The 129,231-nt window shown below is 40.8% G+C and overlaps 3 protein-coding genes across 5 annotated transcripts; 2 read left to right on the forward strand and 1 right to left on the reverse strand.

The window, feature by feature from the left end:
* The first annotated feature begins 11,874 nt into the window (after nucleotides 1-11,874).
* Nucleotides 11,875-85,606, forward strand: MED14 (mediator complex subunit 14). 3 transcript variants are annotated; one of them, XM_059050709.2, is made up of 31 exons: nucleotides 11,875-12,340; nucleotides 16,921-16,947; nucleotides 20,752-20,857; nucleotides 25,956-26,129; nucleotides 26,807-26,936; nucleotides 27,409-27,537; nucleotides 27,853-27,960; nucleotides 28,491-28,623; nucleotides 29,369-29,519; nucleotides 29,961-30,072; nucleotides 33,988-34,113; nucleotides 35,947-36,025; nucleotides 48,151-48,310; nucleotides 52,296-52,490; nucleotides 52,884-53,018; nucleotides 55,405-55,481; nucleotides 60,563-60,723; nucleotides 60,810-60,956; nucleotides 62,056-62,147; nucleotides 63,089-63,241; nucleotides 63,455-63,724; nucleotides 67,339-67,479; nucleotides 69,046-69,157; nucleotides 72,148-72,279; nucleotides 74,261-74,443; nucleotides 75,599-75,834; nucleotides 78,158-78,337; nucleotides 78,434-78,541; nucleotides 79,974-80,099; nucleotides 80,518-80,710; nucleotides 83,305-85,606. In XM_059050709.2, the coding sequence occupies exons 1-31, from the start codon at nucleotides 12,126-12,128 to the stop codon at nucleotides 83,376-83,378; spliced, it is 4,365 nt and encodes a 1,454-aa protein (XP_058906692.1). In that variant the 5' UTR covers nucleotides 11,875-12,125; the 3' UTR covers nucleotides 83,379-85,606. The 3 variants fall into 3 exon arrangements, with proteins under 3 accessions (XP_058906692.1, XP_058906693.1, XP_058906694.1); XM_059050710.2 differs by lacking the exon at nucleotides 72,148-72,279 and having other exon boundaries at nucleotides 12,019-12,340; XM_059050711.2 differs by lacking the exons at nucleotides 75,599-75,834; nucleotides 78,158-78,337; nucleotides 78,434-78,541; ... (1 more) ...; nucleotides 80,518-80,710; nucleotides 83,305-85,606 and adding an exon at nucleotides 75,327-75,543 and having other exon boundaries at nucleotides 12,031-12,340.
* Nucleotides 85,607-88,083: 2,477 nt separating this feature from the next.
* On the forward strand, nucleotides 88,084-110,229 carry CXHXorf38 (chromosome X CXorf38 homolog). Its single transcript, XM_059050730.2, has 7 exons — nucleotides 88,084-88,353; nucleotides 88,515-88,649; nucleotides 95,252-95,371; nucleotides 96,598-96,747; nucleotides 97,082-97,261; nucleotides 105,482-105,644; nucleotides 106,249-110,229. The coding sequence occupies exons 1-6, from the start codon at nucleotides 88,138-88,140 to the stop codon at nucleotides 105,641-105,643; spliced, it is 963 nt and encodes a 320-aa protein (XP_058906713.1). The 5' UTR covers nucleotides 88,084-88,137; the 3' UTR covers nucleotide 105,644; nucleotides 106,249-110,229.
* A 2,586-nt stretch (nucleotides 110,230-112,815) lies between these two features.
* On the reverse strand, nucleotides 112,816-120,227 carry MPC1L (mitochondrial pyruvate carrier 1 like). Its single transcript, XM_059050216.2, has 2 exons — nucleotides 120,044-120,227; nucleotides 112,816-113,354 (listed from the first exon to the last, which is right to left on the reverse strand). The coding sequence occupies exons 1-2, from the start codon at nucleotides 120,225-120,227 to the stop codon at nucleotides 112,816-112,818; spliced, it is 723 nt and encodes a 240-aa protein (XP_058906199.2).
* Nucleotides 120,228-129,231: the final 9,004 nt, after the last annotated feature.

Consider the following 129,231-nt stretch of genomic DNA (forward strand, 5'->3'; position numbering starts at 1 on the left):
ATAGTTAACATGTATTGTACACTTGAAAGTTGCTAAGAAAGTAGATCTTAAATGTTCTCACCACAAAATTTTTGAAAAGGTAACTATGTGAGGTAAAAAAAAAGATACTGAATTTTAGCAAAGCTAGAAATTTTTAAGATTATAAATTTGTGTGTGTGAGTGTGTATGTGTGTGTGTGTGTGTGTGTGTGTTGAGAATTCCTTGGAAACATTCTTATATCAAGGCCTGAAACAAAAATTGTTAAAATATTTGACATTTCCATCTGTTTTACAAGCAGTTATAATTGAAATTTCTTGTAGTTTTCTTTTTTAAGGTTAGTTTTAAACACTCTATAAATTACAAAAAAAGTTTTTAAAATCTGAAAAATTGAGTAGATATATATTAAAGGCTGTTCATTAGGAAAGAAAAAAGATCTGGGCCTTTAGTTTACTACCCATTCTTAATTTTTTTTTGGCTGCACTGCGCAGCATGCGGGATCTTAATTCCCTGACCAGGGATCAAACCCATGCCCCCTGCAGTGGAAGCGTGGAGTCTTAACCACTGGACCACCAGGAAAGTCCCCCCTCCCCCAGTTTTAAAAATTGTGTATATTCTTACACATACAGAAAAGAAGAGAAAGAATGGGGGCTTCCCTGGTGGCGCAGTGGTTGAGAATCTGCCTGCTAATACAGGGGACACGGGTTCGAGCCCTGGTCTGGGAGGATCCCACATGCCGCGGAGCAACTAGGCCGATGAGCCACAACTACTGAGCCTGCGCGTCTGGAGCCTGTGCTCCGCAACAAGAGAGGCTGTGATAGTGAGAGGCCTTGTGCACTGCGATGAAGAGTGGCCCCCACTTGCCACAACTAGAGAAAGCCCTCGCACAGAAATGAAGATCCAACACAGCAAAAATAAATAAATTAATTAATAAACTCAAATAGAAGGGAATGTTATTAAAAAAAAAGAAGAGAAAGAATGGAGTATAATGAACTCCCATGTATCCATCATCAACTTTAACAACCGTCAACATTCTGCCAATCTTATTTCATCTACCTCCCCCAACTTTTTTCCTGAGCTATTTAAAAAGAACTCCGAGACACTTCATTTCACATGTAAATATATGAAAGTCAATCTTAATCCCAAATAAGTTACTGCAATATAAATAAAATTACAGTGTATAGATGAAGGAATATGCCTGTTCTATTCACTCATTAAAGCCAGATAGCTAGGCACTATGTTAGGTGCTGGGAATATCAGAGAGAGCCACTTGAGGGTAGGAGAAGACAGAACGTTCATAGGTTATTAGGTGAAGAATCAAATATAAACATTATTGCTCCTAGGTGATGATAATGATAATAATTAATATTTATAGATCAATTACTGTTTTAAGCCCTTTGCAAATGTTATTAAGAATAAATGTTAGGGATTGGTTCAAGATGGTGGAGTAGAAGGACGTGCACTAACTCCCTCTTGTGAAAGCACTGGAATCACAACTAACTGCTGAACAATCATCCACAGGAAGACACTGGAACTCACCAAAAAAGATACTCCACATTCAAAGACAAAGGAGAAGCCACAATGAGATGGTAAGAGGGGCACAATCATAATAAAATCAAATCCCATAACCACTGGGTGAGTAACTCACAAACTGGAGAACAATTATATCACAGAAGTCCACCAACTGGAGTGAAGGTTTTGAGCCCCACATCAGGCTTCCCAACCTGGGGGTCTGGCAACAGGAGGAGGAATTCCCAGAGAATCAGACTTTGAAGGCTAGTGGGATTTGATTGCAGGATTTCAACAGGACGGGGGGAAACAGAAACTCCACTCTTGGAAGGCACACACAAAGTAGTGTGTGCATCAGGACCCAAGGGGAAGGAGCAGTGATCTCATAGGAGACTGAACCAGACCTTCCTGCTAGTGGTGGAGGGTCTCCTGCAGAGGTGAGGGGTGGCTGTGTCTCACCACTGGAACAAGGACACTGGCAGCAAAAGTTCTGGTAAGTACTCTTTGGCATGAGCCCTCCCAGAGTCCGCCATTAGCCCCACCAAGGAGCCTGTAGCCTCCAGTGCTGGGTCTACTCAGGCCAAACAACCAACAGGGAGGGAACTCAGCCACACCCATTAGCAGACAAGTGGATTAAAGTTTTACTGAGCTCTGCCCAACAGAGCAACACCCAGCTCTACCCACCACCAGTCCCTCCCATCAGGAAGCTTGCACAAGCCTCTTAGATAGACTCATCTACCAGAGGGCAGACAGCAGAAGCAAGAAGAACTATAATTGTGCAACCTGTGGAACAAAAACCACATTCACAGAAATATAGACAAAATGAAAAGGCAGAGGACTATGTACCAGATGAAGGAACAAGGTGAAACCCCAGAAAAACAATTAAATGAAGTGGAGATAGCCAACCTTCCAGAAAAAGAATTCAGAATAATGATAGTGAAGATGATCCAGGACCTCAGAAAAAGAATGGAGGCAAAGATCAAGAAGATGCAAGAAATGTTTAACAAAGACCTAGAAGAATTAAGGAACACACATCTAGAAGAATTAAAGAACCAAAAAACAGAGATGAAAAATACAATAACTGAAATGAAAAATACACTAGAAGGAATCAATAGCAGAATAACTGAGGCAGAAGAACGGATAAGTGATCTGGAAGACAGAATGGTGGAATTCACTGCTGCAGAACAGAATAAAGAAAACAGAATGAAAAGAAATGAAGACAGCCTAAGAGACCTCTGGGACAACATTAAATGCACCAACATTCACATTATAGGGGTCCCAGAAGGAGAAGAGAGAGAGAAAAGACCTGAGGAAATATTTGAAGAGATTATAGTTGAAAACTTCCCTAACATGGGAAAGGAGATAGCCACCCAAGTCCAGGAAGCCCAAAGAGTCCCAGGCAGGATAAACCCAAAGAGAAATACGCTGAGACACATAGTAATCAAATTGACAAACATTAAAGACAAGGAAAAATTATTAAAAAACAACAAGGGGGAAAATGACAAATAACATACGAGGGAACTCCCATAAGGTTAACAGCTGACTTCTCAGCAGAAACTCTACAAGCCAGAAGAGAGTGGCATGATATATTTAAAGTGATGAAAGGGAAGAACCTACAACCAAGAGTACTCTACCCGGCAAGGATCTCATTCAGACTTGATGGAGAAATCAAAAGCTTTACAGACAAGCAAAAGCTAAGAGAATTCAGCACCACCAAAACAGCTCTACAACAAATGCTAAAGGAACTTCTCTAAGTGAGAAACACAAGAGAAAAAAAGGACCTACAAAAACACACCCAAAACAATTCAGAAAATGGTAATAGGAAATACATATCGATAATTACCTTAAATGTGAATTGACTAAATGCTCCAACCAAAAGACACAGGCTCGCTGAATGGATACAAAAACAAGACCCATATATATGCTGTCTACAAGAGACCCACTTCAGACCTAGGGACAGATACAGACTGAAAGTGAGGGGATGGAAAAGGATATTCCATGGAAATGGAAATCAAAAGAAAGCTGGAGTAGCAATACTCATATCAGATAAAATAGACTTTAAAATAAAGAATGTTATAAGAGAAAAGGAAGGACACTACATAATGACCAAGGGATCAATCCAAGAAGAAAATATAACAATTATAAATATATATGTACCCAACATAGGAGCACCTCAATACATAAGGCAAATGCTAACAGCTATAAAAGAGGAAATCGACAGTAACACAATAATAGTGGGAGACTTTAACACCTCACTTACACCAATGGACAGATCATCCAGACAGAAAATTAATAAGGAAACACAAGCTTTAAATGACACAATAGACTGGATAGATTTAATGGATATTTATAGGACATTCCATCTGAAAACAGCAGATTACACTTTCTTCTCTAGTGCACATGGAACATTCTGCAGGATAGATCACATCTTGGGTCACAAATCAAGCCTCAGTAAATTTAAGAAAATTGAAATCATATCAAGCATCTTTTCCGGCCACAACACTATGAGATTAGAAATAAATTACAGGGGAAAAAACGTAAAAAACACAAACACATAGAGGCTGAACAATACTCTACTAAATAACCAAGAGATTACTGAAGAAATCAAAGAGGAAATAAAAAAATACCTAGAGAGAAATAACAATGAAAACACGATGATCCAAAACCTATGAGATACAGCAAAAGCAGTTCTAAGAGGGAAGTTTATAGCTATACAAGCCTACCTCAAGAAACAATAGAAATCTCAAATAAACAATTTAAGCTTACACCTGAAGGAACTAGAGAAAGAAGAACAAACAAAACCCAAAGTTAGCAGAAGGAAAGAAATCGTAAAGATCAGAGCAAAAATAAATGAAATAGAAACAAAGAAAACAATAGCAAAGATCAATAAAACTAAAAGCTGGTTCTTTGAGAAGAGAAACAAAATTGATAAACCTTTAGCCAGACTCATCAAGAAAAAGAGAGAGGACTCAAATCAATAAAATTAGAAATGAAAAAGAAGTTACAATGGACACTGCAGAAATACAAAGCATCATAAGAGACTACTACAAACAACTGTATGCCAATAAAATGGACAACCTGGAAGAAATGGACAAATTCATAGAAAGGTATCATTTTCCAAGACAGAACCAGGAAGAAATAGAAAATATGAACAGAACAATCACAAGTAATGAAATTGAAACTGGGATTAAAAACCTTCCAACAAACAAAAGTCCAGGATCAGATGGCTTCACAGGTGAATTCTATCAAACATTTAGAGAAGAGCTAACACCCATCCTTGTCAAACTCTTCCAAAAATTTGCAGCAGATGGAACACTCCCAAACTCATTGTATGAGGCCACCATCACCCTGATACCAAAACCAGACAAAGATACTACAAAAAAAGAAAATTACAGATCATTATCACTCATGAATATAGATGCAAAAATCCTCAACAAAATACTAGCAAACAGGATCCAACAACACATTAAAAGGATCATACACCATGATCAAATGGGATTTATCCCAGGAATGCAAGGATTCTTCAATATACGCAAATCAATGAATGTGATACACCATATTAACAAATTGAAGAATAAAAACCATATGATCATCTCAATAGATGCAGAAGAAGCTTTTGACAAAATTGAACACCCATTTATGATAAAAACTCTCCAGAAAGTTGGCATAGAGGAAACTTACCTCAACATAATAAAGGCCATATACAACAAACCCACAGCAAACATCATTCTCAATGGTGAAAAACTGAAACCATTTCATCTAAGATGAAGAACAAGACAAGGATGTCCACTCTCACCACTATTATTCAACATAGTTTTGGAAGTCCTAGCCATGGCAATCAGAGAAGAAAAAGAAATAAAAGGAATCCAGATCGGAAAAGAAGTAAAGCTGTCACTGTTTGCCGATGACATTATACTATACGTAGATAATCCTAAAGATGCCACCAGAAAGCTACTAGAGCTAATCAATGAATTTGGTAAAGTTTCAGGATACAAAATTAATGCACAGAAATCTCTTGCATTCCTATACACTAACAACAAAAGATCAGAAGGAGAAATTAAGGAAACAATCCCATTCACCATTGCAACAAAAAGAATAAAATACCTAGGAATAAGCCTACCTAAGGAGTTTAAGGACCTGTACTCAGAAAACTATAAGACACTGATGAAAGAAATCAAAGATGACAGAAACAGATGGAGATATATACCATGTTCTTGGATTGGAAGAATCAATATTGTGAAAATGACTATACTACGCAAAGCAATCTACAGATTCCCTATCAAATTACCAATGGCATTTTTTACAGAACTAGAACAAAAAAACTTAAAATTTGTATGGAGACACAAAAGACCCCGAATAGCCAAAGCAGTCTGGAAGGAAAGAAACAGAGCTGGAGGAATCAGACTCCCTGACTTCAGACTATACTACAAAGCTACCGTAATCAAAGACAATATGGTACTGGCACAAAAACAGAAATATAGGTCAATGGAACAGGATAGAAAGCACAGAGAGAAACACACACACACCTATGGTGAACTAAACTATGACAAAGGAGGCAAGAATATACAATGGAGAAAAGACAGTCACTTCAATAAGTGGTGCTGGGAAAACTGGACAGCTACATGTGAAAGAATGAAATTAGAACACTCCCTAACACCATACACAAAAATAAGCTCAAAATGGATTAAAGACCTAAATGTAAGACTGGACACTATAAAATGCTTAGAGGAAAACATAGGAAGAACACTCTTTGACATAAATCACAGCAAGCTCTTTTTTGACCCACCTCCTACAGTAACAGAAATAAAAACAAAAATATACAAATGAGACCTAATGAAACTTAAAAGCTTTTGCACAGCAAAGGAAACCGTAAACAAGAAGAAAAGACAACCTTCAGAATGGGAGAAAATATTTGCAAATGAATCAGCGGACAAAGGATTAATCTCCAAAATATATAAACAGCTCATGCAGCTCAATATTAAAAATCAAACAACCCAATCAAAGAATGGGAAGAAGACCTAAATAGACATTTCTCCAGAGACATACAGATGGCCAAGAGGCATATGAAAAGCTGCTCAACATCACTAATTATTAGAGAAATGCAAATCAAAACTACAATGAGGTATCACTTCACACCAGTTAGAATGGGCATCATCAGAAAATCTACAAACAACAAATGCTGGAGAGGGTGTGGAGAAAAGGGAACCCTCTTGCATTGTTGTTGGGAATGTAAATTGACACAGCCACTATGGAGAACAGTATGGAGGTTCCTTAAAAAACTAAAAATAGATTACCATATGACCCAGCAATCCCACTACTGGGCATATACCCAGAGAAAACCATAATTCAAAAAGACACATGCACCCCAATGTTCATTGCAGCACTATTTACAATAGCCAGGTCATGGAAGCAACCTAAGTGCCCATCGACAGATGAATGGATAAAGAAGATGTGGTACATATATACAATGGAATATTACTCAGCCATAAAAAGGACGAAATTCGGTTATTTGTAGAGACGTGGATGGACCTAGAAACTGTCATACAGAGTAAAGTAAGTCAGAACGAGAAAAACAAATATCGTATATTAATGCATATATGTGGAACCTAGAAAAATGGTACAGATGAACCAGTTTGCAGGGCAGAAATAGAGACACAGATATAGAAAACAAGCGTATGGACACCAAGAGGGGCACGTGGGGGGGTGTGGGGCGGGGGTGGTGGTGGGATGAATTGGGAGATTGTGATTGACATATATACTCTAACATGTATAAAATAGATAACTAATAAGAACTTGCTGCATAAAAAAATAAAATTCAATAAAAAATAAATGTCAGTTTTCAATAAGTTTTTTAAAAACACAAAGGAATATATCTACGAAACAAAAACATACTCACATATATAGAGAACAGACTTGTGGTTGCGGTGTGGGGGGCATGGGGAAGGGAGGGTTTGGGAGTTTGGGATTAGCAGATGCAAACTATTATATGTAGGATGAATAAACAAGGTCCTACTGTATAGTACAGGGAACTATATTCAATATCCTGGATAAACCATAATGGAAAAGAAGATGAAAAAGGATATATGTGTGTATAACTGAGTCACTTTGTTGTATGGCAGAAATTGAACACAAAAGTGTAAATCAACTATATTTCAGTAAAATTAAAGAAAGAATAAACATCATTTAGTTTTCATAATCATCCTTTGAGGTAAATACTATTATTACAGATGAGGAAAGCGAGAAACCCAGAGAAATGAAGTAACTTCCTGGAAAGCATTAAGATCATAAGTGGTTGAGCTAGGATCTTTTTCTAAGTGGTCTGATTTCAGAGGCTGTGCTCTAAGAAAAAAAGTCTACCTTAATATTGTGGTAAAAACAATGTTATTTGTTCACCAAACCATTTCATTTTCTTCCTAGGCACACAGGAAGACTGTACTTCCCAGCTCTCTGGCCTTTAAATAAGCCATGTGGCTAATTCTGGCTAATGGAATGTGGGTGGATATAAAAAAAAAAAAAAGAAAAAAAAAAATCTCCGGGTTAGAGCGATGGCTTCCCAAGATGAAAAGAGACTGTATCTCTAGGTTATTACTTACAGGAGAGCCTCTCCATCTTTACTGAACACATCTTTACTGAACTTTGTGAGCACAAGAAATAAAGCCTTTCTGTGCTGATTTACTGAGATTTGGGGGGTGTTCATTATGGCAACATGTGTAAATAATACTAATGGAAATTTTAAAAATTAAAAAATTAGGAAATATTTCAATAATATTGCAAAGTGCAGAATATATTAACAATCATATCTCTATCCCCATATTTAACATATATTAATATTGTCACATTTCCTTCAGGTTGTTCTTCAAGAAACCCATTAGATATAACTAATAGCTAATAACCAATAAAGCATCACCTCATCCCTAACCCTTCCTTAAAAGTAACTACTATCCTGAAGGTGGTGTCTATTATCCTCATTTACATATTTTACTTTGTCTACGATATATTACATTATAGAGTATTTTGTGTGCTTTAAAAATAGGAATGGTATCAAAAAGATGGGCTTTTTTCATTCCATATTGTTTTTGAGGTGTCTCCATGTTGGTACATGTAGGTCTAATTTATTCAATTGAAGAGGCATGTAGAAATACAGTAATTTATGTATCCATTCTCCTGCTGAGAGACAGTTGAGATTCTTCTTATTTTTTTGCTTCTACAAACAACGTTGTGATGAACTTCCTTGTACCTGCCTAATATCATAGAGTCAGGGGAGGCCTCTCTGAGGATTTTCTCATTTAAGCTGATACTGGAAGGATGAGAAGCCAGCACGTGAAGAGCTGGGATACCAGTGTTTCAGGTATCTGGAACAGTAGACAAGCCCTAACACCTTAGGGAATGGCATGTACTTGATCCAGTGAAGTTACAGTGAAGTGAATGAAGGAAAGAGTGGCAGGAGATGGAGGTGGAGAAGCAGGCAAGGACCACTGTGTTAATGGCTTTAGAGACCACACTAAGAAGTTTGGGTTTTCTTCTATATGCAAAGCCATCCAAGTGTGCTCATTTTTTCTAGGTTGGTCAGACCATACTCACAGTATTGTGAGTTCCTTCCCTCAACTTCACTATGAAAGGAGTATCTCTTAAATGAATGCAGTTCCTGCTTTTGCTGTCCATTTTGGGGGAATTGATTGTAATATCATAAAAAAAGAAAGAAAAAATACTTTTCAATTCCTTTCCCATACTTTTGTGTCTGAGGGGAAGCTGTATGTTTCAAAAGGAAACTACAGTTGACCCTTGAACAACATGGGTTTGAAGTGCATGGGTCCACTTATATGCAAATTTGTTTTTTTTTCAGTAAATGTTGCTACATGATCTGAGGTTTGTTGAAAATCGCAGAACAGCAGATAAGGCGGAATTCCAGTTAGGGAGGGCCAACTATAAATTATACATGGATTTTTGACTGCAAGGAGGGTCTGTGCCCCTAACCCCCAAGTTGTTCAAGGGTCAACTGTATATGTATCAAATTTTCAGTTTTCCATCAAAAGGGCTTATAAGGAAATGTTCTTTTTTTCTCCATATTTTGCAATCAAATTGTTCCTCATTAAAATCAGATTGACTTCATGAAAGATCTAAAGTGTTAGGTTGATTTAAGAGCTGAGGAAATATGCTGCTAGTTCTGAAATTATCTCAGGTGTGATAGAATCTGGTGATGACCAAATAGAGCAACAATTGAAGAGTGGGAATGAAAAATTAGGTATTTATACTACAGTGCCAAACATTGTGCTGTAGGCTTTAAAATGATAAATTACACTATTTCCAAAAGTTTGGGTATGAGCCATTCCTTTAGTAACTCAGCCAAACATGCTAACATTTTCTCTCCTTCCTTATTCATTTATTCGATTAGCAGTTCCTATATTTGCTTAATTGGCTGTACTATCAGGTTGGGAGGTGGGCTATCACTTTCAGTTTTCATTTAAATTACCTCCCCATCTCCAACAATTCAAGCACATCAAGTCTCATAGTTCTATTCTTGTATTTTCACCCTATTTTCCATTAGAATATCGTTTCTAATAGCCAGTACTTTTAAATTTTTAAAGATACTTATTCAGACTCACAGAAATTTCATTAATATCTAACCCGATGGATGCCCGTGAAAATTCCTCCTTTCTAAAACAACCCCCATCCATCCATTAATTTTTTTTATTTGCAAATTGGTTGTAATTTCTCTAGGTAGAATCTTACTGCCAAACAGAATGAATACCAAGAGGCATGGTGTATCACTGTGTTTACAAAATACAATAAGGCAGAGTTAAAATCCCGTCAACATCACACAGAATCAGAATGTGAGTATTAGAAAAGACCTTAAGGACCACCTTGTACATCTTGTGTGTATGTGACCACTAGGGCGTTTTAAGTGAAGTCAATAGTTTTCAGAAGAGGAAATAGAACCTTCAGTAAAACAAATCAAAACAACTGCAAAATAAATGGTACCATTCTAACTAACTTAGAAAAAATGTGTTTGTTTCCTGAGGTAGCAGCATAGGGATGAATCTTAGGGAGGGTATCTGCCCTCCAGCAACTGTACCTGTGTGGGGGGGTGTAAGTAATCTAATGTCTTTTGCTGAGTACTATGATGGTATTGTTTGTGTAAATGTGCTTTAGGATCACAAAAGAGGGAGCAAGTGATTAATTACACTCCAAAAGTTACACCCTCAAAAGACAGGTGAATGGTCTTCAAGAATGACTAAGAATTACACAAGTGGACAAGAATGAGAGTATTTTAACCTTAGGGAACAGCAAGTGCATCTCTTACACCTAAGAGTTACAGATAAAATCTGCAAATAGATGTTTGAAAAGGGTTGCAGCAACTGACGCTTTTAAACGGGTGCACATTAAAATCACCTAGGAAGCTTTTAAAAATTCTGAAGCCCAGACCAATTAAAGCCGAATGTATTGGGGGTGGGGTGGCATAAGTATTTTTTTAAAGCCACCCACCCCTCCACCGCCCAAGATGCCAACATGCAGGCAAAGTTGAGAATCGCCGCTTTAACGCAGGAAGCAAAATTATTAAACGTGAATTTTGAGGGGGAAAAAGTGGCAGTAGGGCACAGAAGATGAACTGAAAGTCCTTGGAAGGCAGGGAGGCTACTTCAAGGGCAAGAACAAGAACCAAGTGGGAGAATCAGCGGTAGAGGATTTGAGGGCTGTTTCCGTGGTAGAACTGCCAGGATTTGGGGGTCGGTAAAGAACTCAGCATATATTCAACTCCGTTAAAGTGAAGTTATTCTGCCAGTGGCCCTGCTCCTACCCCTAATCAGATTTTCTCGAATCTTTTCCCACAGTTTAAAAAAAAAAAATGACTGAAACGTCTTCTATCCCATGAGAGGCGCATGGGCAGACTGTGGGCGGGGCAAAGATCTGAGAAGTCAGAAACACGCAGCCGCAACAATTTCTTTACGAGTCCAGAACCACAAGTCACAAACATCTGGGATGGGGTGGCCTCCCGGTCGTGTTGCACCCACCAGGGAAGCGTTGATCGACACCTCAGCGCAAATTGGAGCCTTTTAAATCTCGGAGGGCGGAGAGGGCAAGGGCGGGGCAACTGCTGACGTTTGCGGTGAGGACACCGGCCCCGTCCTTACACCCACTTCCGGCGGCGCGCGGCCCCCGTTTCCGCTTTTCCCGCCAGCGCGCCGACCCCACCCCACTCCCACGCGCCCCCCAGCGTCCGGGTGCCCGACAGCCGGGAGAAAAGGCACAGGTTGCTGTCGGAAGTCCCCCTTTGGCTCCCTTTCCGTTCTGCCTAACAACTTCCGCTTTGGGCCGTCAACATGGATGCTGCGGCTGCCTGACGGAGCTGCCTCTGATCGGTTGCGGGGGATCAGCTTCTCTGAGGCGCCCGCCCCGCTTCCCCGCCCTCCCCCTCCCCCCCGCCCCTTGCTCCTGTCCCAGGAGCCGGCGGGCTTGTCGCTAGATGGGGGCGGGCCTCCGTGGCCGGCGCACGGCTTCCTGTTCAGAGGCGGCCTGGCGGTAGTAGGCGGCGGCGGCGGCGACTCCGCCCGCGCCCACTTCGGCGCGGTGATCGAGCGCCCGGGAGGGAGGCTCGAGGGCCGCATCTTGTGCCGCTGCGCCAAGCCCGGCCCTGCGCCGCCATGGCCCCAGTGCAGCTGGAGAACCACCAGCTGGTCCCGCCCGGAGGCGGCGGCGGGGGCAGCGGCGGCCCGGCGTCAGCCCCGGCGCCTCCTCCTCCGGGAGCTGCCGTGGCGGCGGCCGCTGCGGCGGCGGCTAGCCCTGGCTACCGGCTAAGCACCCTCATCGAATTTCTGCTGCACCGGGCCTACTCGGAGCTCATGGTGCTGACTGACCTGTAAGTGCCGCGAAATCCACGCCTGCTCCCCAGCCCCCCCTTCCCGCCCAGCCGGCTGAGAGGTTCGCACCTCCTTCTGCCCCAAAGGCTGCTGCTTTCTCCTCTTTGCTGGGCTGCTTTAGTCTAGAATTTTTGAACTCTTGGGATCCAGCGGAGGTGGAGGAGAAGCTTTGCATTTGGGGTCTTTCTGGAGATGAAGCAGCCGAGACTTGTGAATTACGCACGTTGTTAGACTTTCCCTGAAAAGCCAGTCTTTGGAATTTGCTCGATTTGCCAGCTGAACCGTATTGATTTATTGGTTGGAAGCTTTCTAGCCCAGACCCCAAGATTACGGTTTAGGAATACATACTATTCGAGTTTCAAAAAAAAAAAAAAAAAATCCCAAAGATGAGAAATTGTTTTACAGCTTCTTACGGTACATTTTAAATGTAAGTTGTAATTACTTCTGACAAAGTTTGAACTCAGGAGATGTATATAAAATAATGCAAAATTTTGGATTCCAAGTTTGTTTGTTTTTCTGGAACGTTTGAGATTGAAGTCAACGCATTTAGTTTAAGTAAAGACTTTTTTGTAACTAGCCTGCTGTTATTGTTTCTTGGGGTATGAACGGAGTTTATAAATCACCAAGTTACCGGGTGAAATGCCTTGGGACATGATTAGGGTGTTAATCTCTTTAGAATAGGATCAGAATACACTGTAAAGATTTTCAGGTGTGTGAAGAAAAGAAACTAAAATTTAGGGGTATATATATTTGAATTACTGTTTTACATTTTAAAATTCATTTTCAGAAAAAGTAAGAATTACTAGTTGTCATCTAGATTCGTTTTTATCTTTTATCTATTGGTAGGCTCCAGATCAGTGTATTCAGTTGAAATACATGAGTATGTAGCTATTAGGCTGTGCAGTGTCACAGTAATCTGTTGCTACAGACTGTTAAAATATTTTTTTGCAGATGACTTAAAGAATTAGAATAAGCTCCACTTATTCCTGTAAAACATCATTCTGAGAATTTTGATGTACTGTACTTTACAGAAAGAAGCCCCCCCCCCACCCGCGCCCGTGTAATGAGAAACTTAAATGGCTGTCATGATGAGGGATTATTGTGATAACGTACTTCTCTGCACCATAAGTTGTTGGATTTCATAAGAATTTGAGTATCCTTGAGAAAATATCATGTACCCGTCCTATGTAGAGCTATGGGAAACTGTTGAAAACTGCCGCTATCAGTGGTTGTGTAATTTGTATAATTTGTTTCTCCATAGGGCATTTGTAGAACTTCTTTGAATTGTGTTGTTACTGTTTCAGGACTTAATTATGAAAAGAGAAACATTTTTTCTATTGCTGTAGACTAAGTATCTACTTTGTGTTTTTTTTTTTTTTTTTTTTTTTTTTTGCGGTATGCGTGCCTCTCACTGCCGTGGCCTCTCGCGTTGCGGAGCACAGGCTCCGGACGCGCAGGCTCAGCGGCCATGGCTCACGGGCCCAGCCGCTCCGCGGCACGTGGGATCCTTCCGGACCGGGGCACGAACCCGCGTCCCCTGCATCGGCAGGCGGACTCTCAACCACTGCGCCACCGGGGAAGCCCCAGTATATAGTTTTATACTTCATCCTGCACCCTTTATAGGTTGATGATTCCCATACTTATTTCTCCAGCACAGGCGTCTCCACTGAGCTGCAGACTCTATATCCAGGTGCCTACGTTTAAGTACCTAATGGGCATTTCAGTGGACCAAGTCCAGAACCAAACTCCTGATCCCATTCGATCCCCCCAAAACTTTCCTATCTCACTAAGTAGTATCTCCATTCTTCCTCTTGATGCTTCGGCCAGAAATTTTGGAGTAATTCTTGGCTCCTCTTTCTTCCAATCCCACACTCAGTACATTAGCAAGTCTTGTCATCTCTGACTTCAGAATCTGACCACTTTTCAACGTTTCCATCAAGTGTTAATCCTTTGCTCATGTTACTGCAGTAGTCTGCTAACTGGGGCCTCTGCTGCTACCCTTGCCCCTCTACGGTTTTTCCTCCATAAAATAGCCAGGATGATCCTTTTAAAACTTATTTGCTCACAACTTTCCCGTGGTTCCCCATCTCACTTAGAGTAAAAACTTTTTATAGTCACCTATATAGAGAGTGACCATAAAATTTATGGTCCAAGTCAGCACACTTTTGAGCATGAAAGGTGGTGCTATTAATAACAATGGCAGGACGACAGGCATAAACCGGGACTATCTTGAGCAAACCAAGACTGTGGTCTACCTTTAATATCCTACATGATGTGTCTTCTCTCCCTTACCTCTTTAACTTCATTTCTAATACTCTCCTTGCTTCTTCTGTTTCAGCCACGCTGTTCTTATTGATCTTTCTTGATAGGGTCAGGCACACTCCACCTTAAAGCCTTTGCTCTTCTCCCAGAAATCTGTGTGGCTTGCTTTCACATTTCCTTTAGGTCTTTGTTCAGACGTAACTTATCAGAAAGACTTCTTGGTGATCACCCATGAGAAGTATTCTGCCCCTTCAACCTGTCCTTCTTACTCACTGCTTTGTTTTTCTACAGCACTTATTGTTTGTTGTCTCCTCCTCACTGGAAGTTCTATGAGGACAGGGATTTTGAGTTGTTTGCTACCTTCCCCAGGGCTTAGAACAATAACTGTTCTAAGTCAGGGCACCTGTCATTGTAGCTCTGGAGAATTTAAGGGGAAAATTCACTGTTGCTCTTGATACATAGGTATATAAAATAACTTTTTTCTCTTTTGATTTGTGGTAACCAAAATTGGTTTAGGAATCTACCTTGGAAGTTCCTAAATCATGTATTTTTCCTTGTTCCAGGTAAAAACTGCCAGGATTAATGTATTGATATAAAACCAGTGTTCAAGGTATACTTTGAGTCTTATTTCTGCCACATTTGATGCTTGTCTGTGGACTATTGAAAGTAAAAAAGGTGGTTTGTTTTTGGCCCCAGATTTCTATATTTTTTCCTTTTGCTTGTTCATTTCCTCCCTCGACTCATGTAATGCATGCTTTCATCTTAGAGTTTACATTCTGCTGTGATTTTTAGAGACTTAGGTTCTTCCTTTTAAAAACCTCTTTTAATTAAAATCAGAAAATGCTAGGATCTCAGTCATGTAAGCTTGTCTTAAAACGCTTTCGTGTAAACAAGGTTTCTGTGACTTCTTCCAAAGATTTGCCCTTTAGGGTTGGTTTTTGCCCCAAGTGGTGGATTTGTCATCCATAAAGGAATTTTAAATAGATTGGGGAATTGTGGGGGGAAGGGATGTAGGCAGCAAAGCCTAGCTTTTGTCCCTGAAATGACACCACCTCTGGCAAGAGATGATCCTTTCAGGGTCTGGGGTGTGTGTGTGTGTGTGTGTGTGTGTGTGTGTGACTAGAACAATGATTACTATTCTTTCTACCCCCAAGTCTCTACTCTTCTGTTTTTCTCCCTCTCTCACATACAAGCATCCATGGTTCTCATTCTCTCCCTCTCTTGAGGACAGGGGAGTCTTCTCAAGGAGTGTTTTCCGGATCTTTCACAGGTATAGGAACTTCCCAGTAGCTGCTTTTACTTGCAGTCTTATAATAAGGCCTTAATTTTTGCTTCATCCTCTGATCTGCTGGCCCTTCTAGCTCCTACCTAGTTTCTTGTATCACTTGGATCATAACTTGAGCTTCCATCCCATTGTCTACCCGAAGAATTGTAGGTAACTCTAAGTCAGAGCTCATTTTAATAGTTTCCTTTCCTTGTACCTCGAATCTCTGGCGGTGGTTTTAGTTTTTCTGCACCTGTGGCATGTCGGTGGGGAAGAGGGTCTAAGCGGCTCAGTGTGTGTTCTTCAAGAGCCTATTAGATGTAGGGGAAGCTTTAGAGTTCAGGCTGTTGAATCTTGGACCATAGGATAAAGGTTTACAGAATGTGGTGATTCAGGAAACAAATCAGGACCTTTCTAAGCATCGGTGGATGTGAGAGTGTTAAATGGTATCATTTCAGGGAAAATGGTGACATTGGTTGCTGGCTTTTGTACTGGAGAACTAGCAAAAAAGAGATCAAAATCTCACTGGAGCTGTTTAAAAGTAATCATTTGCATCTAACCAAGCAACATCATAATTACTGTACATCCCTTGGCTGACACTGGCCCTTTTGTGTGCCTAGCTTCTAGTTTTGCCCACCATAACAAAACATGGAGGGATTAGTGCTTGGAAGCAAGGTTCCATTGAATATGGGGAGGCTGGCAACTAAGTAGTACCTTGCATCCATGATCATTTTGGTCTTAAACGAATATTTTCTCTGACTCTCTATGATGTAATGTGCTAAGGTAAGACTTGGTCTTTTTAAATGTTTGAGGTTCATGCAGTATCTTTTGAAGCACTTTGAATGGAGAGAAATGTTCCTTTGTTTTTCCTTTGTAGCTATATTTCCGGAAACTCATAAAATAAAAAAGAGTAGGGAGCCACACAAACCTGTAGTGTCTATTTATCCAGTTTTTCTGAAATACTAAGGTATTTAATAAGTCAAGGTAAAGACCATTTTCATATTTTGATGAAGGTATGCATGTATTTAGTCAGTTTCTTTTTTTTCTTCTTAGACTGCCAAGGAAATCTGATGTGGAAAGGTGAGTATGAAAAAAACCTTAAATCTGTGTCTGTGTTGATATATCTATGAGTATGTGTGTGTGTCTGTGTGTGTGTGTGACTGAGAGAGAAAGTGGTGGGGCGGGGGGGGGGGGTATGTGTAGGTATGGGTCGTAGAGTTGTGGACCAGGAACCTAGGCACAGAGAGCCTAGGGTGACTTCACACCATTTGTTTAAGGAGCCCTGGGAAATATAATTTCCTCATCCTTGACAATTCTTGGTATGAGGCCAGCTCTGGACCTTCTCTTCTAGAAATCTTTATTGAATCACTGACCAGGTCAAGTGCCTGAAGGGGTAGGAAGATGTAGAAAATACAGACCTAAATGGAGAAAGCTGAGTAAGAGACTGACTTTAGAAAGCTTGCTGCTAATTTATCATTTGCTGCAATGATGCTATTAGATATCTATGGAGAGTGGACATTTGTCTACTGCTATTGCTGTTTTATAGTTAAGAGAATTTTGGTTCAGTTGGAGTTTGGGGCTTAAGACATTACTAAACACTAGTATGTTTCCATAGTCCAAAGGAACAAGATAAATTAAGGTTTCAAAGAAATGAGGTGATGGAGATTTAAACTGTGGCTACAGTTAGGCTACTTGACTCTATCTTTGGAGCTACTTATGCTCCTTGGTTGATGTTTTTTTTAAAAAATATCAAGTCACTAGGGCGGATTTTAGCATTTATTAGTGACTACGCTCCACTCCCTACCCCCAATGACCTTTCTGGGAGAATTAGACATAGATCGAAAGGATAGAAGTGGAAGAAACAATTGAAGCATACCTGTATTATGGTTTGGCTGGACCGTTTTAAAGGAAGGAAATGAAAATCAGGATTTGAACAAAAATAAACAGATGGGACCTAATGAAACTTAAAAGCTTTTGCACAGCAAAGGAAACCATAAACAAGATGAAAAGACAACCCTCAGAATGGGAGAAAATATTTGCAAATGAAGCAACTGGCAAAGGATTAATCTCCAAAATTTAGAAGCAGCTCACGCAGCTCAATATCAAAAAAAACAACCCAATCAAAAAACGGGCAGAAGACCTAAATAGACATTTCTCCAAAGAAGATATACAGATTGCTAACAAACACATGAAAGGATGCTCAACATCATTAATTATTAGAGAAATGCAAATCAAAACTACAATGAGGTATCATCTCACACCAGTCAGAACAGGCATCATCAAAAAATCTAGAAACAATAAATGCTGGAGAGGGTGTGGAGAAAAGGGAACCCTCTTGAACCGTTATTGGGAATGAAATTGATACAACCACTATGGAGAACAGTATGGAGGTTCCTTAAAAAACTACAAATAGAACTACCATACGACCCAGTAATCCCACTACTGGGCATATACCCTGAGAAAACCATAATTTAAAAAGAGTCATGTACCACAATGTTCACTGCAGTTCTGTTTACAATAGCCAGGACATGGAAGCAACCTAAATGTCCATCAACAGATGAATGGATAAAGAAGATGTGGTACATATATACAATGGAATATTACTCAGCCATAAAAAGAAGCGAAATTGAGTTATTTGTAGTGAGGTGGATGGACCTAGAGTCTGTCATACAGAGTGAAGTAAGTCAGAAAGAGAAAAACAAATACCATATGCTAACACATATATATGGAATCTTAAAAAAAAAAAAGGTTCTGAAGGACCTAGGGGCAGGATAGAAATAAAGACGCAGACTTAGAGAATGGACTTGAGGACAAGGGGAGGGGGAAGGTTAAGCTGGGACGAAGTGAGAGAGTGGCATGGGCATATATACACTACCAAATGTAAAATAGATAGCTAGTGGGAAGCAGCCACATAGCACAGGGAGATCAGCTCAGTGCTTTGTGACCACCTAGAGGGATGGGATAGGGAGGGTGGGAGATGCAAGAGGGAAGAGAGATGGGGATATATGTATATATATAGCTGGTTCACTTTGTTATAAAGCAGAAACTAACACACCATTGTAAAGCAATTATATTCCAATAAAGATGTTAAAAAAATTGACACCAGTCAAAAATAAAAAAATACCCACAATGCATTCATTTGGGAAAAAAAAAAGAAAATCAGGATTTGTTCTGTGCATTCTGGGGTAGGAAGGGAAGCTGGGCCTTGGAAAACCAACTCATGCTGCCTATCACCTGAGACAGAGTGGTGTCAAGAAAAAACCATATTAAAATGGTTTACAAAGGGGGATGTCTCCTTTCCAGTAGAGGAGCTCCTCTGGCAACGGAATTAGTAATATACAAATATGTTTACTCTGTGAGAGAAGAGACCTCACATCCTCTGTAAGCTGTTGCTGAGTTAGAATGACAGCACTGAGGCTCCTAGTACTGAGGTGACTGCCAGATCTTAGTGTACATTTAACATTTCTCTGTGTTCCAGTTTTGCCTGTGATGCTCTCTGCTTGTTTTATCTCTGAGGATCCTTCACAGACCCTGGCAAAGAGTCATAATTGTATCAGTGTCCTTGATTCTTCTCTTTCTACTACCAAGAATCATATTGCAGGCTGAACCTTAAGGAAGTTTTCCAGGTTGTTTATGGGCTACGTATGCTCTCAATAGGAGCTAGAGTCTGTGGTCCTCAGTTAGGATTATGCTTCAGCAAAAACTTTCATTTTGGTGCATTGCATCATGGTATTGCTGTTGGTGAGATACAGAGGTGTGGGTTGGATCTACAGGTCAGTGAACAGCTGTAACAAGATTAATATGTCAGAGTCCACTTGGAGGGAGGTTGGTGTCTTGCTGGGGCCTCTCATCAGTCCTGGCCTGTCGATTTTTTTTTTTTTTTTTTTTTTTTTTTGCGGTACGCGGGCCTCTCACTGCCATGGCCTCTCCCGTTGCGGGGCACAGGCTCCGGACGCACAGGCTCAGCGGCCACGGCTCACGGGCCCAGCCGCTCCGCGGCACGTGGGATCTTCCCGGACCGGGGCACGAACCCGCGTCCCCTGCATCGGCAGGCGGACGCTCAACCACTGCGCCACCAGGGAAGCCCCTGTCGAATATTTTTTTGTGTGTCGTAAGGTAAACCATGAAAGGTATGATTATCAGTTTTGTAGCTGACACGAAGTTGAGAGCTCTAGCTAACACGCTGATTGACAACGTAAAGCTTTTAGTAAAGCTTTTAAGCCTTTATGAGATGATAAAAATACTGATGAATATGGGGAGAAAAAGAATTGTAGTGGGTATAGCATAAAAATAGATATGGATAGACCTTCTAGCTTTTATTTTTAGTACTTTGTTATTGAAATTAGTTTGGTAAAGAGTTACATAGTTAAGCTCTTTATTCAATTTTATAAATTATGCTCGTGCAAGATGGGAAATGGGCCTTTGCCTTTATAGAAATAATACAGTTTCAAGTTTTGGTAAAGAGCTATTTCACTTCCTTTCTCTTACCAGAAAGGTTACTAATTCGTAATTCATAATTTCAACTTCAAACCATAATTTGGTCCCCTTTGTGACCCAGTTAACTTCTATATAATAATTTTATATTTGTGATTTTAGTATATTTTAGTAAACAACTTTTATTGCAGTATAAAATTAATTTGAAAATGTGATTCATTGCTTAAGCATTCTATTGGAGATGTTACTCTGAGGTAGAAAATGAAGTATATGCAGGTGGTATACAAAATGTGACAATAATTCATATTTAGATAAATATTTTAGGTGGTTCATTTCATTGTAATGGTTGTAAACAAAGACTGATTCATATTTTAACTGAGATATAATAAATTGTGAAATACTCCTTCAAATTTGTTGGTTCATTAAGAGTTGTTTTGTTTTCTTTTAAAGGAAAATAGAAATAGTGCAGTTTGCTAGCCGGACACGCCAACTCTTTGTTCGATTATTAGCTTTAGTAAAATGGGCTAATAATGCTGGCAAAGTGGAAAAATGTGCGGTGAGTTAAACTTTTGACTTTATTTTATATAAAATAACTTTTTTGGAATGTTAACTTGTAATAGGCATAGTTTTAAATTTTAGCTCTAATTTATATCTGCTGATATGTTTTGAGATACATTACTTATGTGAGTAATCATTATTTCTGTATGATAATGTATAGTATATATCCGTAGAAACTTAGTATTTGTTTATGGACACCTAATCAGAAAAAAGAGTAGGCCATATCTGGAGATGTCATTATGCTAGAAGACATTAAATATGAGACTGGACCTAAAGGGGGAAAATGGTTATAGCTTACATTCGTATGCATCCTTAGAGTTTGCAAAGTATTCCCTAAATTTGCCTATTGATTTCTTGACAACCGTTTGAGAATGGCAGAGTCATTATTCTCTTCTTATTTTACAGGTGAGGAAATAAGGTTCCTAGAAGTTAAATGGCTCTTTCAAGGCCACAGAGCTGATGATGGCACTTATCTGTCCCTTTGTTTTTTCATCTGTACATTCTCTAACCCTTTATTGCACACAGGGCATAAGGCATGGTGGATAGACTTGAATAAGGCATAGTCCCTGCCCTCAGGAAGCTCATGGTCTTTTGACTGTTTAGTCATTCTTTTGAATTCAAAGGAGTGACCTGTAGTGAAATGTACCAAAGATTCTAAAATATGCACCCCCTACCCCCCACAAAAGTTTTAAGCTATGTTCAAGAAATGTTAAGGAGGAGAAACATCAGTAGGGATCTTGTGTTAGCCTATTGAGCTTATAACTTGGGGAGGATGATATGGTGTTAACAGATGAGACACAAAATGAGGAGAATGGAGTTCATATTGGAAAGGGTAGAGTAATTATAATAAAATGAATAAAATCTTAAAATAATGAGAGCATTTATTTATCTACCATAATTTATTTTTTGCACCCTGACAAGATAAGTTGAAATATTTTTATAGTAACTTTACATTTGCAAATCTATTGGAGTTTGCATATTCCATAAAATTTCCCTTTAGAAAGAAATCTACAACACAGTGTGTTTCTGCATATGATTTTCTGACATCTCCCCTCAATTTTAGCCCAGTGCATTTGCTATCCTCAGTTTCACTAGGTTCCCTTATCATTAGAAAGAAAGCTTATGTGAAAATTGCTAAAGGAAAAGGAAAAAAGAGGTTTCAAAAAGTTGAGAGTTTAAAATTCTAGAATAATATATTTTTTGAAAGTTAAAAGAAGACACATTTCTAGCCCCAGATCTTTTGTCTCTAGGAGTAAGCTGGTATCATCCTTTTATATAACATTGATCAAAGGGGGAGGATATTTTGTACCATATATTGAATTTTCTTTATGGGGGAAAAAGTCATTTTATTCATGTTGTCATCATTCAAAGGATAGTTTTTATTATAAATATTAATAAACAGGCTTATTCCAAGCTTATTTACCAGAAAGTTTACAATTCGTTTCATTGTTTTGCAAATTTGGGCACCAAGTCTAATGAATCTATTTTGGCCAAAATGAAGAAGCATGGTATAGTATTTCTGAAAAGCCTAAGGTTTCTTTTCAGTAATTAGTTAATTTGAGGTAATCTTTTCCTAAAGATATTCAGACTTTCAGTGAAGAGTTAAGTATTCCTGAAGTATATAAAATCCAATTATTTGATTTTTCAAATCTAGTTTTAAATCCCTAATTATACCATGGGTATTTAAATTACCTGTTTGATACTACTGAGCTGTATGTCATTAAAATAATATCAAGCAAAATCCAAAACTCTTGGTTTTGATATTGAGCCGTATTGTATTTATCTTTCATTAATTCATAGTATTTTCCTATGTAGTTTTTTGAATTGGCTGTTCTAGTAAGTCACATTCTGAATAAAGTCTCATACTGAACTTTATACATAAAGTTTTGGTATTTTTGTTTTGTGAATATAGATACAGAGATGTGTTTTTGTCAGGGATAAAGTCCAGCAGCTGGAGAATTAGAGGATTATTCACGTTTTGACACTTGTGTTCTCAACCTAATGATTATTTAACTAGACTCATTAGAGGTTCTTAATAGATAATGATCTTTAGCCATGCCAGACATATAAAGTGTTTAGCTGAGTGTATAAATACACGGTTTATAGAAGTCTAACTAATGGTAAAGCAGTCTGGATAATGTTTTAGCTAAGAAAAAGAAAAAATATCTCTCTCCTCCTTGAGCTTTTTTAAAAGCAATTTTGAGATGTAATTCACATACCATACAATCTATCCATTTAAAGTGTACAATTCTTGGAATTCCTTGGTGGTCCAGTGGTTAGGACTCCGTGCTTCCACCGCAGGGGGCACGGGTTCAATCCCTGGTCAAGGAACTAAGATCCCGCATGCCATGCGGTGTGGCCAAAAAAAAAATAGTAATAATAAAGTGTACAATTCAGTGGTTTTTATTATATTCACAGATATGTGCAACCATTAGTAGTCAATTTTAGAACATTTTCATCACCTCAAGAAGAAAATCATTACCCTTTAACTATCACCCCAAGTACCCCCCAGCCCTAAGCAACCTCTGCTGTCTCTATAAATATGCCTATTCTGAACATTTCATATAAATGGAATCATAATATATGGTTTTTTGTGATTGGCTTCTGTCATTTAGCATGATGTTTTCAGGGGTCATCCATGTTGTACTTGTACTGTACATGTGTCAGTACTTCATTTTTATAGCTGAATTGTATGGATCTACTACATTTTGTTTATCCATTCATCAGTTAATGGACTTGTAGGTTGTTTTCCAGTTTTTGGCTATTATGAATAATATTGCTATAAACATTCATATACAAGTTTCTCTGTGGACATGTGTTTTCATTTCTCTTGAGTATATACCTAGGAGTGGAATGGCTGAGTCATACGGTAACTGTATATTTAATAATCATTTGAGGAACTGCCAGACTGTTTTCCAAAATGGCTATACTATTTTACATTCCCACCAGCAATGTAAGAGGGTTCTAATTGCTCCATGCCAACACTTGTTATTGTCTGACATTTTGATTCTGGCCATCCTGGTAGGTGTGAAGTGGCACTTTGCTGTGTTTTTTGTTTGCATTTCTCTGATGACTGGTGATGTTGAACGTCTTTTCATGTGCTTTTGGCCATTTGTATATTTTCCTTAGAGAAGTATGTGTTTGGTGCTCAGTTAAATTTTAAAGGAGATTGGTATTAATCATATCAACAGTTGGTATGTGTGTACCTAAAAATTTAAAAAGAACGTGATTATTAGGGACGTATATGGATTCACTAATAAGTAACTCAAAACTAAACTTTTATCTTTATTAATTTGATTTCTAAGTCAAAGAAATATAGCTGGAGCTAGTTTATTTTGAGTTGAGCAAGGTAGTTTAGAGAGTTTCATTAATAACCTACATTTAAGGTGGAGTGATGTAGGCTTGATGAACCGTGGCACCCCACTAAGGTTGATGCACATCTTCCTGGATGGAAATTTTTTTTTTTTTTTTTTTTTTTTTTTTTTTTTGCGGTATGCGGGCCTCTCACTGTTGTGGCCTCTCCCGTTGCGGAGCACAGGCTCCGGATGCACAGGCCCAGCGGCCACGGCTCACGGGCTCAGTCGCTCCGCGGCATGTGGGATCTTCCCGGACCAGGGCACGAACCCGTGTCTCCTGCATCGGCAGGCGGACTCTCAACCACTGCGCCACCAGGGAAGCCCTGGATGGAAATCTTTAGTATTCTTTGGCCTAAGCATTTTTACGGTGTCTTGAGTAAATGGAGACTTGGGATGACCTAAATCTGAGTAAAAACCTATACAGAAGTTGAGAGAAGCAGGATTCAAATATGTTAAAAATCAGAGTACAGTCATGCTTTAGGTTCAGGGTGGGAAAGGGGACCTTGCTTGATAGAGATTCATGCACAGAAGATCAAAGGCCTTTTAGTTAACGTCAAGCTTGCTGTGTGTTAGCGGTGTCTTGGCTGCTGATAAGAAGTTAGTGTTGGTGGTGTTAATAGAACTCCATTTTACTAGTCATGGAAGGTAGCACTTCTGCGGGGCTGTGCTGGTCTAACTAAGAGTTAGAAAAAACATTTTTTGGTTCCAGCTTCTCTGATTATTCACTATCTTTGAGCAAGTGTCTAAACCACTGCTTCAATTTTCCCATCTCTAAGATAATAGTAATTATCTTGTTTTGTCTATTTCCTAGAGTCGTGAAAATCAGATAATAAAATAAGTGTGGGAATACTGAGAAAATGTAGGGCATTGTGTGTGCGTGATGTGTTATTAATTCTGGATACCATATTTTAAGTTGATCACTGATAAACTGGAACATTTTCAGGCAGTGGAATGGGGATGGTGAGTCAGGAATTTGGAATGTTCAGCTTGAAGACAGAGTGGGCTTCCCGTGTTTGAAGGATGTGAAAGACTTTAAGTATTGCTCCAGAAAGGAAGTAGTTTTCAGCTTCATGATGACCTCTACTAGTTTAGGCACACTTGTGAAATGCATTGGGTAGAGAACTGATGGAAAGGATTTCTGTATTGGGCGTGAAGTTGGCCTAGATCTCATAATGGACAATGTTTACTGTGTGTTTTATATGTTCTAGGCACTGTTCTAAAGGTTTCATATGCATAAACTCTTAATCCTCGAACAACCTTATGAGGGGGAGGAAATCATCTCCATTTTATATTGAAAAAACTGAGGCAAAGAGGGATTTACGCAACTTGCCCAAGGTTATAGGGCTAGTGAGTTGCAGAATTAAAATTGAGACCAAGGCAGTCTGGGTCCAGGAGACCATGCTTTTATGTCTCCTTTATTACCAGTCAACTCTAGAAGTCTGTAAGAGAAAAAGCATTTTATTCTATTTATTTTTCCTAACTTGTCATATGTATGTGTAATGTTAAAGATGGAGAAACGAATCAGGAAACCTTTTATTTAAATTGATAGAAAATCACTGGTTTTTAAAAATATTTCTTCCTTCCTCAAATTACTGGAAAATTTTTTGATGACATATTTTGAAATATGGAAAAACTATATTAATTCCTCTCAGAGTTTACTTTGGAATCAGTAAATGATATTTGATGTGAAAAGTGGCTAGTTTTCAAGGAAGCGTAATACATTTACCCTTTGCCTTGAAGATGATCTCGAGCTTCTTAGATCAGCAAGCCATCCTGTTTGTGGATACTGCTGATCGCCTGGCCTCATTAGCTAGAGATGCTCTGGTCCATGCACGCCTGCCTAGTTTTGCCATCCCATATGCTATTGATGTACTGACTACTGGGTCTTACCCACGGCTGCCAACCTGCATTAGGGTAAGTGCATTCCTACCCCAGCCCACCCTCAAAAGTTGAAGACTTTGGCATTGGATTCTACAATATTAATAAGTAGCCCAGCCAAAACAAAAAACTGTTCTGTATTTTTTAAATAAATATTTCATGTAGTTTGCTTTTTTCTCTATAATTAAAATTTGGGGGGGGGCGGGTTTGAAATAAATTGGAGCCAGAATGTGAGTAGCTATCAAAATGAGTTTATTTATTTATTTAGGTGAGGGTGAACAGAATTGTTATTGTTAAGTTATTGTTAAGTTATGAAGGTAACATAACATCTATTTCAGATGTGAAAATACGGCACGCTAGTTCCTTTTTGGAAGTGTTTTTAAAAATTTGTTGTTGTGGTAGTTGTTTACTCACTTGGTGTTGTTGTATTTTATACTTCTAAGAAGTGGTGAAAGTCATCTGGTGTCATTAAGTTGGTTTCATAAATAGAACATGAAGAAGATCGTGTTGCATTACCGTCTTAGCTGGGTGACTGGTGGAATCATTGACACTCTAATGCATGATAGTAATGGTCACTATTATTGGATGTAGACTGCAGAAATGAGTGTTGAGGTTCTCTTGGGTAAAGTAAGAAAATACTGTATTAGAACAGGCGCAGGTAAAAATTATGTCTCTTTGTACATTATTTTTAGATCACTTAAACTTTTTTGTAGGATAAAATTATTCCTCCAGACCCAATTACCAAAATTGAGAAACAAGCTACACTTCACCAGCTGAACCAGATTCTTAGACATCGGCTTGTAACCACAGATCTTCCTCCTCAGTTAGCAAATCTTACAGTTGGTATGTACCTGAAATACATTTTTAAAGAATTGACTCATTAGAATATTTTTCAAACAGCTTTTGGGGTTTTATATTATCTTTTAAAATATCCTTATGAAGTCTTGACCTACAATTTTGGTGGTGTTTGAATCCGTAACTTGTGCCATATCATTTCCCTTTAGTACCTGGAAATACAGTGCTGATATTTGAAGCTGAGGAGTGGGCAAGATTACCTGGGGCTGGAGGAGAGACTAGGTCCTAGAGTTGAGCCTCAAGAAAATATTGTTCCTTGATGTTAGAAGAGTTGCCTTTGGTTTCTTGATGACCTGGAAGCTGGCTACTGTTTATGCAGGAACCAGTGAATTGTCTGAACACTTATGAAAGATTCTTCAGTCTATTTAAAATTTCTCGTGAGCAAGACTGAAAGTTCTAGGTTAGCGGGAAGCTGCTTTTTTTTCTAGCAAAGTAGACCTTCTTCTTCTTCTTCTAAAAGCAAATGGCCGAGTGAAGTTTCGAGTTGAAGGAGAATTTGAAGCCACCTTGACTGTGATGGGAGATGACCCTGATGTTCCCTGGCGTCTTCTCAAGCTAGAAATTCTAGTTGAGGATAAGGAAACAGGAGGTAAATCATAAATAATGATTTAAATCATATGTATTGATTTAAATGTTTAGTGTTATATTATTGAAACATTCTTGCAGAATAGTACATGTGTTTAGCAATTTACCCTGTAATCTGATGCAGATTTTATGATAATCGTAACTGCCTACTGACCACAGAAGTTTCAGTGTTTCTCTAGTATACTCTCTAGTTTTCATAGATAATTTCAGTTCTTTTTTTTAAACTCATCGTTAGTAAGTATACTCTTCCTTAGTTGGTCTGTGACACAATCTGTACACTTTTCTGATTAACCACCTTCTTCTCTCCTGCCAATGGAAGATGGGCGAGCCTTGGTTCATAGTATGCAGATCAACTTTATCCATCAGTTGGTACAGTCTAGGCTCTTTGCTGATGAGAAACCTCTTCAGGACATGTACAACTGCCTGCGTATCCTTCTGAAATTTGAGCCCTGTATTTGTAAAGAATTTGTGTCCCCCAACACACACACAATTTCCATCTGCCCCTAGTCCTGAACTAGAGCAGCTTGAACTCTCCCTGTCACCCTTTTTGGGTGGAAACGGGAGCTGGGGAACTGGCCAGTGTAAAGAATAGTGATATGTCTATAAAAAATGAAATTTTTAATTTTACTATTGACTTTGCAGGTAAAAATTTTAAATGATGAGGTAGAAATAGTACTATTTGAAGAGAAAAAATAGTAACATTTGGTCTACCCATATTCTCTAAACTATGATGAATTAAGGGGCAACCTGGACCTTACGTTTTGTTTATATTCGTTCAAAATTAAATACAAAACCTTTTTCTAAAATTATGTCACAAATTCCAACACTTTTTGTATAAGTCATTGGAGAAGTATAATAGCCAACTTTTGGGGAATAGAGCATTTGTTAAATGAAGTTTGCTTATACTTCACTGGCTGTTGTAGTAATATATTAGATTTGCTTAACAAGATCCATCAGATTCTTTCTGCTTATCACTTCAGTTAGAAGTGCTACATTCCCAAACTCTAATGTTAATCCGAGAGCGGTGGGGAGACCTCGTACAGGTGGAAAGGTATCATGCAGGAAAGTGCCTCTCCCTCTCAGTTTGGAAGTAAGTAAAGTTGATTTTGGTGGGGTCATGCAATGACTGTAAATACTCTTTTTGTTTTTCTCTTTCTCTCATACATCTGATTTACCATATACCTCTGTGCACCTCTAGCAACATGATTTTGTATGGTAAAGTCCTATGGTATATAAACCACATAGGACATCCATAATTGACACCTTTCTTAGAACATGGCATATTTTAAATATGTAGACATTTATCTATTTGTACTAAAACTTACTATTCTTAAAGATTAGATTACTCTGGCTTCATACCAGATTGCTAAAAGACCATTAGGTTAGATTATCAGGTATCATTTTTAAAAAATCCTTGCTTATCAGTGTTATATTTTGAATTGCACCTTTTAAAAATGTTTGGGGAAGTTTTTTGGGGAAAATCAGTATCAGGCTGTTTTACAATCCTCTATTCCCTATTTGAACTTTGCTGATTCCCATTTTCTATAAAGGAATCAAGAGGTGAATAGACACCACTTAAAGATTGTTTTGGCCTTTTTGTGTGTGCATGTGTTCTATTTTTAAATTCTGTGTCTGTGTTTTTTTTTAATGTAGTAAATCATATTGTGTTGGATTACAGAATAGCTGTCTTCCCAATATTAGTATTCCCTCAACAAACAGTGAGGACCTGCCATGTTCTGGGCTCTGGATAAGGTGCACAATAGACTGTCTCTCTTTTATTCCAGAAGTTAACAGACTGTTGGAAAAAATTCTTAATATTTCTTTTTTCTCTTTAGTCAACAGGTTCTTGGAAGAAAAACAGGGACAGCATCTGTTCACAAAGTTACAATTAAAATTGATGAGAATGATGTCTCCAAGCCTTTACAGATTTTTCATGATCCTCCTTTGCCAGCTTCTGATTCCAAATTAGTAGAAAGAGCCATGAAGGTAAAAGAACTCAATATATTTCAATATTGGTTTGATTAAATGAATATAGTAATATAACTTACCATTTATACTTAAACTTTTAGCACAAATCCTTTAAAATACCTAATTGTTCCTAAAACCCTTTATGAAACTTGTTTTAAATGAATGTTATGCTTGTACATTTGTTGTGGTTGTTTTAACATCTAATATAATTTTTAAGATGTTATTTCAAATTCTGTAGTTTAGATAAGATCTATAGTTGCCAGAATGTTAACTGTAGCCTTTAAGTTATCAATACTGTTTAAATTTATTTTTTTAATTTTAAGTTTGCTTTCTTTTACTGGTTAACACTTAATCATTGTGATTCTAAAAGGAAGTATCTTGGAGCACAGTAATCTACTTTCAGGCTTTTAAAGTAAAAATGTTTAAATTGCACATACAATTCTATTCTCGTTTATGCAGATTGATCATTTATCAATAGAAAAACTCCTGATTGACAGTGTCCATGCACGAGCTCATCAGAAGCTCCAGGAACTGAAGGCCATTCTTAGAGGCTTCAATGCCAATGAAAATTGTAGGTTCTTTTAAATTGGCATTACTGTCTTTCTTTTGTTTAAATTAGTATCCACTTTTATTTTCTGAAGGGTCTTTCTTAATGATTTTTTTCCTGTTATACTGATTTTGTTGTAGAGGCTGTATTTTAATTTGTGATCTACCAAGCTTGTCTTAATTTTCCCCTTACTTTCTTCTTTTTCATTTAGCTTGACCTTATTTTTGAAATGTATGTATATCAACTCTCCTTAAAACTTTTCTTTCCTATGGAAATAGAAGCTATTTTAACATTTTAATATGAATCTTCTTTTGTTTTTTCTTCTAAAAGGTTAAGGCAGCTTTGCAAATATTTATAATGTATTTATGAAATAATTCCTGTTTGAATGAAGCAAAATATATCCCTTGTCTTTTAAAAAATGTTTTCGAGTTGTTAATACATTAACAGGGTTCAAAATAAGAAATACAGATATGCACACATAGTGAAAAATCTTCTAATTACCTGGTATATTCAGAGCGTATGGGGACGGTCAGTCATTTAAAAAGTAAGTGCTTTCATTCTAGGAATATAGTTTCACAGTATCACAATGATCATATTTACTGTTCCTACCCCAGTTGTTTTTGGCTGTGATTATCTGGTGCCCACAGTATTTTTGCAATCTTAATTTTTCTAATTTTAATTATTTCTAATTTTTCAAAATAGTAAAATTCTAAAATGTCATTGGGATTGTAGAAAATTGGGGTTTATGATCTTTTGATAGGCTCTGGTTTACTTTAGTATCATCTGTAGACAAGTCTTAGTAAGTAAAAACAACTCAGTATGATTGCCTGGGTGATATTTAAATTACTTTGAAAAATGGACTGAACGTTTGTTTACCTAGGAATAGTTTTGCGTGTTGTTCATGTAAGTTGCGAAGATTTTTCTTTAGCAGCATTTTGTAGAGATGTCACTGCTTGAGTAGCCAGAAGATGTGGGTTCGGCTGCTCTTCTGCTCTTGAACAAGTCACTTAAATTCTTTGGACCCCATTCTCCTCATCTGTAATTTGAGGATGTTAGTCCAGGCTCTTCCTGGATCTCTTACTGTAGTGGGAGTGTGCTACAGTCGTGGTTTTCAAGCCCTACGAGTCTGTTGAGTCCTCGGTGTTAGAGAAAGGTGCTTTGGAGACTGTTTTGAAGGAGAGGGAGGTTCCTGCATGTGGGGTTTGCCCCCTCAGCCCTGCTTTAATCAAAACAATTCTGGAAACAAGGACTGCTGTAGGAAAAGGTCTGCTGACCCACCATTTTAGGACATATGCTTTAACTGGTTTTTTAAATTCACGTTCATACATTTATACTCTATGTAGTCTTACTTGATCTCTTTTGTGATGGGAAAGCATGCTTTAGTCAGATCCTTTGCTGGGACCAGGGACCATAGTCTGTTCTGCGAACCCCTTAGTGCAATTACCCTTAATTAGCTGGCTTTTCTTCCAACTCCTCACTAGAATAAGCCGAGGAAATGAGTAGCTCGGGAGAATGGAGCATTTCAAGGAAGGGCTAGGGGAGTGCACAGATAGCAGGTTTTAGACAGCCCAGGGGGCAGTGTGTGGTTTCTTGAGGGTGGGAGATGGGGGGTGGGAATGTCTCAAGAGAGGGTAGGCAGGACTCTGGGAGAGAAATTTTTAAAAGGCAGTTCAAGGCACTAAAGGTAACTTGCCCTGCATCCCCTTCTCCGCATCACCTGACTCTAGGAAGCCAGGGTGCTCTCCCTCGGGTTGTGCTTTGTCAGTGCCGGATTTGGGGTCTCGAGGTCAGTTCAGAAGCTGTGAACCACACACAGCCATTCCTAATTGGGCTTAGTTGCTTCTCTTCAGTCTTCCCACTTTATATTATTGTCTATTGGTACCTCCTCATCTTGTCCTCAGTAAATAGATAGGGAGAAATGAAAGGATATTTGTATATATTCCTGCTGCAGGAAGAAGTGTGCATGCAGCCCAGTCATTTTGCACGGCCTTTAATTCTCCCTTCATAAGTTTCTCTGTTCTGGATACACTCCATTAAAACCTGTTGCCTTTAAATGCTTAAGGCCTTATATATTTTATTTTCTGTAAAGAAAAATACGGACATCGGCAGCCATAAAATATGTTCAGAGATGTACATCAAAGTATTTTCTCTCGGGCTTCCCTGGTGGCACAGTGGTTGGGAGTCCGCCTGCCGATGCAGGGGACATGGGTTTGTACCCCGGTTCAGGAAGATCCCACATGCTGCGGAGCGGCTGGGCCCGTGAGCCATGGCCTCTGAGCCTGTGCGTCCGGAGCCTGTGCTCTGCAGCCGGAGAGGCCACAACAGTGAGAGCAGTGAGAGGCCCGCGTACCGCAAAAAAAAAAAAAAAAAAAAAAAAAAGTATTTTCTATCTTTTGGACTGTGTTCTCTATATTCTTCTCTGATGCCCTATCTTTTCAAAAATATTTAATTTTGTTAATTAGATTGAAATTATAGTTGTCATCTCAATTGTCAGAATTAGTTTTACTCCATTGCTAAACTTTAAAAATAGTTTTGTTTTAAAGAATACATTCCTATCCCATTAGGAATTAAGACAGTACAGATATATTTTGAAAATCAGCAACTCTGCTTCAAATCTCTAAGCACTTTTTAAATTTGTCACACTGGTCTGAATGATAGAATATTGTAAAAAGAAATTCCTGTTTGTGCCTTTTTTGTCCTGTTTTTTTGTTTGTTATAGATGAGTTATGCTGGACCTACATGTTAAAGATTTGTATGCAAATATGTTAGATATACTTGAAAGCAGTTTGTTTTCCTCTGATTAAATATGTTTCCTGCAATCTTTTTTTGATTTATCATTTTGTTTGTATAGACAGTACCAATGGCAACATCACCTATTTTAATTGTTGCAAATTTACAACAAGAGGTTTTGGGTTGTTTCTTTGGTACATAAAGAAATACAGAAAATGTACATTATTGAGCACTTTGCTTTCTAAAGCACCTTTACAAGCTTGTCATTGCTTCTTCCTGAACCCATGGTGTGGACAGGAAGATGTCATTGTCCTTGTTTAACAAAGTAGCACAGAGAAGTCACACCTGGTGAAGGACTGGGCCTATGTTATCACTCTCCTCACTGCCCGCCTTTCTTCTGCAGTGTAGCTTTAAAGGACTGTGGTAACCGGAAGAGCATATTCCTTTAGCAGGTCATCAATCTGATGAGCACATGGTGTGCTTTCAGGGCTTTGCTCCTTTACTGGATTGTGTTATACCAACTTGTGAGATTAAGGGGAAAGTTAATCGGGCCTGGTGGAAATACTGTGAAACTCTAGAAAGAGTATATTGGCAGCTTTGGGAATTTGTGTTTAGCAGTTGCCTCTGTTCTTATTTCATCTGTGACTTGAAAATGAGGCACATAAATAACTTGAAACATTTTTTTCCTGTATAATCAATAATGTTTAATAGCGTTCAGAGGTTTTTTTTAAATACATGGGCCCTAATTGCCAGAAAAACCTCTCTTTATGAAGAATGGCATTAAAAATATTTAGGCCATAAATAAGTTTATTCTATTTACCAAACAATATTTTTTCCCATTATATCAGAAAGAAAATCCTTCAAATTAGCTTATTACTGAGTGAAAGTAAAACTAGAACTCAGCTCACTGATAAGGTTAAATTTTCACGAGCTATTTTAACCTTTTTAAAGGAATCTTGGAGGGTTTTTTCTTCACTGTAGTATTTGAGATGGGTGTGTTTGTTTCAGGTCACCTTGTAGATTACATTCTTCTTTTGAGCTACTAAATGACATAATATTACTAACCCAGTTTAGCAAAATTATGTTTTTCCTGTAACATTCAGGATCATTCAGTAGTTGGTTCGTTTCTACTCACTGAGAAATATATGTATTTTTTTTGGGGGGGGGGAATATTCAGTTAGAAATATAACTTAATTCTTAACTGTTCAGCTTCCATAGAGACTGCACTTCCAGCTCTTGTTGTTCCCATCTTGGAGCCCTGTGGTAATTCGGAGTGTCTACACATTTTTGTAGATTTGCATTCTGGAATGTTCCAGTTGATGCTTTATGGACTTGGTAAGTTACTAAATGGTAGACTCAGTGTAAAGAAAAATATTTTTAACAAAAGCAGAATAAAAATTTTTTGCCATTAGGTATTGGGAGGGGTGGTATAAACAGTGTATAGAAAGTAGATATGGAAGGAATAACTCTGGCTGATGTCTGTCCCTTGGGGCCCATTTTAACTCTCTTGAACCAGAAGTTAAACTTCCCAATATGAAGTACATTCATGTTGTTTCTCTTATGTAAAAGTAATAATATTGATGGCTGATCTTTTCTTAGATTAGCTATTTTACCACTAATAGTTGGGTGTCATGGAGAAGACTACAATCTAATGTCATTCACGGCTGAAGAACAAATTTATGACAGTATAAACATCTCATATGACTCACGGTACAGAATCTTGTAGGGAAGGGTTTTTTTTCTGGCTTAAACACAGTAGAAACTGAAGTTTGATTTCTAGCAAGTTCTGTTACCAATTTGGTGTTCTGAAATGATGAAATACTAGGAACTTAGTGTTTTTGTATTGCTGATGGAATAGTGTTCTTGAATATATTAGCACATTTGCCATTTGAAATTAATATTAAGCTAGATAAATTGATGAAAATAAAAGGCTTTCTGGTTATATTGTATGGCTATGTTGTATGGCTATAAAGATAGATTTTTCTATGAACTGCTCATGGAAAACTGGCCTCATTACTTTGAATCACATCACATTTATGATGGCTAAATGATAAGTGACACATTAGGAAATTGTTTGCTCTTCAAAACTTTATTTAACTGTTTTCTTGATGATTAACACAGTACATACTCATAAGTAGAAAAACTAAACATGTAAAAATGAGAGAAGCAAAACAATAGTTGCCTGTTGGTAATCATTGTTTTTAGGGGATATATGCTTGTCTTAGCTCAGGCTGCCATAACAGAGAACCACTGAGTGGGTGGCTTAAACAACAGAAACTTATTTTCTCACAGTATTGGAGGTTTAAAGTATGAGATAAGGTTGCCACCATGGTCAAGTTATGGTGAGAGCTTTCTTCCTGGCTTATAGTCATCAGCCTTCATGCTGTATCCTCACATGGCAGGAAGAGAGAGAGAGCAAGCGCTCTGGTGTCTCTTTATAAGGGCACTAATCTTATATGAGGGCCCACCCTCATGACCTTATCTAAACCTAATTATCTCCCAAAGGTTCCACTTCTAAACACTATCACATTAGAAGTTAGGGCTTCAACATATGAATTTGGGGGGAATGCAGTTCAATCCATAGCAATGCTCTTCTAATTTTTTCTATACTTTTTTCTTTAGTTGAACTCTTTTTATATTTTGCTTTTTGCTCAACATTCTATTAGCATTTTCTAGTGTCATTAAAAATTCTAAGTGACATTTAGCAAGCTAATCTTTAGCCAACAGCTCGTGCTTATGCCAGAGATCATTTGTGTTTAATAAATAAACATTTTAATGGAGTTTTATAGTTTTTGTAATTTTTTAGGTTCTAAGTCTAGTAATACTATGAGTTTTAAATACATACAAATTAATAATATTAACTAACTAGACTAAGAGTTTTGGTAATTAAACTATAGGCAAAGAATTAATTCGTGTTGTTTGTTACTTGTTCTTCCTGCTAACGTACATTTGCTATTAATTATCTTAACTATAACTCTCCCTAAATGTTAAAAAGGGAAAATAAATTAGGTTAATTTATGCCTCATGATGCGTTTTGTTTAGTTTTTCTCTGACTCAAAAATAACACTACTTTCTGCCTAAAACAGTAATTTTCATTTAAATTTTGGGCTACCTGGATATCTTGTGTCTCATGTAAGCAATTAATTAATGAAGTGCTTTATGCTGTAGACCAGGCCACACTGGATGACATGGAGAAGTCTGTGAATGATGATATGAAACGGATCATTCCTTGGATTCAGCAACTTAAGTAAGCTTATTTATTTAGCTCAAAACTAAAAATGGAAACTTCTTTTGACAAGATACATTTTCTTCTCCATCATTACTCATGATCACCCACTATCCTTAATCTTTATGACATGAAACTTGAGTACCTTTTGGTACTTAGAATCTAAATTTTCTTGGAATAGGTCCAAGATGGCAGTGCTTTGTATCAAATTCCACTCTAGAGCAAATATAGGTATGAAGGGCATGACACTCAGCTTTGACTCCTTTCCACATTTTCTCCTGTGCAAGCACTCTACCAAACACTTACACAATGAATTTTATTGTATCTAGTGTTCTTTGCAATAGAATCTTATTTGCTCTTATCTGGGATAATCTTCATGGTATGAATCTACCAGCTGACACTTTCAGAGTAGTCATTTCTGCTTCTCTAATACTGTCATTCAGTTTGTCTCAGAATCCTTTGAATGCTTCAGACTGTTAAACTAAATAAAATTGAAAATGGAACTAGAGATAATTCTGTGAGGTTTCATTACCACCCTGGTACACAAAGGTACCATTATGGCAACTCTAACAGACTCTTTTTAAATCGATAAAACAGAATTCCAAGGGATAAAAATAAATATCAGAGATTAAAACCAAACTGCCAGGGCTTCCCTGGTGGTGCAGTGGTTGAGAGTCCGCCTGCCGATGCAGGGGGCACGGGTTCATGCCCCGGTCCAGGAGGATCCCACATGCCATGGAGTGGCTGTGCCCATGAGCCATGGCTGCTGAGCCTGCGTATCCGGAGCCTGTGCTCCGCAACGGGAGAGGCCACAACAGTGAGAGGCCCGCATACCGCAAAAAAACCCCCCAAAAAACAAAAAACAAACAAAAAAAGAACCAAACTGGCAAATGGCAGGGTGAGGGAGTGGAGGTGTGGGGCCAGACTGTTCCATGGGATTTAAATACTTAAATCTTGATGATTCACATCTTGCATAACTTACGGTTTGGGGCAGTTCCAGCTAGTAGAAATATAACCTAAAACCAGAAAGTCAAGTCCCAAAAGCTTTAAACTTATCAAATGTGTATCTATACTTAAACTCACATTATTTGTAGGAAAGGTCCCCTGGTTGTCACTTATAGTGGTGCTTCTCACGTGATCTTTGGTGAATGACCAGTTTATCACTAATCTATCATGGGACGTTAATTTTTTTGAAATAACTTTATTGAAATATAATTTACATATCATAAAATTCAACTGTTTTAAGTGTACAATTCAGTGACTTGTAGTAAATTTACTGAGTTTTGCAACCATACCCACAATCCAGTTTTAGAACAATTAGAACATTTCCATTGCCTCAAAAAGATGCTCATTTACAGTTAGTCCCCATTCCCAGCCTCAGCCCCAGGCAACTCTGAATCTACTTTCTGTTTTTGTAGATTTTTCTTTTCTGGACAATTCATATAAATGGAATCATAAAGTATGTGGTCTTCTGTGTCTGGCTTCTTTCATTTAGCATACTGTTTCAGGATTCGTCCATGTTGAAGCATGTACCAGTACTCCATTTCCTTTTTACGGCTACCTAACATTCCATTGTATGGCTAGGCCACATTTTATTTATCCATTCATCAGTTGATGGACATTTGGATTGTTTCCACTTTTTTGGCTCTTATGAATAGTGCAGCTGTGAGTATTCATGTGCAAATGTATGGCTGGACTTCTCATTCCACTAGGAATGGAATTACTGGATCATACAGTAAATTTAAGTTTTTAAAGAAGTTGCTATACTAGTTTCCAAAGTAGTTGTGCCATTTTACAGTCACATCAGCAGTGTATGAGGGGTTCCATTTCTCTACATCCTTGTCAGCGCTCGTTACTGTCTTTGACAGTGGCCATCCTAGTGAGTGGGACAGGTATCTGACTGTGATTTTTTTTTTTAAACATCTTTATTGGAGTATAATTGCTTTACAATGGTGTGTTAGTTTCTCCTTTATAACAAAGTGAATCAGTTATACATATGTTCCCATATCTCTTCCCTCTTGCATCTCGCTCCCTCCCACCCTCCCTATCCCACCCCTCTAGGTGGTCACAAAGCACCAAGCTGATCTCCCTGTGCTATGCGGCTGCTTCCCACTAGATATCTATTCTACGTTTGGTAGTGTATATATGTCCATGCCACTCTCTCACTTTGTCATAGCCTACCCTTCCCCCTCCCCATATCCTCAGGTCCATTCTCTAGTAGGTCTGTGTCTTTATTCCCATCTTACCCCTAGGTTCTTCATGACCTTTTTTTTATCCCTTACATTCCATATGTATGTGTTAGCATACAGTATTTGTTTTTCTCTTTCTGACTTCACCCTGTATGACAGACTCTAGGTCCATCCACCTCACTACAAATAACTCAATTTCGTTTCTTTTTATGGCTGAGTAATATTCCATTTTATATATGTGCCACATCTTCTTTATCCATTCATCCGATGATGGACACTTAGGTTGCTTCCATCTCCTGGCTATTGTAAATAGAGCTGCAATGAACATTTTGGTACCTGACTCTTTTTGAATTGTGGTTTTCTCAGGGTATATGCCCAGTAGTGGGATTGCTAGGTCGTGTGGTAGTTGTATTTGTAGTTTTTTAAGGAACCTCCATACTGTTCTCCATAGTGGCTGTATCAATTTACATTCCCACCAGCAGTGCAAGAGTGTTCCCTTTGCTCTACACCCTCTCCAGCATTTATTGTCTCTAGATTTTTTGATGATGCCTGTTCTGACTGGTGTGAGATGATATCTCATTGTAGTTTTGATTTGCATTTCTCTAATAATTAATGATGTTGAGCATACTTTCATGTGTTTGTTGGCAATCTATATATCTTCTTTGGAGAAATGTCTATTCAGGTCTTCTGCCCATTTTTGGATTGGGTTGTTTGTATTTTTGTTATTGAGCTGCATGAGCTGCTTGTAAATTTTGGATATTAATCCTTTGTCAGTTGCTTCATTTGCAACTATTTTCTCCCATTCTGAGTGTTGTCTTTTGGTCTTGTTTATGGTTTCCTTTGCTGTGCAAAATCTTAAGTTTCATTAGGTCCCATTTGTTTATTTTTGTTTTTATTTCCATTTCTCTAGGAGGTGGGTCAAAAAGGATCTTGCTGTGATTTATGTCATAGAGTGTTCTGCCTATGTTTTCCTCTAAAAGTTTGATAGTTTCTGGCCTTACATTTAGTTCTTTAATCCATTTTGAGTTTATTTTTGTGTATGGTGTTAGGGAGTATTCTAATCTCATACTTTTACATGTAGCTGTCCAGTTTTCCCAGCACCACTTATTGAAGAGGCTGTCTTTTCTCCATTGTCTATTCTTGCCTCCTTTATCAAAGATAAGGTCACCATATGTGCATGGGTTTATCTCTGGGCTTTCTAACCTGTTCCATTGATCTATATTTATGTTGTTGTGCCAGTACCATACTGTCTTGATAACTGTAGCTTTGTAGTATAGTCTGAAGTCAGGGAGTCTGATTCCTCCAGCTCCATTTTTCATTCTCAAGATTGCTTTGGCTATTTGGGGTCTTTTGTGTTTCCATACAAATTGTGAAATTTTTTGTTCTAGTTCTGTAAAAAATGCCAGTGGTAGTTTGATAGGGATTGCATTGAATCTGTAGATTGCTTTGGGTAGTATAGTCATTTTCACAATGTTGATTCTTCCAATCCAAGAACATGGTATATTTCTCCACCTATTTGTATCATCTTTAATTTCTTTCATCAGGGTCTTATAGTTTTCTGCATACAGGTCTTTTGTCTCCTTAGGTAGGTTTATTCCTAGATATTTTATTCTTTTTGTTGCAGTGGTAAATGGGAGTGTTTTCTTCATTTCACTCTCAGATTTTTCATCATTAGTGTATAAGAATGCCAGAGATTTCTGTGCATTAATTTTGTATCCTGCTACTTTACCAAATTCATTGATGAGATCTAGTAGTTTTCTGGTAGCATCCTTAGGATTCTCTATGTAGAGTATCATGTCATCTGCAAACAGTTACAGCTTTACTTCTTCTTTTCTGGTTTAGATTCCTTTTATTTCTTTTTCTTCTCTGATTGCTGTGGCTAAAACTTCCAAAACTGTTGAATAAGAGTGGTGAGAGTGGGCAACCTTGTCTTGTTCCTGATCCTAGAGGAAATGGTTTCAGTTTTTCACCATTGAGGATGATGTTGGCTGTGGGTTTGTCATATATGGCCTTTATTATGTTGAAGAAAGTTCCCTCTGTGCCTACTTTCTGCAGGGTTTTTATCATAAATGGGTGTTGAATTTTGTCGAAAGCTTTCTCTGCATCTATTGAGATGATCATATGGTTTTTATCCTTCAATTTGTTAATATGGTGTATCACGTTGATTGATTTGCTTATATAGAAGAATGCTTGCATTCGTGGAATAAACCCCACTTGATCATGGTGTATGATCCTTTTAATGTGCTGTTGGATTCTGTTTGCTAGTATTTTTTTGAGAACTTTTGCATCTATGTTCATCAGTGATATTGGCCTGTAGTTTTCTTTTTTTGTGACATCTTTGTCTGGTTTTGGTATCAGGGTGATGGTGGCCTTGTAGAATGAGTTTGGGGGGAGTGTTCCTTCCTCTGCAGTTTTTTGGAAGAGTTGGAGAAGGTTGGGTGTTAGCTCTTCTCTAAATGTTTGATAGAATTCACATATGAAGCCATCTGGTCCTGGACTTTTGTTTGTTGGAAGATTTTTAACCACAATTTCATTACTTGTGATTGGTCTGTTTATATTTTCTATTTCTTCCTGGTTCAGTCTTGGAAGGTTATACCTTTCTAAGAATTTGTCCATTTCTTCCAGGTTGTCCATTCTATTGGCATAGAGTTGCTTGTAGTAATCTCTCATGATCTGTACTTCTGCAGTGCCAGTTGTTACTTCTCCTTTTTCATTTCTAATTCTATTGATTTGCGTCTTCTCCCTTTTTTTCTTGTTGAGTCTGGCTAATGGTTTATCCATTTTGTTTATCTTCTCAAAGAACCAGCTTTTAGATTTATTGATCCTTGCTATTGTTTCCTTCATTTCTTTTTCATTTATTTATGATCTGATATTTATGATCTCTTTCCTTCTGCTAACTTTGGTTTTTTTTTTTTTTTTTGTTCTTCTTTCTCTAATTGCTTTAGGTGCAGGGTTAGGTTGTTTATTTGAGGTGTTTCTTGTTTCTTGAGGTAGGATTGTATTGCTATAAAGTTCCCTCTTAGAACTGCTTTTGCTGCATCCCATAGGTTTTGGGTCATCGTGTCTCCATTGTCATTTGTTTCTAGGTATTTTTTGATTTCTTCAGTGATCATTTCATTATTAAGTGGTGTATTGTTCAGCCTCCATGTGTTTGTATTTTCTACAGATCTTTTTCCTGTAATTGATACCTAGTCTCATAGCATTGTGGTCGGAAAAGATACTTGATACGATTTCAGTTTTCTTAAATTTATGAAGGCTTGATTTGTGACCCACGATATGATCTATCCTGGAGAATGTTCCATGAGGACTTGAGAAAAATGTGTATTCTGTTGTTTCTGGATGGAATGTCTTATAAATATCAATTAAGTCCATCTTGTTTTATGTATCATTTAAAGCTTGTGTTTCCTTATTTATTTTCATTTTGGATGATCTGTCCATTGGTGATAGTGGGATGTTAAAGTTCCCTACTATGAATGTGTTACTGTCGATTTCCCCTTTTATGGCTTTTAGTATTCGCCTTATGTATTGAGGTGCTCCTATGTTGGGTGCATAAATATTTACAATTGTTATATCTTCTTCTTGGATCGATCCCTTGATCATTATGTAGTGTCCTTCTTTGTCTCTTATAATAGTCTTTATTTTAAAGTCTATTTTGTCTGATATGAGAATTGCTACTCCAGCTTTCTTTTGATTTCCATTTGCATGGAATATCTTTTTCCATCCCCTCACTTTCAGTCTGTATGTGTCCCTAGGTCTGAAGTGGGTCTCTTGTAGACAGCACATATATGGGTCTTGTTTTTGTATCCATTCAGCCAGTCTGTGTCTTTTGGTGGGAGCATTTAATCTATTTACATTTAAGGTAGTTATCGATATGTATGTTCCTATTCCCATTTTCTTAATTGTTTTGGATTTGTTGTTGTAGGTCTTTTCCTTCTCTTGTGTTTCTTGCCTAGAGAAGTTCCTTTAGCATTTGTTGTAGAGCTGGTTTGGTGGTGCTGAACTCTCTCAGCTCTTGCTTGTCTGTAAAGGTTTTAATTTCTCCATCAAATCTGAATGAGATCCTTGCTGGGTAGAGTAATCTTGGTTGTAGGTTTTTCTCCTTCATCACTTTAAATATGTCCTGCCACTCCCTTCTGGCTTGCAGAGTTTCTGCTGAAAGATCATCTGTTAACCTTATGGGGATTCCCTTGTGTGTTATTTGTTGTTTTTCCCTTGCTCTTTTAATATGTTTTCTTTGTATTTAATTTTTGACAGTTTGATTAATATGTGTCTTGGCATGTTTCTCCTTGGATTTATCCTGTACAGGACTCTCTGTGCTTCCTGGACTTGATTGACTATTTCCTTTCCCATATTAGGGAACTTTTCAACTATAATCTCTTCAAATATTTTCTCAGTCCCTTTCTTTTTCTCTTCTTCTTCTGGGACCCCCTATAATTCGAATGTTGGCGCATTTAATGTTGTCCCAGAGGTCTCTGAGACTGTCCTCAGTTCTTTTCATTCTTTTTTCTTTATTCTGCTCTGCAGTAGTTATTTCCACTATTTTATGTTCCAGGTCACTTATGCGTTCTTCTGCCTCAGTTATTCTGCTATTGATCCTTTCTAGAGTATTTTAAATTTCATTTATTGTGTTGTTCATCATTGGTTGTTTCCTCTTTAGTTCTTCTAGTCCTTGTTAAATGTTTCTTGCATTTTTTCTATTCTATTTCCAAGATTTTGGATCATCTTTACTATCATTATTCTGAATTCTTTTTCAGGTAGACTGCCTATTTCCTCTTCATTTGTTAGGTCTGGTGTGTTTTTATCTTGCTCCTTCATCTGCTTTGTGTTTTTCTGTCTTCTCATTTTGCTTATCTTACTGTGTTTGGGGTCTCCTTTTTGCAGGCTGCATGTTCGTAGTTCCCGTTGTTTTTGGTGTCTGTCCCCAGTGGCTAAAGTTGGTTCAGTGGGTTGTGTAGGCTTCCTGGTAGAGGGGACTAGTGCCTGTGTTCTGGTGGATGAGGCTGGATCTTGTCTTTCTGGGGGGCAGGTCCACGTCTGGTGGTGTGTTTTGGGGTGTCTGTGGCCTTATTATGATTTTAGGCAGCCTCTCTGCTAATGGGTGGGGTTGTGTTCCTATCTTGCTAGTTGTTTGGCATAGGGTGTCCAGCACTGTAGCTTGCTGGTCGTTGAGTGGAGCTGGGTGTTGGTGTTGAGATGGAGATCTCTGGGAGATTTTTGCCATTTGATATTACGTGGAGCTGGGAGGTCTCTTGTGGACCAGTGTCCTGAACTTGGCTCTCCCACCTCAAAGGCAGAGCACTGATTCCTGGCTGGAGCACCAAGAGCCTTTCATCCACACAGCTCAGAATAAAAGGGAGAAAAAGTAGAAAAAAAAAAAGAAAGAAAGAGAATAAAATAAAATAAAGTTATTAAAATAAAAAATTTTATTTAAGCCTTTAATAACCAGGCTTCCCTGGTGGTGCAGTGGTTGAGAGTCCATCTGCCGATGCAGGGGACACAGATTTGTGCCCCGGTCCGAGAAGATTCCACATGCCGCGTAGCGGCTAGGCCCGTGAGCCATGGCCTCTGAGCCTGTGCGTCCGGAGCCTGTCCTCCACAACAGGAGAGGCGACAACAGTGAGAGGCCCACGTACCACAAGAAAAATAAAAATATGGGCTTCCCTGGTGGCGCAGTGGTTGAGAGTCCACCTGCCGATGCAGGGGATATGGGTTCGTGCCCTGGTCTGGGAAGATCCCACATGCCGCGGATTGGCTGGGCCCATGAGCTATGGCCGCTGAGCCTGCGCATCCGGAGCCTGTGCTCTGCGACGGGAGAGGCCACAACAGTGAGAGGCCCACGTACTGCAAAAAAAAATAAAAATAGGGACTTCCCTGGCAGCTCATTGGTTGAGAGTCCGCCTGCCAATGCAGGGGATAACAGGTTCGTGTCCTGGTCCCGGAAGATCCCACATGCCGTGGATCGGCTGGGCCCGTGAGCCATGGCCGCTGAGCCTGCGCGTCTGGAGCCTGTGCTCCGCAATGGGAGAGGCCACAACAGTGAGAGACCCACGTAATGCAAAAAAATAAAAATAAAAATAAAATTAAAAAACAATTATTAAGAAAAAAAAATTTTTTTAACTTAAAAAAAACCGGACGGACAGAACCCTAGGACAATTGGTGAAAGCAAAGCTATACAGACAAAATCTCACACAGAAGCATACACATACACACAAAGAAGAAAAGATAATCTTGCTCTGAAAGTCCACGTCCTCAATTTGGGATGATTCGTTGTCTATTCAGGTATTCCACCGATGCAGGGTACATCAAGTTGATTGTGGAGATTTAATCCGCTGCTCCTAAGGCTGCTGGGAGAGATTTCCCTTTCTCTTTGTTCGCACAGCTCCCAGGACTCAGCTTTGGATTTGGCCCCGCCTCTGCGTGTAGGTCGCCTGAGGGCGTCTGTTCTTTGCCCAGACAGGACGGGGTTAAAGGAGCCACTGATTCGGGACCTCTGGCTCACTCAGGCCAGGGGGAGGGAGGAGCACAGAGTGTGGGGCGAGCCTGCGGTGGCAGAGGCCAGCATGATGTTGCACCAGCCTGAGGTGCGCTGTGCGTGCGTTCTCCCTGGGAAGTTGTCCCTGGATCACGGGACCCTGGCAGTGGCGGGCTGCACAGGCTCCCAGGAGGTGCGGTGTGGAGAGTGATCTGTGCTCGCACACAGGCTTCTTGGTGGCGGCAGCAGCAGCCTTAGTGTCTCATGCCCGTCTCTGGGGTCAGTGCTATTAGCCGCGGCTCGCGCCCGTCTCTGAATCTCCTTTAAGTAGCGCTCTTAATCCCCTCTCCTCGCGCACCAGGAAACAAAGAGGGAAGAAAAAGCCTCTTGCCCCTTCGGCAGGTCCAGGCATTTTCTCGGACTCCCTCCCGGCTAGCTGTGGCGCGCTAAATGCTTCAGGCTGTGTTCACGCTGCCAGTCCTCTCCTTGGGATCCCACCGAAGCCCGAGCCTCAGCTCCCAGCCCCCGCCCGCCCCGGCGGGTGAGCAGACAAGCCTCTCGGGCTGGTGAGTGCCGGTCGGCACTGATCCTCTGTGCGGGAATCTCTCCGCTTTGCCCTCCGCACCCTGTTACTGCACGATTCTCCGTGGCTCTGAAGTTTCCCCCTCCGCCACCCGCAGTCTCCGCCCGCGAAGGGGCTTCCTAGTGTGTGGGAACCTTTCCTCCTTCACAGCTCCTTCCCACTGGTGCAGGTCCCGTCCCTATTCTTTTGTCTCTGTTTATTCTCTTTTCTTTTGCCCTACCCAGGTACCTGGGGAGTTTCTTGCCTTTTGGGAGGTCTGAGGTCTTCTGCCAGTGTTCAGTGGGTGTTCTGTAGGAGTTGTTCCACGTGTAGATGTATTTCTGATGTATCTATGGGGAGGAAGGTGATCTCTGCATGTTACTCTTCCTCCATCTTCCCCCTTTCCCCCCGACTGTGGTTTTTACTTACATTTTCTAGGGACTAATGGTGTTGGGCATCTGTTCATGCAATTACTTTTTTTATAACATGCAATGAAAACAAGTTCTAGAAAAAGAATTGAAACATCATGTTCAAAATATAAGCCCCAATTTTTTTATTAGCGTGAACAGACATAAAATTGCATTTCAATACATAAAATCAGAACAAAAAATATAAGAAAAAAATTCAAAATCTATATGTTTTTCATTGAAAGTGAACATATACAGACAAGATACTCTTCACTCAAATTTTTTGTTCCACAAAGTCATAACAAAAAAGTTGAGTGAAATAGCAATCCCATATATGCTTTGAAAGAATATTTTGTACTTATTATTCACATATTTATAATTTATATATATTACATTTGTAATAGATTTAGAATTTTTAATGTGGCAAATGAGCTTGTTTCTAGTTTGTTGTAATTTAATCTAGGTTGGATTGATGATGACAAAAATCACAGGAGATAATGTGTATCTTAAGTGTTTCCATGTTTGTTTTTTTTTTTAAGCTTTTATTTTTTATTTTTTTTAACATCTTTATTGGAGTATAACTGTTTTACAATAGTGTGTTAATTTCTCCTTTACAACAAAGTGAATCAGTTATACATATACATATGTTCCCATAACTCTTCCCTCTTGTGTCCCCCTCCCTCCCACCCTCCCTATCCCACCCCTCTAGGTGGTCACACAGCACAGAGGTGAACTCCCTGTGCTATGCTGCAGCTTCCCACTAGCTATCTAATTTACATTTGGTAGTGCGTATATGTCCCTGCCACTCTCTCACATCGTCACAGCTTACCCTTCCCCCTCCCCATATCCTCAAGTCCATGCTCTACTAGGTCTGTGTTTTATTCCCATCCTACCACTAATCTCTTCATGACATTTTTTTTTAGATTCCATATATATGTGTTAGCATACGGTATTTGTTTTTATCCTTCTGACTTACTTCACTCTGTATGACAGACTCCAGGTCTATCCACCTCATTACAAATACCTCAGTTTCATTTCTTTTTATGGCTGAGTAATATTCCATTGTATATATGTGCCACATCTTCCTTATCCATTCATCTGTTGATGAACACTTAGGTTGCTTCCATGTCCTGGCTATCGTAAATAGAGCTGCAATAAACATTTTGGTACATGACTCTTTTTGAATTATGGTTTTCTCAGGGTATATGCCCAGTAGTGGGATTGCTGGGTCATATGGTAGTTCTATTTGTAGTTTTTTAAAGAACCTCCATACTGTTCTCCATAGTGGCTGTATCATTTTACATTCCCACCAGCAGTGCAAGAGTGTTCCCTTTCCTCCACACCCATGTTTTTTTAAAAATAACATACATAGTAGAGATACCAGTCTGACAAAGGTATGTTGATGAGAATGAAAGTAGAGATCTGAAAGCAGTTTCTACAAGTTCAGAATATTCATTTTTAACTGTCATCCAAAATGAGGCAAGTATTGGTGTATTTTAAAATTTTATTTTCATTCTTTTATTAATAGTTCTAGCAATTGATCCTGTGAAGCTGTAGTTAAATTTGTTTTTCAGGGTGAAAAAGCAGTTTCCAGATTCTATACATTTTGGGGGGTAGTAGTTGACAAAGTGCCCTTAAAATATTATATATTAAACATGGTTTTACTGCACATGACTAGTACACATTTTGAATCACATGCGGCTCACCACAGAAATGCAACAGCACCCAAACTGGTCTGTACCCTGTTATGCAAGGCAAGCCTACTGATCATGAGCTTGGATGTGGCACTGTTATGTTGCTATGAAAAGCTTCTAAATTTGTATTCTTATTTTTTGAGTTGTCTCATTGTGGATCAGTGAGAGTTTGTGTACCAATCATTTTATCCCTTTTTCACATATTAGATGGTATCCTAGCCTCAAGGATAGATAGTCAGATAAAAGGAATAAGAGGAGTACTGTAGTAGAAGCATCAAAGTGAAATCTGGTGGCTTAACTGAGAGAGAGGGGAAGAAGGTAAGCAACACTTACTGGCACCTGCTAGGCATACCCATCACGTTATATGCACAGTATAAAAACTGGGACTGAATATCTCCAGTGATACCAGAAAGATGAGATACTTTTATACTTGTTTGTTGTTCTATTTTGTTTTATAAGCACTTCAGGCATTTTATAAAAGATGTTGAGATTAGTTTGTGCTGTCTTATAAACCATAGGAAATCTTTCATCTCCTATAATAAAGTGATACAGTATCTCGGCCTTAATACTAGTTAATTCTACCTTATTAATTAAAAACCATTCACACTGCAGTTTTAACTCCTTAAACTAGAAGTAGAACTAACAGTCCAGTACAAAAGTAGAGAAATGATTTATCATTATGGTCCTGTGTCCTTTTACTAGTTCAGTTGAATTTCATATTAATTGGTTTCTTAGTGGTCTTTAATAATCTATTTATAAATCAGTAGCACACAGTTAATTAGAAAAGTCTATGATTTTGTGATTTGGATTATCTCTTTTAAGGTTTTGGCTTGGACAACAGCGTTGCAAACAATCTATAAAACACTTGCCTACAATAAGCAGTGAAACGTTGCAGCTGTCCAATTATTCAACCCATCCTATTGGAAATCTTTCTAAGAATAAGCTGTTCATTAAACTTACCCGTCTTCCACAATACTACATTGTAAGTATGCAAAAGGGTGATTTGGGTGATCGAGTTCAGTAATTCTGTTAGTATATTGAATAATTTATTGTTTGGTTTAATTTGCAAATGTATTTTATTGGATATTTGAATTTTGTATAGTGATTCTCAACCCAGGAGAGGGGAGAGAGATGGTAGGGATGAGGGAGAGAGGAAAATCATGTCTGTAAGAAATTATATAATGATTAGGCAGGGTTGGTGAATATAAGGTATGCCCCTATCCCTCACCCTAGGATCTCTCCTGTAGTGAGACCTAGTTTCTGCTTGGAATGAGGCATCTCTGTGTAAGAAAAAATTTGAAAGAAACTACTGTGAAGGCTTGGAGATGTTTTGGTGTCAGATAAACTTGTTTGGTTTTAATCAAATGTTAACTTGTCTAACGCTGCCTTTTAAATATGGCTGACTAAAGTAGCTTTATTTTGTCATCCTTAATTGATTGAAGGCATACATATCCATTTTATTGATTGCATGTGCCTTTCAGTACACAGTAAAATCCTCATTCCTTTTACACTCTAGATGTTTTCTAGTAGTTTCTTTGAGATCATTGAATTGGTTAAAATTTGCAAGAATTTGAAATATGGACTCATATATTTTATAAATATATTTCCTGCTTGTAGAAATTTTTGTGTACACCAAATAGATACTTTTAGATAAGATTCTAAGGTGTTTGAAACAACTTAATTCAGGGTTGTTGGTTGAAGGTAATGGGAGTGAATTTTTTTTAAGGTTTTAAGCTGTACTTTTAAAAGATACTGTCATAAAAAGGTACCCTGGGGCTTCCCTGGTGGCGCAGTGGTTGAGAATCCGCCTGCCGATGCAGGGGACACGGGTTCGTGCCCCGGTCCGGGAAGATCCCACATGCCGCAGAGCGGCTGGGCCCGTGAGCCATGGCCGCTGAGCCTGCGCGTCCGGAGCCTGCGCTCCTCAATGGGAGAGGCCACAACAGTGAGAGGCCCGCGTACCACAAAAAAAAAAAAAAAAAAAAAAAAAAAAAAAAAAAGGTACCCTGTGTAGCCTGATATATCTTAAGTTAGGGTTACTTATGTCGATGAATAAGTCTGTCATTGATGTGAAGTTCACTTTTTTCTGAATTCTAAAACACCAGCTGTGGAACTAGATCTGCCACATGACAGAGGATTGTTTCAGTTCTCCGTGAGCTGCCTGGTCTACATATGAAATGATATGCATAATAATCAAACCTATGAACACACAAAGATCTTTTGTACCCAGCCACACACAAAATAAAATGGTTATAATTTATTACTTTCTGACATTATTTAGTATCAACAAAAAGCCAGGCTTTAAGTTTCAGTGACTAGTGATTTACTATAAAGCAATAATTTGTGTCACATGGTTTAGACCAAAACTGAATGTATACTACTGTTCATCCTTCATCTTTCTCACTTAGGGATGATACACTCATAGTAGTGGGAAAAACTACCATGGACATTAAGAGCAGAGGAAAGTCTTACTGCCTTTAAATGTCTTTCTGCTATTTTACTTTTGCCAGCTTTATTGAGATATAATTTATATAAAGTAAAAATTCAGACGTTTTAGTGTCTGAAGTTTAATAAATACATACAGTTTTGTAACTGCCATCACCCCCCAGAACTCCCTCATGCTCCCCTCTATAATGAGACCCTCCCCCCACTCTCATCTAGTGACCATGGACCTGTTTTCTGTCTCTGTAGTTTTGCCCTTCAGTTTAGTTTCTTTCACTCAGCATAATGCCTTTGATTTTCATCCATATCATTGTATATATGATAGTTCATGCTTTTTATTGCTGAGTAGTGTTCCATGGTATGGATGTATCACAGTTTGTTTAACCAGCCTCTCATTGAAGGCCATCTGGGTTGTTTCCAGTTTGGGGAAATTGTGAATAAAGCCACTATAAGCCTTTGCATATAGTTTTTTTGTGAACATAAGTTTTCTTTTGGATAAGTACCTAAAAGTGGGATTGTTGGGTCATACACTAAGTGTATATTTAGCTTTATAAGAAACTGCCAAACTGTTTTCCAAAGTGGCCAGACCATTTTGCATTCCTGCCAGCAATACATGAGAGTTCTAGTTGCTCTGCAATTCTTGCCAGCACTTGGTATTGTGATTTTTTAAAAAAAGGTTAGCTATTCGGGACTTCCCTAGTGGCGCACTGGTTAAGAATCCGCCTGCCAATGCAGGGGACACGGGTTCGAGCCCTGGTCTGGGAGGATCCCACATGTTGTGGAGCATCTAAGCCCGTGCGCCACAACTGCTGAGCCTGCGCTCTAGAGCCCGTGAGCCACGGCTTCTGAGCCCGCGTGCCACAACTACTGGAACCTGTGCTCTGCAACAAGAGAAGCCACCACAATGAGAAGCCCGCACACCACAACGAAAAGAAGTCCCCACTCGCCACAACTAGAGAAAGCCCACGTGCAGCAATGAAGACCCAACGCAGCCATAAATAAATAAATAAATAAATAACTTAATAATAAAAGAACCCCCATAAACCACAACAGTAATTTCTTTAAAAAAATGTTATCCATTCTGATAGACATGTAGTGGTATCTTATTGTAATCTTAATTTATGCTGCCCTGATGGCTGATGATGTTGAATATCATTTCATGTGCTGATTTGCCATCCATATATCTTTAGTGAAGTTCCATTTTACTTTTAATCCTTACATTTCCTCAGGTGCCTCAGCGTTGATGCTTACGTGTTGACCAAACAATTTCCCGAAGAGAGTGTGTGGGGAGGATGGGGTGGAGAGAAGGGAGGCAGGAACAGAGACATAAAAGTATGTGTTGGTCAAGAGCCTTGTCCAATGGCATTCATTTCTCTCACTTCTTAAAGTATTTAGGGGACTTTTCTTAAATTTTAGGTAGACCTTGAAAATAGTAAGCTGTTATAGTGAGTAAGAGCAAGGTCTCTGGGTCCAGACTTCTAGGATCAAAACGTATCACTTCTCAGCTCTGATACCTTGGGCAATTAACCTAACTTTTTTGTGCCTCAGTTTCTTTATCAGAAAAATGAAGATAAGAATCCCTACTTCATAGAGTTTTTAGGAGGATTAAATGTGTTAGCATCTGTCAAGTACTTAGGACAGTACATGGCACACAGTAAGCTCTATATCAGTGTTAACTACTGTTGATGTCATCCTCACAGTGACTGTATATTTCAGTTGAAAAATCAGGGTTTATTTAATTTATTTTTTTAAAAAAATTTATTTATTTTATTTATATTTGGCTGTGTTGGGTCTTCGTTTCTGTGCGAGGGCTTCCTCCAGTTGTAGCAAGCGGGGGCCACTCTTCATCGCGGTGCGCAGGCCTCTCACTATCGCAGCCTCTCCCATTGCGGAGCACAGGCTCCAGACGCGCAGGCTCAGTAATTATGGCCCACGGGCCTAGTTGCTCCACGGCATGTGGGATCTTCCCAGACTGGGGCTCGAACCCGCGTCCCCTGCATTGGCAGGCAGATTCTCAACCACTGCGCCACCAGGGAAGCCCCAGGGTTTATTTTTATATGCTTCCAAGTATGAGAGGTAGTTGTCATTTTTCCTCTGCCATAAGAGTGGAATTCTTAGACTGTTTCATTCGTTAAGAGAGACAGTAGGGCAATTTAAAATAGATACCATTCTAGAAAATCTAGAAGACCTGCTGGACTTAAGCAGAAAATGTTTTCAATTTATAAGCTAAGGTATGAATTCAAGAACAACTAATGCTGATAGTCTAAATGTTCCATTTGCTCTAGTTTTTGGTTGCATTTACTTTTATCATTGTTCTTTAGCCTGATCTATTTTTTTAGAAAACAAATTACATATTTAATTGCAGTACTTTTTTTTTGAGATCATGACTGATTTGTCCTTGTTTAAAGAATAAAGGCATCCACATTAGGTATATAATTCTGAGCCCTACTTGATATAAGGAGGAAAATATCCAACACTTATCAGTTACGTCTCTGAGTCTCATTTCTGATTTGGGGCCTTTTTAGGTTGTGGAGATGTTGGAGGTTCCCAATAAACCCACACAGCTGTCATACAAGTACTACTTCATGTCTGTGAATGCTGCAGATCGTGAAGACAGCCCTGTCATGGCCCTCCTGCTGCAGCAGTTCAAGGAAAACATCCAGGAATTAGTTTATCGTACAAAAAACGGGAAACAGCCTAGAAGCAGTACCAAGCGCAAGGTATGATCACATACAGAAGTGAGCACAGGGTTTGTGTGTATTAACTTTGCTGTGCTCTTTAATCATTTTTAAATGGGAAAGAATTTGGTATGTTTTTTAAGAGACTGAGCAGCAATAAGGTTTAGGTAACAAATGTCTACATATTCTTGAAAATGTTTCTCTCTTAATTAATAATTATATACCGTTTTCCACAAGACAGCTTGTTAAATACACAATATTTACTACTAAATTTCCAGCGTTTAGGTCAATATTTGCTCAGTAAATGTTTGTTGAATGAATTGACATTTGTTTTGGTTAACCTTGACTTTTGTTATAGTAGTACAACTGCCTTAACTAATTGCATCACATGTACTTTTTTTTTTTACCCACTTGCGTTCTTTACTTAAATTCTAGTTGTCTGATGATCTGTGTCCAGTAGAACCCAAGAAAACCAAACGATCAGGAGAAATGTGTGCCTTCAATAAAGTTCTAGCTCACTTTGTCGCTATGTGTGATACAAATATGCCATTTGTAGGACTTCGGCTGGAGGTAATTTGGGGTACCCTAAGTAATTTTTAAATGCCTTTTTGCTAAAGCTACATGAATTCCATTAGGAGAACCAGATGGTTGCGATCTTGTATATTTTGGGAGGGGTGGGGTTGAAATCACAGCATCTCGTGGTATACATGTAAAACATGACTTAAATTATTTCATCTCTCTGGTTCCAAATTGTGGGCCTTCTGTTCTTTGTGGAAATGGAAAGTAAATTCTTCCTAGTTTTTTTTTTTTTTAAATAGGACAACTTTTGAGACTTAACATCTTACTTGTATACCTCTTAGGAGCATTATTTACCCTTTTAGAGATGGGTAGTTGGTAAAGGGGTGGCTCATTTTTCAGTGGGTGAAGCTGTACATATTGCTTCCTAATAAAATTGAGTTCCTTTCTGAGAAGCAGGTCAGAAAGAATGTTAAACTAAATTTTTACTTTTTTCCCATGGAAGAAGCAATAGACTTATGCAGAGTTAGTGTCTTTCAAGAGTACACAGTTGTGATATCCAGCATGATCCCCAAACATGAAAGTAAAGGGAGGTAACAGAACCTGCATTTTTGTATTTCCAAAAAGGGCTTCGGCCAAGGATTGGCAGCCCTTAAAAGTAATACATCAAAACCTTAATTATTTCCCTCTAGTTTAAAGTTTTACTTTCTGTAAGACTCCTCCCCTCTGTAAATTATTGGGAATGAAGAAGAGACCTAGAAACATGGAAGTAGATTATTTCACCTGGGCTGATGATGATAGTCTTGGGAAGACTTGTTGAAAACATTTTGATGCTTTAGAGCAGGAATCGGCAGACTTTTTCTATAAAGGGCCAGATGGTAAATATTTTAGGCCTTTGTGGGTCATAGTCTTTTATTACAGCTTTTAAAATCTGCTGTTGTAGTGTGAGCCAGCCATAGTTGATATTTAAACAAATGAGTGTGGCTATGTTCCAGCAAAACTTTATTTACCAAAACGGGCAGTGGCTGGATTTGGCCCATGAGCTGTTGTATGCCAACCGCTACTTTATAGGGCTTTGGGATCTGAAGGCCGAGAATAAGGTGTGAAATTGTGAGGAGCAGCAGTAGCCCAGAAAATCCAAGCCCAGAAATAGGCTAAAGGAGATACTTATGTCCATGATGTCCCAGCTCCTAGAACTGTGGGCATGACAGATGTCCTCTTGTCTGGGAACTGGCCAACGCTCCAAAACTGTGCAGTATCCGTGCTTGTATCTGCTTAACTCTTGTTGGGCTTTTTCATCGTGCCATGTGGATTGGTTACATGAATGTCATTCAGTTACTCCCTTGCAGTGGGAAGGGAGGCTGCAGGATGCCCAGGGGCAGTGTAATGCCTCATTCATTGTCTGCTATCTTCCCCATTACCCACAGGCTAGAAGTCGCAAAAACTTGTGTCTTCATAGTGTCCCTATAGACACCTGTAGACATATGGCCTCTGTCTCCCTTCTCTGTGTTCCTATACCTGTTGTACACATAGGCCATGTAACATTCTGTAGTAGTCTACTGAACTCAGTCAAGCTCTTAAAAACTTAACTTTTTCTTCTCTCAATGAAAAAGACATGTTAAAGGTAAAAGCAAGCACATTTTCTGCTTAAGGTAATTTATATTGAGATGTGAATAACTAAACCTAGTCTTACAGGAATGTTTATATTTCTGATCCATAGAAGAGAAGCCCTCCCACACTTTGCTTCCTTTTGAATCTGGACCCCTACTGCCTATTTGGTCAGCAGCTCTTTTCCTAAACCTCTGCTCTTCCCAGGCCCAAAGAGCAGGGCTCAGTGAAATGCTTAGGGCTGCCTTAAATCCTTTCTGGAACAAGGTGGGTATAAATAAATAAATAGTCTGTCAGAGAAGACCTGGGAATATGTGCTGAAGGCAAGCATTTCTTTGCTAGATCAGATGACTTCCTGGCATACCCAAATAACCTGTAGTTCCACTGATAGGGTCTCAGGCACTATCCCTGCATTTATCTTTTTAACTCATTTACTGAATCCTCCAATTGGGAATGATATCTCACTGGGTAAATGCATAAAGTGGAAATCTTTTCTTCTTCTGTTTCACGGAGGAAATAGTTGTTAACAATAAAAATGTATTCCAGAAAAGTTATAAACTGAAAAATATTGTTTGTGATTAAAAATGAGATGTGACTATGACTCGAACTTTGTTTTCAAACAAACATAATTGAATCACACAAGAAAACCAGTCTTATTTGGTTTCCCAGGAAATCGGATGATGGGGGCACAATGCTCATGCCTAATATGTTGTCACTTTGGGACAGAGTGACCCTAGTACAGATGCCACGAGAATAGAGATAGTAGTACTTAGAAAAGGTAGTTTCCTTTGTAAAATTGGTGGTCTGACATATCTGTGCTTTTCTCTTTCAGCTGTCCAATCTGGAGATTCCACATCAAGGAGTGCAAATGGAAGGTGATGGCTTCAGTCATGCGATTCGCTTATTGAAGTAAGTCCCTGTCATGTGTCTGACTTGGTGCCACACACTGCAGCCAATGCTGCTCCCCTCCTTCCGTGAGTCAGCATACAGCCGAGTTCAGAACCTGCGGGTGTCACAGATTTCTGCATGGAATTACTACCGTCTGGGGGAGCATTCTCTTTCACCTGCCAAGTGGAGATCCAGCAGCACTTGGTATTTTAGGATGTCTTTCCCCTGGCTTATCTTTCATTCATTCATCAGGTGTTTACTGAGTGTGAGTATGTGTCAGCCTTGAATTCTGACAGGGCCTTTCAGGATGCTGTGGGTTCACATAGCAGGGGGATCTGGGCCAGTTCAGAAGTCAGGAAGGGTATCCCTGATGAAGTACCAGTTGTACCTAGACTAAAGGAGAGGTGAGAATTAGCCAGAGGAAAGGGAGCTAGAGTGGGAGTGGGTACCCCTAACCAGAAGGAATAACTGCTAAAATGAAGGCTTAGAGGGAAGAGAAAGCTCGGCATCCTGGAACTGAAGGAAGTTGGGCGTGGCAGGAGTTAGGAGAGATGAGCCTAGAGACGTAAGCAGGAAGGGGTCAGATCCTGTAGGGCCTTTGTAAGTGTCCTTAAGGAATTTAGACTTTACCACAATGGCAGTTAAGAAGCCATCAGATGATTTTAAGCAGAAACTGACATCATTAGATAGGTGTTTTTGAAAGCTCACCCTGATAGGGGAACAAGACTGAAGTAGCAAAACTAGTTGCTGAAATGGTTCACACCAGAGTTCTTGGTAGCTTGGACCAGAGAAAGTTCCGTAAGGACTTAGGGGATGAAATCTTAAGGGATTGGTGATTAGATTGATGTCAAAGGTGAGAAAGAGGAGGAGGTGGCAAAGATAACTATTAGTTTTATCTTGGGCAAATGATGGACGACAGTGATGTTTTCCGAGACGGGACTGAAGATGTGAGTTTGAAGGGGCTTTGCTGAGTTTGAGGTGCCTAGACATCCCTTTGGGCAGGCAGGGGTGTGTCTCAAGCCCAGGTGACTGGTCTGGGCAGGAGAAGTAAATGAGTCAGTACCAAGGTGAAAGTCATTGAGCTGGGATAGTAACTTAGATCACCAGGAAAGAGCACGCGGAGGGAGATGGGCATAGGGCTTGGTTCTAAATGGGTAGAGGACAAGGGGGCCAAAGGATGCTTAGAGGGAAAACTAAGGCAGCGCATGTGATTTATAAGGCGACCAGGATGGACTTGCAAAGCTAGAATGCCATTTAAGAGATCAGCCTTTTTGATGCACAAAGCAGTTTTCTTTTTTGGGCATTTGTATTGTTTATTAGACGTTGCTTAATAATATAAATCATAGGAGCAATTTTTATTTATTGAATTCCTGTCTGCCAAGACATGGCGGCTCTGCAATTTGAGCCAGTGGGGCTTTAATGTTTGTTACTTGGGAATCAATTTGCCCTGTGGAAGATGGGAAGGGCTCGCAGATAGCATGCACTCCACCCATGTGTCATGGTGCTCACATTAGATAAAGAGTTGAAGAACTAGAATAGCTGCCCTGCCTGGTTACCTTAATGCCATCTCCACAAAAAGCTTTCTGGGGAGAGAGCTGGTCTTAGAATAGACATCAAAAGGAAAACATAAAACTTTTAATTAATTTGCCTTTGGTTTTATATTACTTCTGCCTAAAGTATAGGGTTTTTTTCTTTTTACTCTTTTTGACAACTGTAGATTAATAGATGATGATAACATTTGTGTTCTATTCTCTTAGTTATATTTTTCATGTTTTGCAAGAATCTTAAAATATCTTGCTCTTGGCATTTTTACAAAAGAAATTTCAGTCCCCTTTATACTTGAACTCAAGAGAATTCATTATAGTCCTTACCTGGAGAGGAAGCACTTCATATTTTTTAATCTTCATTTTACAGTAATTTTTGAGAAAGTCTTTACTATATCCTGGCTATTGTTTTCTTTATTTAAAACTTAAAAGGAAAATATATAGAAATGGATAAAGAGATCTGTTTGGTACAAGCTGTCCATTATTGGGGGTATTTTCTTCATAGAAATGAAGAAGGAAAAAATAATAAATGTCTAAATATGATTTTATTAAATTAAAATCTGGCATAGATCTAATTATAATTAGTAAGTAATTGCTCTAATTCATTTAATCTTCAGAAACTCTTCTTTTAAGCATTTAGTCCTAGGTATATTCATATTAAATGGGGGTATGACTTCAAAGCTTTAAAATTGAGCACATTTTTCTCCTCTTTGCTAAAAAATATGTTCTGTTCTTGTTCAGCTTATCTCCTTGAAAATCTGTTGAGCAGGCCTCCTTGCTGTATCTCTGAAAATATCATGGTAAACACCTTACACTGCTCTGGTTCATAGGCCTGTTGCCTTGTGCAAACTTAAGAGCCTTGATCCCACCGCACAGATGACACAGTCTCGAGAGCAACAGGCTCGCAGTGCCTTGTTTTGAGCTCTTAAGCAAACTTTCCACCCTCTCCTGAACTAACATTACAGTAATGGGCAGTGGTGCTGGTCCTCCAGCCACGTCCACAAGGTTTTTCATCTCGTGATTTGTTTGCCTCTGGTAGCTTATGCAAGTAATGCACAGGCCCAGCTCTTTTTTGCAAGTTGTGTGACTCGGCTTGTCAGTTATGTGGCTGAGTCCTTCTGCATATGCACGGGCAATCTATATAAAATCCACCCCACTTTCCTTGTAGGTGCAGTTGTGCTGCTTTTACTAGCACTTTCAGTGATCTTCCTCCCCACTTTTGCACCGTGGGGACATAATGTGGTTACTGATGTTTGTAAAATCCCTCAGAACGAAACTGACACACAGCCCATGATGGCCGAGAAGGAGCAGTGCTGACACACATCTGCCCTAGAAGACAAAAGCTTACTTTCTAAATTTGATCAGTACTAAGAATTACAGGAGAAAAATCAGTCAGGAGTAGCTGTTTAGGTCAACAACTTTTTTGAAATGATAGAAATTTTCAGATATGTTAAATCCATTGTCCGGGAAACATCTTCCTCGGTTCTTAATTTTGGGCGAATATATTGAATAATAGTATTCTGTGTTTGTAATGATTTTGTCAGGTTTCCTTTTGGGGGAACCGTTTTTTTTTTTCCACCTCACATGATCATGCAGGGAGGATTAAAGTTATTGTTATTTCTCTCTGTTACATGTATAACCTTAAAAGCAAGTAGATATTTTGCAGGTTCCTTGAAATAAAGCCAATTATATCGGTATCACAGATTAAGAAAATGACATAGAATGCATTTGCAGGGTCGTGTTGTCCCTGAGAACATAAATTGGAAGGAGTCTTACTTAATTCTTACTTCAAAACATGCTGACTTCTATGTGTTCATTTTCTAACCAGATGGGTTTCATGAAATACCTATTTTATGTGAAAGAAAGATAATGTACTGCATTTATATTTTCAAAATCAGGATTTTAAAAATCTATCTGTATTGGCTGCTTTATAACTACTGTGGGTTAGAGGTACATTTTGAGGGGTAAGGGCAGGCAAAAGTCCTCAGTATACCCAAAGATGAAAGCATATGTGCAGTGTATGTGATTTCTATAATAACTACCCCAAGTAATGTTGGACAGAATCTTCTTGGTAGTGAGTGATAACAAGTATGTAGTATGAAATATTAACTTTTGAAAAAACTTGAAAACCTGTACTTTTAAAACAAGCTGTTGTGGAATTTTTAATTAACTGAGAAAATTTCAGTACATTAATTCTATTTTTATGCAACCTGGATAGCTTTCTTTACCCCTACAGATTTTATTTTTTACTATATACAATCTCTGTCTCTTTTCCTCTCTTAAATTGTTTATTCTAGGTCAGTGGTTCTCAACCTCAGGGCAGTGTTCCCTGCCAGGGAACATTGAGCAATGTTTGGAGATATTTTTGGTTCTCATTAACTGAGAAGAAGGGGTGGGAGGTGCTCCTGGGAGCTGGTAGGTAGAGGCCAGGGCTGCACAGGATAGCCCTCCACAGCAAAGAATTCTGCAGCCCAGGATGTCAATTTTGCCGACACTGAGAAACCCTGTTCTAGGTGTTGTATCTGAATGAGAGGCCTGAACCAAAATTCCATATTTCTAGTTATATTTGTTGTTTTTTGCTTAGATTTTGATAATTATTATACCAAGTCTGATAATTAACTCTCCTTCCCTGTGAGTTAAAGGATAATGTGTAATTAAATATTATCTCATTATTTCATCCATTACTGAAAAAACAGCCAAAATATTTTACCTCATAATGTTTTATGACAAATAAGATAGTTCATAAAGCTGCAAGAAATGGGTATTTTAAGACACCGAAGCTAATGCATTCCTCTTGTATATGTGGTATATATAAGTGACAGTATGTGTGTTAAATGAGTTGATACATGTGTAGCTCCATCACAATGAGTTACCTCTACAGAGGAGGAGGGGAGAAGGTGGGGGGAGATAACAAACCTGAAATTTTGTCATGGCAGTCAGTGATCAAGACTTGGTTTTACTGCAAGGAGAAACTAACATATGTGAATACCTGCTGCATCAGCCACCATAAGTACTTTATATATATGTTTTGTCATGTTTTAAAATCAGTGACCCATAAGGTAATTATTTATCTCCATTTTATAGTTGCAAAACTGCAATTCAGAGAGGTTGAATGTGGCTGAGTCAGAATTAGAATGCAGGTCCCTTACTCCAAAGCCCTTGTTCTTTTCACTGTGTCATCCTGACTTCAAAGAGTGGTCTTACAAATATTTTGTTCTCCTTACCTTTTCCTTGAGGATGTTCTAGGTAGATTTCATAGAAAGCCTGTATCTTTGATTTTCTGAGAAACTGTGGTCTGTTCTAATAACAAGATTAAGGATGAAGGCGAACATCACTGTTAAAATGAGAGTCCTGATCCATATTGATATGAATGGGAGTGGATTAAATGCTATCAACTGCTGTGAATTGCTACAAATTGTTTCCTTCTCTTGCAGAAGGTGCCTAGTAGTGGACTTTGAACCAAAGCTCTAATATGATACCCTGCCTGTCATTGTGTAGATTGTGCTTTTGTCTTTCTGTGATATGAAGTACACTTCATATGCTGTCTTTCATCACCAGAATTCCTCCCTGTAAGGGTGTAAATGAGGAAACCCAAAAGGCTCTGGACCGCTCTCTTCTCGATTGCACTTTCCGATTACAAGGTAGAAATAACCGCACCTGGGTGGCAGAGTTAGTGTTTGCAAATTGTCCACTTAATGGCACTTCTACCAGGGAGCAAGGTGAGATGCTTCACACACTTTGTCTTTGCATATTTCTGGATTTTTTTTTGTATTGATTACTATTAATCTTTTCTTTTAATCTGTAGGACCATCCCGGCATGTTTATCTGACATATGAAAACCTATTGTCTGAACCTGTTGGTGGTAGAAAAGTGGTTGAAATGTTCCTTAATGACTGGAATAGCATTGCACGATTATATGAGTGTGTGTTGGAGTTTGCACGTTCTCTACCAGGTACAAGTGATAATCTTCCTTTGGTGCGGGGGGAGGGGAGACGCATCCCCCACTGCACCACCACCGATTTTAACTGAGGAAGTAAAACATGCACATTGTAAAATAAAAAAATCATCAGTCTATCCCCGAGAGACAGCCACTGTGATGATTTGTATATATTGAGAAATTTTAGCCCACAGGTATACCAGATTATAATAATAGTGCTTATTGAGAGTTTACTGTGTGCCATACAATGTAATAAACGCTTGTATTAACTCATTCACTCCTCACAGTCACCCTGTGAGGTAATTTATCATCCCTCGTTTCACAAATGAAGAAAACAAGTCACAGAGACTTAAGAAACTTGCTGAAGTTCACATAGCTAGCAAAGGGCAGAGCTGGAATTGGAACCCATAAACCACTATGCTATACTGCTTCAGTACATCTCTGCCCCTGCCCTGGCCCCCTTTTGTCAAAATGGAAATTGAAGCCTACTACCTATTTATTTGTTTCTTATTATTACTATTATTAACCAACTAAGTAAAACTATTAGAACTACTTTCAGTATTTTTTTTCTTTTTAAGAAGTTTTTCTTTTTAGAATTTATTTATTTATTTTTGGCTGCGTTGGGTCTTCGTTGCTGCTCGCGGGCTTACTCTAGTTGTGGCGAGCAGGGGCTACTCTTCGTTGCAGTGCACGGGCTTCTCATTGCGGTGGCTTCTCTTGTTGCGGAGCATGGGCTCTAGGTGTGCAGGCTTCAGTAGTTGTGGCAGGCGGGCTCAGTAGTTGTGGCTCGCGTGCTCTAGAGTGCAGGCTCAGTGGTTGTGGCACATGGGCTCAGTTGCTCCGCGGCATGTGGGATCTTCCCAGACCAGGGCTTGAACCTGTGTCCCCTGCATTGGCAGGCGGATTCTTAACTGTTGTGCCACCAGGGAAGCCCTACTACCTATTTATGCTGTTGCTATCTTTTTTCCTTTCTTTTTTTTTTTTAAGCTAAGTTATATATACAGAGACCTTTCTATCTAGACATATACTATTGCCAAGATGCCCTCTTTTTCAAATATGTATTGTAAAATTTCGTATGTGTAATCTTAAACTTTTTTGTTTTCTTTCTGTTTAGACATACCCACTCATCTAAACATTTTCTCAGAAGTTCGTGTTTATAATTACCGAAAACTTATCTTGTGTTATGGAACAACCAAGGGAAGTTCAGTAAGTCTATGAATTAATTAAAACTAAAGTTCCTCTCATATATCTTTAAAAAATCAAGAATTCAAAAATTATGAAAACTTTCTTGAAATAATTGAGGGTTCAAGTAAAAATTAGGGATAAAATGGTAAATTTTAAATACTTTGTTGATAGAAAATATACTATAATGCTTAACTCTTTAAAACTGAAAACAAAAACTATACCCTCTTTGGAGCGTGTATTCTTGAAGAGTTTTGGGCAAGGTAATATATTTTGGTATTTATGGGGTTTTTTTTCTTCACTGATTTCAAATCTGCTTAGCAGCGTGATTACTATAATGAAGATTATGTATGAATGGTCTTGAACAATGTGGTATGTCTATGCTTTTAGTCACATGGTTGTTAACATTATCTGATCCTGTATTAATCTTGAAGGTATTCCCCATAATCTGTCGTTTCTTTTTTTTTTCCCCACCCCATATGTAAAGTCCTAGAAATTTAGTATATAAATTCAGCCAGCTAGCTTCTTTCTGGACTCTTCCGCATAAAGTAATATCAGAAATTACTTGAGTGTTTTAAAATCTGTTAACTGAAGGTGGCATCTGTTGGGGCTGGCTTCCTTTCCCTTTAATACGGTACTCACCTAGGGGGTGACTCTTATTCCGTTGAAGAGAAAATGGAAAAATAAGAAACAGTGACAATTTTCAAATAAAGTTTAATCAAAATTTTTCTTTAGCACCTTCTCTTTCTGTTTTATTTAGTAGAAGTGGGCTGTCTAACACACACATACTCAGTGAATGTCCATAGGGACAGCACACCGGGAGTTTACAGGGTCTAATGAGTTGCTTCCAAAAAAGACCTCACGTAGATCTTTGGCATTTTGCCTTACTGTTTAAACTTTATTTTTTCTTCTGCTTGACTCTGTTCCTTTCTCGGTTTCTGAAACATGTAATCTCTTTGATTTAGATTAGTATCCAGTGGAATTCCATACATCAGAAATTTCACATTTCTTTGGGAACTGTTGGTCCAAACTCAGGATGCAGTAACTGTCACAATACCATTCTCCATCAGCTTCAAGAAATGTTCAACAAAACACCAAATGTGGTTCAGTTATTACAGGTAATTAAGTTCATTTTCTATTTAAAGACTCCATCAGTGTTAGTGTCTCGTGTAAAACTCCTCTAAAAATCATGTGGACTTAACTTGTCTTTAATGATGAAAGTTTTTATGGAATGTGCCAGAAGGACATTGTCTCATTTGTGATGATTTTACGTTGAAAATTCTGAGATTTTAGCAGAAACTGGATGCTCTCACTGCATTTGTTCCTTGTAGGTACTGTTTGATACTCAGGCTCCATTGAATGCCATCAACAAACTGCCCACCGTGCCGATGTTGGGCTTGACCCAGAGGACCAACACTGCCTACCAGTGCTTCTCCATCCTGCCTCAGTCGTCCACCCACATCAGACTGGCCTTCAGGAACATGTATTGCATTGATATATACTGCCGGAGTCGAGGCGTTGTGGCAATACGTGATGGGGCCTATAGTCTTTTTGATAATAGCAAGTTAGTTGAAGGTTTTTATCCTGCACCAGGACTCAAGGTAATGGACTTTAGTGTTTACAGCATTAGTAAACATAAATATGATCTCTAAAACAATTCCTTCGAGGGGGAAATAACGGGGGGAAAAGAAACAAATTCCTGTTTACATTTAATGAGTAGCCATGTTAATTCATCATCTTTGCAACTTCATTCTGAAGGAGCTAGAACTTCTGGTAAAGTGCTGTGCCTAGGTATATAAAATGATAAGATGTCCTTCCTTTTATTTCCTTACCATGTAATGAGTGAAGATACTAAAGAGAGTCCTATTTGCTATTTGGAGCTTCAAGTAACTTTAAAAGTAGTCTTTATCAGGGAATATTGAGAAGCTTTGTTCATCAGTTCAGCTGTGATACTTTTTTTTAAAATGTAGGGTCCTGGGCCACAACCCCTGGAGATTTTGATATGACAGCTTAGTTGTATGTTCTTATAGTTTAGGGTCAGATAGTTCCCAATGGCCTGTTTTGAAAATTAGTCCCAGTCTTGCCACTTTTCTACTCTGTCTTCAACTCTTATACAGTATAGCTCATCCTCTTGGTATTTACATCCTTACCTCTAAATAGCATGCTTTCATTGCTCTTTGCTGACTTCTTAGTTGAGGGCATTATCTGACTCTCATAATGGAAGATGAAGATTTAATTCCTTTTTAGTTCTTTCTTATATGCCCCTTCCCCTTTCCAGGCTGCTCCCAGTACAGATTCATCTTTCTTTCCTCCAACTTTGTGATATGATTAGGTAGCAATTTAGGTAATTTTTCAGTGTTCACATTATTATGAGCATTTAATACTATTCTACCAAGCTTACTATGCTTACTTTTCCTTTCTTGCTCAGCATTTATTTTCCTGGGAACTATTAATTAACTTTTTTATTTCTTAGCTCTTTCTGTACTTATCACTAACTCAACCTTAAAGTCTCTCCCATATATGTAACTCTCCCCTCAGTACGTTCACAAATCAGATACCTTACCAGTTTCGTCTTGAAGACACATCTCTTCCCCAGTCCTCTGACCTCCAATCTGGAATGCTAGTGCTCCAGACCTTTTGCCCAGTTTTGATTCAGGAATCTGCAGAAGGGTGGTGAAGCAGGAGATTCCTTCACTTCTCTCCTGTGTTGCATGCCCTGTGGCTTGGACCCCACGTCTTGTTCTTGGTTTACTTCATTGTTTGGGTGGAATACTTTCTATGTAGCTCCCTGGGAGAAGATACACAGGAGGTTAATTTGAGACCTTGTATGTCGGAAAATGTCTTTAGTTTAGCATCATCTAGTTGAGAGAGCGGCTAGGTGTAGAATTCTAGGTTGCAGCCATTTTCTGTAAGAATTTTGAAGGCATTGATCCATTGTGCCCTAGCTTCTGTTGTGACCATTGAGGCATTTCATCCTGTTCCAGTTCTTGAACCTTATGTGACTAAGTGGACTCTTTCAGTCTGGAAACTTACATCCTTTTGTTGTGGGGAATTTCCTTGTGCTCTTCCTCGAGTCTTTGTGTTCACTGTTAGCTCTTTCTGGTACCCCTACGATTCTGAAGTTGGGCATCCCGGACTTATCCTCTAATTTTCTTATCTTTTCTGTTTTTTATCTCTTTGTTTCTGGGAGATTTCCTCCCCCCCCGCCAATCCTTCTATTTTTCATTTCCATCAAGAATTTTTTTTTTGCCATCTTTTAAAAAATTTCCAAGAGCTCTTTTTGATTCTGAAAGTTCATTTTATGACGTCCTGTTCTATATGGCTGCATTATCTTCTCTTACCTCTTCCTACATAATCTCCATTTCACCCACCTTTTTTGTTTTCATCTCTTTCATATTAGTATTTTTCAAATATTAAGTGATTCTTAACTCTGTGCTTTTATTTAAAGGTGACACTTGCTGACTGTAATCTTCACTGCAGGATGATCTGCTTGGGCCATTTCATTGGGTAACTCCCAATGTCAGTAGCTTCAGGTCTTTTTGTTGGGCCAGTGTGAGTACCAAGAGAAGAGTATCAAGACTCTGCATAGCCGTTGTGCATCTGGCTCCCAATATTTGGCAAGTCAAATAAGAGAAGGAAACTAGTATTCTCAGCATTCAGTATGTAAACTTTAATCTCTATTTTTAGTATGGTACCCCTGCTGTCAATTGATCCTAGAGTCCCCCCCACCCCCAATCAGAGACCTTCCGCCTGGGTGGTAGAGGTCAGCCTAACTCAGTGGGAGTGCCAGAGGCTCTGGAGGGTTTCACTGTCTTTAAGACGTTTCACTGTCTTTAAGACGTTTCACCCAGTCCTCTGCTCTTAGTCTGTTTCATTTCCATTTCCAGGGGTATCTGATGCTGCCAGTTCCTGTGTATCTTGGAGATCTGGATGGAAATAGCTTTGCTTCTTGGCTTTCCCCACTGCTTGCTTAAGAAGAAACTTCCTCACATCAGATAGTTCAGTTACCACTCAACCATCTGCTCTGCAGCCTCCTAGAATTTATTGCTATTTCTCTCTTATCCCATTCTTTTTGTCTTTGTGACTTACTGCTTAAAAAAAATTTTTTAGGAGTTTCAGTGGGGTGTTGAGAGAAGATGAAATGTGTGTTGTGAATGATCTATTATCTTTAATTAGAAATCAGACTATGTACCTTTAAAAGCTTTTCAGTAATTCTGATAAGCTTGTAATCTATATTTCTGAAGATTGGGAAGGTGGAGTGTATTAAAGAGAATCTGGAACTTCCCTGGTGGTGCAGTGGTTAAGAATCTGCCTGCCAAGGCAGGGGACACGGGTTTGAGCCCTGGTCCAGGAAGATCCCACATGCCGTGGAGCAACTAAGCCCATGTGCCACAACTACTGAGCCTGCACTCTAAAGCCCGCGAGCCACAACTACTGAGCCCATGTGCCACAACTACTGAAGCCTGTGCACCTAGAGCCCGAGCTCCACAACAAGAGAAGCCACCGCAATGAGAAGCCCGCACACCGCAACGAAGAGTAGTCCCCACTCACTGCAACTAGAGAAAGCCTGCACGCAGCAACGAAGACCCGATGCAGCCAAAAATAAATAAAGAAAGAAATTTTATATTAAAAAGAAAAGAGAATCTGTTCTTGAGATGCAAATTCTGGTAGCCTTGCTTAATTTTTGATGAAATAACCTATAAAACAAGACTGTCCCACTCTTGATGTTTAAGATTAAGTCACATAAAATAAAAAGGGAAAAGGTGGCTTAGTTTCTTTATTCAGTTTTCCTCTTTCATATTTTCTGGCTTAAAAAGTGAGAAATCTCACTAAATAGGAAGTTTTCAAAGTCATTGAAGTTACTTATATGCCTACCATACAACTTTTTATTCTTTTCCACGTTTTTGATTCAGAAATTAATAAGAAAATATTTTGGCCAGGGTGTACTTCTTTCTTCAACTTTTTGCTCTCATAATAACATTTTAACTTAGATGTTATTTTTATTGTTGTGTTTAACTGTTTTCCTCAAATTTCCCCCTTCCTTCAAATTGATCACTCTCTCTTCTAGGTTGGCCTAACAATAGTGGCCATGTGTCAAACATATTTCAGATAATGGACAGAATACGTCTGTTTCTGTTAACACATTCTCAATGATTAGGAATATCTTACTAAAATTAGGTAAAATAATCTAAATTTTACCTGTTTATATCCATAGACATTCCTGAATATGTTTGTTGACAGCAATCAGGATGCTCGAAGAAGGTCTGTAAATGAGGATGATAATCCCCCTTCTCCCATTGGAGGGGATATGATGGATTCTTTAATCTCACAACTCCAGCCACCACCCCAGCAACAGGTGATGTCTAGCTGAAATTCCAAACGGTGTCATACTTATGTTACTTAACAGGTTCCATAGGTGGCTCTGCTTCTTTGTTGAAAGGCAAGGAGGTCCTTGGTGGACCCGAGATGCCCAAGAAATTCATATGAAAAACTAGTGACAAAGGGAGACAGGAGGAGGCTTCTAGTGATGGGAAGTAAAGAGTACCAGAAACAGCATTAACTTTAGATTCCCGCGCTTAAAATAATGTCAGGTGATCACCCATGGGGTCACAAAAGATGATGTCCAAATGGCCAGTAAGCACAGAAAAGGTGAACAGCGTCATCTGGCGTCACAGAATTATACATTAAAGCCACAGTGAGATAATACCCCATTACCCACAGAAATGTCTTTAAGGAAAAAAAAATTGATAGTCCTTGCCAACATTTGGTATTAGGACTATCTGAAACTCTCATTTACTACTGGAAGGTGTATAAAATGGTACAGCTACCTTGCAATGGTGCTTAGCATTATTCCAGAGTGCTAAGGCTGAACATTATGCATGCCTGTGATCGAACAGTTCTACCTTAGGTATATACGCAACAGAAATGCAGCCAAAAAACACAGGAATGTTCATAGCAGCATTATTTATGCAAAAAATTGTAAACAACCCAAATATCCGGCAACAGTAGAATGAGTGAGTAAACTGGGGTATATTCATACAGTGGAATACTTTACAGAAATGAAAAAAGCTATTGCTACATGCACCGAAACGACGAATTTCACTGACATAATGTTGAACAAAAGAAGCCAGGCACTAATGAGTACATTCAGTATTTATATGAGATGCAAAAAATAGGCAAAACCAAGCTTGAGTGTTGGAAGTCAGAGTGTGGGGAGGTGACAGAGACTTGGAAGGTGGGTGAGGGAGGCCTCTGGGGTTCTGGTAATGTCCTTCAGTATCTTGATCTGTGTGGCAATTACATTTATAAAACCTCATCAGACTATACATTTAAGAGTTGTGTGCTTTACTGTATTTGATTCATACCTCAAGTTAAAAAAATAGACTAGGAAGAATTACATTGTCATTACTGGAGATGAAGGTGAAGGTGAGTAGAGGTCAGGCTGAACTACCATATTTCACTGACTCTAAAACTCCACCAAATGCATTGTTTTTATGTACTGCCCAAAACAACACTGTCAGTTCAACTACGACATGCCATGAATTGGAAGACACACACTGATTTCAGAGATGTTAAAATATGGGGAATATTTGTCTTAGAATCAGTCAAATGGTAGATAAATAATATAGATAAATCAGTTATATAGTAGATAAAATGAGCAAAAAACATCTTGGGGGCTATAAGCAGTAGTACTGCAAGGTCAGGAATGAGAATATTGCTATTTTTAAAACATTTTGAAAGGGAGTTTTTTAAAACTTGCATTATTGTTGTGAATTTTGGGCATTTTCATACCTCACCTTTCCTATTTGGTAACCAGTGATGTGTGTAAATGTTAACACTGTAGCTCTTTGCTGGGGAAAGCCACACTCACATAATCTGCATGGTTGGCCATTTTACCAACATGGAATTTTCTTCTTTTCAGCCATTTCCAAAGCAGCCAGGATCATCAGGCGCTTATCCTCTAACTTCACCCCCTACATCTTATCACAGCACAGTTAACCAGTCTCCCTCTATGATGCACACACAGTCTCCAGGTAAGATATTACTTATTCTCTTGTTGTGTTCAACTTTCAGATCCAAAATAGACACACGCACACACACACGCACACACACTGTGAGAAATACTACACACGTAGCCTTAGCTGTCCGAGGGAACTGCTTTGCTGGTCCGTGGCTGGATATTTGCCATTCATTCATTATGGCAGGGCTGTGAAATCTGTGTTCATGATTCAGGAGCACTTTTAAAATGTTTGAGTTAAGTGGAGCTGTTGTCACCCAGAGCCAGACTCATGGCGCAACTCCAAGAATCACAACATGATCTATGTCAGAGGTCGACACACTAAGGCCTGTGGGCCACATCCTATCCACCACCTGGTTTTGTAAATAGTTTCATCGGAACACAGCCACATCCATTTATGTAGTGTCTGTGGCTGCTTTCCCGCTACGACGACCCGTTTCAGAAAAGCCCCCTTACAGAAGGAGTTGGCAGAGCCCAGGTGTATGTGAACAGTGCCCCACCTCAGGGTCGGGCAGGCCACAACCTGCTTGTCTGAACAAGATGGCTCTGTTGGCGACCCCATGAAGTGCGCTGTAAAAACTGCTGGAGAGAGACTTCCCTGGTAGTCCAGTGGCTAAGACTTCGCCTTCTAATGCAGGAAGTGCAGGTTCGATCCCTGGTCCGGGAGCTAAGATCCCACATGCCTCGCGGTCAAAAAACCAACATATAAAACAGAAGCAATATTGTAACAAGTTCAATAAAGGCTTTAAAAATAGTCCACATCAAAAAAAAATCTTTAAAAACAAATTGCTGGAGAATGCCAAATTTTGACTTTTAACAGAACAATTAATTCGTTGGTATGTCTTAAGTGCTTGCTCTGTGTCTAATGCTGCACGGTGCTGGGGATTCAGCAGTGAGCCCGATAGCAGTCCTGCTTCTCAAGCTTACCTTCTAGCAAGGAGCACTGGTATCGGATTTTTAAGGTCGATGAGCCCTTCCCTGCTCATCAGAGATGGTGGGACCCCAGGTGAAGACTTGGAAGTCATTGTCGTGTCATTGAAGGTCCCTAAACCCTGAGCTGGTGGGAGACTTAGACCCTGTGAAGCTCTGACAGTAGACAGTGTGGGAGCCTGAGGAGGAGCAGCTGGGGAACAAGGGGGAGAACGGGAAGCGGGGTCCCAGCACCCGAGGGTAGGGAGTTTCTAGGATGTGGGTTGAGACTGGCTTTGTATAGAAGGAAGGAGAGATGATTATTTTGAAATGATTTTAGTAGCAGACAGGTATATAGTGCTTCCTGTGTGCCAACCCCTGTTCTAAGCACTTTACCCGTTTAGTCCCTAGGCATTAAACGGGTAATGCTTAGGGATTAAACGAATTAAATGAATTCGTTTATTCCCTAGGGAATAAAAGATTAAACGAATACCGAGGCATGGAGAAGTTAAGTCACTAGTCCAGATCACACAGCTAAATATGTAAATATAATACTTAAAGGTTAATCAAGTTGATTAACATTTATTGAATATCAATATGTTAATACTGAATTCATACTGTATTGAATTAGTACTGCATTATGTAATAATAAAACATTAAAAATATGAAATTCTCTTACATAGTAGTAGAGAATTTGAAAGCTGCTGGTATTGAGGATAGTCATGGTAATGTGGCAAGTATTTTAATGTTGCACGGATAGTTTTGATAGCCATAGTCCCCACCCTTCATCATCCTAAATTAAAGCTAGTCCTGTGGCTAAATACCATCTTTAAGCTCATGTCTCCGAGTTTTTTATAGCTCCATCTAGGCCTCTCCCCCAAACTCGAGTCCTGTATTTTCCAGCTAACTATTCAGCATTTCTATGTAGATGTTTAATCAACATCTGAAACTCAGCACGACTGAAACTAAATTCCTAACACCCCCCAACTTTGCCCTGTGCTGCTTCTCCCATAGACACTGCATCTCAGCAAGTGGCAGCTTCTTCCTTCCTTCCTGTTACTTGGGCCAAAGCTGTAGGAGTCATGTTGGACTCCTCTTTCTCTCACACCCACAGTCAGTCAGTTACCAAATATTGTCAGCACTATCTTCAGAATTTATCCAGAATCTAACCACTTTCACCATCTCAGCCTTCACCCTTTCCTGAGTCATTAGCCATCTCTCACCTGGGTAATTGCAGTTGCCTCTAACTGGTTTCACTGCCTCCTGCCCTATAGTCTGGTTTTCAACAGCAGCTAGAATGATCCTTCTGGAACAGAAGTTAGGTCATGACTCCTCTGCTCCCGACTCTGCAGTGGCCTCCCATCTCATTCAGGGTAAACCCTAAGTCCTTAGAGTGGCCTACAAGTCCCTGTGTGATTTGGGACCCTCCTCCCACCTCTCTGACCTAATCGTCTTCCGTTCCCCGCTCCCCGCCTTGCTCACGCTGTTCCAGCCACACTGGCCTCCCCCTGTTATTTATAACTGCTGCTACCATTGGGGCCTTTGCACTAGCTCTTCTGATCCTTCACTTCATGTCTCAGCCCACATGGCCCCTTCTCAGAGAGGTCTCTGGTTGCTCTATATAAAGAACAGCAACTACCTCCATCACTACACGATATGGCCCCCTTACCTTGCCCTGTTTTTCTCCATAGCACTTAGCATAACCTGACATATATTTGTTTGTCTTTCTCATTATACTAGAATGTAAACTCCATGAGGGCAGGAATTTTTGTCTCTTGTTAACTGCTGCATCCCCAGTACCTACAGCAATGCTTGGCATGAAATTGATGTTCATGCCTACTTGTTGAATGAGTGAGTGGATAAAAAGGTACACTGGATTTTTTTTTAAACATCAGTCAATATAAGAGCTAGAATTTGGGCCCCATGGAATTGATGTCTCTCTTTTTCCATACTGAAATTGTTCCAGTTTTTCTTTGTGCTACTCATGGGAGCTTTACTACTTGTTTCTTTAGTCTGTAGAGAGTCTTAACTCGGGGTCCTTGGACAGGACATAATATGTGTCCTGCAAGATCATCTATAATTATTTTCCTTTATTAGGAAATCTGCATGCCGCCAGCTCCCCCAGTGGGGCTTTGAGAGCCCCATCACCAGCATCATTTGTTCCAACTCCTCCCCCTTCCTCGCATGGAATCTCAATAGGACCAGGGGCCAGTTTTGCTAGTCCACATGGTGAGTCCATACCGGAAATTGCTAGAACATAAGAGTTTGATGTGAAAGTAGTTTTTGTTAAATAAGTTTTTGTTAAATAACTTTTCTTTTTGCAAAATTAGCACTTGTGTATTGGGGAAATAGCAAAAGAAAGTACGTTTTTCCTGGGAATTCCCTGGTGGTCCAGTGGTTAGGACTCCGTGCTTCCACTGCAGGGGGCCCAGGTTCGGAACTAAGATCCCATGTGCCGCGTGGCACAGCCAAAAATAAGAATACATTTTTCCTAATCACACAACAAAGAGATCTACCAGTTAATCTGTCTGCTTCGCACTCTCTCTCCCCCTCACTCGGCCTGTCACGCACCCCTGCTTGCCTGCCCGCCCGCCCAAATCTCTGTTGCTCTATCTTGCTCTCTACCCATCTTCTTCTCTCCCCTTAAACACCACCCCCCACACACAAAATTGGGACCCTACCATATGTATTGTTTTGAGACTTGAATTTTTTAACTCAAAAATTCTATTTTGAATTTGCTCAAAAAGAGGAAGAATAGAAGAGGTAGCCAGTGAGGTGTTTCCTTTGGAGTCCACCAACCACCTAGTTCTTCCTCCCAAAGGCATTTAGTGCTACTGATTTCTTGTGCATTCTTGGAGGGATGTCTCATGTGGATTGTTCTTCCCCCTCTCTTTTACACACATAGCAGCATACTGCACTCCGTGTTCGGTGCCTTACATTCATCACTTAACTGTATCATGAATCCCGTGCCAAATCTGAACATAAAGAGCTTCCTCAGGTTTTACAGCTGTGTAGCATCTGTGATTTTCCTCTTTACTATTCATATTTGCAGGAACATTTCTGTCAGTAAAAACTACATCATATTAAATGGCTTCATAGTATCCCCTTGTCTGGGCATACCATGATTTAACCATTCTCTGATTACGATATGTTTAGAACGTTTCTATTTTTTCACAACTGAAAATGGTGTCTTCTCTGCTCACAGGATTATTTTCTTAGGTAAGTTCCTAGAAGTGGAATTGCTGTCTCAAAGGGTTTGAGAAATTCTAAAGCTTTTGAAACATACTGCAAATTGCTTACCTAAAAGGCTGTACCAATTTCCTCTAGTATTGTACAAGAATGTCTGTTTTCCTGCATCATTGCCAACAAGGGGTATTGTGATTTTTTAAAATCTTGGTCATTTTGATAGCTAAAAAATGGCATATTACTGTTCTACGTGTGGTTTTTTGATTACTAGTGAAGTTGAACTTTTTTTTATGTTCATTAGTCTTTCGTGTTTCTTATTTTACACCTGCCAGTTTATATCCTTTGCCTATATTCTTGTGTTTTTTCTTACCGATTTGTAAGATTTCTAAGTAAGGAACATTTATTCTCTGATATATGGTAGAAGTATTTTCTCATTTTGTCATTTGGTTACAAAGAGGTGTAAATATGTTAAAAGTATCTGCAGGATGAAATTTAAATATCAGATTGTTCAGGAGGTCACTGCTTTCAAAATTTGATTCTTGGTGCATTTCTTAATCACTGTACCCTTTACTAAATAAAGAAAATGGAAAATTCCCTCTCTTCAGCCTTCTCTGAGTAGAATGAAAACATAATTTATCAGGGTTAGTTTAAAAATATAAGATTTCTACCCTTAAAGGAGCTTTGAGATTTTTTTGCTTAATATTTTCAAACATAGTGTTTGTTATTTAGTGTAAAGTAGATTGTTACATATTACACATCTTGAAGCTTGTGTAAAGGTAAATTTTATCCTTTCTCAGTATTTTTTTATCTTCCTAATTTTTGTATCATGTTCAAAAGTACAAAAACTACACCAAATAGAGATTCAAATGTGCCATGTGCATCAGGCTTCAGTGAAATATCTTACTGAAAGACAAAATAAAATATCACCACGTGGTGTTTAAGCATTTGAATGTTGTCAGCTATTTAATAGCTTTTCAGCTATTAAAATATAGGTTTTGAAAACCATTTGTTTACTTGTTTACAGGAACCCTGGACCCCAGTTCTCCATACACTATGGTGTCACCAAGTGGACGAGCAGGGAACTGGCCAGGGTCTCCTCAAGTGTCTGGCCCCTCACCAGCAACTCGCATGCCTGGGATGTCACCAGCCAACCCATCACTACATTCTCCAGTTCCAGATGCTTCTCATTCCCCTCGAGCTGGAACAAGTGAGTGTCATCAACACTTTTATGTTAGCTTTTAGAATAACATAAATGACCTGTTTTAATCATTCTATCCTCATCCTCACATTTGAAAGTCATGACTTAATAAGGATACTCAATAACTTAAACTTTTATCCATTTAGTAAATTGGTTGTAACAGTAGTTAAATTTGTAAAAGTCGGGCAAAATGTAAGAAAGGAGAATGTCTCCTCCAGAAGTCTTCTGAGGTGAATCCTGTACCTCTGTTAAGACTACTAACTTAGCTGCACTACTAGACCTTAAAAGATACCTAAAGGTAACTGACAAGGTTATACAAATTAACACAGAGAAGAAGAATTGTACACATATGTTCATTAGCTTTTGCCATGTGACTTTTAGTGGCTTAAAACAACAATGAGGGCTTCCCTGGTGGCGCAGTGGTTGAGAGTCCGCCTGCCGATGCAGGGGACAGGGGTTCGTGCCCCGGTCCGGGAAGATCCCACATGCGGAGTGGCTGGGCCCGTGAGCCATGGCTGCTGAGCCTGCGCGTCCGGAGCCTGTGCTCCGCAACGGGAGAGGCCACGGCAGTGAGAGGCCCGCGTACCGCAAAAAAAAATAAAAAACAAAAATAACCCAAAAACAACAACAACAACAATCATATGTTCGCTCGCTGTTCTGCAGATTGGCAGTTTGCGCTGAGCCCAGCTGGATGATTCTTCCAGGCTCTGCTGGGCTCACTCATGCATCTGTGGTCAGCTCCTGGGTTGGCTGGGGCCTGGCTTCTCTCTGCTTCTTGTGGTCTCATACTTGATCATGGGATTGCTCACCTGGGCCTGGACAGGATTCCAAGAGAGTCAGTAAAAGCCTAGGCCTGCAGCTGGCACTGTGTCATTTCCACTGCATTCTGTAGGCCACAGCAAGTCACAAGGCCAGCCCAGATCCCAAGTAAAGAAGTAGACCCCACTCCTTGAAGGAACTGCTGCAAAGTCACACTGCAAGGGACCTGGCTGCAGGGAGGAGAATAACTGTAAGGAAACTAATATGTGATTGTTAACACCACAAGGAGTAACGGAAACAGTATGGATTGCTATAGAAAAGTAAAGGTGTTTAATAAAAGCAAAACAGGGAACAACGAGATTGTGTGTATTTGTAAAAAAAAAATGACGTTTTCCTTCCCAAAAGGTTCCCAAACGATGCCCACAAACATGCCTCCACCTCGTAAACTACCTCAGCGCTCCTGGGCGGCCTCCATCCCTACCATCCTCACTCACAGTGCCTTGAATATTTTACTGCTGCCCTCTCCAACGCCAGGCCTCGTGCCCGGCCTAGCAGGTAGTTACCTTTGTTCTCCGCTTGAGAGATTCCTTGGATCCGTCATCATGAGACGACACCTTCAAAGAATTATTCAACAAGAAACGGTATGTGGGTACCTGCTGAATTCCTAAGTGGTGATTGTCAAAGCAGGTGCTAAGTTGCTTCCTAGAATAGGATCTGAACTGAAGTGCTATTCCCTCACCTCCTTTAACCAGCCTGTTAGAATTATGTTTTGCTCTCCGCCGTAGCATTAAAAATGGATCCACTATTTTCTTTTCCATTCTTACATTAACAAATTCCTTCACTTATAATTTGCCATACTGTGGCTATCATGGACCTGGAGATAGGTCCCCACGATACCGTAGAACAAGTGCACCCAGGATCTGACTTGGTAGAGAATAGCATATGAGTAACTACTTGCCCTCTGGAATGCTTCTGCAGGCAGGCTGAATCTGAATCTGTGATCATAAAATTATTTATGATCACAAGGATGAAAGCTACGTTTTAAATACATGAGCAATTGAGGATTTCCATGGCGGTCCAGTGGCTAAGACGTGCTTCCAGTGCACAGGGCTTGGGTTCGATCCCTAGTCAGGGAACTAGATCCCACATGCCGCAACTAAGAGTTCGCATGCCGCAACTAAGACCTGGCACAGCCAGAATAAATAAATAAATATTTTTTAAAAACACATAAGCGGGCTTCCCTGGTGGCGCAGTGGTTGAGAGTCCGCCTGCCAATGCAAGGGACACGGGTTTGAACCCTGGTCCGGGAAGATCCCACATGCCGCGGAGCGGCTGGGCCCGTGAGCCGTGGCCATTGAGCCTGCACGTCCGGAGCCTGTGCTCCGCAACGGGAGAGGCCACAACAGTGAGAGGCCCGCGTACCGCAAAAAAAAAAAAAAAAAACCAAAAAAAAAAAACCATGAGCAACTGAATTGATTTAAAACTCTTATAGAAAAAGACTTCTATCCTGTGGTGATACCCTTAGGAGACAGTTCAGAGTTGAGAGCACCAGTTCTACAGTCAGGCTACCCCAGTTTGTAGCCAGGCCATGCCACTGGCTGGTACGAGCTTCGACACATTTCTTCACCTTTTTGATAATAGTAGATAGTAGTATCTACCTAACTCACAGCAGTTGGGGGAATTTGAGATAACTTCATATAAAACCTTTACATAATGTTTTGGTATTCAGTTACATATTATTTATAATTATTATTATTGATATTTATGTTAATGAGGTAGTCAGAATGGTGAATGTTTAAAATAGTCTCTCCACAGATGGCACCAAGCTATTTTGCAACCTTTATATTCAAATTTGAAAGAAAGAAAAGTTTTAACATAAGTTGAAATAAATTAGCATTCAAAAGTAATCATCAGACCTGTGATCTAGCCTCACCTCTGCCACTTAAAAGCCATGTAAGCTTTCAGCCCTTTGAACCTCATTTTGCTCATCTGCATAATCAGCATATTAGGCTACAGCAGAGGTCAGTAAACTATGGGCCTGGAGGCCAAGTCCTGCCCTCCACCTGTTTTTGTAAAGTTTTATTGGAACACAGCCACACGCATTCAATTGCGTATTATCTCTGGGTGGTTGCAGCAGAGGCCATAGAACCCAAAATATTTACCAACCCCTGGACTAGCATATCGTCCCAGTCCAGATCTAACATTTTGTAATTGAATTCTTTATTCTTTTTTCCTACTGGATCTTTTTTTAAAAACTTATTGTGGACAATTTTAAGCATATACAAAAGTAGAGTGAATCGTATAATAAACCTGTCTGTTCTCATCACCCACCTTCAACAGTGAACTCACACTAATATTGTTTCATCTATAACTCCTCCTCCCAGATTGTTTGACAGCAAATTCCTGACATCATTTCATCCATAGTTTCTTTATCATCAGATTTCTAATTGGTGTCCAGATTTCCCAAGTTGTCACAGGTTTTACCATCTGAATCAAAATCCATACATGTTCTTAAGTCCTTTCTAAACAATAGGTTCCCCCTCCATTTCTCATTAGATAATGTATTTGTTGAAGAAGCCATATCATTTGTCCTGTGGAGTTTCTCACAGTCTGGATCTTGCTGATCGCATCCCTTTGGAATCATCTAACATGTTCTTTTGACCTCCATATTTCTGTAATATTGATCAACCCTGTGGATCTGACTACTGAATTCAGGCTCAAGTTGGTTGTGGTTTTGATAGGTGGTGTTATGTTCTTCCATCAAGAGACACATAATGTCTGATTGCCTCTCTTTGCCATATGGTTAGCAATTGCTGGTGCTCAGTGCCTAGATACCTTTTTGTGGAACAGGTATCAACTTAGCTGTTTTCCTTTTGAAACATTTCTCTAGTTAACATTTTCATTTTCCCTTTGACTTACATATTATTTCACATGTTAATTTGATGCATGCTTCTTGTTTTGCAGCTACAGCTGATAAATTCTAATGAACCCGGAGTGATCATGTTTAAGACTGATGCGCTGAAATGCAGAGTAGCCCTTAGTCCCAAAACCAACCAAACACTTCAGCTAAAAGTGACACCCGAAAATGCAGGACAGTGGAAACCTGATGAACTTCAAGTTTTAGAGAAATTCTTTGAAACAAGAGTATGTGTTTCTTAATGCATAATTTTAATACAGTCAGTGAAACAGGAGTCAAGGTAGAATGAAGAGTAACTTAACTTGCTTTATTTATCCTTGTAGGTTGCAGGACCACCATTTAAAGCCAATACATTAATAGCTTTCACCAAGCTGTTAGGAGCTCCTACACACATCCTCAGGGACTGTGTGCATATTATGAAGCTAGAGTTGGTAAGTTACAGTGACACACAGACTTTTCTAGCCAGGTCGGTCTGAGGAGGTTGGAGTTGGTGGGAACAGTATATGTTGCTTTTCACCCATTTATGTTATGTACTTCATTTTTCTCTTGCATTCTTAATTTTTAACTTAAATTTTATTTGTCTTTGAGTAGGTAATACAATCCTCTTATATCTTTTGAATTTAGAACGAGGTGATACAGTGGGAAATTTTGCATCCATCCCCATCCAGCTATCTAGTCCTCCTCCCCACAGGCAATCCAAGTTATCAGTGGCTTCTCTCTTATAAAAAGATACATTTAATATACTCTTCCTACTCCCAGATCATGAAATAATCCTCCCATGGTTTCTCCTAATACTGTTACGGATTCATTTTGTAAACTACTTATATATTTGATCCATTTAAAATACATCTTGGGGTCAAACGGTGAGGTATTATGGGTCCAATTTTTTCAGATGCCTCCAACTGCCCTAATACCATTTATTGAAAAATCTATCCTCTCTGGGGAGATTTTTAAATGCCTCTTCTTTCCTATGAAAGTATACAATTATATAGCTGGAATCCAGATGGCAGCTAATTTTATTTTTCCAATCTTGCAGTAGTCCTTTCATTTTAATGTTTCTAGCATTGCTTTGGGTAATTCCAAATACCTCACTCCTTTTTTCAGTTGGTGTTTTATTATTAATATTGGGACGGCAGTGTTCCTTTGCTAGTAGTCTCAGCGTTTGGCTTCTGCTCTCATAGGCTATAGGAAACATTATTTATGTTAAAAAAAATCCATTTGAATTTTTAAAGGAGTAAATATTTATGTCACTAAAAAAGCTCCATAGATATAATTTAACATTATTAATGCAGTTTGACTAGTTTGTTTTAGGGAAGGAGTTGGAAATGAGACTGGGAAGTCTCGATTGGCACCAGTTAAGCACCTTGAATGCCAGTGTTGGTCCTTGGGGGGTGGGGTGGGGGACAGCATGGATCACTGCATGTCACTGAGCATTTGTGAGCTAGATTAGAACCATGCTCTAGGACATTTGTCTGGCAGTGGTGTAAGGATGGATTGGGAGAGGCAGCCAATGGAAGGGACCATTAGGGGGGCCACGGGAGAAGTAATGGAGCCCTGAGCTCAGTGGCATCAGTGAAAATAGAGGGGAGGGAACAGATGTCAGAGACACCAAGGAAGGAGAACCCGCAGTCCTTGGGAATTAATGAAGTGGGAGGGAAGGAAGGCAAACATATATAAATCCAGAGCTGACTCTTCGGTTAGGAACTTCACATGTGTATTTCCTTTGAGAAAAGGCAGGTTATCAACTTTATGATCTACTGATAATTGAGTATAAAATTCCATCTAACCTTTTCAGGCTCCTACACTAGAATATAATTTTAAATGTTCATATGACTTTATCATAATTTTTTTTTTTCAAAACAGTTTCCTGACCAGGCAACACAGCTAAAATGGAACGTTCAGTTTTGCCTGACGATCCCTCCCAGTGCACCACCGATTGCACCTCCTGGGACACCTGCTGTGGTGCTGAAATCCAAAATGCTATTTTTTGTAAGTACCACCTGGCATGCATGTGTGTGTGTGTGTGTGTGTGTGTGTGTGTGTATGGGTGCAGATGTGCAGAGCTTCTGAGGGAGAAGCCATTTGAGGATAACAGAGCCTCTTTTGGATAACTGCAGAAATTACCTGTTGCTGCCAAATATAGGCCCAGATCCCTTAATTGTCAGTTTAGACCTCACATAATCTTGGTTCCTTAGTAAGGAATATATTGAACTAGGTAATTGTGTGACACAGTTGCATCTTAATCATAATATTTAGTTGTTTGTCACTTTTCTTGTTCTATTTGATTTTCTTTTCCTTGTATCTTAATCTGACAGTAGAGTAAATGATAGTACTTCTGATACATTTAGATAAATATTTTGTTTTCTTACTGTGTTTTTATTCTCTTTTGTTTGTGTTGTGTCTACAGCTTCAGCTAACTCAGAAAACGTCGGTCCCTCCCCAAGAACCTGTTAGTATTATAGTTCCAATCATTTATGACATGGCTTCAGGTACCACCCAGCAGGCAGACATTCCCAGACAGCAGAACTCTTCTGTTGCTGCTCCCATGATGGTCAGCAACATTCTGAAGAGGTTTGCAGAGATGAACCCACCACGACAAGGTACATGACAAGTAGATGATATTTTATTGCATATATGTTATAAACGTTCTTTTGAGAGATCCCCCTTCTCCCCTCTGCTCCCTCCTTACCCACCTTGCCCCCCAGTCCTAGTAGTAGAGCTCTGGTTGCCGTGGCCCTCTTAATGTCTGCCTGTCGCTTTCTTCCTTTCTCACTGGTTCTTCAGTTTTGTCCATGTCTCTGCTGCCTGGACTTTATTTTTGTTAGTGATTTACTATTGGGACTGACCCAGTTGCTAATGCCAGAAGCTTGTATTTATAGCACACGTTGCCACAAAGCCCTAGGTTAGGATGATAGAATTTTCCATGGCTGTGAATTCCTGCCCCACCATCGATACCTGCCACTCTGTACATCACCAAGTTGAAATGCATGTTGGTTTCTCCTATTTCATGGTTCAGTCATGACTAGAATAATATCACTCAAACTTCTGTATCTTCTAAATGTTTTGTGAAGAATAAAAGCTGATACAAATGGCATCACTGCTTTTTGGGCTTCTTATATAAGTGTCAGGCGGGTGCAAGTGAACCTTTTCACCAAGTGCACAATGAAGCTCTCAAACTGAACATTTTCGAAGAGACCAGAATGATTCTGGTAGATAAACAAGGTCCCTTCAATACCGGAGTAGCCTATGCTTAACACGGAACTTCTGGCAGTGCTAAATTTTTTATTATAAAACATAAAGCTCAGCAAAGAGAACTTCTCTTCCATTCTGCTTATGTCTAACATTAAGGAAATTAAATTAAATTTTGCTTATTTCTAATATTAAGGAAGTCCTCTGTATCTTTCTGTTTAGAATAGTATGATAACAGAATTAGTTTTTTAAATGAGGGAAAGTTGTTCTCTGAAACATTTTTTAGGTACCACAGCGTCAAAATTTTACTAGACACAGGAATCATGGGAGAAATTATATTTTCAGCTGTTTTTTGCCCCATATTGTATACATAGACAAGTTCTCACCTACGTATAGTTTATAAGGAACGCACTGGGCAGTAGAGAAGGGTGTGCTTCTTTTGTTGTAATGCTTCTTCCACTTCTTACAATTTTCTGCTTTCATCCTTTGACTTCTCTTCTTTCAGCTCAAAATAGGTCCTTCAGAATCAAAGTTTAAAGCTATCAGCATTTTCCAAGTAGCAGTTCAGTATAACTTTGATAATAAACACCATTCCTTCGCAAGCAGATGACTATCATTATTATGTCTCATGGAATTTAAAATTTAAAGGAAAGAATGTTTGATCCTGTTGGGATCAAGCAAGTTTTTCTCCCTGTCAATAACGAAAATGTGTTTTTTAAAAAAGAAAAAGTTGTAACTTCTTTTATTTAAGAAATTGTTGCGATATTTTGGAAGTATTTTTTTTCTTTTATTTGACCTTAGACTGGTTAAACCTTTGGATTTTTCTTTCTGTACCTAATTTTCCAGTAGTTGGAGAGAAGGTTGCAGTGACTTGCGCAGGATCACTGCACATCCTGCCCTTTGCTGGAAGGCCATTATTCAGTTGAGGTCTTCACTTCCCTCGCTCTCAGCCACTGTAGCATTAGGCCATGCTCTAGGGAAAGGACCCGGTTTGGGGTTTCTAATATTTACAACTGGTTTTGGCTTATTGTATTTAAGTATTTGAGATATGTGTGTGTGTGTGTGTGCGCGCGTGCACACACACACACACACACACACACACACACACACACACACTAAGTAAGAGGCAGGGTATTTCATTCTTTGAGCAAAGGGGAAATTGAGAGGATGAATCATTAACCTCCCCCAACCACCTCCCCATACACACGCACACAAACAAATCTTGTTTTGGGATTGTTGGTGTGCCGTACTTTAGCCTCCCTCCCCTCCTCCCAAACTCATCACTTCCTCCCCGGTGAAGGAGGAATCATTTTATTTTTGTATTAATTGATTTTAACGTTGAACTCCAGAAGCTGATCAATTCCTGGAAATTTGAGGGAAACTCCAATAGATGTCGTAGACCTGCACTGTCCAGTATAACTGCCACTCTTCACATGTGGCTATTTAAAGTCAAATAAAATGTAAAATTCAGTTCCTCCGTCACACTGGCTATATTACAAGTATCCAGTAGCCACAGCACACATATAGAATATTTCTGTCATCACAGAAGGTTCTATTAGTGCTGTCATAGACATTTTTATCTGGCCTTTAATGCAACATCAGAAGGACACCATTGATGTTGTTAACTAATATATAAATATAAAATTAGATCTTTTATTAGATTCAAGAAAAGGTCATCAGGAGCCTTGAAGTCCGACTTCAAAGGCTTATCCAATGCTCCAGTGTTTCTGTAGAGAAACTCTAGGCATATTGTCTTAAATTCAGATCTAACTGGGAGTTGCCCAAAATGTCTTCATGATGAAAAAACAAAACCCAAACCAAGTATCATCTGATACTTAACACCAAAGCTTAATCCCCTGTAATCCGTGCAGTTAAAATCTAGTCATTTGTTTTGGTCTTTAAAGTTCTTGCTAATTTTAGATTTAATTACCCCTACCCTCACCGGTGTGTTAACATCATCTTTCCTGTATTGCGAATAGCTAATGACCATTTTTCTCTGTTGCAGGTGAATGCACAATATTTGCAGCTGTTCGTGATTTAATGGCTAATCTTACACTGCCCCCTGGTGGGCGTCCATAGACACTATTGTTTTTAAACCAGGAAGGCTGACAAAAGAGACAAAACAACAAAAAAAAAATCTGAATTCAGCCTTCAATTTAAAAAAGCAAAAGGACTTTTTTGACTTTAAGAGCTGAATATTCTAAAGTGGCAAAAATTTTCAGGGTGCACTTCTTTGATCATAAAGACCACCAATCTTTTGTATAATGAACTTGTATAGTGTGTTGAAATGGGACACATTTCGAACTAGGTAATACATCAGTGTCCGTTTGCCAGTAATAGATTTAATATTCTGTTTTATACTATAAAGTTATGGAAATGCCAAACTTGTTTATTTAATTGTTTTCTTATGTTTGGGGTGTAATAGTCCTTTTTTGGGTTTTGTTTTATTTTTTAAGGCAGGTCTGTCATTTTTGAATACTGTAAAACTGTGATAAACTTTATATTGAAGCTGTATTTTAATATGACCGCTTTGAATCCTTACATGAAAATGTTCTGGGAGTTGTTATAAACACATCCCAAAGAAGCAATATTTAATAAAACTAGGTTAAAAAAAGTGACCCTCACTTGTGTGTATATCAGCTCTGTAGACTTCTCAGGGCCTCCCTTCATCTTTAACCTGGTGGGGCCAGTAATTAATTTCTAATAATACATGTCTGAAATTTGACCAAAACATCTGCTTCTTTGTTTCAAGGTTAATTTATTTTCTTTAAACATTCCTAATTTGACTGGTGGTTAACATTTAGGACCTTGGTTGTCTTTCAGTGTAGGATTTGGGTAAAAAAGAAAGAACCCAATCTTTGAGAACAGACAGTGAGTAGTTCATATTGATCAAGGATCCCAAATACTGCAGTCATTCTCTGTTGAGGATGTGGGAACTTTTCTATTAGGCAAATTTAGTTTACAGGATACTTCTGCATACAGCATTAATTAGGAAACCAAGAACTTGAATGCTCTACCCTTGCATGAAATTTCTGTGATGTTTCTTTATCTTGATTAACTTCTCCCCCTTGCCTTCCCCACCAGAATTGGGGTGGTTCTAAACAATCCCAATTTACTTTATTGTCAACAAAATGATAAAATGTTTTACCTGGAAGAAACCTGGTGCAGTGCACTCACTAGGAAGAATCCAAGACCCAGGGTCTGTCCAGGGTCAAATGGAGTTTCTGTTACACATCTCAGCAGAGTTTCTGTTTGGAGCACTGTGCTGTCTCTCCCAGTCAGCTGGGAACTTTTTTAAGCTTCAGAGAACATGATCCAAAGCAAAGGTCTTCTGGAGACTTGATGTTATTTGGGAAAGTTTTTTAAATGGTAATACCATGCTGAGTTATCTGATCACTGTAATACTGGTTCTCCATGAAATTTTAGATGCTTTATCTAATTCTACTTTAAGATGATTTAATTGAGCTTCTGTGACTATCAGCTACCAAATTCTAGTTTCAAGCATCTCATTGCAGTTAATATCTGTTCTCAACTTTGCTTGATTCTCCATTTCTGGTCAGAATTGAGGCCTTCTTTGCCTTTCTTCTATGTCTTATTTCTGCCTTCATCTCCTGCTTCTCACCCAACTCTGCCACTATGCAGAAGCAGGTGACTAAACTTTTAGCCTTCCCTTAACTTACCTTTTATCCTTCTGTTTTTGGTTCACCTTACAATGGTAATCACATCAGTTTGGCAGTCTGAGATGTCTTTATCAAGGGTCAGCCCTTTCCTATTTGGAATCCTTTCTTTCATGTAGAAATCTACATGTATGTACAACAAATGTATTTTTATCTGCAGGATAATATTGTCTCAAATAATTTTATTAATAGAGTTAAATTTTCAGGCATTTCCCCTTTTAAGTGTGGTTTGGAAATATTAATTGCATTTTTAAACATGATGCATTCAGTAGATACTTTGTTCCTTATTATAAGTCATCTCTGAATGCATTGTGCAAATCAAAAGATAGGATTCAGTGAACAGAATTTGCTTGTGATGCTTATGAAGAGAACACCCATGGATGTGAATTTTGATATCACGCTTGATACTTGGAATTGGTGCATACTTTATTACAGCTTGAAAACACTTAGCATTTGAATCTTAGGTTTCATCACAAACTATGTCTTTTGCCTCTTTTGTTAACCGAGTTCAATCAAAGGGACTGGATGCCCATAGGGATTTTGCCTAATAGGTGATTTGGGTCTTTAGTGTGTTTCAATGTGACTTTAGAAATTTCAGTAATAAATAAAATTTATACAAGTTTCAGAGAACTACCAACTCTCTAATTTTCATGAAGATGTTTTGGCTAGTAGTCTGGTTTAATATTAGCTTAACCTTGAAGAAATTGGTCCTGATTTGCCACATTGTTTTTTCCATCTGCTGAAATGAGGACTCCGCGCTTCCAATGCAGGGAGCCGCGGGTTCAATCCCTGGTCGGGGAACTAAGATCCCACGCGCCGCGGCGCGGCCAAAAGATTAAAAAAACAGAATGTATTAGAAGTATTTTCAGAATTAGAGAGGAAGAAAGCGGAAACTTTAACAGAACATATCAAGTTATTAATAACAGGAGCGCCGAACTTTGAAAACTAACGCTGAGTGAGCTACGTGCAAGCATAAACTAAAATATACATGATTTTGAATTTAAACACCACTAATAACTTTACTATGTTGTAGTTAACACAGTAACCTGTTCAGCGACGGGATACTAAATAGTCTGTTAGTCATTTTTTGGATCATGGTTAATTTGATAACTTCAAGAAATATAATTTTGCTACTCTAAATCTGGGTCCAATTTCAACATAAAAAAAGATATTCCTTTCTTTCATGGTTTCTTCCCCAGAAGAAATACCTATTACATTTTACTTTAATCCAGTTTACTATCATCCAAGTGTTCCTGATGTAAAATCAATACACAGAAAATTATAAGAGAATTTATACTCAAGGAACTTAAGGGACAGAAAGGAAAGATGTTAATGTATATTTCATTGTTCCTTGTGGAATTTCCTTTTTCATGTGGTTTAATGGGAATGGACAGTTTGTCTAAGGGAATGATTTGAAATTTACTTGGGATGGATTTAGTATCGAGGTTTTTAAGAAAAAATTAGCAGAGGCCAGCCAGCATTGTGCTGCAGAATTCCAGGAGACTATGATCTGCTCACGGTCTTCTATAAATTGCCTCCATTCCCAGGTGGCCAGTGATTTGTTAAAATACTTTGCCCAGGAATGATTGATTGATGAAAGGGCATGTTTAGGTCAATATAAAATAATAGCTAATATTTACTGAGAGCTTACTATTGCCGGGCACTAAGTATTTCAGACTGTATTTAATTGTCACAACAACGCAGCAGGGTAGGCCTCCTTTTACTATGAGTAAACTGAGGCCTAGAGAAATGAAGTAATTTGCTGAAATCAAATTAAGATTGCTTACGATCGGGCTTCCCTGGTGGCGCAGTGGTTGAGAGTCCATCTAAGGATGCAGGGGACGCGGGTTCGTGCCCCGGTCCGGGAGGATCCCGCGTGCCGCGGAGCAGCTGGGCCCGTGAGCCATGGCCGCTGAGCCTGCGCGTCCGGAGCCTGTGCAAAGATTGCTTAAGATCAAACAGCTAAGAAGCAGCATTTTGAGTCCAAAGCTGACACTCCTGAACACTGCTACTTTGCTGTGAAACGAAGTCAGGGGAAGGCTTCAATGTTTAGACTCATCCCTCAGAGCCTTTTGACTACACACAATTTATTTTTTTTGTGTGTGTGTGTATGGTACACGGGCCTCATTGTTGTGGCCTCTCCCGTTGCGGAGCACAGGCTCCGGACGCACAGGTTCAGTGGCCATGGCTCACGGGCCCAGCCTCTCCGCGGCACGCGGGATCCTCCCGGACCGGGGCACGAACCCGTGTTCCCTGCATCGGCAGGCGGATTCTCAACCACTGCGCCACCAGGGAAGCCCGACTACACACAATTTTAAAATGTTTTCCAAACTCAAGAAGCTCACTAAAAGCAACTAAAATTGAGATGACCTCTTGTCATTTGGAATTGACAAGCCATTGCCTTCTGACCCTCATGGCACTTATTTGGAATTTAGATTACCTTATGCAAGGAGCTCTAATTATCATATAACCAAGAGTACTAAATCATCTAAGCTCGATGCTTCAAGACCATAGTGGAAGAAGTCCTCATCCCACTCCGGGCGATGCAGCCCTCCAGAATCCGGGTGATGTGCCGTGCTGTTTTGCCTCTGCTAGGTAGCCCAATGGCGGATGTTTTTGAGCTTTGTGTCACCTTGGCACACCGCAGGCGCATAACAGGTGCGCGGTGCAGACAGCCAACGGTCAAATTTCATTAATGTCCAGATAGGCTACAGCCAACCTGCGGGCTTAGGATCCATTTAAGTAAACTTTCTAGAATTGTATGACGCAAGGAACATAAGTAATTCAATAACTGTGTCTTGAGCACCGTCTTACACCTCTACAATAAAAAAAAAAAAAAAAAAACAGGAGCACAGGCTTCAGGAGAGGGAGCCCAATCGTTGGCTGGCGAGGTCTCAGTTTGGGGGAACAGTAGAGGCTTTCTGGGCGAGCACCAGACAAAGTACATAACGTGTCGGCCGTCATCTAAGACGGGGGGGGGGGGCGACGTGCCCCGGAAACTAGAACTCCCTGCCGCCTGGCGGTTGGGGGAATCAGGGACGCCTTCGGGCGGGGCCACGCCCACAGCGCCTCCGTAGCCTCGGGCGCGCCCAGGCTTCCGCGCCTGCGCACGACCGTCCACTCCGCCCCTCGCCCCGTGGCCCCCGCGACTGGAGCCCGGCATGGTTCTCTCTGAGCTGGCTGCGCGCCTCAACTGCGCCGAGTACAAGAACTGGGTGAAGGCGGGCCACTGCCTGCTACTGCTACGCGGCTGCTTGCAGGGCTTCGTCGGCCGCGAGGTGCTCGCTTTCCACCGCAGCCTGCTCGCCGCCGCCCCCGGCCTGGGGCCCCTCGCCGCCTGCCGCAGCGGCTCGCGGTGCAGCCCGCGCGCCCGCCAGGTGAGCACCCGGCCCGGGGTCTTGACCGTCGCCCCTCACCTCGTCCGCGGGCGCAGTGTCTCGTGCCCTCCCCGGAGCCGGGCCGACCGCTGTGCCTGGGGTTCAGACGCCCAGACGCCGCCCCTCCCTCCCGGGCCCCTCCTCACCGCCGCCCTCTGTAGTTTCAGCCTCAGTGTCAGGTGTGCGCAGAGTGGAAACGGGAGATTTTGAAACATCACACCAGCAGAAATGGAGACGTCCACTGGGGAAACTGCCGGCCGGTCCGCTGGCCGGTCGACGCCTGGGAGGTGGCCAAGGTAATCACCTGCGGTCGGGAGGGTAGGAGGAGTTGGCCTAGCAGGTAGGAGTTACCTGGAGCCCTGGGCGTCTGTTGGGTCTGTGTGGGAGCTGGGGCCCCATAAACAGATGCAGAGAGAGATTGGGCTTTTGATCTAGGGTGTAGTGTCTAGGCGGCTCAGGGCTGTTATGTCGGACCCAACGCAGCTTAGTGAAGTAGAAGATTTCAACAAGAGACGCTGGGGCAAGATGTAGAGCGAGCATCATGGGTACAGGCACAGAGGGAGAAGCAGGCAAGGCCTTTTGAGGGTAGGCTCCCTGAGTAGCTCACTTTGTAGGGTGCAATGAGGATGGCAGAATAAGCCAAGGGAAGTTGGGGCTAAGATAGAAAAGACCTTAAGTGCCTAGCTAAGGAGTAAAACTTTGGGGAGGTAGGGGTGGGGTAGGCAGCCAGATAAAAGGGGACTGTTCGGCCCGTTTTTAGATCTTGGCCATGTGACTTACTGGCTGGGCTGATTGAAGAACTTTTTTTGACTTTTTGATATTTGCCAGAAGCCCAGTAGGAGGGGGGGGGGGTCGAAGTAGCCTCCTAACACAAATTCACCTCTGGAGTCAGTCTACATGCTAGTTACCAGCAGGCACAGGCTTGGTGCCTGGGAAGCAGGGATCAGAATCTCCGCTCACCTGCTCAGTGGTGCACCATTGGGCCAGCCTCTGTTCCCTAACCTCAAAAATGAGGAAGTTGGACTATATCGGTGGCCCCCAGACTTTTGGCTATCGTGGTCCAGTAAACCCACCATACTCTCTCCCCCTCTTGTTTGTTGCTGCCATAGAATTGCCAGCTTCTGCTTTTCCTTAGAAAAGAAGAAAACTTAAAACTCTACCCTTTGCTATGACCGTCCCTCACCTGTTTGTTTTCTGTCACTGCTTTCATACCCTCAGAATCCTCTTGAAGCCCATGCCACCTGTTTCTGCCACTCTTTCCCTTCTTCATTGCTGTCACCTGCAGACCTAGTCCAACCACATGCGTATATTCTCTCTCCAAGCTGGACTCCCCGTTTGAACATCCTGTGATCCTCTCGACCTCAGCCTCCCACTTGCATGCTCACACCCAGACTGTGTCAGCACAGGGAGCTGCAGTGTCCAACGTCCTGCTTGCCCTCCGCGTACTTATTCAACCCGCCCCCCACCTCTGCCCCACCCCTCGTCCCTCTCCAACGTCCACAGCTCTGAGGATTTCCCAATCCCCAGCAGCCTCTGCCCTCCCAGCTTCCTTTGCTTCCTCAGCCAGCCCAGATTCCACAGTCCATCATTCTGTTCAGTCCCTTGCAGTTGTCTCGGTCTTCTTCCTCCTTTCTCTGCACTTGCCAGGCCCAGCTCCACCCCTGATGACACCACACCTGCTGCTCTGGGGAAGAATCTTTTGAGGGATCTTTCGCTTTCAGTTCTTGATCACGAGCCCAGCAGTCTGGCCCTGTCTCTCCGGAGGCTCCTGTTCCCGGAGACAACTGTTGCTGCCTCTCCTTCGCCGAGTTCCCACTCCTGTTCCCCCAAATGCAATCCCAGCTGCTAACCTTGCTCTCGCTTTCTTATCTTTTTACCAGACCTACCGACCTACCTCCATGTGCACCATCTTCTTCCTTCTGGTACAAAGGAGGAAGGGCGTCTCTCCTCTTACCGCCCTGTCCCTCCACTTGAGTGTTGGACCTTATCCTCTCCCACCTTGCCCAAGGACTTTGAGTCTCCACTCTTCCGACCTCCCAGCTTATTCCCATCACCATACAAATAGCCTTAGTACTGCCTTGGTTTATTCAATTTTTTTAAAAAAGAGATTCAGTATAGAGTTAATATATGACTTAGCAGTGCCACTCCTGGGTACATACCTGATGAAGTGGAAGCATGTGTCCCCACAAAAACCTGTGCACGAATGTTCATAGCCGTACTCTTCACAATAGCCAAGAGGTGGAAACAACACACATGTCCATCAACTGATTAATGAATAACCAAAATGTGGTCTGTCCATACAATGGGATATTATTTAGCCATAAAAAGGAATGAAGTACTGATACATGCTACAGTATTGCATGAACCTTGAAAACATTATGCTAAGTGAAAGAAGCCAGTCATATATTGTATGATTCCATTTATATGAAATGTCTAGAATAGCCAAATCTATAGAGGCAGAAAGTAGATTAGTGGTTGCCAGGGCCTGAAGGAGAGAGGGGGCAATAGCTAATGGGTAGAGGGTTTCTTTTTGGGGTGATGAAAATGTCCTAAAATTGTGATAGTTGTGCAACTCTGTGAATATACTGAAAACGACTAAACTGTAAATGCTTAATTTTTTTATTGAGGTGTAATTGACTGTAATGTTAATTTTAGGTATACAACATAATGATTAGATATTTATATACTTTGTGAAATGATCACAATAAGTCTAGTTAATGTCCACTACCATGTGTGGTTGCAATTTTTTTTTTCTTGTGATGAGAACTTTCAAGATCTACTCTCTTAGCAACTTTCAAATACTGCAGTACAGTATTATTAATTATAGTCACCATGCTGTGGATTACATCCCCAGGACTCATTTATTTTATAACTGGAAGTTGTACCTTTTGACCCCCTTCACCTATTTTGCCCACTCCCCCCCACCTCTGGCAACCACCAGCCTGTTCTCTGCATCTGCGAGCTCAGGTTTTTGTTTTAGGTTCCACGAATAAGTGAGATCATATGGTATTTGTCTTTCTCTGACTTATTTCACTTAGCATAAGCTCTCAATATCCATCCATGTCATCACAAAGAACTATGTACTTTATTTATTTAGCCGTATTATTACATTTTATTTTATTCATTGAAAATAAATAATTATCAATGAATCCTTTCTAGATTTTCTAGTTTCCCAAAGTTCCCTGTATTCACATTCTTTTTTTCACACACACACACACACACACACACACACACACACTGTATTTTATTTTTACAAGAGATAAATAAACTGACACCAAGCATTGTAAATGGATGACCACAACAAAAGCAACAATGACTGCAGTTACCAAACACGAAACACACTCATACTTTGTCATAATATTGACATTCAGTCCAGTAATCCTCCCCTGTAACAGCTCCTTTACTTTGCAGTGAAAATTGATTTGTATATTTTTTGCCTCTGAGCCCTTGTGGGATTTTTTTTTTAATTCAAACAGAAAGTCACAAAAATTATAATCATCCTCATCAGTTCACTCAGTCCCATGTAATTAATTTTTTTTTATCTTGATCTTTTGTTAGCACTTTTATGAATTCATCAGTTTTCCATTAGAGTTCTGAAAATGCTTATTCATTCAGTTCAGCAGTATGGTCAGTTACCAGAAACCTGTACTTGTCAGTCTTTTCCATGAAGAACTGTGTACTTTTTTTTTTTTGGTGGGGGTGGGTATGTGGGCCTCTCACTGTTGTGGCCTCTCCCGTTGCGGGGCACAGGCTCCGGACGCGCAGGCTCAGCGGCCATGGCTCACGGGCCCAGCCGCTCCGCGGCATGTGGGATCTTCCCGGACCGGGGCACAAACCCACGTCCCCTGCATCGGCAGGCGGACTCTCAACCACTGCGCCACCAGGGAAGCCCGAACTGTGTACTTTTTTTTTTTTTTTTTTTTTTTTTTTGCGGTATGCGGGCCTCTCACTGTTGTGGCCTCTCCCGTTGCGGAGCACAGGCTCCGGACGCGCAGGCCTAGCGGCCATGGCTCACGGGCCCAGCCGCTCCGCGGCATGTGGGATCTTCCCGGACCATGGCACGAACCCGTGTCCCCTGCATCGGCAGGCGGATTCTTAACCACTGCGCCACCAGGGAAGCCCCGAACTGTGTACTTTAAATGGGTGAGTTATATGGTATGTGAATTACATCTTAATAAAGCTTTTAAAAAAAAAAAATCAGTGAATACTTGGAAAATAAAATTTGAAAAGAAAGAAAAACTTCCTTCATCCATTCCGTCCAGCTGTCTCCCCATTTCTCTAACTGCCTCCCACGTACATACCCAGTAGAACTTCTCAAAAAGTGCTTTATGCCTTATTCTCTTTTCAGGGTTCATGCAGGTCCCGTTGACTCTTCAACCCACTACCCTCTGGCTTCTGCCCCGCCACTCCACTGCATGTCTTGTCAGGGGCACGCATGACCTTCAGTTCTCTGGCCTCGTCCTTCCTACCTCTCAGGTATTCGGCACTGCCGCACTGCCGGCCACTCTTCTTGAAACAGCCCTGGCTTTGTGACATCCTCACCTCCTGGGTTTCCTCCTGTCTCCCCGGCTCCTCCTTAGCCTCCTTCTGAGTGTCGGTTGGCCTTCCTCGGGCCTTTTCTGTCCCTCCCCACCCCGCCTTCTCCCCTGGTGATACTGCCCAGGCCCGTGGAGTAAAATATTTAATACTACGTTTCTGCTGATGGCTCCCAGATTTGTACCCCTAGCTCTGCACTCTTCTGCGCTCCGGAGGCCCATACCCAGCTGCTACTTGATGCCTCCACTTCATCACCTCCTGGGTACTTCGTCTTTACTTCTCAAGCAGGACTCTTCATCTCTTCCCGCCAGCCTGCGCCCATGCCCCACCACCAACTACCTACAATCATTCTTGCTTCATCTCTTTCCCCCCACCACCCCTCTTATTTGTACGTGCAAATTATTTTTGGAATCCTCCTCACCATCTCTACATCACAGCTCTCGCCCCCTCTCCTGCCAGCCTCCCACCTGGCCGCCTCTGCTGCTCTGCTCACCCCTGGTTGGTCCTTCACACAGCAGGATGTGCGGTCTTCATGTGGGAATCAGATCACTTTCTTCCTTTGCCCAAAACCCTTGGATGGCTTCCCGATGTCCTTAGAATAAACTCCAAACTCCTTGTCAAGGCCAGTAAGGCCCAGCATGTTCTGGCCCCTGTTTATTTCTCCAGCCTTGTCTCCTGCTACTCAGTGAAGAGACAGGAGGGGGTACTGAGAGGCAATAACGTGTGTTTCTCACCCTGTGCTTGTCACGTATGGAACCTGGCGGTAGGCGATACCATTTTAAGAAACAGCTTTCAGAGGCAAGGAGGTGGCAGAGCCTCTGTCGGCTTCTGGTTCTGAGGAAAGGAAAGAAGTACTAGAATAAAATCTTGACATGGGAGAGACAGGTTTATATTAGTGAGAAAATGCCAGACTGGACGTACCTTGTAATGGGAAAGAAAAACTGCTTGGTTTTGAGGCAACTAAGGCCCCTCCCACTTTGGATGTTCCTCTCAGCCACAGTTGGAATAAGCAGTGTTTCTTTTCTTCCTCTTTTTTTCCTCTATTTCATCAAATTCGTTTGCCTGTGATACATTAGTTACATTCTTTGTTAACATTTGTAACATCCATGATCTACTTTCAGCGGGTTGGCCAGAGACAGTGATGGTCTTGGCTACTGTATCTTTTGATAGGGGCCATTCAGTGTGTGTAGAATTCTTCTCAATTACGTCAGGCCGAGGTGTGTGATTCTACCACCATCAGGAACAGAGCCCTGACTCTCCTTGGGGGGTGTCGGCCCATACCACGTGCCTTTTTCAGAATAGCACCATGAGCAGCACTGTAGGAAGCAGCATGGTTGCTTGCCTATGGAAATGTGTTTGTTTTCAAGGGAGCAGGTCTCTTTATTTAGAGTTCTTTTTTTGCGAGTCATTTTTCATATGTCATCTCTTCTAGTCCCTTGGCAGGAATGTACTCTTGAGCTTGGTAGCTTGGTAAAGTTGTTGCCTTCAGATGTAAATTTGGAAATACTTCAGGAAAGAAATATGCCCAAGCCTTGCTATAACACCATTTCGGGGGTACACACCATAAAATGCTACAAAAGGCAAGACCATGCTAGAGTGAGGCCATTCTGTTGTATCTAGTATCTCAAACCCTGGGACCCCGTCTGTAATGCCTGTGTAGGTCCTGCTCACCTTGCACCATCAGCATAATAATTGCCAACATTTGTGGCCTGTGTATTAGCATGTGCCAAGCACCGTGCAGGTGCTTTACCCACATTAACTCATTTAATTCTTGAAACATCCTTCAAGGTAGATGAGGACAGTTAGCCCCCATTTACTGATGAGGAATCCGAGGATAGGTAACTTGCCCAAGGTCACACAGTTGACAAGTGGCAGAGCTGGGATTTGCACCTCAGCCCTGTCTCATTCCAAAGCCCAGACTCTTAACTTTCTACTACCATATTGAACTTTCTCGAGTAGTTTTAAAGTGTCCACTTGGGAGTAACTATTATTTTTAAATCTTCTTTAACAACTCAGCCACTGAAACTTCAGTAAGGAAAAGAAAAGGGTGCTTTCTACCCCTGCCTCCTGCTTATATGCCATTAAGAAAGGACAATTAGGTCAAGTGTATAAGTGTCTCTTAATTGCAAGTGGACAGATAGAGCAACTCTTCAGTTATTGCCCTGGGCCGAGGCTTGGCTGCTGCACTGTTTCCCAACTTGTGTTTTGGACTCATGAGGCTCTAACTTGAAACCTCAGTAAGAGAGTTTCAGTCATCATTTGGGGAACAGGCACATAACATTTGTCCCACTGGCCCCATATAGATAGGTGTCTCCTAGGGTTGGAGGAGACTCAGGTGCCCCTTGGGCCTCCCCTGCTGCAGGCCTTCATGCCCCGAGGACTGGCAGACAAAACAGGACCCGAGGAATGTGACGCAGTTGCTCTTCTAAGTCTCATCAACTCCTGTGATCACTTTGAGGTTGATCGAAAGAAAGTCACAGAGGTAAGAACTGTCAGATTGAAAAGCAGACAGAGTCGGTCGGGTGGGTACTATGAAGACCAGCTAGGAGCCGCACCCCGTGCTGCTAAAGCAGCCGTGTGGGCAGAGCTCACGGCTCTCCCCAGACAGTGGTGTGCGAAGGAGTTAGACTTTGGTCCACAGTTCTCGTCGCTGAGCAGGCGAGCAGGGCTCACGTCACATGCACCTTCTGTGATGTCCCAGAACCCCTGTGCGAATGCAGGTGGGAGACTGACCCTTCAACCCTCCCCTGTTGAACTTTTCCAACAACCTGCTGTTGCACTGTTTGCCACGAAATCGACGAGCCTCAAATTTCTCTTCCCTGTTCTGCCATGAACAGAAGCAAAGTAATCTTCCATATTAAAAAAAAAAACCACACATACAGAGTAATGCATCATTCTGTCCATTGGATGCCAGCATTTGAATCCTGCCCTTCTCAATCGTATTGGCTAAACAGTTGCAAGACCAATTTACCTAGAACTGAAGAAAATATAAACACTAATGGATAAACAGTGTCAGAACAGATCGCTACGCTTGTCAGACTTCCTCTGGGAGATTTAGACTATCTCCGTTTCACCAGAGAACAGCTCTGGCGCATTTGTTACTCTAAGGATCCTTGAAAAGGGTATATTAGCATACCTGGTTTATTTATAATATGTAGAGAAAATGCATGTATATTTTGCATGCTATGCCATATTTGGCATATTTGGCATGCTATGCCAGCAGCTGAAAGGACTGAGAATCCTTTATCATCAGCAGACTCAAAAACTATCACAGTATAAAATCAACCCCTTTGGTAGCTTTTAACTGAGAGTGTGGAAGACTTGGCATGAATTATATATTAAAAGATTTTTGCGTTGTCTGCTTCGGTCTTTGGGTATTCTCAGAGCCAGTAGCCGATAGTCTTGCTCTTTGGCAGGTTGTTTTAAGTTAGGGCATTTGGAGGATTGTGCGAGAGATACCCACCCAGCCACAAGATTTCAAGGACTAGCGACAGTTATAGGCTTGTTTGTATTTCTTACCCCAATTAATTTATTCAAGTGGCCGGGGGTTGAACATCCCCCTCGAGCCTTGACAGCACCTGCAGGCCACACACTTGTGGATTTTAGAATTAACAAGGCCTTTCAACAGTCTTTCTCTGGAACTACAAAATCTCAGTTTACCCCACTATTGGCCTTTGAAGGCTTTTCTCTTTTTTTGTCTTTCTATAGGTGATTAAGTGTCGTAACGAGATCATGCACTCTTCAGAGATGAAGGTATCTTCTGTGTGGCTTCGAGATTTTCAGATAAAGATCCAAAATTTTCTGAATGAATTTAAGAATATCCCAGAGATTGTGGCGGTATACTCCCGAATAGAACAGGTAAAAAAATCACGTTTAACAGTTCTGGCATAAAGAACTAAGGGGGAAAAAAAGGAACCACAGTCACTCATTTAGAATTTGAAGCTTATTAGATTTAAACAAAATTCTAGAATGTAAGCAGGGGAACAATATTGATATGAAGTCAGAATTGTGATTGGGCTGAGCATCTTTTCTGTGGTCACGGGATGTTATTAGAATGGATCCAGTCAACGATGTTAAATTACAAATTCTTTGAGTAACCGAGTAGAATATCTTTTTTTTTTTTTTTTTTTTTTTTTTTTTTGAATATCTTTTCAATTCAGTCAGTTCATATATTTGTTCGGTACCCCAACAGCTGTTGACATCTGACTGGGCTGTTTACATCCCTGAGGAAGATCAGCCAGATGGGTGTGACTATGAAACAGGAGTTTACCTGAGTGAGCACCAAGTAAACGAGATAGAAATGGAATTACTAAAGGAAAAACTTCAAGAGCTATATCTTCAAGCAAAAGGACAAGAGGTGTTGCCTGAAGAGGTAAAAAAAAAAAAAAAGCATTATATCCTCTGTATGAGTAAACAAAACAAAGGCAGGCACCAGGGAGGAAGAGTAGCACATTTAAACTTATTAACGGTTATGTTTCTGCTTTAAAAGTCAAATAATTTCCAGAAATGGATATCCTTTTGGCACAGATTACTGTTACCCTTAAACAAATGTTTTCACTCTATCAGCAAACATTTGGGTAGCTAATGTGTGCCACGGAGTGGAAGACCACAGGAAGGGCGACCACAGAATCCTGAACTGCAGGCCTCCCCCAGCCCCCGCGAGTCACTGCAGCTCAGAGGAGGGATTGCAGAAAAAGGCTTTGCTGAGAAGGCGCTGTTGAGCTGGGACTAAGAATCAAATCAGAGTTGGGCAAAATGGCAAGAGCAGAAGGGCATTCTTGGCAGAAGGCATTTGCCAAGACATGAAAGACTAGCCTGGGACCAGACAGTGACGAGGCGAGCGTAGGAGGGAGGTATGGTCGGATGTGAGGGTGGTCAGGTAGGTCGAAGCTGTATTTTGAAAGGTCTTCTATGCCTCACTAAGGGGTTTGGACCTTATTCCCAAAAAGCAGTTGGGAGCCAACAGAGGTTTTAAACCAAGAGAGAGTAAATGAATAGATCAGATAGGGCTTTTAGAAAGTGACATCTTAATGGCACTTGGAGGTTGGAGACGAGCCAGGAGGCTCTTGCAGTTGTGTGAGGGTGAGAGAAAGAGGACAGAAGCTAGAGGTGTGGGGGAGGAGCCGGGTGCTTGAGGCACTACTGGGGCCGAGCTGAGGGCTTGCAGTGGCTGGTTAGATTACTTGGGGCGTGGCTCGGGGCTGGTGGGAGGTGGCGAAGGAGGGGTTAAAGGATCGTCCAGGCTTCTAGCTCAGGACGCTGCAAGCTAATGATCGTCTCAAGTACAGGAGATATGAGTCCCCTTTGTTACATGCAAGATATTAAAAAAACTAACAGTAGTAGAATTATATTTTGGTAAGGTTCAGAAATAGCCCAGCACTTGCTGGATTAGAATTCCAGATTCCCAGGATGTCTTGGACAGATCATTTCGCCTCTCCATTCCACCTCGTCCGAGGAAAGTAGTTTTACTGGCTACCTCGTGAAACACAGCGTGTTGTAATACAAAGTGTGTATTTCATTTTTTAGGCCTTGCTCCGTACTGGTCCATATGCCTATGTTAACTCTTCTGACCTTGACCCAGGTGCTTCACTCAGCTTGATGAGCTCCTTTAGCACAGGGACTGGGTACCAGTGGTTTTGGGGTGCACCCACCCTGGCACACCATAGGTATTTAAAGTGACGAATAAGGCTGTTAAAGCTGTTTTCTAAATCCATCTGTTTCATCTGGCTTTATTATTTTTTTTAATTTTCAAAAAGTATTTATTTGTTTGGCTGCATTGGGTCTTAGTTGCAGCGTGTGGGCTCTTTTAGTTGCGGCATGTGGGATCTAGTTCCCTGACCAGGGAGCGAACCCAGGCCCCCTGCATTGGGAGTGTGGAGTCTTAGCCACTGGACCTCCAGGGAAGTCCCTCGTCTGGCTTTACTTTAAAATGTCATTAGAACCATCCCCAGTTTTCTTTCCACTGCTTCTTTTAAAAGCAGAGTCAGACAGCAGAGGAAAACCGGGGGATCAGGCTCACGGTCCCTGAGTCGTCAGAAATTCTCTCTTTCTTGAAGGAGCCGCAGTCCCTGAGTCGTCAGAAATTCTCTCCTCTTTCTTGAAGGAGCCACAGTTCTTTTCCTGTTTGTGTAACAAAGAGCAAAATGTATCAGTAGCAACACACTGAAACCAGGAGTCTCTGCAAGTTGGGAGCGGGAAGGGACCCGGGTAATACCCTGCTTTATAGCAACCCTAAGGGGCAGGTGCTGATGGGCTCAAGGCCTCACGGCTGAGGTATGAGGGCTGGCCCGGGGGTCTTCCTGCTCTGGCCCTGGGCCTGCCTTCCCACGTGCCATGCAGCGGCTCTCATGTCACTGAGCAGCTAGCAATTGTAAATTTCGACCCTTCATTATCTCTGTTTTACAGAGAGGAAATTGGGGTTAATTGGCTTGTCCTCTGGGTCCCAAAGTCTCTAGATAAAGGTGATAAATTCTCGTTTTTCATGCTTTCTGTTCAGTGGACCGTGGCATTTCTCTTGATATTTCAATTGATCAAAATGTAAGTTCGGATTGATTGGCACGTTATCTCTGAGAAGCTAAAGGATGGCTTTCCACGATGTGTGGAACAGACCTCTTTTGAAAGTTCAGCACCAAATACGATTATTCATGTTCTTTTGGGTTAGTCTCCAAAGTCAGAGGATTTGGTAAACCAAATTTCAGTGACTCTAAAACACTGTGAATTGCAAGACATACCATTAATTCAGTCACTTGTAAGAAAAAAAAAAATGCTGCCAATTTACTGTAAGACACTATCAATGGTAAGGTGCATTCTCATTCGAGATGTTAAAATATGAAAAAAAATGTGCAATTAGGAATCAAGAAATGCAGTGGTTGTATTATGACCACGGCACTTTTTTTGTGAATGTTTAGCAAGACCTGTTTCTGGTGTTCATTAAAACAGCAGGGCTCGGGTTGGAAAGCCAAGTTGAGAAGAAAGGGTTAATGGTAGTGATTTAGTGCGACAGTCCCCCCAAAGGCATCAAGGAGCACGGGAGTGAGTGCCAGGGACCACAAAGCAGAGAGCTCATCATCTCCATTCTTTTCTGTCCGATTGGCGAGCCTTAATGATAAATAACATTATAAAAGGGGGCTCCCATTAAAACACACTGTGCAAAAAAAAAAACAAAACACACTGTGCATGCATAACTATGATTGTAAAATGTGGTCCGCCTCAGAGCCAAATGGGAGCAGCTGCTGCCACCCAAGAGCCCTTCACATACACCTGCCGGCGCTCGGTGCTCTGTTAGGATCTGGGGGGTTCAAAATTCAGCCAAAGAACGTTGAGTGCAGTAAGTGGCTAAAAAACATGCAGAGAACTTGCACATTCTTTAAAATCATTACTGACTTCTTAAACCCTGGTCAAGGGGGCCGCTTTCAGGGGGAAACTCAGGGAGAAAGTGACAGAATGCAGTCGAGGCAGGCAGGGAAAGGATGGAAGTGACACTCCATTGGTTATAGCCCAGATTTATTTCATGAGTGAGTGCCTACTATTTGCCAGGCACAGTTCTAGAAGCTTGGCGTGCATCAGTGAACAAAACAGATGGTAAACAGTCAGCATAATAAGTAATGATGGGGCGAGTTAGAAGGAGGAGGGCTGTGTGGAGCAGAGTGTGGGGATCAGGAGTGGCCGAATGGGGCTGGGGGTTGAGTTGCGCGGGGTGGCCAGGGAGGCCCCATTGGGAAGCTGAGGCTTAGCAATACCTCGGAGGAGGTGCGGAGCAGCCGTGTGTGCTTCTGGAGGAGGAGCATTCAGGCGGAGGGCAGGGCAAGCTAAGCAGGGTGGCTGGAGTGCGGTGAGGAGCTGAGAGAAGGGAAGCCTTGTGGGCCGTTGGGAGGATCCAGGCTCTTCCTCCCGAGAAGGCAGCTGCACTGAGTTCTGAACAGCAGAACGATGAAGGGAGCACGCTGGCCGCCGTGTGTGAAGGATGCAGGGCCAGGGGCCAAAGATGGAAGCGGGGAGACATTAGGAAGCTGCCGCAGGTACCAGGCCAGAGAGGTGGTGGTTCAGACCAGGGTGGAAGGGTGAAGAGTAGACGTGGTGAGAAGGCGGGCACGTGTGGTGTGTGAGAGAAGGAAAGGTGTCAAAGACAAGTCCAGGGGTTTTGGCTTAAGTGCCTGGGAGTATGGAGGTGCTAAGCATCTTTTGCCTAGAACAGCACCTGCCTGGCACATGGTAGACTCTCGGTACACTTTTGTTAAATGATTGTCGGAAGGGAGGAATGTACCAGACATGATGCTAGGTGCTTTTAGTAGATTATTTCTAATCCTCACAGGAATGCTTGGTGGCGTTGGTATCATCATCCTATATTTGCATATATGGAAGTAAGCTCAGAGAGGTCAAGTGTCTTGCCCAAAGTCACACAGCTAGTTAAGTGGCAAAGCTGGGCTTCAGTATCCAAGTCTGTCTGACTACTTTTCTAGCCCTTTGTTTTGCCACCTTTACTTCCTTTTCCCATCTAACATATAAACGTGCATAAGCCTTCCCCATTCTTTTTTTTTTTTTTGCGCTACGCGGGCCTCTCCCTGTTGTGGCCTCTCCCGTTGCGGAGCACAGGCTCCGGACGCGCAGGCTCAGCGGCCATGGCTCACGGGCCCAGCCGCTCTGCGGTATGTGGGATCTTCTCAGACTGGGGCACGAGCCTGTATCCCCTGCATCGGCAGGCGGACTCTCAACCACTGCGCCACCAGGGAAGCCCAAGCCTTCCCCATTCTTAATAATTTTTTAAAAAAATTCCTTTTGACTCTTTCTCCTCCCCCCAAGCTAAAATAATCACCCCTCTTGAGCACATTTCAAGAGCAGAGAGGGTCGGGAGGTGACAGCACAAAGGATCATAGCTCCCAAGTCATCAAATGAGAAGATCTATGGGAAGGGAGGACCCCATTCCATCTTGGAGGGTATGTGTGGTGCACAGACCAGGCTGGCATGGTCTCAGGCATTTGATGGGAACCAAGGAATGAGAAGAACCCTGGGGTGCATCTAGAGCACCCGGCACAGGCAATGAGTGCTAACAGTGCAGTACCCACAATTACTAATGTACACTGTGAATTATGTCATTGATGTAATCTTCATTTCACGTTTTTATGGTTTCCAGATTTATTATTTAAAGCCCAGGTATCTTTCAGGAGCTGTAGGCTTGTTTCTAGCCATGTAATAAACAGCTCCAGCTGAAGGGCACATCCCCCTCTACTTAGTAACCTATCTGAAGACCTCTGGTCATCCTCAGCTCCACCCTGGCCCTCCCTGTTCCCTGTTCATCCTGGGCACAAGCCCTAGCCTAGCCCTCCCTCCCATCCCTGGCAGCCATCGTTCTGCAACCGACCATCTCATTCGCTGGCATCACAATAACCCGGTGCCTGCTTAGGTTCTGCCCTAGCCCTACTGCACCAGAGTCAATTGTGTACATCTCTAAAGTTTAAGAACCACCACTCTGCTAAGAGTAGGGTACTACATCACTTTCCTTCGTTATTTGTCGATCATCTTGACTGAGCTTGGAATTGGGGCTCCCTCATTTTAAACAATTCACACCCCAAAATATTAATAACTCTCTTCTTTGTAATAAGCACAGTGGCCAGTGAGGGTATCTTCGGATAAGCCGAGTGAAAACACTTCCATGGTACTATTCTAAGAATACATGCTTTTATTAGTTTAAATGTCAGGAAGTATGTTACTGGTGGGAGTTTAAATTGGTATAACCTCTAGAGATGACAGTTTTGGCAAAATCTATTAACATTAAAACAGAAAACTCTATCAATTAAAACTGCATTCCACTCCTAAAAACAGATCCTACAAATAGCCTGTCACTTTATGCAAAGTGACACGTCCCAGGTTAGTTACTGCAGCAGTATTTCTCTTAGCAGAAGGTTTGAAATAATATGTTAATATATGAGACATCCGGGCTTCCCTGGTGGCGCAGTGGTTGAGAGTCCGCCTGCCAATGCAGGGGACACGGGTTCGTGCCCCGGTCTGGGAAGATCCCACATGCCGTGGAGCGGCTGGGCCCGTGAGCCATGGCCACTGAGCCTGCGTGTCCGGAGCCTGTGCTCCGCAACGGGAGAGGCCACAGCAGTGAGAGGTCCGCGTACAGCAAAAAAAAAAAAAAAAAAAAAAAAAAAAGATATATATATATATATATATATATATATATATATATATATATATATGACATCCATAACTGAAAAACTATTCAGCCATTAAAAAAAATGATGAGGCCACTCTTTATAATCTGATATAGAAAAAAATCAGTTGAAGAACAATGTCTAATATGCTGCCGTTTGTGTTTTTTAAAATGTGCCAATTATGTCTCAATAAAGCTGAAATTTTAAAAAGGTATGCACATATATACATATATACTCACGTGTAAATGCATGGACTATCTCTGGAAGAGACACAGGAAACTTCATTGTGGTCACCTTTAAGAGGAGCTGAGTGGCTGGGGACAGGATGTGGAAGAGGACCAACTTTTTATGTTGTACCCTGTGTTCATCTTGAATTTTGTACCAGTATATATTTATTACTAGTAAATATGTATGTATATTTTATAAATATTGAATAGTAATAAATGTACATATGTATACATATTTACTAGTAATAAATGTGTATAAAATTCAAAATGAAAGCATTATATGTGTGAGTGTATACATTTGTATGTATGTGTGTATATATACATATGTATGTGTAAATGTATTTAATCATAATAAATGGGTACCAAATTCAAAATGAAAGGGCTTTATTTTTATATATACATATATGTGTATGTGTATGTATACGTATGTGCGTATATATGTGTATACACACACACACATATAGATATAGACATATAGCCCTTTTGTACAAATGCAGGAAATTTTACAGCAAAAATAAATCATCTTTTAAAATTTTTTTCCAGTTTTATTGAGATATAACTGACATACAGCACTGTATAAGTTTAAGATATACAGCATAATGATTTGATGTACATGTATCGTGAAATGAATACCACAATAAGTTTAGTTAATGTCTGTCATCTTGTATAGATACCAAAAAAAGGAAATTAATGTTTTTTACCTTGTGATAAGAATGCTTAAGATTTACTCACTTAACAGCTTTCAAATATACCATACAGCAGTGTTAACTATTGTCATTGTGTTGTACATTACATCTCTAGTACTTATTTATCTTGTAAACTGGAAATTTGTACCTTTTGACCACCTTCATCCAATTCCCTATTCCCACCTCTGGTAACTGCAAATTTGATCTCTTTTTATATGAGTTTATTTTTTTGTTTTTGTTTTAGAGTCCACGTATAAGTGAGATCATACAGTATCGATCTCTCTCTGTTTGACTTAACTTAGCATAACACCCTCTGGGTCCATCCATGTTGTCTCGAATGGTAGGATTTTCGTCTTTTTTATGGCCAAGTAATATTCCATTGTATATATATATACCACATCTTCTTTACCCATTCATCTGTTGATGGACCCTCACATTGTTTCGTTGTCTTAGCTATTGTGAATAATGCTGCTAATTAACATGGAGATGCAGATATCTCTTCAGCATGGTGTTTTTGTTTTCTTCAGATATATTCCCAGAAGTAGAATTTCTAGATCACCTGATAGTTCCTTTTTTAAGTTTTTGAGGATCCTCCATACTGTTTTCCAGAGTGGCTACACCAATTTACATTCCCACCAGCAGTGTACAAGGGTTCCTTTTCTCCACATCCTCGCCAACATTTGTTAACCTTTTGATGATGACTGTTCTTTTTATTTGGCTGTGCCACATGGCTTGTGGGATCTTAGTTCCCCGACCAGGGATTGAACCTGGGCCCTTGGCAGTGAGAGCACGGAGTCCTAACCACTGTACCGCCAGGGGATTCTCGGTGATGACCATTCTAACAGGTGTGAGGCAATACCTCATTGTGGTTTTAATTTTCATTTCTCTGATGATTAATGATGTTGAGCATTTTTTCATATATCTGTTGGCCATTTGTATGTCTTCTTTGGGAAAATGTCTATTCAGGTCCTTTGCCCATTTTTTAATTGGGTTGTCTGGTTTTTTTGTTATTGAATTGTGTGAGTTCTTTATATGTGTGTGTGTGTGTATAATTTTTTTTTTTGGCTGCATTGGGTCTTTGTTGCTGCACACAGGCTTTCTCTAGTCGTGGCGAGCGAGGGCTACTCTTCCTCGCGGTGCACGGGCTTCTCACTGCAGTGGCTTCTCTTGTTGCGGGGCATGGGCCCTAGAGCGCAGGCTCAGTAGTTGTGGAGCACGGGCCCAGTTGCCCCGCGGCATTTGGGATCTTCCCAGACCAGGGATCAAACCCGTGTCCCTTGCACTGGCAGGTGGATTCTTAACCACGGTGCCACCAGGGAAGTCCCTCTTTATATGTTTTGGATATTAACCCCTAAAAGCAAAAAATTTTAAGGAGACAAGCAAACACTCCCTTGTGTGGCCCCAGTACCAGCTATTGGTAGACACATGAACAGGAGCCAGTCTTGGAGCTAGTAAGTTTTTCATCTGAATTTCAAGTCTGCTATAAAATTATCTAAGCTGTGCATTGTATGGTTTCTTCTTACAGATCTTAAATCAACTGGAAGTGGTGAAAGAATTTCTGAGAAACAACGAGGATCTTAGAAATGGTCTTACAGAAGATATGCAGAAGCTAGACAGCCTCCATCAACAGCCTCAAAAACTGGATTCGAAGGAACCTAGGGCACAGACACCTGAAGGGAAGGCCTGAAGTGAGTTTAAGCATATGATGGTAAATAAGGACAAAATAGCCTCATCTCTTTAATGTCTGTTCTTTTTAGGTAAGGCCATAACACACATAGTCTCATCTGAAGTTTCCCTATGTCTTTATTATTTGGAAAGAAAGGACACGGAGCTTTGTGCTCTTTCTAATTGATGGTTCTCACATCTGTGAACTAGTTCAAGATAAACTCCCTGTCAGCTTTGTTTAGTCAAGTATACCTGAAGTCATTGGTCTAGTCTTAAATGAATCAACTTTATGACATAATCAAGAAGCATTTCAGCCCTAAAGTGATGCCAGTGATGCCTCACTCTTAGCCGTGGCATGAATAATAGCAATTTGTTAATTTTCATAAGAAAAACTTGTTGGAACTTCCCTGGTGGTCCAGCGGTTAAGACTCCGCGCTCCCAATGCAGGGGGCCCGGGTTCGATCCCTGGTCAGGGAACTAGGTCCCGCATGCCACAACTAAGACCCAGTGCAGCCAAATAAATAAATTAATTAATTAATTTTAAAAAATACTTGTTAAATTAACTATCTTCAGTATTTTACTTTTTTTCCTCAAATGAAGAAAATTAAATATTTTCTTTTATTTTAGGTTGATCTTCAACAAAAATAAGGCATGTTCTGTGAAAGTCAGCCGGGCTTCCATCTCAGCCGTCCTTTTCTGTGCAAAAGGGAAAACTTACCCAAGTACTCCACTCAAACAAAAAGGAATTTGTGTCATCTTTTCCTGGACTTTCCTTTAACTCTTTGGGAGTTTTGTGGTTTTTTTTTTTTTTTTTTTTTTTTTTTTTGACATTCCTAAGCTTGGTGTTATGTGATCTGTACCAGCCAAAAAATATTGGATACTCTTGTGCCAAACTTGCTGTCATCCAGGCTTTTCTGTTTGTTTTTTGGGTTTTGTTTTTGGTTTTGTTTTGCTGTTTAAAAGGTGAGATTCTTTTCTGGTCCTAAAACTCTAACTGCTTAAACAGTAAAGGCTGTGTTCGGCCAGGCCTGTGTGAAGGGCCACACAGAGTTCTCTGCCCACTGGCACGCAAGTTCTCTGCCCACACCCTTGCCTGAAAGTCTCATTCATGAGGATGCCCAAGGGTGGGCTGTGATGTACATGTTGAGATATAAATCCTTTTTCCCAGCAGGCAAGGAAAAAATGTGCCTGAAAGGCCATTTTCTAGCCATTTCCAGTTAGTACAGAACTGTTACTACCTGTTTCTGGTAGCTTGAGGCAGTAGGACAAAGAGGTGAGCTGGAGAACACAGTAACTTGACTGACCAAAGCAGGGGGAGGGCCCAGGCCAGCATCACAAGCAGGGATGTCCGGGAAAGTTTTGAGGTTGCTGGCTTGTTTATGGCACTCTTAAGAAAAGTCAGCCTTGGTGGCAGTCACAGCTCTTCCGGTTCAGTTATAACCTGAGTGCTCCGAGCATAAGGCCTGGCCCTTGCATGCTCAATGAATATTCATTAACTGAAGGGTCAACTGATAGCTTAGAGGTATTCATAGATGCAAATGTTAGTTACTGTTAACTAAGCCTTGTCCTTTGTTATGAGATTGAGGAATGAAATTTTAATATTCTTATGGAAGTTCAAAGACATCCTTTTCTTTCAGCAAATTCACAAATTCATTCATACTTCCTTATTCCTTTTACCCAAAAAGTCATACACTTTTGACTTTGTCCTGTTTGTTTCCTAAACTGCAAAACCCCTGTCCCATTGTATGCAGTAGTCTGTGGGATCAGCTTTACCCTCACCTTCCCTACCTCTGCTCATTTCCAAAGCCAGCAGTACTGAACTGGGCCTTGTCGCCCCTGGACCTTGAGGGACAGAATTGCCACATTCCCCACTGCCTGGAGGAAGTGCTTTCCGTTTTGAGCCCAGGTGAAGCCCTGCTCCTTTGCTTACTCAGCTGCCAAACAAGGATGTGATTTTTAGAGAATGGGGTTGGGGAGATGTATTTTTACCCTGAAATGCATTTAATGTAGTTCTGTAAAACCTGGATGAATGCAAATATGCCTGTGACTTCCTGCTTTCATCTTTCCTGCTACTGTTTGGTCTTTAATCTTACATTTTGTTTCTCCCTTCATTTCATGGAGTTCCTTTAGAAGACTTCAATAGTAAAGTAACAATTTTCTTTCATCTTGCAACTTCCCGCAAACTAAGAAACTCCATGAAATATTTCCTAGTTTCTACATGTAAGATAACAAAACTTGGGATCAAATTAAATCTTGATTCACTAATCAATTTAAGATCTGATTTCTCACCTTAGGAACTTTGGATTATGAACACTTTCATTTCATAACTCTTGTAGCTATTTAGCTTTTCCTTATCTACCCAAGAAACGTTTTATCAAGTATCAACCACATGCCAGGCACTGAAGTTGATGCAAATGGAGGATATGTAAGGTATGGACAGTGGTATGTGAGCTGTCATCTTACTGGATTTATTGTCTGCTCTGATGAATTAAAGATACTGTTCAGGGAATTCCCTGGCGGTCCAGTGATTAGGACTCAGCACTGTCACTCAACTTCTGGGGCCTGGGTTCGATCCCTGGTCGGGGAACTAAGATCCCACAAGGTGGGAGGTGCGGCCAAAAAAAAAAAGAAGATATTGTTCAGAAAACATTATTCTGGCAACATGTAATTACATTAAAATTGAAACGAAGATAGGAAGACATGCCTGGAGGGGGCTTTAAAGCAAACATAGCTTTAAAGCAAACACAGCTTTAAGACTTTCATGTTTGTGCAGTGGTTAAGAATCCGCCTGCCAATGCAGGGGACACGGGTTCAAGCCCTGGTCCGGGAAGATCCCACATGCCGCAGAGCAACTAAGCACATGCGCCACAACTACTGAGCCTGCGCTCTAGAGCCCACAAGCCACAACTAGTGAGCCCGCATGCCACAACTACTGAAGCCTGAGCACCTAGAGCCCATGCTTCACAAAAGGAGAAGCCACTGCAATGAGAAGCCTGCACACCACAGCAAAGAGTAGCCCCTGCTCGCTGCAACTAGAGAAAAGCCCGCGTGCAGCGACGAAGACCCAGTACAGCCAAAAATATAATAAATAAATAAATTTATTTTTTTAAAAAAAAACTATAATTAAAAAAAATAGCAAACATAGCTTTAAAGGTTGATCCAGGGACATCAACCCTGTGGGTCTCTCTTCTACAGATCTGTGCACGTGGGCACAGGGCATGAACAAAGGGGTGTTCACAGCAGCCTTGGCAGGCAGCCATCGAGAGAGAACTGGTTAAATAGTCACAGCACATCCATGCTACCAAGTATTATGCAACTGTTAAAAAGAAGGCTGCAATGCCATGATAGGGTGTGACGTGTAAAATATTAGATAGAAAGGCAGAATGTCTAACAATGCATAGCATGCTATAAGACTATGGTATTTTCAAATAACAGAGGTCTGAAAAGTTGTGTACTTTTCCCAAGTTTTTTGCCATGTTACCGCTGCCAAAGGAATTGGGGTCAAATTTGGCTTTTCTATTTTTTGCACACTCGCAGGTGAAATTTTTACAACAAAGCTGCACTCCTGTAGTTTGAAAACTTTTCATTCAAATTTTGAATTTCAAAATAATAGACATAAATTCAAACTGCAAGACGTGTCACGTTTCCTGGAATATATTGTAGCCTCCATTTTTGCGGGGGTCAGCTCCACCTCCAGGGGCACTCGTGAGTTATCAGGGTCAGGAGAGGCCCAGGAAGTGGTTTCCTTCCCACACAGGGCTTCATCATCTCTAAGTGCCTTGGTTTCGTCCAGCAATGTGATTTGTTCCCAGCCTCTCCCTGAGACACAGTATGATGTTCATAATTTTGAAAGAATTAGAGGAGAAAAATGGTTGTAGCATTAGAGTTGCAAAGATAAGGCAGTTCGTTGGATTTTAGCCTGGGCTTTGCCAGGAAGGTCAGAGGACCTAAAGAGAAAGACGTTACTTATTAAACTCGATATAAAACCCAAATTCTGGGAAGTAACAAAAGTGTGTCAATAACAAAATCTTTTGAAAAAATAGCTCTGCCTATTCGGAAAATGTTTTTGGCTTCATAAAGCAGTGGTAGAGACCTGTAGACAGTTTAAGTTAAATTGCCAAGACCAGAAAGAATTATGTTTGAGAGTTTGGGGAGATTATGAAATGATTATTACCCTAATGATTTGAAGGGTGTGTTTTTATTAAAGTATTAATCACTTACATGGCTTTAAACACTAATATCCTAGGCAACAAAGGGTTAGAGCTCTTAGCTGGGTGGGCATACTACAAATTAGATTCTGTAAGTGGAGCATTGCATTAGAATGGAGGTGTTGCAATCTTTTGAATATTTGCTCTAATCGTTTTTCCCTCTAAATTATAAATGTAGAGTAACAGGAAATTATCAGCAGGGATTACCTATTTTCCTTACCAGGTTAATTAGAAAGCTACCTGCTCTGATATGTCTTCAACAGACAGTGGCCTTTTACTGAAATATAATAGTCAAATTACAAAATACATTTTGTAAAACAAATCTAAAAATGCATTAATTTCCACTCATGTAAGAGCAAAGGGGGAAAATCCTTTAAAATTTTAATAAAAATCTCGATACAAGGTTATGATTCATTTCAGAACTTTCAGAACTGCTTTTTATTATCATATGATAGTCTGAACTATCTAAAATATTATGAGCTAGCACCTATCTTTCAGAGACTTCTTTCCTGCTTCACAAACCCATCCTCTATAATATATGCATGTTTGTAATGACCACAAAACTGTAAACTGAGCATCTTGTGACATCTCTTGGGGAAGGTGGGCCATGACCCATCATGACCATCATGACCTTACATGATTTATTACTTTCTACTGAGTTTCAGGAAGGCAGGAGAGTTTTTATTTCAGAGCCACGTGTGGTAGCCAGTCTCCAATATGGCCCCCAATGATCCCTGCCTCCTGCGATTCCCACCCTTGTGTTGTCCTCCCACAGCGTACCAAGGTTGGTCCGTGTGACCAAGAGAACACAGCCGAAGTGATGGTATGTCACTTCCCAGATTAAGCTATAAAAGACTATGGCTTCCATCTTGGGCTTTCTCTCTCTTGGAACACCTTCTCTGGGGGAAGCCATGTTGTGAGCAGCCCTATGGCCCACATGACAAGGAACTGAAGCCTCCTGCAAACAACAGTGTGAGTGAGCTTGGAAATGGATCCTCCAGCAAGTCTTCAGAGACTTCAGACCCCAGCAGACAGCTGAGAGACCCTAAGGCAGAAGCACCCAACTAGGCCTCTCCCAGATGCTGGGCCCTCCAAAATTGTGTGAGATATTTGTTGTTTTAAGTTGTTTTAAGCTAAGTTTGGGGGTGCTTTGTTACACAGCAATAGATATCTCATACACTGTCACTTTCCAGAGTTTGTTTTTCCCCCTGTATGCAGAATGTGAAATGCAGAAACTGCCTACAAAGAGGACTACTGCTTAGATGCCACAGAAGGTGAAGTTGTGCCTGTCTTGTCCAAAACCTGATGTCTTCAGAAACTTTCAGTTGTTTTCAATATCTTTGCATTTGAAATCTTTAACAAAAGTAGGGTTTTTGATCACATACACTGGGGTTCCCCAGTAGACCACCCTGGAACTTCCCACATTCTCCAGAGGGAGTGGGGATTGGGGGTCAAATCCTAGAGGGCAGCCTCTGCTGCAGAGATAATGGCCTTACACCCGAAGCCCCACCCTTCTCTTTTCTCTCCTCATGCTCCCAGGTTTAAGCAAAGTCCTTTAGCACCCATAGGATTCCTAGGGGGGATACCCTGGGCTAATACTGTTGACCACTAACTCTCACCATCACCCCTAGCTAGAGTGTAACACAGGGTGATAGGTTCACCAGCTTTACAAACTGCCAGTTCCCCCATTTTTAGGCGTGAGGAAAAGAGGAAAGGATTATGATCTTGTCGGTTTTTTTTTTTTTTTTTTTTTTTTTTTTTTGCGTTACGCGGGCCTCTGACTGCTGTGGCCTCTCCCGTTGCGGAGCACAGGCTCCAGATGAGCAGGCTCAGCGGCCACGGCTCACGGGCCCAGCCGCTCCGCGGCACGTGGGATCTTCCCGGACCAATCTTGTCGTTTTTATCTTCTGTTTACCTAGAATTCAGGGTTGACAGCCCCTGACCTCTGAGTTGTTTATTCATCCTGATTACATTGAAGGTTCTGTCATTGCTCCCAGTCACCAACAGATTCTAGGTTCTCTTGCTAAGTACTCCTTAAAAGTCTGAGCTGGATTTCACTGAATTCATTTAAACCCCCTTGGAAGTATTTCCCTCAGTAGAAGTAGCCCTTGGAATTTTTTGGCGTACAGACATTGTGGCTTATCTGGCCCGGACACCGGAAACAAGTAACAAAAGCATGTTCCCAAGAGAGCTTAAAAAAAATCAATAGGGCTTCCCTGGTGGCGCAGTGGTTGGGAATCCGCCTGCCGACGTAGGAGACACGGGTTCGTGCCCTGGTCCGGGAGGATCCCACATGCCGCGGAGCGACTAAGCCAGTGAGCCATGGCCGCTAGGCCTGCGCGTCCGGAGCCTGTGCTCCACAACGGGAGAGGCCACAACAGTGAGAGGCCCACATACCGGAAAAAAAAAAAAAAAAAAAAAAAAATCAATAAATTAGCTAAATTGAAGTGTCTTTCATTCAGCCTTCCTCCCCTACATAAACTAACCCTTGAGTTGCAGGTCCCGTGGAGAGGAAGACTAGCCAATCTACCCTCACCTTCTAAAAACCATTTTAGGGTACGGGTTAGGGCACGGGTTAGGATTAGGGTCAAGATTGGGGTACGGATATGTGTTAGGGTGAGTGTACGGGTGAGGGTACGGGTTATCGTTAGGGTACGGGTTAGGGTTAGGTTTAAGGGTCAGGGTTAGGGTTAGGGCACGGGTTAGGATTAGGGTCAAGATTGGGGTATGGATACGTGTTAGGGTGAGGGTACGGGTTATCGTGAGGGTACGGGTTAGGATTAGGCTTACGGGTTAGGGTAAGGGTCACGAAATAAACAACACTCAACAGCTTCAGTTCTGTGCTATTTGCCATTTTTTATTAACAGAACTGCAGGTTTCAATCAGATTCACACTGTTTCAGAGTCAAAACCAAACTTTTCATTGATCTTTTCTTTAGGAAGAACAGTTCAGTGCTTGCAAGCTGCAAAGATTTGATAGGGCCCTCTCAATCATGTTCTGGGGTCAGCGGATCGTAGTCGGCGACCTCCAGGCAGTCGCCGTCAGTCACAGGGTCTTCAGCTGCAGGGCGGGTAGCAGCGGTAGAGCCGGGAGAGGCGACAGAGGCAGCAGCGGCTGTGGCCGCCGTGGTGCCGCCGTAGTGGTAGATCAGATAGCGGTTCCCCTGCATACTCTGCGCCACCACGTTGGTGCCGTGACACGCCATCAGCATTAAGTTTCGAGGCTGTACGAGGTAGGCGAAGCGCATGAACACCATCGAGTACAAGATGAGCGTCGTCATCATGGGGCCGCTAATGATGTCCGGCGGCGCCCTCGTGTCCTTGAAGGCGGCCAGCGGGAGGCCCCCGTTGGGCACTGGACCCCAGAAGTGCGTGCTGGTCACGTAATCCCGGAACTCCTTGGTCTTCACGATCTCCACCGCCCTCCGCCACAGTGCCGCCACCGCCGCCGAAATCACCAAGCCATGGGAGCGCCAACGGATTAACAGCCAACCAACAACGAGGCGGACCGCAGAGCCCGGAACCGCTGATTACCCTGCGTCGGCCCAGAACCTCCGCCTCCGTGCGGCAGCCGTAAAGCGCGCCAGACAGCACGTGCCGCCGCTATCCTGCGTAGCTTTGGGGGCGGAGGCGCGGCCTCGCCCTCGTGCCTTCGCGTTTCTGCCGTAAAGTGCACCAGATGCCATGTGCAGCTGTCGTGCCTGTCTTTGGGAACGTGAGGCGCAGCCTCGCCCTCCTGCCTTCGCGTGATTGCCGTATAGTGCGTATGCGTGTGCTTCTAAGTGAAGGTGGGATCACAGCCTTGTCCTTCGCTCCCGGTCGTGCTGCAGCCACCTGAAAGCTCCTCGCCCAGGGAGGCGAGGGTCCTGCTGACTACTTTTCAGTTACAAAGGAGGAAACTCTGTTCTCTCCAGTCTGTGGACAGCGTTGACCAGATGTTGATAGAAAATTCTTCAGCCAGGTACAGAATTTTCTTTGCACAATTTGCCCGAGTTTTACTTGCGAAGTGACATTTCACCTCTAAATATTTCAGCATCTGGCTCTTCACAAGGACATTTTCCTACAAACCACGGTACAATAATCTACTCAGATACTTAACATTTAGTACAGTACTATCGTCTAATATGCAGTGCATATTTAAGTGTTATAGTTTTATGGCTGTTTTTTTTCTTTATTGTTGGAGTGGGGAGATCCAGGATCCACTCAAGATTCACATTTAGTTATCATCTGTTATACATTAATCTAGAAGAGTTCCCCGGCGTTTTTTGTCTTTTGTAACATTGATATTTTTGAAAAGTACAAGTCAGTGTTTCAGAATGTTCTTAATTTGGGTTAGCCTGTTTTCTCTTAATTTAAGTTAAGTGTTTTTTGGCAAGAATACTCCACACGTGTGGTTGTGTCCTTAGTGCATCACAGTGGGAGGCACGTGATATCACTTTGTTCCATCATTGGTGATAGTGAGTTTGATCATTCGGTTAAGGAGTTGTCTGCCAGATTTCTCCATTGTAAAGGACCTTTTCCTCTATGTAATCAACAGATAATCCAAGGGGAGCCTCTTATGAGGCTGGATAAGTCTTATGAGGTATGGATAAGTCTTTCACCTAATAGTTAATATCCATTGATGAAAATTCTTAATGAAAAAACTGATGACTCTTTTCCCAGTGTTTTGTACCTTTTCCAGTAAAAGTAATGTGTTGAAAAGTAAGTATATATTGAAATATTAATACATTAAGTAGTGATTTATAAACAAGCCTATTATACCTTTAAAAATTAATACATTCATTATCTATGTTCATTTACTTCCCAGGTGTTTTACAAATATAGCTTTAAAATATATGGTATAGCCATTGTTCAAAAGGAAAGCAGCATCATTTTCATATAACCCTTTTAAAGCACTGGGCTTCCAGATATCGATGACTGGTATACTGGTGTGAGTCAGTTAAGTATACATTTGAATAAATAAATCAGCAAGCGCGAATTGAATGACATTTTAGGCCTACCCTGCCAGATGCTCCAATGTCCTAAAAGAAATGTAAGTTGCCACTCCTTGTGCACAAGAAGCTATCAGTACTTGTAGATCGTCTCACATAGGTTGTTACTTGATTTTGATTACCTATTGCTGTGTAACAAATCACCCCAAAACATAGTGGCCTAGAACAACAACAATCCTTTATTTTACTCAGAGATTTGCAATTTGGGTTGGACTCAATGGAAACAATGTATCTGCTCCATGCATGGCCAGCTGGGGCAGCTCAGCTTGACACTGGAAGATCCACTTTCAAAATGATTCACTAACAAGGCTGGCAAGTTGATACTTGGTTGTTGACTGGGAACTCAGCTGGGACTATTCAAGCTGCTTGTGCTTCCTCACAGCATGGTGCCTAAGAACAAGTGTGAGGAGAATCAAACAGAAGCTATGTGGTAGGCAGAATTCTAAAATGACCCCCAATGACCCCTGCCCTTGCATAATCTCCCCCAAGTGTGGGCAGAACCTATGAATATGATTAGATAGCACTCCCATGATTATATGACAAAAGGGAATTTGCAGATGTAATTAAGGTCCCCAAACAGTTGACCTTAACATAGGGAGATTCTCTAAGTGGACATGACCTAATCACATGAGTTGCTTTGTTTTTTGTTTTTGGCTTAAGACAACAGAAGTTTATTTTCTCACAGTTCTGGAGACTAAAAGTCCAAAATTCAGCAGGGTCACGCTCCCTTTTGGGGCTGCCTCTTCCATCTTCTGGTGACTACAAGCATTCCTTGGCTTGTGGCCACAGTACTCCAGTTTTGGCCTCCATGGTAACATTGCCTCCTCCTCTTCTGTGTGTCTTCTCTCTGTCACACGAGCCATTTGAGTGTGGGTCTGGAGGTCAGAGATGGAGAAAGTCAGAGATTGAAAGTGTGAGAGGGATTTGACCTGAGGGAGATTCTCTATAGCTGGCTTTGAGCGTGAAGGGGGCCACATGGCAACGAATTTCGGCAGCCTCTAGGAGCTGAGGGCAGCCCCAGCTGAGTGCCAGCAAGGAGAGGCAGACCTCAGTCCCACAGCCACAAAGAACTGAATTCTTCCAACAGCATGCACGCCTTTTGAGACCCTGAGCAGAGAACCTAGCCATGCTGTGCCCAGAATTCTGACCTACAGACTGTGAGCGAATACGTGGGTGTTCTTTCAAGCCACTAGGTTTGTGATAATCTGTTGTGCAGCAATAGAAATCTAATATAAGCTGTATTTATTGGCTTTTATGATCTAGCCTCAGAAGTCCCATGACATAACTTTCTCCAGACAAAAGCCCACCCAAACTCAACGAGAGCGGACATAGACCCACCTCTGTAAGGCAGGAATGTTCAAAGTCATACTTTTTAAGAAGATCATGTGGGATGGGAAATATTGTTGGACCACCTTTGGAAACTACAGTCTACCATATTCTTTAACTTGAAATCACATGACTGTAGAACATTGGATCTCACGGATTGTCTGTACAATGGGGATGATAGTGGTGCCTACCTCACAGCAGTATTGTGAGGTTTCAGTGTGTTTGTCCATGTTCAGTGCTTAATATAGGGCCTGGTGTATAAGAAGTGCTCAGTGAATTTTACCTGTTATTATTATCATCCAGTCCAACCCACTCAGTTTACAAATAAGGCAGGAAGCTTTAAGGAATTGTGTCATTTGCCATGGTGACTCGGTGAATTCATGGTAGACCAGGATTAAAATTTCCTTCTCTCACAGTAATCCTTTGCACAAATCACTTTAACGTCTGATGTGTTTCTGTCTTTCCAACTATATTGTAAGTTCCCTTAGGCCAGCGAAAGTATCACCAAATGAAATATTCCTTCTCCCCACAAGCCTTTCTAATGTGTTGACTGGATTTGGCCCAAATGGAACAAGACAAGATCTGCCTGTTCAGAGGGGCATTTTAAAGCTAGAGAAATGGAGGTACAGACAACGGTACAGGCAACGTTTAAGTGACTTTCCTGGTAGATTCCCGGCTGGTAGATGCCTGGCTAAGTATAATCTTTGTATAAGGTTTGTACCTGGTAGATATTTGTTGGTTGTTACAGTTGCAATGAATGGCCCAAATGGAGGGTAAGACACTGTAATGGAACTTGGGGAGACTTGAGAAGGATACAAGGCTAGGAATGGGCAAAGCTGTAGAGAATCCTACCTGGCAAAGATAGTGACAGAACAGTTTTAGGATTAGAGAACATCAGTTATGCTGTCCTGGGATTACCCTTCCCCACAGGGAAATTAGGCTGCTGTATATTTCACTATTTTGAAAGGTGAGACTAAGCAGCTAAAGGTTTATTATTATTATTGATAGTATTTCTTTACCATTACTATCATTTCTACTCTCTGTGCCAACATAAAGCTGTCAGGGCCTACTGTGTGGCTCCACCTTGAGACACAGGAACATGGAGGGCAAGGTCACTGTCATCTTTCAAAGGAAAACGCTGGGAGAAGACTGGCAAATACTAAGATAGATTCCTACCTTTCCCCAGTCTACTGAAAACTTGCCATCGCATACTGTCTTATAACGAAGATTCCAGGTTTACAGGTCTCATGACATTTTGTTGGACGTTAAGGATCCGGACCCACGTGACCACTCAGTGAGTTCCAGGGCAGTGGACCATGGAGAGCACACCTTTTGATTTTAATTTATTTTCTTTTTAACTTCTTATTCTGAAATAATTTCACATTCACAGAAAAGTTAAAATAGTTTAAAACAAGAATGACAAAGCAAGAAGTGTGAAAAGAACTCATGTATATCCTTCACCGAGACTTACCAACTGTTAACATTCTGACACATTCGCTGTATGGTTTTCTTTGCCCCTAAGAACTTCAGAACTTCAGTGTCTTTTTCCTAAGCATGCGGACACTCGTGGACTTTCTCTTACGTTACTGCAATATACCCATCAACAGCAAGGCGTTTACCATTGATACAGTACTGTAATCTACCATCCTTATTCACATTTTGCCAATTGTCCCAATAAATGTCCTGTGTAACAATTTTCTGTTTCTAGTCCAGGATGCAGACTGGGGTCACGCATTGCATTTAATTGTGATGTCCCTGTAGTCTCCTCTAATCTACAACAGTTCCTCCGCCTTTCCTCAGCATTCATGACCTTGACACTTTAGAAGAGTACAGGCCAGTGGTTTGATAGAATGTCCCTCAGTTTGGGTTCCCTTGATGTTTCCTCATGACCACGTGCAGGGAATTCATGTTTGGCAGGAGCCCCGCAGAAGTGACATCCTGTGCCCGGCGCGGCACCTCACCAGGCACATGATGGCCATTAGTGAGGTGAAGGTGGCCTTCTGGTGACTAGTGAGACCAAGGTAATGTTCACTAGGTCTCTCCACTGTAAAGTCAGTATTTTCCCCTTTGTAATTCATAAGTAATTTGTGGGGAGATACTTTGAGACTATGTAAATATCATTTCCGCATCAACTATTTTAGGATCCATTGATGATTCTTGCCAGAATCAAGAATTACCGTAATGGGAGGTCCTTGGTGGGCCAGTGGTTAGGACTTGGCGCTTTCACTGCCGTGGCCCGGGTTCAGTCCCTGGTTGGGGAACTAAGATCCCACAAGCCTTGCAGTGCGGCCCAAGGGGTAGGGGGAAAGAATTACTGTAATGATGACAGCATTTAATTAATTTATTTATTTTTGGCTGTGTTGGGTCTTCGTTGCTGCACGTGGGCTTTCTCTAGTTGCGGCGAGCAGGGGCTAGTCTTTATTGTGGTGCGCGGGCTTCTCATTGCGGTGGCTTCTCTTGTTGCGGAGCACAGGCTCTAGGAGCTCTAGGCGCACAGGCTTCAGTAGTTGTGGCACGCAGGCTCAGTAGTTGTGGCTTGCGGGCTCTAGAGCGCAGGCTCAGTAGTTGTGGCACACAGGCTTTGCTCCGCGGCATGTGGGATCTCTTCTCGGACCAGCGCTGGAACCCGTGTCCCCTGCATTAGCGGGAGGATTCTTAACCACTGCGCCACCAGGGAAGTCCCAGCAGTTTATTATTTTTTTTAATGATTTTCTGTCTTGTGGTTTAAAACAAAAATCAGAGATTGTATTTCATTAGAGCTTCCCTGGATTGCTGGCCAACATTTATAAAACATAAGACTATTCCTGAATTATGGCTATGAAAACTGAACATTTAGGATTTAGGTATTTTATGAAATTTTTTTTGGCCACATCTTATGCTGATTTCCTTGGAATATTTGCTCTCACGTTGTACTGAAGGGAATCAATAGCACAGTGCCTCAAGAGAAGCTGGATGAATAAAACAGTAGGTGGATATATTGGCTCTGCTATTTTCAGTTATTGCAAAAAGTAATTTTAGAGCCATCTGTGGCCCTGACTCTAATCTTTTGCCTTCTTATGCCGTTTTTCCCCCCCACATGTGAATACAGTGGCCGAATCCTGCGTGGTTATGCAGCGTCTTCCAGTAGCTAAGAGAACGTCAATTAAGTGTGTTATACCTCAGCTTCTCTAGCTATAAAACGCCCCCTGTGTCCTGGTCTGGTCTGGGTCCCTCTGTGCAATTGAGTGGCAGGAGGGGATCATTGGGGCCGGCCCCCAGTGGACCGTGGCTTCCTGCGCATCTTCTGTTTCGTGTCTGCCTTATTCCTGTGTCCTCAGATCAGGTCAGTGGTGAAAGAAGCAGAAGGCTGCGGGCTTTCCGCCCCCTCCCCTGCCAGGGCCTCATTCGCAGCGTCCTGTCACCGGAAATAGGTCAGTGCCTACTCCTCATACATAGTCTTGGCACCGGAAATGAAAAAACCTTTTGTTAACCTTTTACTGAAGGGATCATCAAGTATTTTAACTCTTAGAAAATTTTGATGTTTTAAAACTTTGTCTTGAAGGTGTTTCACACTTAACAAAAAAGTTGCAAGAATGCAGAGAATTCTCATATACCCTTTCCTGAGATCCACCAAGGTCAGAGTTCTATCCGGGAAGTAGGGCTGCTGAGCGTGAGAAGGGATTTATTGCAGCGAATAGACGGGACGGAGCTGGGGAAGTTATGGGGGAGGTGGAGGGAGGAAGAGTTGACAGCCGGTCAGTGCGAGGAGCCAAAGCAGGGCCTGGGCCCTGAAGGGAGGCTGACCAGGAGTCTATTGCTGGGTCGGCCCCACAGTCAGGGGGACGCGGTGGCCACAGAGCGGAGGAGAAGAGAACGAGCTGGGGTCCACCAGCACCTCTGTGCCTGCCTGCCTGCCTGCCTTCCACCGCGTTTAACCCCGCCGCCTTCTGAGAGTCAGTTTCCTTCTGCTTCAAACCTCTTGCAGTGATGTCTGAGCAGGTCTTCCCTGGAATCGCGCGGGGAAGGCACTTCTGGGAACCACGGTCCGGCTCAACCGGGTTGGCACAGTACCAGCCACTACAGACAAGTTGAAACTTTGCCATGTTCGTTTTATCGTTCTCTTTATAGATATGCATGTGTATGTGTGTGTATATCTATATATGTAATATATTTATATATATATAATCCAAACACACATTACTCTTTTTTTTTTTTGCGGTATGCGGGCCTCTCACTGTTGTGGCCTCTCCCGTTGCGGAGCACAGGCTCCGGACGCGCAGGCTCAGCGGCCATGGCTCACGGGCCCAGCCGCTCTGCGGCATGTGGGATCTTCCCGGACCGGGGCACGAACCCGTGACCCCTGCATCGGCAGGCAGGCTCTCAACCACTGCACCACCAGGGAAGCCCCACACATTACTTTTTTTTTTTTTTTTTTTTTCCCCCACACATTACTTTTTATCTGAACCATTTGAGAGTAGGTTGCAAACATCATTTTGCTTTACTCCTTAATACTTCACTGTGTATTTCCTAAGAACAAAGATATTCTCTGATGTAACCACGGTATAGTCATCATTGATGAAATGTTGTATACAATATTTTATGTAATTATAGTGCACATTTCAGTTTTGTCAGTGGTCCCCAAAATGTCCTTTATTGCATTTTTTCTCTTCACTACAGGACCCACACAGGGCATTTAGTAGCCCCCTTTCATCTGGAACAGTTTCTCAGCCTCTCTCTGTTTTTCATACCATGGACGTTTTTGAAGAGCACAGACCAAGTTATTTTATAGACTGACTGTTCCTCAGTTGGGACCTGCCTGATGTTTCCTCACAGAGTCACATCTCAGCCAAAATACTGGCAGAGTGACCTGTGTCCTCCTCAGAGTATCACACCCAGAAGCACGTGTCTGTCTGCCCCTCACTGGTAATGTCTATTTTCATTACCTAGTCAAGGCATTGTCCAGTTTCTCCACTGCAGAGATACAACTGCGCCTTGCAGCTCATAAATGCTCAGTAGGTAATTACTTTAAGACTCTGTAAATATCCTGCTCCTTTTCAGACTTTCTCTCCCATAGATTCAGCATCCATCTTCTCCGAATCAATATTTACTATGATGGATGCAGAGTGGTGATTTTCCAGTTCCACCAGTCCTTCCATATATATCTGTCAGCATTACTATAAAGAAGACCCTCCCTTCTCCCTCCATTTTTTCTTTGTTTGTTTGCGCTGCGCCGCTTGCGGGATCTTAGTTCCCCGACCAGGGACCAAACCCGGGCCCTTGACAGTGAAAGTGCCGAGTCCTAACCACTGGACTGCCAGGGAATTCCCCCTTCTCCCCCTTTTTATATACTTACCTGTTTATTATTAAGGTGGTCTCATGGACTCCTACTTTATTCAGTGGGTTATAATCCTTTACTGTCCCCTTAATTTGATGCCCTAATCAGCCCATGTTTGGACAGTGGGAGCCCCTTGAACCTGTCTCCTCTGACCTTTCAGCATTAAACTCCACAAAAAGATACACCCTGCAAGGCCTGTCTTCTCCCCGATTTATTCCATGCTGTCCACCCCATCCCCAAACTTATAGGTAACTAACTACATTGTTTTCTGGTTCATCCTTCCTGTGTTTCCTTTGGCAAAAGTGAGGAGATACGTGCATATTTACTTATTTCCCTTTCTTACACAAATGGGAACAGGCTGTTTAAACTCTTTTTCACTTTACAGTATATCCTGGAAACCACCCCACATCACCTCACAGAGATCTTCCACATTCTTTTTTCTACAGCTACGTAGTACTCCATTGTGTGGGTGTATCATCGTTTATTTAGCCAATAGCCTTGATTTGGATAGTTTCTACTATTTTGTGAGTACGAATAATGCTGAATATCCTTGTGTCTGTATTTTCTTGTTGTTACTGGTGTATTTTAAGAGGAAGGCCCTAGAAATGGTACTGCTGGGTCAAAAGGGTAAATACAAATCTAGTTCTGCCAGATATTGACAAATTCACCTTCCATTTTGCATTCTTACCATGTTTAAGAGTGTCTGTCACCACACAGCCTTGTCAGCAGTATATTGTCAAGCTTTAGAATGTTTGCTGACCTCATAGATGAGAAATGGTATCTCACTGTAGTTTTTTTAAATAACAGCTGTATTGAGGTACAATTCACATACCGTACAGTTGACCCATTTGAAATGTACAGTGCTTTTCAGTGTTTTCACAGAGCTGTGCCATCCATCATCACCGTAATCAATTTTAGAACATTTTCATCGCCCCAAAAAGAAACCCCGTACCCATTAGTAGTCCCTCCTCGTTGTCCCCTCCCCAAAGTCCCTGGCAACCTCTCAACTCCTTCCTGACTCTACGGAGTTGCCTATTCTGGACATTTCGTATATGTGACACTTAGGTCTGGCTTCTTCCCTTTAGCGCATTATGTTTTCAGGGTTCGTCCATGCGGTAGTGTGTGTGTCAGTGCCTCATTCCTTTCTATGGCAGAACAGTCTTCGACAATGTGGAGAGACCACACTGTGTTTATCCATTCATCAGTTGATGGACATTTGGGTTGTTTCTGCTTTTTGGCTATTGTGAATAGTGCCGCTGTGAACATCTGTTTACAAGGTTTTTGGTTTGTTTGTTTTTTTCATTGAAGTAGAGTTGATTTACAATGTTGCGCCCATCTCTGCTGTACATCAAAGTGTCTCAGTTATACACATGTAGACATTCTTTGTTTATATCCTTTTCCATTATGGTTTATCACAGGGTATTGAATAGAGTGCCCTGTGCTGTACAGTAGGACCTTGTTGTTTATCCATCCTGTATATAATAGTTTGCATCTGCTAATCCCAACCTCCCAGTCATTCCCTCCCCTCCCCACCCCTTGGCAACCACAAGTCTGTTCTCTTTGTCTGTGAGTCTGTTTCTGTTTTGTAGATAAGTTCATTTGTGCCATATGTTAGATTCCACATATAAGTGATATCATATGTTATTTGTCTTACTCTTTTTGACTTCACTTAATATGGTAATCTCTAGATGCATCCATGTTGCTGCAAATGGCATTGTTTCATTCCTTTGTGAGTAGTATTCCATTGTATATATGTACCACATCTTCTTTATCCATTCATCTGTCATTGGACATTTAGGTTGTTTCCATGTCTTGACTATTGTGAATAGCGCTGCTGTGAACATAGGGGTGCATGTATCTTTTTGAATTATGTAGTTTTGTCCGGGTATATGCCCAGGAGTGGGATTGCTGGATCATATGGTGATTCTGTGTTTACTCTTCTCAGGAACCTCCATACTGTTCTCCATAGTGGCTGCATCAACTTACATTCCCACCAACAGTGTAGAAGGGGGGGGGTTCCCTTTTCTCCACACCCTCTCCAGCATTTGTTATTTGTAGACTTTTTTTTTTTTTTTTGGAGTACGCGGGCCTCTCACTGCTGTGGCCTCTCCCGTTGCGGAGCACAGGCTCCGGATGCGCAGGCTCAGCGGCCATGGCTCCCGGGCCCAGCCGCTCCGCGACATGTGGGATCTTCCCAGACCGGGGCACGAACCTGCGTCCCCTGCATTGGCAGGCGGACTCTCAACCACTGCGCCACCAGGGAAGCCCCTGTAGACTTTTTAATGATGGCCATTCTGACTGGTGTGAGGTAGTGCCTCACTGTAGTTTTGATTTGCATTTCTCTAACAATTAGTGATGTCGAGCATCTTATCATGTGCCTACTGGCCATCTGTATGTCTTCTTTGGAGAAATGTCTATTAGCTCTTCTGCCCATTTTTTGATTGGGTTGTTTTATGTGGTTGTATGTTTTCACTTCTCTTGGGTAGATCCCTGGGAGTAGAATGACTGGGTCATATGGTAACTCTATGTTTAGTCTTTTGAAAAACTGTCAGACTGTTTTTCCAAAGTGGCTTCAACGTCTTACGTTCCCACCAGCAGTGTACGAGGGTTCCAATGTCTCCACAGCCTCAGTTAACGCTTGGTGTTCTCCTTTTGATCGCAGCCATCCTAGTTGATGTTCTCAGTGTAGTTTTAATTTGCACTCTTACTATGAGTGAAGTTTGAGTATCTTTTCACATGTTTAAGGGCCATTTTAATATCCTTTTAGGTGAATTGTCAATTCATGTCTTTGGCTTGTTTCTATATGGGAATTTTGGACTTTTCTCCCCTCTCATTTTGAAAGTTCTCTCTATATTAGAAATATTAATACTTTATCTGTGAGGTATGTTGCAAATATTTTCTTCTTTTGTGCTGTTTTTAGCAGCATTACTCATAATAGCCTCACACTGTGAACGGACATTTAAAATGTGGTCTATCCATTACTGGGATACTGTTCAGCAATAAAAAGGAAGGAACTATGGATACATGCTATGACATAAATGAACTTCAAAAACCTGATGCCCAATGAAAGAAGCCAGACACAGGAGACCACATGCTATGTGATGTCGTTTATATAAAATATCCAGAAAAGGCAGATATATAGAGACAGAAAGTAGATTAGTGGTTGCCTGGCCCAGGGGATCAGAGTGCAAAATGGGATCAACAGTAAATGTGCATGAGGGATCTTGGGTGATGAGAAGGTTCTAAACTGATTTGTGGCAGTGTCGCACAGCTTGGTAAATTTACTAAAACATCGTTGAATTGTACACTTGAAATAGGTATGTTATATGATATCTGAAATATACCTCAACAAAATTAGAAAAAAATTATATTTTTAGATAGTCAAATTTATCAGCCTTTTCTTTCATTGCATCTGGGTTTTGAGTCAAGTTGGGAAAGCTGTTCCCTATACTTGGGCCATTGAAGTAATTCACCATGTTTTCTTCCAATACTTGTATGGTTTCTTTCTCTCTCTTTAAAATCTAGATCTCTCACCCATTTGGAGTTTGTTCTTGTGTGTGCTGGGAGATAGGGATCTAGTTTTATCTTTTCCCAAATGGGTATCCTGTCACCCCAACATTTATTCAAAAGTTCGCCTTTGCCCAGTGATTTGAGATGCCGCTTCTACCATATACTAAATTTCTGTATGTACTTCAGTCTATTTCTAGACTTTCTGTTCTATTCCATTGATTTGTGTGTCAGTGCATCAATACTATACTGTTTTTTTTTTTTAGTGGAACATTTTATTTTATTTTTTATTTTTTATTTTTATTTTTTTTTTTTTTATTTTTTTATTTTTTTATTTTTTTATTTATTTATTTTTTTAACATCTTTATTGGAGTATAATTGTTTTACAATAGTGTGTTAGTTTTTCCTTTACAACAAACTGAATCAGTTATACATATACATATGTTCCCATATCTCTTCCCTCTTGCATCACCCTCTCTCCCACCCTCCCTATCCCACCCCTCTAGGTGGTCACAAAGCACAGAGGTGATCTCCCTGTGCTATGCAGCAGCTTCCCACTAGCTATCTAATTTACATTTGATAGTGTGTATATGTCCCTGCCACTCTCTCACTTCGTCGCAGCCCACCCTTCCCCCTCCCCATATCCTCAAGTCCATGCTCGAGTAAGTCTGTGTTTTATTCCTGTCCTACCACTAATCTCTTCATGACATTTTTTTCCCTTAGAGTCCATATATATGTGTTAGCATATGGTATTTGTTTTTATCCTTCTGACTTACTTCACTCTGTATGACAGACTCCAGGTCCATCCACCTCATTATAAATAACTCAGTTTCATTTCTTTTTATGGCTGAGTAATATTCCATTGTATATATGTGCCACATCTTCTTTATCCATTCATCTGTTGATGGACACTTAGGTTGCTTCCATGTCCTGGCTATTGTAAATAGAGCTGCAATGAACATTTTGGTACATGAGTCTTTCTGAATTATGGTTTTCTCAGGGTATATACCCAGTAGTGGGATTGCTGGGTCGTATGGTAGTTCTATTTGTAGTTTTTTAAGGAACCTCCATACTGTTCTCCATAGCGGCTGTATCAATTTACATTCCCACCAGCAGTGCAAGAGGGTTCCCTTTTCTCCACACCCTCTCCAGCATTTATTGTTTCTAGAGTTTTTGATGAGGGCCAATCTGACCGGTGTGAGATGATATCTCATTGTAGTTTTGATTTGCATTTCTCTAATGATTAATGAGGTTGAGCATTCTTTCATGTGTTTGTTAGCAATCTGTATATCTTCTTTGGAGAAATGTCTATTTAGTTCTTCTGCCCATTTTTGGATTGGGTTGTTTGTTTTTTTGTTATTGAGCTGCATGAGTTGCTTATAAATTTTGGAAATTAATCCTTTGTCAGTTGCTTCATTTGCAAATATTTTCTCCCATTCTGAGGGTTGTCTTTTGGTCTTGTTTATGGTATCCTTTGCTGTGCAAAAGCTTTTAAGTTTCATTAGGTCCCATTTGTTTATTTGTGTTTTTATTTCCATTTCTCTAGGAGATGGGTCAAAAAGGATCTTGCTGTGATTTATGTCATAGAGTGTTCTGCCTATGTTTTCCTCTAAGAGTTTGATAGTGTCTGGCCTTACATTTAGGTCTTTAACCCATTTTGAGTTTATTTTTGTGTGTGGTGTTAGGGAGTGTTCTAATTTCATACTTTTACATGTAGCTGTCCAGTTTTCCCAGCACCACTTATTGAAGAGGCTGTCTTTTCTCCACTGTATATCCTTCCCTCCTTTATCAAAGATAAGGTGACCATATGTGTGTGAGTTTATCTCTGGGCTCTCTATCCTGTTCCATTGATCTATATTTCTGTTTTTGTGCCAGTACCATATTGTCTTGATTACTGTAGCCTTGTAGTAGAGTCTGAAGTCAGGGAGCCTAATTCCTCCAGCTCCATTTCTCGTTCTCAAGATTGCTTTGGCTATTCGGGGTCTTTTGTGTTTCCATACAAATTGTGAAATTTTTTGTTCTAGTTCTGTAAAAAATGCCAGTGGTAATTTGATGGGGATTGCATTGAATCGGTAGATTGCTTTGGGTAGTATAGTCATTTTCACAATGTTGATTCTTCCAATCCAAGAACATGGTATATTTCTCCACCTATTTGTATCATCTTTAATTTCTTTCATAAGTGTCTTATAGTTTTCTGCATACAAGTCTTTTGTCTCCTTAGGTAGGTTTATTCCTAGATATTTTATTCTTTTTGTTGCAATGGTAAATGGGAGTGTTTTCTTAATTTCACTCTCAGATGTTTCATCATTAGTGTATAAGAATGCCAGAGATTTCTGTGCATTAATTTTGTATCCTGCAACTTTACCAAATTCATTGATTAGCTCTAGTAGTTTTCTGGTAGCATCCTTAGGATTCTCTATGTATAGTATCATGTCATCTGCAAACAGTGACAGTTTTACTTCTTCTTTTCCTATTTGGATTCCTTTTATTTCTTTTTCTTCTCTGATTGCTGTGGCTAGAACTTCCAAAACTATGTTGAATAAGAGTGGTGAGAGTGGGCAACCTTGTCTTGTTCCCGATCTTAGTGGAAATGGTTTCAGTTTTTCACCATTGAGAACGATGCTAGCTGTGGGTTTGTCATATATGGCCTTTATTATGTTGAGGAAAGTTCCCTGTATGCCTACTTTCTGCAAGGTTTTTATCATAAATGAGTGTTGAATTTTGTCAAAAGCTTTCTCTGCATCTATTGAGATGATCATATGGTTTTTCTCCTTCAGTTTGTTGATATGGTGTATCACGTTGATTGATTTGCGTATATTGAAGAATCCTTGCATTCCTGGGATAAACCCCACTTGATCATGGTGTATGATCCTTTTAATGTGCTGTTGGATTCTGTTTGCTAATATTTTGTTGAGGATTTTTGCATCTATGTTCATCAGTGATATTGGCCTGTAGTTTTCTTTCTTTGTGACGTCTTTGTCTGGTTTTGGTATCAGGGTGATGTTGGCCTCATAGAATGAGTTTGGGAGTGTTCCTCCCTCTGCTATCTGTTGGAAGAGTTTGAGAAGGATAGGTGTTAGCTCTTCTCTAAATGTTTGATAGAATTCGCCTGTGAAGCCATCTGGTCCTGGGCTTTTGTTTGCTGGAAGATTTTTAATCACAGTTTCAATTTCAGTGCTTGTGATTGGTCTGTTCAAATTTTCTATTTCTTCCTGGTTCAGTCTCGGCAGGTTGTGCATTTCTAAGAATTTGTCCATTTCTTCCAGGTTGTCCATTTTATTGGCATACAGTTGCTTGTAGTAATCTTTAATAATCTTTTGTATTTCTGCAGTGTCAGTTGTTACATCTCCTTTTTCATTTCTAATTCTATTGATTTGAGTCTTCTCCCTTTTATTCTTGATGAGTCTGGCTAATGGTTTATCAATTTTATTTATCTTCTCAAAGAACCAGCTTTTAGTTTTATTGATCTTTGCTATTGTTTCCTTCACTTCTTTTTCATTTATTTCTGATCTGATCTTTATGATTTCTTTCCTTCTGCAAAATTTGGGGTTTTTTTGTTCTTCTTTCTCTAATTGCTTTAAGTGCAAAGTTAGGTTGTTTATTCGAGATGTTTCCTGTTTCTTAAGGTATGATTGTATTGCTATAAACTTGCCTCTTAGAACTGCTTTTGCTGTATCCCATAGGTTTTGGGTCGTTGTGTCTCCATTGTCATTTGTTTCTAAGTATTTTTTGATTTCCTCTTTGATTTCTTCAGTGATCACTTCGTTATTAAGTAGTGTATTGTTTAGCCTCCATGTGTTTGTATTTTTTACAGATCTTTTCTTATAATTGATATCTAGTCTCATAGCGTTGTGGTCGGAAAAGATACTTGATACGATTTCAATTTTCTTAAATTTGCCAAGGCTAGATTTGTGACCCAATATATGATCAATCCTGGAGAATGTTCCATGAGCACTTGAGAAAAATGTGTATTCTGTTGTTTTTGGATGGAATGTCCTATAAATATCAATTAAGTCCATCTTGAGTAATGTATCATTTAAAGCTTGTGTTTCCTTATTTATTTTCATTTTGGATGATCTGTCCATTGGTGAAAGTGGGGTGTTAAAGTCCCCCATTATAATTGTGTTACTGTCGATTTCCCCTTTTAAGGCTGTTAGTATTTGCCTTATGTATTGAGGTGCTCCTATGTTGGGTGCATAAATATTTACAATTGTTATATCTTCTTCATGGATCGATCCCTTGATCATTATGTAGTGTCCTTCTTT

This window comes from Kogia breviceps, chromosome X (genome assembly GCF_026419965.1).
Source record: "Kogia breviceps isolate mKogBre1 chromosome X, mKogBre1 haplotype 1, whole genome shotgun sequence".
Lineage (NCBI taxonomy): Eukaryota > Metazoa > Chordata > Mammalia > Artiodactyla > Physeteridae > Kogia > Kogia breviceps.

What these genes read in the sequence shown, in the direction of transcription:
- MED14 (XM_059050709.2), top strand. Translation starts at nt 12,126, where the DNA reads ATGGCCCCAGTGCAGCTGGAGAACCACCAGCTGGTCCCGCCCGGAGGC. An exon ending in ATGTGGTTCAGTTATTACAG is followed by an intron (nt 63,242 to 63,454) that starts GTAATTAAGTTC and finishes TGTTCCTTGTAG; the next exon opens with GTACTGTTTGATACTCAGGC. An exon ending in AGAAATTCTTTGAAACAAGA is followed by an intron (nt 78,338 to 78,433) that starts GTATGTGTTTCT and finishes TTATCCTTGTAG; the next exon opens with GTTGCAGGACCACCATTTAA.
- CXHXorf38 (XM_059050730.2), top strand. Translation starts at nt 88,138, where the DNA reads ATGGTTCTCTCTGAGCTGGCTGCGCGCCTCAACTGCGCCGAGTACAAG. An exon ending in ACGCCTGGGAGGTGGCCAAG is followed by an intron (nt 88,650 to 95,251) that starts GTAATCACCTGC and finishes CCCCTGCTGCAG; the next exon opens with GCCTTCATGCCCCGAGGACT. An exon ending in AAGAGGTGTTGCCTGAAGAG is followed by an intron (nt 97,262 to 105,481) that starts GTAAAAAAAAAA and finishes TTCTTCTTACAG; the next exon opens with ATCTTAAATCAACTGGAAGT.
- MPC1L (XM_059050216.2), bottom strand. Translation starts at nt 120,227, where the DNA reads ATGGCAAAGTTTCAACTTGTCTGTAGTGGCTGGTACTGTGCCAACCCG. An exon ending in GGGGTTAAACGCGGTGGAAG is followed by an intron (nt 113,355 to 120,043) that starts GCAGGCAGGCAG and finishes CAGGGTAATCAG; the next exon opens with CGGTTCCGGGCTCTGCGGTC.